We start from the raw sequence: 144,179 nt of genomic DNA, 5'->3' as shown, positions 1-144,179 counted from the left end.
AGTGTAACTTGTGGATTCTTCTCCAAGACCTTGTCGCCTGCTAAGCAGAATTACTCCATTGGAGATCGTGAACTCCTCGCTATCAAGCTAGCTTTGGAGGAATGGCTACATTTATTAGAGAGTTCTTCTCATCCGGTCAGCATCCACTCCGACCATAAGAATCTTCTACATACCTTCAGTCTGCTCAGCGTTTGAACCCCCACCAGGCAAGGTGGTCACTGTTCTTTTCTAGGTTCAACTTCTTCATCCACTTCCGTTTGGCAGACAAAAACATCAGGGCAGATGCTCTCGCCACGTCCTCTGACGTCATTTGGTTTGGACTCCACGCCTAGGCATATTGTTCCTCCTGACCGTTTGATTCCTGCCGCTTCTGCTGAAATTCAGCAAGTTCCCCCGGGAAAATCCTTTGTGCACGCCAAATTGAGACGCAAATTACTGAAACTGGGTCATTCTTCCTTGACAGCAGGTCATCCTGGGATACGCAAGACTTTACTTCTAATCTCCCGACACTACTGGTGGCCCCATCTTGAACATGATGTTTTTGATTTTGTTCGTTCTTGTGAAACTTCTGCCCGTGACAAAACTCCTCGACAGAGACCTGCAGGACTCTTACAGCCTTTACCCATTCCAGAGACTCCCTGGCCCCATATTGCCATGGATTTCATCACAGATTTGCCACCATCTCATAATAACACCTCCTCCGTCCTTCTCTCCTGGTGACATGGTGTGGCTTTCATCCAAGTACATCCTGTTACAGTGTGCGCTCTGGTCCCCGCTCCTGGACCAAAGTGCTCACTGCCCCTGTCCCGGTCCGCAGCGTCCCTGCACATCCTGGTCAGACACGCTGACCGGGAGTGCAAAGTTCTCCCCGATGGGGATGCGGTTAGCGAGGCGGGAGGTTCCCGCTCACGTGCCGCATCCCAACACTGTCCCCTACCTTCTACGGCTCCACGTCGCTCCTCTGTGTCCCGGCGCACGCGGCTCCGCTCTCTAGCTGGCTTCATGAATTTTAAAGGGCCAGTGCACCATTAATTGGTGCCTGGCCCAAAGTGTTCTATAAATGTTTCCAGCCCCTTCCTGTCCTTGCCGGATCTTTGTGCCTCGTCCCAAGAGAAAGCGTTCCTTGTTATTAAAGTGTTCCCTGCCTGTTGCCGACCCTTGCCCGTGACCACCGCCTCTGAACCCGTGCTGCCTGCCTAGACCTGTTGCTAGTGACTACCGCTTCTGATCCTGTGCCACCTGCCCTGACCTTTGCTACGTCTGACTTTGCTTCTGCCTGTTCCTCCTATTCCGCGCCTATCTCAGCAACCATAGGGGTTGAGTCGCTATCTGGTGGAACAACCTGGGGGCTACCTGCCGCAGCAAGACCATCCTGCTTCGCGGCGGGCTCTGGTGAAGACCAGCAGCTCCTTAGATTCCATTCCCTGGGTATGGCCCACGCCATCACTCCTCTGGTCCAGTGGATCCACTTCCAGTCACCTGTCCGGACAGTTACAGTAAGATCCGGCTATGGATCCCGCTGAGGTACCTCTTCCTAGCCTTGCGGATCTCACTGCCGTAGTGGCTCAACAGACAGAGCAGATTGCCCAGCAAGGTCCTGCCTGTCCAGCAACAGCCGTCTCCTCCACCTATACAGGCTGCTCCGCCTCAGCCAGCAGCCATCTCCTCTTCCAGAATCCGCTTGTCCTTGCCTGACAAGTATGGCGGAGATCCGAAGCAGAGCCGTGGGTTCCTGTCGCAGTGCTCACTCCACCTTGAATTAATGGCCGACCAGTTTCCGTCTGAACATGCCAAGGTGGCCTTCATTCTCGGTCTGTTAACCGGGAAGGCCCTGGCCTGGGCTACACCTTTGTGGGACCGCTCTGATCCAGCCACTACCTCCGTCCAGAATTTTTGCCAAGAGTTCCGCAGTGTATTCGAGGAACCTGTCCGGGTGTCCTCTGCTGAGACTGTTTGCTGAACCTGACCCAAGGAGGTTCTACTGTGGGTGAATGATGATGCGCTATGTGCCACGTTTAAGAAGGGTCTATGCTGTGAAATGAAGGACGTTCTGGTGGCACGTGAGATGCCATCTACCCTTAGTGAGTGTTACGCTGAGCGCTCCGGGTCCCTGCTCCTCCACGGAGCGCTCGCGGCGTTCTTCTCTGTGCAGCACCCCGGTCAGACCCGCTGACTGGGAGCGCTGCACTGGTGTCACCGGCGGGGATGCGATCCGCATAGTGGGACGCGCCCGCCCGCGGGTCGCATCCCAATCTCCTCATCTGCCCCGTCCTCTTCCTGTTCTGTCCCGGCGCGTGCGGCCCCGTTCTCTAGGGCGCGCGCGCGCCGGCTCTCAGAAATTGATTAATTGGTGCCTGGCCCAATCAGTAATTGCACCTGCGCTATGTGTATATAAACACACTTCCCCTTCCTGTCCTTGCCGGATCTTGTTGCCTTGTGCCCTGTGAAAGCGTTTAGTGTGTTCCCAAGCCTGTGTACCCAGACCTCCTGCTGTTGCCCCTGACTACGACTCTTGCTACCTGCCCTGACCTTCTGCTACGTCCGACCTTGCTCTTGCCTTGTCACTGTGTACCGCGCCTGTCTCAGCTGTCAGCTGGGGTTGAGTCGCTATCGGGTGGAACGACCTGGGGGTTAGCTGCCGTTGCAAGTCCATCCCGCTTTGCTGCGGGCTCTGGTGAAAACCAGTAACCCCTTAGACTCCGTTCCCCTGGTACGGCCCACGCCATCACCCCACTGACACAGAGGATCCACCACCAGTGTCCTCGCTGCATACCAGTCCGGATCCTAACAGTAGATCCGGCCATGGATCCCGCTGAGGTCCCGCTGCCTAGTGTCGCTGACCTAACCACGGTGGTCGCCCAGCAATCACAACAGATCGCGCAACAAGGACAGCAGCTGACTCAACTGACCGTCATGCTGCAACAGCTTCTGCCGCAACTTCAGCAATCATCTCCTCCGCCAGCTCCTGCATCTCTTCCGCAGCGAGTGGCTGCTCCCAGTTCCGCCTGTCTCTACCGGACAAGTTTGATGGGGACTCTAAACAGTGCCGTGGATTCCTGTCCCAGTGTTCCCTACACTTGGAGATGATGTCGGACCAATTCCCCACTGAACGGTCTAAGGTGGCTTTCGTGGTCAGTCTCCTGTCTGGAAAGGCCTTGTCATGGGCCACACTGCTCTGGGACCGAAACGATCCCGCCACTGCTACAATCCAGTCCTTCTCAGAAGTACATAGTGTCTTTGAGGAGCCAGCCCGGGCCTCCTCAACCGAGACTGCTTTGCTGAACCTCGTCCAAGGGAGTTCTTCAGTAGGCGAATACGCCATCCAGTTTCGTACCCTCGCCTCAGAGCTTTCCTGGAACAATGAGGCCCTCTGCGCAACCTTCAAGAAAGGCTTATCCAGTAACATCAAAGATGTCCTGGCCGCACGAGAAATTCCTGCAAATTTGTCTGAACTTATCCATTTGGCCACCCGCATCGACATGCGTTTCTCTGAAAGACGCCAGGAACTTCGACAGGAAAAGGATCTTGTTCGAACAAGGCGATTTCTCTCCCTGGCTCCTCTCTTCCAAAGTCCTTTGCAATCTGTTCCTGTGCCTTCCGCCGAGGAGGCTATGCAAGTGGATCGGTCCCGCCTGACCTTACAAGAGAGGACTGGCCGCCGTAACGAGAATCTGTGCCTGTACTGTGCTAGTACCAAACATTTCCTAAAAGACTGTCTCATCCGCCCTCCGCTTCAGGAGAGACGCACTCTATTAACTCACAAAGGTGAGACGACTCGGTGTGAATTCTGCTTCTCCACGTCTGACTGTGCCTGTGCGGATTTCTCCTTCTGCCAATTCCTCCTTCTCAGCTGTGGCCTTCTTGGACTCTGGTTCTGCAGGAAATTTTATTTTGGCCTCTTTTGTTAATAGGTTCAGCACCCCAATAACTTGTCTCGTCAAACCGCTCTATATTTCTTCTGTCAACGGAGAGAAGTTGGACTGCACTGAGCGTTACCGCACAGAACCCCTGCCTATGAGCATTGGACTGCATCATGAAAAAATAGAATTTTTTGTTCTGCCCAACTGCACCTCTGAAGTTCTTCTCGGCCTGCCGTGGCTCCAACATCATGCTCCTACCCTCGACTGGACCACTGGGGAGATCAAAAGTTGGGGTCCTTCTTGTCTCAAACGATGCTTCACATCTGCTCCCACTTGTCAAACCCCTGTGGCTCCACCTATACCGGGCCTTCCCAAGGCCTACCAGGACTTTTCAGATGTTTTTTGCAAAAAGCAAGCAGAGATCTTACCACCTCATAGGCCTTATGATTGTCCCATTGACCTCCTTCCTGGTACCACTCAGCCCCGGGGCAGGATCTAACCTCTGTCTGCCCCAGAGACTCAAGCCATGTCTGAGTACAAGAGAACCTAAAGAGAGGTTTTATTCGGAAGTCCTCATGCCCTGCTGGAGCGGGGTTCTTCTTTGTTTCTAAAAAGGATGGATCCTTACGACCATTCATTGACTACCGCGGTTTAAATAAAATTACCATCAAAAACCGCTATCCCCTGCCTTTGATCTCTGAACTCTTTGACCGTCTTCGCGAAGCTTATATATTTTCTAAATTGGACTTAAGGGGCGCGTATAATTTTATTCGCATCAGGAAGGGCGATGAGTGGAAAACCGCATTCAATACTAGAGATGGACATTTTGAATATCTTGTTATGCCCTTTGGGCTCTGCAATGCCCCTGCAGTCTTCCAGGACCTCGTTAATGAGATATTTCGGGACTTATTGTATACCTGTGTTGTGGTTTACTTGGACGACATCTTGATTTTTTCCTCTAACTTAGAGGAACACCGTCGTCATGTCCGTCTAGTGCTTCAAAGACTTCGTGAAAACCACCTGTATGCTAAAATTGAAAAATGTCTCTTTGAATGCAACAGTCTTCCTTTCCTAGGTTACCTAGTCTCTGGCCAAGGGCTTCAAATGGATCTAGATAAACTGTCAGCGGTTTTGGATTGGTCACGCCCTTCCGGACTCCGCACTATCCAACGCTTCCTGGGATTTGCCAACTATTACTGACAGTTTATTCCCCACTTCTCCACCATTGTGGCCCCTATTGTGGCCCTGACCAAGAAGAATGCTAATCCTAAGTCATGGCCTCCTCAAGCAGATGAGGCCTTCAATCGTCTCAAAATTGCCTTCGCTTCCAGACCTGATCCAGACCTGATCCATTGAAGCCATTCTTCCTGGAAGTTGACGCTTCCTCAGTCGGAGCCGGAGCTATACTTCTTCAAAAAAACGCTACCGGACGTAACATTACTTGTGGTTTTTTCTCTAAAACTTTCATTCCGGCAGAAAAGAATTACTCCATTGGAGATCGTGAACTTTTGGCCATCAAGTTAGCACTCGAGGAGTGGAGGCATCTATTGGAGGGTTCCAAACACCCCATTGTCATTTACACTGACCACAAGAATCTCTCGTACCTCCAGTCTGCTCAGCGTCTGAATCCTCACCAGGTTAGATGGTCTTTGTTTTTTGCCCGCTTTAACTTCGAGATACACTTCCGTCCCGCAGACAAAAATGTCAGAGCTAACGCCCTTTCTTGTTCCTCTGATGCCACCGAATCTGAAACTCCTCTGCAGCATATCATACCACCTGAGTGCCTGGTCTCCTCTGCTCCAGCCTCACTGGGACTAACCCCCCCTGGAAAGACTTTTGTTCCCCCACGCCTTTGCCTCAAGATCCTCAAATGGGGGCATTCCTCTCACCTAGCTGGCCATGCTGGCATTAAAAAGTCCATCCAGCTCATTTCTTGTCTGTATTGGTGGCCTACACTAAAGGGTGACGTTACTGATTTCGTTCGGGCCTGTACAATTTGTGCCCGGGATAAAACCCCTCGCCAGAAGCCTGTTGGACTCCTCCTTCCTTTGCCCGTCCCTGAGCAACCATGGTCCCAAATTGCCATGGATTTCATTACTGATCTGCCCGTATCCCATGGCAACACAGTCATCTGGGTGGTCGTTGATCGTTTTTCCAAAATGGCTGACTTCATTCCGCTTCCAGGTCTTCCTTCTGCGCCACAGTTGGCGAAGCAATTTTTTCTGCATATTTTTCGCCTTCACGGGCTTCCCACGCATATCGTCTCGGATAGAGGCGTTCAATTTGTTTTGGAGAGCACTCTGTAACCAATTAAAAATCAATTTAAAATTCTCGTCCTCCTATCACCCCCAATCCAATGGACAGGTAGAGAGAGTACACCAGATTCTTGGTGACTACTTGCGACATTTTGTCTCCTCCCGCCAAGACGATTTGGTCGACCTTCTGCCCTGGGCTGAATTCTCGTACAATTTCAAAAATTCGGAATCCTCTGCCAAATCCCCATTCTTTGTAGTGTACGGCCGTCACCCTCTGCCCCCCCTCCCCATTCCCACTTCTTCTGGACTTCCTGCTGTAGATGAAGTAACCCGGAATTTCTCTGTTATCTGGAAGGAGACTCAAAAGTCGCTCCTACTGGCCTCGTCTCATATGAAGAGACATGCAGATAAGAAGAGAAGAATTCCTCCTGTCTTCGCTCCTGGGGACAGAGTGTGGCTCTCTGCCAAATATATCCGGTTTCGTGTTCCTAGCTACAAGCTGGGTCCACGTTACCTTGGACCATTTAAAGTCAAAAGTCAAATCAATTCTGTCTCCTACAAACTTCATCTTCCTCCTTCTCTTCATATTCCTAACTCCTTTCATGTTTCCCTTCTCAAACCTCTCGTTCTGAACCGCTTTTCCCCCCAAGGTCACCGCTCCTGCTCCGGTCTCTGGCTCCTCTGATGTCTTCACGGTAAAAGAAATCCTCGACTCCAAGGTGGTCAGAGGTAAAAAAAAAAAAATTCTCGTTGACTGGGAGAATTGTGGCCCCGAAGAAAGGTCTTGGGAGCCCGAGGACAATATCCTCGACAAGGAACTCATCCATAGGTTCCTGGGCTCCAAAAAGAGGGGGAGACCAAACGGGGGGGTTCTGTTACGCCGAGCGCTCCGGGTCCCTGCTCCTGCCTGGAGCGCTTGCGGCGTTCTTCTCTGTGCAGCGCCCCGGTCAGACCCGCTGACCGGGAGCGCTGCACTGGTGTCACTGGCGGGGATGCGATCCGCGTAGCGGGACACGCCCGCCCGCGGGTCGCATCCCAATCTCCTCACCTGCCCCGGCCTCTTGCTGTTGGGTCCCGGCACGCGCGACCCCGCTCTCTAGGGTGCGCGCGCGTCGGCTCTCTGAAATTTAAAGGGCCAGTGCACCATTAATTGGTGCTTGGCCCAATCAGTACCTACACCTGCGCTATGTGTATATAAACACACTTCCCCTTCCTGTCCTTGCCGGATCTTGTTGCCTTGTGCCCTGTGAAAGCGTTTAGTGTGTTCCCAAGCCTGTGTACCCAGACCTCCTGCTGTTGCCCCTGACTACGACTCTTGCTGCCTGTCCTGACCTTCTGCTACGTCCGACCTTGCTCTTGCCTTGTCCCTGTGTACCGCGACTGTCTCAGCTGTCAGCTGGGGTTGAGTCGCTATCGGGTGGAACGACCTGGGGGTTAGCTGCTGTTGCAAGTCCATCCCGCTTTGCGGCGGGCACTGGTGAAAACCAGTAACCCCTTAGACTCCGTTCCCCTGGTACGGCCCACGCCATCACCCCACTGACACAGAAGATCCACCACCAGTGTCCTCTCTGCATACCAGTCCGGATCCTGACAGTGAGCTTATACTGCTGGCCACTAGGATTGACAAGAGTTTCCTGGAGAGAAAAGAGGAACTGCAGCAAGAAAAGGAGAAAGCTCGTCCAAGGCGCTATCCTCAGCTGGCTCCGGTTATTCAGTGTCCACCGCAACCCCTCTCTGGGCCTCCCACTGTGGAGACCATGCAGGTAAATCGGTCTCGCTTGACCACTCAAGAACGGAGTCGTCGTAGAAATGAGAATCTGTGTCTGTACTGCGCCAGTACCGAGCACTTCCTTAGAGACTGTCCTCTCCGTCCTCCGCACCTAGTGAACGTGGGAGAGGCGTTGCTAGGTGTGGATTCCTCCTCTCTACGTCTTACATTATCAGTACAGCTCACCGTGCCTCCCAAGACTACCTTCACTGCTGCCGCCTGCTTGGATTCAGGATCTGCCGGCAATTTCATCCACGCCTCTCTGGTTGACAAGTATCAGATTCCTGTTCACCGTCTGCCCAAGCCTCTCTTCATCTCTACAGTTAATGGTGAGAGACTTACCACTACAGTCCAGTACCGCACTTCTCCTTTACAGATGGACATTGGTATCCTGCATACCGAGAGAGTGGAGTTCCTGGTCCTTCCTTTTTGCTTCTCTGAACTCCTCCTGGGTCTGCCCTGGCTACAACGCCATTGTCCCGTCCTGGATTGGTCCTCCGATAAGATCCAGAGTTGGGGTTCCTCTTGCTCTGGCCGCTTTCTCCGGTCTGCTCCTGTTAAGCATGACCCCGTAGCTCCTCCACCACCTGGTCTTCCTGAGTCCTACTACAGCTACGCGGACGTCTTTTGCAAGAAACAAGCTGAGGTTCTTCCACCCCATAGACCCTATGATTGCCCAATCGACTTGTTGCCGGGTACTACACCCCCTCGGGGTAGAATCTACCCACTCTCTCAACCAGAGACTCTTGCCATGTCGGACTACATTCATGAAAACTTGCAGAGAGGATTCATTAGGAAGTCCTCCACTTCCGCTGGAGTCGGTTTTTTCTTTGTGGCTAAAAAGGACAGTTCCCTCTGTCCGTGCATCAATTACAGAGGCCTAAACAAGATCACCATTAAGAATCGGTATCCTCTTCCACTAATTTCTGAGCTCTTCGATCGACTTCGAGGTGCCAAGATTTTCACCAAATTGGATCTGAGAGGAGCCTACAACTTGATCCGTATTACAGAGGGTGACGAGTGGAAGACCGCCTTCAACACGCGGGATGGCCATTTCGAATATCTGGCGATGCCCTTCGGTCTCTGCAATGCACCTGCCGTATTTCAAGAATTCGTCAATGACATTTTTAGAGATTTGCACCGGGTACACCGGGTACATGTACTCCAAGTTCTGTCTCGCCTCAGAAAAAAAAACCTCTACGCTAAGATCGAGAAGTGCCTCTTCGAGCAGTTCAGTCTGCCCTTCCTAGGGTTCATCATCTCCGCCCAGGGCTTAGGGATGGACCTGGCCAAGCTCTCCGCGGTCCTGGACTGGCCACGCCCCTCTGGACTTCATGCTATTCAAAGATTTCTGGGTTTCTCCAATTATTACAGGCAATTCATTCCGCACTACTCTACCCTGGTGTCTCCTATTGTGGCCTTGACCAAGAAAGGGGCTAATCCAAACTCCTGGCCTCGGGCTGAAGAGGCCTTCCAGTCTCTGAAGGTCGCCTTCGCCTCCGCACCTGTGCTTTCCAGACCTGACCCCGCTAAGCCCTTTTCTTTGGAAGTGGATGCCTTCCATAGGAGTCGGAGCTGTTCTCACCCAGAAATCATCTAAGGGCAAGACCTTAACTTGCGGTTATTTCTCTAAGACCTTCACCCCAGCCGAGAGAAACTATTCCATTGGAGACAGGGAGTTGTTGGCCATCAAATTGGCACTCGAAGAGTGGAGGCATCTTCTCAAGGGCTCCATTCTTCCTTTTTGCATTTACACAGACCATAAAAATCTTGCCTATCTCCAGTCCGCACAGAGGCTCAACCCACGACAAGCCCGTTGGTCCCTGTTCTTTGCTGGCTTTGAGAGAAAGCGTTCCTGAGAGTTGCCTTGCCGTGTATCATACCCTTTGCTCTGTGACCTGACCTTGCTCCTTTGCCGCCTGCCTACTGACCACTTGCTACGTTCCTGACTATGCTACTGTGCCGCCAGCCCTGATCTTCTGCTATCCTGACCATGAGTTGCCTTATCCCACCTGTGCCTCGAATCTCCTCAGCAACCTGTGTGGTCGAGCCATGCCAGGGGTAGCGACCTGGGTGCCACCTGCCACAGCAAGTCCATCCCGCTTTGTGGCGGCTCTGGTGAAAATCAGTGGCACCTTAGACTCCGCTCCCTGGTACGGTCCGAGTCATCTACCACACAGGTCCAGCGGATCCACTATCATCAGTGTTCCAGTCTACTGAGACATGGGTGTTACAATTTCACCTGCCATTTCATTTTCCTCGATAAATACAGTGGAGAAGAATTTGTTTAATATATTTGCTTTTTCCTGTTCCCCATTTATAATTTCTTCCTCATCATTTTTTTAAAGGGCCAACACTTTCATTTTCAACCTTCTTGCTATTTATATAGTTAAAAAATGGGGTTAGTTTTACTCTCTTTGACAATGAAACTTTCTGTCTCTATTTTTGCAGCTTTTATCTGTTTTTTACATATTTTACATTTTTCTCTATAGCTCTTTAATGCTTCTTCACTGCCATCCTGTTTTAGTAGTTTAAATGCTTTATTTTGGTCATTTATTGACCCCTTAACATTTTTATTCATCCATATTGGTTTTCTTTTATTTCTGACACTTATTTCCATAAGGTACATACATCTTACGGTGGGAATTTAAGATATTTTTAAGTCTCCCATTTAGTGTCAGCATTCTTGTTTTTGAGGACATTATCCCAATTTATATTGTTAAGGGCTTCTCTGAGTTGATCAAACTTTGCCTTCCTAAAGTTCAATGTTTTTGTGGCCCCTCATTATGATCACTATTTCCTAGGTTTCCTTCTACTTGCACATTAGTTACTCTGTCTGATCTGTTGGTTAATATTAAGTCTAGTAGGGCGCCCCCTCTGGTCAGGCCCTGCACCATTTGGGACAGATAATTGTCTTTAGCTGTTTCCTTTATGAGATTCACAGGTCTCAGTCTCCCAGTTTATATTAGTATAGTTAAAGTCCTCCATTATCACCTCATTCTGATTTGCTGCCTTGTTTATTTGCCTCAATAATTGATCTTCTGGCTCTTCCTTATGTTTGTTGGCTTATAGTAAACCCCTATCAGAATTATTTTTTATTTTTATCTCCATATATTTCTACCCATAATGACTCCACATTATCGTTTCCCTTCCATATATCCTCCCGCAGTGCGGCCTTCAGACTCGATTTTACATATAGACAAACTTTTCCCCTTTCCGTTTTGTCCGATCCTTCCTGAATAGACTATAACCCTGTAAGTTGACCGCCCAGTCATAGCTATCGTCCAACCAAGTCTCTGTTATACCCATGTCATAATTTTCCTTAGACATCAACCACTCCAGTTCCTCTGTTTTATTGGACAGACTTTTGGCATTAGTCAACATGCAATTCAAAGGTTTATGTTTTTTCTTCCTTTGAAACCTATCCCTATTAACTATTCTAAGCCCTCCCTCTGCTCCACCCCCAGGTATATTAATAAGTCCCTCCTCTCTACCTACACTATCTCCCCCTCTAAGTTGTAGGTTCCCTCCCCCCAGTCCCTAGTTTAAACACTCCTCCACCTTTCTAGCCATCTTCTCCCCAAGCACAGCTGCACCCTCCCCATTGAGGTGCAGCCCTTCCCTACGGTAGAGCTGGTAACCGACAAAGTCGGCCCAGTTCTCCATGAACCCAAACCCCTCCTTCCTATACCAACTTCTGAGCCACTTGTTTACCTCCCTAATCTCCCGCTGCCTCTCTGTTGTGGCTCGTGGTACAGGTAATATTTCAGAAAATATTACCTTGGAGGTCCTTACCTTAACCCCTTAAGGACCAAGGACGTACAGGTATATCCTTGGTCCTGCTCCCGTGATATAACGCGGGGTTACATGGTAACCCCGCATCATATCACGGCGGGCCTGGCGTCATAGTGAAGCCGGGACCGGCCGCTAATAGCGCGCAGCGCCGATCGTGGCGCCGCCCGCTATTAACACTTTAGCCGCGCGCTCAGAGCCTAACCGCACGGTTTAAAAGTGAAAGTGAAACCATGTCGGTTAACTCAGTGGGCTGTTCGGGATAGCCGCGGCGAAATCACGGCATCCCGAACAGCTTACAGGACAGTGGGAGGGCCCCTTCCTGCCCCCTTACTGTCCAAACGCCGAATGACTGCTCAGTGCCTGAGATCCAGGCATGAGCAGTCATGCGGCAAAATCATCGATCACTGGTTTCCTATGAGAAACCAGTGATCAATGATAAAGATCAGTGTGTACAATGTTATAGGTCCCTATGGGACCTATAACACTGCAAAAAAAAAAGTGGAAAAAAAAGTGAATGAATATCATTTAACCCCTCCCCTATTAAAAGTTTGAATCACCCCCCTTTTCCCATAAAAAAAAAAAAACAGTGTAAATAAAAATAAAAATAAACCTATGTGGTATCACCGCGTCCGGAAATGTCCGAATTATAAAAATATATCATTAATTAAACCGCTTGGTCAATGGCATTCGCGCAAAAAAAATCCAAAGTCCAAAATAGTGCATTTTTGGTCACTTTCAATAAGTCCTATCAATGAAAAAATGGTACCGTTAAAAACTTCAGATCACAGCGCAAAAAATGAGCCCTCATACCGCCCAATAGATGGAAAAATAAAAAAAGTTATAGGGGTCAGAAGATGACAATTTTAAACGTATAAATTTTCCAGCATGTAGTTATGATTTTTTCCAGAAGTACGACAAAATCAAACCTATATAAGTAGGGTATCATTTTAATCATATGGACCTACAGAATAAAGATAAGGTGTCATTTTTACCGAAAAATGTACTACGTACAAATGGAAGCCCCCAAAAGTTACAAAACTGCGTTTTTTTTTCAATTTTTTCGCACAATGATTTTTTTTCCCGTTTCATCATAGATTTTTGGGCAAAATGACTGACGTCATTACAAAGTAGAATTGGTGGCACAAAAAATAAGCAATCATATGGATTTTTAAGTGCATAATTGAAAGAGTTATGATTTTTTAAAGGCAAGGAGCAAAAAACGAAAATGCAAAAACGGAAAAAACCCCGGTCCTTAAGGGGTTAAGCTTACGCCCTAAGTCCCTGGAATCATTTTTAAGGAGACTCCACCTACCTCATACTTTGTCATTGGTGCCAATATGTACCATGACTGCTGGGTCCTCTCCAGCCCAACCCAGCAACCTGTCAACCCTATGCATGATGTGCCAAACTCGAGCGCCAGGAAGACAACACACTGTTCGGCGATCCCAGTCTTTCTGACAGATCGCCCTGTCTGTCCCCCTAATAATTGGGTCCCCCACTACCAGTACCTGTCTGGCCTGCCCTGCACTCCTCCCTTCATCCTTACTGGAGCAGACACCTCCCCTGGCGGTCAGAGGCAGAGTCCTGCTGCAGTACTCCTAGTCAGTGAGAAGGAGACTGCTCTCCAAGTTATCAATGCGTCTCAGTGTTGCCAGTTGCTCCTTTAGATCCAAGATCTGGGCTTCCAAATGAACAACTCGCACACATCTCACACAACAATATGCACCCTCAAACTGCTGTTCAAGGATTGCATACATTGTGCAAGATGCACATTGGACTGCCTTTTCCAACATGGAGGCCATACTAGATTTGCAGATTGCAAAAATTAACAGTAAAAAAAAAACAATCAAATATTTCAATTAAACTCCCTGAATTTAATATCCCTTAATTTTAAGTCCCTCGCATACCCACTTGTATACTTCACACTCTTGTATACAGACACACAATCACTAGCTCAAGCAATCACTTAGTGTACTTGCTTTTATAGTTATCAGATACCACCTCTCTCTTCACTGCCTGGAAGTGAATGCAAAGAATAGCTGGCTGGAAACAGCTGCAATTTTTCAGCTGCTAATTATTTAACTACTCCACCCACTCTCCACCTGTATTCCTCCCAGACAGAGAAAGAGAGAAAAAAAAAAAAAACAGAAATGTATTCAATGCTCACAATACTTCTTACAGTATTCCCTTCATTTTCAGTCCCTCTCACTTTTACACTTACACTCACTTGTATACTTCACATTCTTGTATACAGACACACAATCACTAGCTCAAACAATCGCTTAGTGTACTTGCTTTTATAGTTATCAGATTCCACCTCTCTCTTCACTGCCTGGTAGTGAATGCAAAGGGATAGCTGGCTGCAAAGAGCTGCAATTTAGCAGCTGCTAATTATTTAATGACTCCACCCACTCTCCACCTGTATTCCTCCCAGACAGAGAAAGACAGTTTAACTGAATGAGATATTATATGCAAAGTTTTTTTTAGCCATAAGTCCACTTTTACATATGGTGGCAAGAGCCTGCGGCTGTTGTGCACATTTAACCCCTTAAGGACAAAGCCCATTTTCACCTTATGGTCCAGAGTAGAGATGAGCGAATTTACAGTAAATTCGATTCGTCACAAACTTCTCGGCTCGGCAGTTGATGGCTTATCCTGCATAAATGAGTTCAGCTTTCAGGTGCTCCTGTGGGCTGTAAAAGGTGGATACAGTCCTAGGAGACTCTTTCCTAGGACTGTATCCACCTTTTCCAGCACACCGGAACACCTGAAAGCTGAACTAATTTATGCCGGATAAGTTATCAACTGCCGAGCCGAGAAGTTCGTGACAAATCGAATTTACTGTAAATTCGCTCATCTCTAGTCCAGAGCATTTTTTGCACATCTGACTACTGTCAATTTAAGCATTAATAACTCTGGAATGCTTTTACTTATTAATAGTGTTGAGCGGCATAGGCCATATTCAAATTCGCAATATTTAGCGAATATATGGACGAATATTCGTCATATGTTCGCTAAATTCGCATATTCGTAATATTTGCGTTTTATTTTCGCATATGCGAAAATTAGCATATACAAAAATTAGCATAAGTTGAAATTCGCTTATGCGGAAATTAGCATATGCAGATTTTCGCATATGCGAAAATAAAACGCCAGTCTCACACAGTAGTATTAGATCCTTCTTTACACCACACAAGCTGGAAGCAGAGAGGGGTGATCACTGTGATGTGTACTGTGAAAAAAAATATATATTCGTAATAGTGCTATATTCGCGAATATGCAATATTGGTGAATAAAATTTGCATTGCGAATATTCGCGAGCAACACTACTCTTTACATCCACATATGAGGTATTTCCTTGCTCGAGAGAAATTGGGTTACATATTTTTGGGGGCTTTTTCTCCTTTTACTCCTTTTAAAAATTCAAAAACTGGGTCTACAAGAACATGTTTGTGTAAAAAATTTTGATTTAGAATTTTCGCCTTCACTTTGTGTGAAACACCAAAAGGGTTAACAAACTTTCTGAGTGTCATTTTGTATACTTTGAGGGGAGCAGTGTTTTTATAAGGGGGTCATTTATGGGATATTTCTAAAATGAAGGCCCTTCAAATCCACTTCAAATCTGAACTGGTCCCTGGAAAAATTCCGATTTTTAAAATTTTGTGAAAAATTGGAAAATTGCTGCTGAACTTTGAAGCCCTCTGATGTCCTAATTTTTTTTACCGAGAAATGATGCAAGTATCGAGTATCGAAAATGTACCACTATGTTAAAGTAGAATATGTCACAAAAAAACAATCTTGGAATCTAATTAATAAGTAGTGTTGCTCGCGAATATTCGCAATGCGAATTTTATTCGCGAATATCGCATCTTCGCGAATTCGCGAATATTCATGAATATAGCACTATATATTCATAATTACGAATATTCTTATTTATTTTTTTTCACAGTAAACATCACAGTGATCACCCCTCTCTGCTTCCAGCTTGTGTGGTGTAAAGAAGGCTCTAATACTACTGTGTGAGACTGGCGTGCGAATTTTCGCATATGTGAGAATTAGCATATGCAAATTTTCGCTTATGCTATTTTGGTTTATGCTAATTTTCGCATATGCTAGTTTTCGGTATACGCGAATTTCGCATATGCGAAAATAAAACGCGAATATTACGAATATGCGAATTTAGTGAATATATGACGAATATTCATCCATATATTCGCGAAATATCGTGAATTCGAATATGGCCTATGGCGCTCAACACTAATGTTCATTTCTATGCATGCAGGGGGAAATGAATGAAAACCAGTGCAGAGGAAAAGTTGCCCAGTTGCCCATAGCAACCAATCAGATTTCTTCTTTCATTTTTGATTGGTTGTTGCTATGGGCAACTTTCCGCTGGACAGGTTTTGATAAATCTCCCCCATAGTACTTAAAGGGAATGATATCATCTTGAGTTATGAAAACATCAGGGTGTGTACAATATTAACACTGGGCTGTTACGACTTTAATTATTATATGCAGGACAATGGTGAGGGACTGCATGTTCTCTAGGATAAATATTTACACACTAATCTTATGGGTGAAAACACACAATTATGTTTCCTTGCAGTTGCATTGTGGTTTGTAACTGCATCACGCCAGTTTTCAGTAGTAAGGAATGGAACAATTTCACTGACGTATTTTGCAGTGAAACTGCAGCTTAACCTGGTCGTGTCATTTCAGGAAGGATTTTTTAACTCCTTTTAACACAGTACTCCTTTAGGCTAGGTTTCCATTTTTTTTTTTTTTTTTTACAAAAACGCCAATAAAAACGCCCATTCTGCCGCATGGTGTTTTTTTTTGTGAAAAAACGCTGCGGCCAGATGTTAGCTGCAAGTCACTAGTAAACTGCAAAATGCCAAATCCACTTGGCGTTTTTCAGTTTGGCGTTTTTTTAATCCTTTTGGCGTTTTTGGGCTCCTTGGCAGTTTTTAAAAAACGACCTCTTGTCGAGACTTTGGCGTTTTTTCGGGAAAATCTTGGCGTTTTTCTCCCATAGAAGTCTATGGGAGTGAAAAAACGCCAAGAAAAATGCCATGTGGGTTTTAAATTTGGCGTTTTTTCAGGCGTTTTTTATTCTCTTTTGGACTTTAGTGATCCAAAAAAGTGTTGGAGATAATAATAAAAAAGATACAGTAGTGATGAAAAAAATTGTATTTAACGAAATATATCTTTTTTATAACAAAATTTTTATTAATTTTTAAAAAGGGATCAATTTATGTGCGCGGGTGGGGCACTAAAAATGTTGCCGACAATAATAAAAATGTAGTGTGTGTGTGTGTTTCACTTTTTTTTAAACATTTTTTAGGTAGTACTACTACTCCCAGCATGGAACACACTGTTCCATGATGGTAGTAGTAGTTACCTGTATTAATTGAAAGATCGCTGGGGTCCCTTGCGATCCTCTTGTATAATGTATAGATGAGGCGGCTGCTCTTCTATGGTCCCCTGCACTCACGTATATATACACATATTCATATTTCCCACAGAGCTGTGATTGGTCAGATGGTTCCAGCCTATCACAACTCTGTGGGAAATAGCAATATGTGTATATATACCGCCACGCAGGGACCATAGAGGAGCGGACGGCCGCATCTATACATTATACTGGAGGATCGCAAGGGGTGTCAGGAGAAGTGACACTCGCTGCGATCTGTCTATTAATGCAGGTACTACAGCTCCCAGCATGGAGCAGAGTGTTCTCCATGTTGAGAGTATTAGTACCTGCAGTAAGGGACAGATCCCAGGGATGTCATTTCTCCTGACACCCGCTGCGATCAAAGTGACTGTCGGGATCAGCTGTTCTCAAGGCTACAGAGCCTGGAGATCAGCTGATCCTGAGCAGTAGATATACATCGTATATCTACTGCCCAGCAAGAACTTACAGTGAGCCTGCAGTGTGTATACAGTATACACATTGCTGGCTCACTTAACCCCTTGCTGAGCTGTGTGCTATGCACCAGCCCAGCAAGGAAAGAGTTAACTTACACTGCTAGACAGTGTAGGTTAACCCTTTGGGCGGCATACACTATATACAGCTATCTATAGATAGCTGTATATAGAAGATGGAGAAGTCCCCTTACCTCCGTCCTGTCCCCGCGGGTCCGCGTAGCTCCGCCCCCTAGTGATGACGTCATTAGGGGCGGAGCTACAGACGCGATCCAGGCTGGCAAGGGTATAAGGCTCTGTTAACATTGTCCGTATTGGATAATGGGAACAGACCCTTCTGGCAGTGTCTACCCCGACAGGGAGACTCCAGCTGTTGCTAAACTACAACTCCCAGCATGCCCAGACAGCCAAAGGCTGTCTGGGCATGCTGGGAGTTGTAGTTTTGCACCAATTGGAGGCTCACTGTTTAGGTAGACATTGCATTATGGGCGCTCTCACCTGCAGAGAGCACAAAAAATGTCCTAACCTATTTTTTTTGTGTTTTTTTTTCTTCTCGTTTCAGATCCGTGTATGCAGAGGATTACGACGGATTCGATGGATTACAACGGATGAACAGGATTTTTTTATATTTTAATAAAATGGTTAACGAGGGCTGTGGGGGAGTGTTTTTTAAAATAATTTTTTTTTTCCAATGTGTTGTGTTTTCTTTTTTTATTGAATATTCAGGCTTAGTTATGGAGGCTGTCTAATAGACAGAATCCATGACTAAGCCGGGGCTTAGCGTTAGCCCCAAAAACAGCTAGCGCTAACCCCCAATTATTACCCCGGTACCCACCGCCACAGGGGTGCCGGGAAGAGCCGGTACCAACAGGCCAGGAGTGTCAAAAATGGCGCTCCTGGGCCTAGGCGGTAACAGGCTGGCGTTATTTAGGCTGGGGAGGGCCAGTAACAATGGTCCTCGCCCACCCTGGTAACGTCAGGCTGTTGCTGCTTGGTTGGTAGCTGGCTGATACTGAAAATAGGGGTAACCTATAACGCATAGGGTTCCCTGTATATTCAGTATCAGCACGATACCAACAAAACCGCAATAGCCTGGCGTTACCAGGGTGGACGAGGACCATTGTTACTGACCCTCCCCAGCCTAAATAATGCCAGCCTGTTACCGCCTAGGCCCAGGAGCGCCATTTTTGAAAAAAAAAATTATTTTAAAAAACACTCCCCCACAGCCCTCGTTAACCATTTTATTAAAATATAAAAAAATCCTGTTCATCCATCGTAATCCATCGAATCCGTCGTAATCCTCTAGATACACGGATCTGAAACGAGAAGAAAAAAACACAAAAAAAATAGGTTAGGACATTTTTTGTGCTCTCTGCAGGTGAGAGCGCCCATAATGCAATGTCTACCTAAACAGCGAGCCTCCAATTGGTGCAAAACTACCACTCCCAGCATGCCCAGACAGCCTTTGGCTGTCTGGGCATGCTGGGAGTTGTAGTTTAGCAACAGCTGGAGTCTCCCTGTCGGGGGAGACACTGGCAGAAGGGTCTGTTCCCATTATCCAAAACGGACAATGTGAACAGAGCTTCAGACTAGCCTGAATATGTCTGTCGCTCCGCCCCTAATGACGTCATCACTAGGGACGGAGCTACACGGACCGACAGTGACAGAAACGAGGGAGGTAAGTGGACCTTCTGTTCTGTATACACTATATACAGCTATCTATAGATAGCTGTATATACTGTATACCGCCCAAAGGGGCTATTGGAGCAGGGAGTCCTGTCAGTCTGCTGACAGGATTCCCGGCTCCTGTATAGTATACACGGGTACACTATGCCCCCCTGTATACTATACAGCCGGGGAGGTGAGTAGTGATGCTATACAGCACTCCTCATCTCCTTACACTCTGTGTACCGGGCGCTCAGCATCTGACCCACAGAGTGGTACCCAGAAGGCAGTGAGAAAACTGCAACAGGGGACAAATTTGGCTGTTTCCACACACCAGGGAAAACGCCAGAAAAAACGCCAGAAAAACTGCCAAAACTCAGGAAAAACCTGTGGCAGTTTTTCTGGCGTTTTTGCTGTGGAAACCTAGCCTTAAACACTTTTTTTTGTCCATTGAAGGACTATTCACAGACTGTTTTAGTTTTCACCCTCAATGGACAAAAAAGTGTTTAACTTGTCTAACATTAAAGGAGTAGTCCAGTGGTGATTCAGTGGTTTACAACTTATCCCCTATCTTAAGGATAGGGGATAAGTTGCCGATCGCGGGGGGTCCGACCCCTGGGGCCCCCCGCGATCTCCTGTACGGAGCCCCGACAGCCCGCGGGAAGGGGGCGTGTCGACCTCCGCACGAAGAGGCGGCCGACACGCCCCCTCAATACAACTCTATGGCAGAGCCGAAGCGCTGCCTTCGGCAATCTCCGGCTCTGCCATAGAGATGTATTGAGGGGGCGTGTCGGCCGCCGCCTCGTGCGGGGGTCGACACCCGCTATCTCGGAGGAGAGCCGGGGCCCCGTACAGAGAGATCGCATGGGGCCCCAGAGGTCGGACCCCCCGCGATCTCAAACTTATCCCCTATCCTTAGGATAGGGGATAAGTTTTTCACCACTGGACTACCCCTTTAAGTATTTAACTTGTCTAACTTGTCTAACATGTAATGCAGGTCACGCTGACTTGACAGATGACAGGGACTGACTTGACTGAAGACTGACAAAGCTATGACTGTAGCTTATTTGCATTTGATGGTGGCTACAGGACCTGACTTTGAGGCCTCCAACACTTTGGACACACACACTAGGCACAACTGACCTCAGCAAAGACTTGTCTCTTAGGAGAGCGAGCTAGCTCCACCCAGGGCTTATATGGGGGGAAACTAGCAGGGAGACCATAGGTCACACTTGGAGTCACCTGGTCACTGATACCTCCTGTGTAACAATCACATGACATGTCACATGGTACAACTCTTAAAGCAACAAGATATTTTATAATTCATTACAATGCAGAACATATGTACAGGGGGAAAATAAGTACAAGAAAGCCCAGGGGACACTAAAGGGAGGCTGCCGTAAAAAGCAGCAAGGGTGCGGAGTAACACTTCCCATACTGGGCCACCACAAACTCCCCCTCCCTACAGTCATCCTCGACACCTAGTCCTGGAGGGCAGATGACCGAAGTGGCCACTGAGGTCCAATGACAGTTCCTGGGGAATTTTAGCACAGAATGTCCTTCTCAGGTCTGATTATGGAACAAAATAGATATGAGTCCGTGTAGCACTCTTAAATATCCATACAGGCTCTTTACTTAGAATAACAGGGTAAACATGTGGGATTGTTTTCGCTTGTAACTGCATTGCTAACACTCTTTAACCCTTTAAGGACGCAGGGTTTTTCAGTTTTTGCATTTTCGTTTTTTCCTCCTTACCTTTTAAAAATAATAACCCTTTCAATTTTCCACCTAAAAATCCATATTATGGCTTATTTTTTGCATCACCAATTCTACTTTGCAGTTACATTAGTCATTTTACCCAAAAATCCATGGCGAAAAGGAAAATAAAAATCATTGTGCGACAAAATCGAAGAAAAAACGCAATTTTGTAGCTTTTGGGGCTTCCGTTTCTACGCAGTGCATATTTAGGTAAAAATGACACCTTATCATTATTCTGTAGGTCCATACGGTTAAAAAGGTACCCTACTTATATAGGTTTCATTTTGTCGTACTTCTGGAAAAAAATCATAACTACATGCAGGAAAATGTATACGTATAAACATTTATTTTAAATATATTTTTATAGTTCGGACATTTACGCACGCGGCGATACCACATATGTTTATTTTTATTTTTATTTACACTGTTTTATTTATTTTTTTATGGGAAAAGGGGGGTGATTCAAACGTTTATTAGGGAAGGGGTTAAATGATCTTTATTAACACTTTTTTTCAAATTTTTTTGCAGTGTTATAGCTCCCATAGGGAGCTATAGCACTGCACACACTGATCTTTTACACAGATCACTGGCGTGTATTAACATGCCTGTGATCAGTGTTATCGGCGCTTGACTGCTCCTGCCTGGATCTCAGGCACGGAGCAGCCATTCGCTGATCGGACATCGAGGAGGCAGGTAAGGGCCCTCCCGGTGCCCTGTAAGCTGTTCGGGATTCCGCGATTTCACCGCGGTGGTCCCGAACAGCCCGACTGAGCAGCCGGGATACTTTCACTTTCGCTTCAGACGCGGCGGTCAGCTTTGATCGCTGCGTCTGAAGGGTTAATACAGGGCATCACCGCGATCGGTGATGTCCTATATTAGCTGCGGGTCCCGGACGTTGATAGCCGCCGGGACCGACCCGATATAATGCGGGGTCACTGCGTGAACGTGGGGCATATCGCGGGAGCCGGCAGAGGACGTAAATATACGTCCTTCGTCACTAAGGGGTTAAACACTTTAATTCACTGGTTGCGGATTGGGTTGCCCGAGGCTATCTTACCAATGCCTTGGCTGCTGGGGCACTTCGGTATTACAACATTTCTCCCCAAAACTCAATATACATTGTTATGCAATACAACAGTGTTACCTTTCCAACTTGTCCTCCCTTATACGTGTTTATCTTATCTTACAGGGGAACCCTCTGGCCAGTATAGCACCCTGCACACATAGACAGGAGCAAATGTTAGACATGTACATACTTGATATACATGGATTGAGACCTTAAAGGGGTACTCCGTTCCTAGGCATCTTATTCCCTATCCAAAGGATAGGGAATAAAATGTCAGATCGCTGGGGTCCCGCTGCTGGAGACCACCGGGATCTCCGCTGCGGCACCCCGCTATCATTACTGCACAGAGCACGCTCGCTCTGTGCGTAATGACCGGCGATACAGGGGCTGGAGCATTGTGCCACCACGCCGCCTCCCATAGACTTGTATTGAGGGGACGGGCCGTGACATCACGAGGGGTCGGAGCGGTGACATAACGATGCTCCGGCCCCTGTATTGCCCGTCATTACACACGCAGCGAGTTAGCTCTGTGCAGTAATGATAGCAGGGTGCCGCAGCGGAGATCCCGGGGGTCCCAGGTAGCGGGACCCCGGCGATCTGACATCTTATTCGCTATCCTTTAGATGCTATCTATGCTATCTAACTTAGATATTTACATAAGTGTAGACTATTTTGATTTTATATAGACTAACTATGTGTGGTACATAACTTTACACACCATATTGTGAGCTAATCTTTGTACCTTGCGGGAATTTGTCATGGCGGTGAGGTAGTGGCTACACTTTTCCTGACTGGGTCAGGATAGCTCCCATATAGATTGCCATGAATAAAAGACACTGTACACGTTTACACTTCCGTACAAAACATATTAAACACATCTTATTACAGCATTCCACAACCATTATAGTACACCAACATAAGTATTTACTCATGCAAAGGTAATGAGCAAAAATACATTGCTCTGACAGTATATATATTTTTTTATTTTTTTTATTTTAGTACCACTCCACAGTTCTGGTACACTTTGAAGTTCTTAGCAAAGGATCACGGCTAAAAGCCAGGCACGTACACTTACGCAAATGGTTACAAATAAACTTCTTGACAAGTTCGTCAGGCATTTTTTCTTGAACGTTACACAACCTGTGTGGAACAAAAGTACTTCACAAAGAAAGTTAGTTATTTAAAGCCGAATAGATTCTTCATCCTGGGAACTTGCCATCCCAGCCTCGCAGGTCGGACTGCTTCCGAGGCTGGGACATGTAGCGGAGTCCACGGGACTGTGCTCCCTCCATGGGACTCACACGGGTGTTCCAGTTCACCCGTGACAAGGTGGACTCTGAAATGGTGGGGCTGATCATAACCACCATTTGAACCACAGCAGCTTGCACCACTGGGGGAACAATGGTTGGTGCCTGTTGGGCCAGCCAAACCTCCTCTGCGGGAGTAAGCCGAAGCACTTCAGTTGGTGCCCATTGGTTAGGCTAAACCTCCTCGACCACAGGAGTAGGCCTGGGCACATCCACAGAAAACTGTGGTAGATACTTAGAGCCATAGCAGGCGCCTCGGGCATGTAGACTTCTTCCTCTGGACGTGACATTTTAAGTTGAGAAGGTAGTAATCCGAAGGGATCTGAATCCCAATCACCTGAGGGAAATTATGCAAAAGGAATCTGCGTGGGGTTCTTTGGATGGGTCACCACTGCCACCCATTCTCCTCTCATACTCTGTACAGGAGTATACTCCCCAATCTCCCCGCTCTCCGGAGAATGCATGGCTGGGGGAAGATCTCTCTGCACTGCCCGACAAATGACTAGGATGGTCCCGCCATGACGACAGTCCATTAGGGTGTCATACCCCCGCACTTTGTCAAATATTATGACCATGGCTCTTTGATGTTCCAGGGGTGGCTCCCCCTCTCGGGGATGTTCTAGCTTCCTTATGTACAGTAAAATAAACAAAAATGTACTAGAACACAGCAAGTACAGTGGGGAGGTGCCTAAAACGTAACTTTTAATAATATATGTAAAAAAACACCATGTTGTGCTCAAATCAGAGATACCAAAGAGGAAGGGGTCCTGTACGAAGTAGAGGAGGTGTAACTAGGGGACAACATAATAGTACGGAATGGCATGGCGAAAGTTCTTCTGCATCTTATTCTGCTGTACCTTTTTTAGGGGACACTCAAGAAATGAACAGAGACCCCTATGCACTGAGAATCAAGGAGGGCAGGCACCAGTGACATCAGGGGCCCTCCAGGTTGTTAATCTTTCTGATGTCCATTTGACAGGTGAGGGTCCTTGGTCGGGGTCTATCTTTTGTACTAACAGTAGAATTTGATCCCTTTCTTTGGACCAAGTACCTTCAACTTTTCATTCGTAAACTTAAATGGCATAAATACCATGTCTTGAAATCTAGGAGAGAATGTCAGAAATTGGGAATAGGCCTTAATGATTTACCTGCTGTGAGCGTCTTGGCATCTCTAATAAATGAACATGAAAGACCAAGGAATGAGGGTCCTTTTTCCAACTGTAAAAACAAAAATAAAACATTCCCTCCAATAGGTGATGCGTCATGTATGGATGTATTTCTGGAATTAGTACTCCGTGAGATAAAAACCTTGTCTCTTCCTCCCCTAAGATTAGGAAAAATCTCTCTAATGAAGAAATAGTGGCTAAGAAACAGCTGTGTCTACATGAGGAATTGGTTATAAAATCAGCAAAAAAAGGGGGTAATATCGTTGTGATGAATCGTTCTAATTATATACAAATGTGTAGGAAACTATTGGACGATAAGACTACTTATGATATTTTGTCACAGGACCCCCCAAAGTGTATATAAAGAGGAACTTATATGGATCATAACACAGGCTAAGCGTAATAAACTCCTGAGTGAACAAGAATGTGATTTCCTAATACCATCTAACCCAGTTGTCCCAACCTTCTATGCCCTGCCCAAAATAAATAAAGGAGTTAGCACCTTTAAAGGGGTGCCCCATAGTGGCGGGCATAGGAGGATTGGGACAAAATGTGGGCATTTATATTGACCAATGCCTGAGAGATTTTGTATTAGCCTTGCCGTCTTCTATGAGAGATACTACAGACATTATAAAATTAGAGGGCCTGACAATAGAGCAGGAGACCTTATTGACGAGTATAGATTAGGAATCACTATATTCTTCAATACCACATGAGGTTGGATTACAAACAATATTTTTTGTCTTTTAGAGGCCTACATTTGCAGGAACATAACAACTTTATTCTTCAGTTATTACGATACATCCTTACACATAATAATTTGTTTATTTAATGGTAAATTCTTCCACCAGCTTAGGTGGGAGGCTACCTTTGTTTTTTCTGGTCCGAGGGAAGTATTTAGTGAATTTGCCCAAATTTGGGCGAGATTTATAGATGACATTCTGATCCTGTGGCAAGGTTCTTCCATGCAGTTCAAGGACTTTATTAAGTCCTTGAATGAGAATACTTTTGGATTGTTTTTTACTTTTGAGATTCAAGAAAATTGTTTACTATTTCTGGATATCAACATACATAAAAAGGATGATGGCTCCTTACGCACTACAATTCATAGAAAAACTACTGCAACGAACAGCCTCCTGAGGTGGGAGAGTTGCCATCCGGGACCCCTTAAAAGGGGAATCCCACGTGGGCAATATCTCCACCTCAGGAGGAACTGTTCTGAGAAGCAGGATTTCTTAGCAGATGCCAGAAAAATGTGAACCTGTTTTCAAGAAAGGGGTTATCCCTTACATGTGTTATCTACTGCCTATAAATATGCTTTATCTAGGCCTAGGGAGTCATTATTAACACCGAAACCACGCACATTAGAGAGTAATACGACACGCATTATAGCCACGTATGATCATGGCACGATCAGGAACATCCTTAGAAAATACTGGGATATATTTCGCACGGATCCAGATATTCGTGAGAAGGTACCAGAAATCCCTTTGATCACCTATAGAAGGGGACGAAACCTTGCAGACATCTTGACACAGAGTCACTTACGTCCAACAAATTCTGGGAGAGGGACCTGGTTGGACAGAAATCGACGAAATGATGGAAACTATTACTGTGGTCATTGTAAAGCGTGTTCTAATATATTACAATCCAGAAGTTTCAAAAATGACTACACAGGAGAAGTTTTTCATCTACGAGAGTATATCAATTGTACAACACGGTCTGGGATTTATATAGCCATATGTCCATGCTCGTTGAAGTATGTGGGTAAAACTAGGAGAGCTCTCAAAAATTGCATATTAGAACATTTGGGAGATATTAGACACAATTGGGATAAACCGTTGGCATGGCATCATTTTCGGCGCATTGTAGCACATTTTTCATACCGCATATGTACATCTAGGTACTGTACTCTTTTTTTACCTGCTAATCTGTCAAGGGACCACATACTGTGAAAGGACCGCCAAAAGTACTCATCGGCTGGTGTTGTGCTCAGATAGTTTTTAAGTGTACTGTAGAGCATTATTCTGCCCCTATAAGTGCATACCGCATACCTACATCTAAGTAGTGCACTATTTTGTACCTGTTAATCTGTCAAGGTCCTACATACTGTGAAAGGACAGCCAAAAGTTATCACTGGCTGGTGTTTTAAAAAAAATGGCAGAGTTTTTAGGAGCATTGTAGTGCATCTTTCTGCCCTCATAAGTGCATACCGCATATGTACACCTAAGTAATGTACTATTTTGTACCTGTTAATCTGTCAAGGGCCTACATATTGTGAAAGGACAAACAAAAGTAATCACCGACTGGAGTTTTACAAAAATACAGAGTTTTTCGGCGCAGTGTAGCACATTTTTCTGCCCTCATAAGTGCATACCGCATATATACATCTAGGTGCTGTACTATTTTTTACCTGCAAATCTGTCAAGGGCCTACATACTGTGAAAGGACCACCAAAAGTACTCATCTGCTGGTGTTGTACTCAGATGGTTGTTTAAGTGTACTGTAGAGCATTTTTCTGCCCTCATCAGTGCATACCACATACCTACATCTAAGTAGTGTACTATTTTGTACCTGTTAATCTGTCAAGGGCCTACATACTGTGAAAGGAAAGCCAAAAGTAATCACCGGCTGGTGTTTCAAAAAAAATTACAGAGCTTTTAGGCTCATTGTACCGCATTTCTCTGCCCTCATAAGTGCATACCACATACGTACATCTAAGTAGTGTATTATTTTGTACCTGTCAATCTGTCAAGGGCCTACATGCTATGAAAGGACAGCCAAAAGTAATCACCGGCTGGTGTTTTAGAAAAATTACAGCGTTTATAGGCATATATACATCTAAGGCCCCTTTCATACTACAAAATTACTCAGTTTTAAAGATCCATACGAAGTTCTATCTGAAAATCAGCTGCATGCACTATTTCTCCGATTACTATCTTCCTTCACAAAATAACGGCCGTTATTAATAATGGGCTATAGTACGGCCATTAGAAAAACCCCATAGACTATAATGGGATTTTCTAACGGCCGTATAGGATTTTGTAACTGCCATTTTCAGCTGATTTTCAGACGGAACGTCATACGGATCTTTAAAACTGAGTCATTTTGTAGTGTGAATGAATCCTAAGTAGTGTACTATTTTGTTCCTGTTAATCTGTCAGCCAAAAGTGCACACCTGCTGCGGTTCTAGACAAATACTGTTTTAAGCGTAGTGAAGCGTATTGTACTCCCCTCATATACACACAAAGTATGTCAGGCAGAGAAGTGCCAGGACGTGCACAGAGGAGTGTCAGAGGCATAAATCCATGAGGCAAAGGTTGCAGCAGACATCTGACACCCCCAGTCAACAGTTGGTGGGTTCCTCAGACACAACCCTTAGTTGGCATGCCCCAGGAGCAGTCCCTGTCCTCCCATTGCCTCTGTCCTATGCTGTTCCCTCTCCTACAGAAGTATCTTATGCTGTGGGTTCAGCTCCACTATTCAGTGAGGACGATCTAATAGAGGAGTCAGCAGCTACTGCCCAGCCAGGAAGAGGAGGAGACATCCGCCGCTTCCTCCGCTAGGCGGGCAAGTGATGAGGAGAGTGACATGGGAGGCGGTGTTGCCAAGGTTCAGGGTCCTGAAGCAGACACTGTTGAGGAACCTGAGGAGGACACTTGATGATGATGAAGCTAATCACAATTGGGAGCTGGGTGCAGAAGGGGCTTCATCATCATCAGGAGAAGAGAGTTGCAGGTTGCCCATGAGGCAGCAGCTGAGCCAGCAAGGCGGTAGCATGGTTGGCAGTCAGCAAGGTGGCAGAAGTGGAAATTCTGGAGCCAAACATGCCCGGGGGAGACCACCTGCTTCGCGGCAGCCTACCTTCCTGGAAGGTAGTGGAACAGGGGTACCTGGAGACTGAGGCAGTAGCAGTCAATTAGTGCGGACTGTTGGTGGGAAAATCAGCTACTCGTTGGTGTGGCAGTTTTTCATCAAGCATCCAGAGGAGGCTAACATAGCCACATGCAAGATGTGTCGGCGGAAGGTGAAGTGTGGTGAGGGTCCCAATGATGGCACCACGGCGTCAACATATGCTTCACTACCATAAAGCGGCCTGGGAGAACCGTGGCTCCAATGTAGTGGTCCAGCCTGCTGCATCATCCAGTGGCACGCCAATCCCTGTTTTCTGCCAGCCAAGGTTCCACCACCTCAGCCAAAGGGTGCTGTATGTCATACCCTCCTTCGGGCGTTCCAGATGTTCCTGCTCTCCTACTTTTAGTCTGTCATTCCGCCAAAAATACATCCGTGAAGCTATGTCCAAGAGACAACAGTATGCGCCCACTCATTCAACGGCGCAGAAAATGAATGTACTCCTGTCTAATTTGCTGGGGCTGCAGTCCCTCCCTTTTCAAGTGGTGGACTCTGCACCTTTCAGAAAACTGATGGCTTGCGCCGAGCCGAGGTGGAGAGTGTCAAGTCTTCATTTCTTTGCGAAGAAGGCAGTACCAGCCCTGCACAATTTTGTCCAAGAGAAGATGGGCCAGTCCTTGAGCCTGTCGGTGTGTACCAAAGTGCACAGCAGCGCTGACGTCTGGAGCTGTAACTACAGTCAGGGACAATACATGTCCTTTACGGCTCACTGGGTGAATGCATTTCCTGCACAGCCACAAGCCCAACTTGGACAGGTCACACTGCTTCCTCCTCCACGCTCTCAGCCCGTTGGTCCTGTGACAGTGTGCGACTCTGCCTCCTTATCCTCCACCGTGTCCTCAGCCTCCACTGCCCGGACAAGTCTCAATGGCCTTTCAGCATACCATGTGTGCAGGGCATTGCGGTGTCATGCTGTTCTTCACATGGTTTGCCTTAGCAAAAAGAGTCACACAGGTGAGGAACTGCTAAATGTCATTCGTAGAGAAATCGGAGAATGTCTTACTCCATGAAAAGTGAAAATGGGAACCATGGTGAAGAACATTGTTATGCCGAGCACTCCGGGTCCCTGCTCCTCCCCGGAGCGCTCGTGGCGTTCCTCTCTCTGCAGCGCCCCCGTCAGACCCGCTGACCGGGAGCGCTGCACTGACATTACCGGCGGGGATGCGATTCGCATAGCGGGACGCGCCCACTCGCGAATCGCATCCCAAGTCACTTACCTGTCCCGGCCCCCGGCTGTCATGTCCTGGCGCGCGCGGCTCCGCTCCTTAGGGCGTGCGCGCGCCAGCTCTCTAAGATTTAAAGGGCCAGTGCACCAATGATTGGTGCCTGGCCCAATTAGCCTATTAGCTTCCACCTGCTCCCTGGCTATATTACCTCACTTCCCCTGCACTTCCTTGCCGGATCTTGTTGCCTTGTGCCAGTGAAATCGTTTAGTGTTGTCCAAAGCCTGTGTTCCAGATCTTCTGCTATCCACATTGACTACGAACCTTGCCGCATGCCCCGACCTTCTGCTACGTCTGACCTTGCCTCTGCCTAGTCCTTCTGTCCCACGCCTTCTGAGCAGTCAGCGAGGTTGAGCCGTTGCCGGTGGATACGACCTGGTTGCTACCGCCACAGCAAGACCATCCCGCTTTGCGGCGGGCTCTGGTGAATACCAGTAGCATCTTAGAACCGGTCCACCGACATGGTCCACGCCAATCCCTCGCTGACACAGAGGATCCACATCCAGCTAGCCGAATCGTAACAAACATCTTGGCTGCGCTGCGACAAGGAAGGGTGAGCCCTGTGCCCTGCATGGCACACGTGTTAAATCTGGTTGTCAAGCAGTTCCTGAAGTGTTCCCCCATTTGCAAGACATCCTAAAAATGGGAAGGAAACTTTTCTTGCACTTCAGCCACTCGTACACTGCAAAGCACACCCTCCTTCTGCTGCAGCATCAGAATGGTGTCCCCCAACATAGTCTGATTTGTGACGTTGCAACACATTGGAATTTCACCCTCCATATGTTGGACCAACTGTACAGAGAAAAGCCATCACCGATTTCTTGATGATCCAAGGGAATACGGGTACTCCCCTGTGTAACTTCAATGTGAACCAGTGGCAGCTCATAAGTGACACCTGCCATTTGTTACAGGTGCATAAGGTACGTCAACAAATTAATGGACCCTTTAATGCCCCCTATGCGCAAAGACTTGACTTGGGGTGGGTTATAGTAGGAGAAGTTTGTCTGTGAGCAGTTCATTGGCCTGACAGTGTAAACACTTCTAAGACATCTGTGTTAACAAACGGACGCACGTCCCTTCTCAGTCCATGCCAAAACAGCTTTGTTGTTAAAGAAACCCCAAAACCATACTGTGGCTCTCCTTCCAGTTATGATAGGAATATTAGTAGTGGTCTGAAGACCGACAACTTAGGGAACTCAGTGTTCCAGAAGACAAAAGATGATGACAAACAAGCAATGTCCATAGATGATCAAACCTTTCTCCACATCATGGATAAAGAGACTTTCCAAGATAAGAACAACAATTGGGTAGCCCCTTTACCTTTTCGCACACCAAGGTGTTATTAACCTAGTAACAGAGAGCAAGCCATGAAGCGCTTAAATACACTACGCAAAACTTTGCAAAGAAAGCCTGAAGTGAAAAAAGACTTTACAGAATTTATCAAAAGGCTGCTGGACAATAATCATGCTGAATAAGCACAATCACTGGACAAAAGTAAAGAACACTGGTATCTGCCAATGTTTGGCGTTTACCATCCACACAAGCCAGATCAAATAAGAGTTGTGTTCGATTCCAGTGCTCAACATGAAGGCATTTCACTAAATGATGTACTGCTGAGTGGCCCAGACCTAAATAACACACTTCTGGGTGTCCTCTTACGCTTCAGGAAGGAGCCTATTGCCTTCACAGCTGTTGTGCAGCAAATGTTTTATTGTTTTCTAGTGAGAGAGGACCATCGAGACTACCTGCGTTTCCTGTGGTACAAGGATAACGACATAGATAAAGAGGTAACAGAGAACAGAATGAGAGTACATGTTTTTGGTAATAGCCCTTCCCCCGCTGTTGCCATATATTATATGCGGAAAGCTGCCCAGAAAGGTGCAGAACGTTATGGTCAAGATGCCAAGCACTTTGTGATGAGACATTTCTATGTAGATGACGGAATTGCTTCAGCGAACACACCTGAAGGAGCAGTCAACATTCTCAACAAAGCAAAACAAATGCTGGCAGAGTCTAATCTGCGACTACATAAGATTGCCTCTGACAGCAAACAAGTCATGGAAGCTTTAACCGCAGAAGACAGAGCTAAAGACCTCAAAGACCTTTGCCTGGGAACAGACACCCTTCCATTGCAGAAAAGTCTAGGCCTAAGCTGGGATCTAGATAAAGACTGTTTTGTGTTTCAGGTTTCTTCAGCAGAAAAGCCATTCACAAGAAGAGGGATCCTATCCACTGTTAACAGTCTCTACGACCCTCTCGGGTTTGTGGCACCAGTCACCATTAAGGGTAAGGCCTTAGTTCGTGAACTGTCAAGTGGAGAAAGTGAGTGGGATGCCTTACTTCCACAAGAAAGACTCCATGAGTGGGTCCAATGGACAGAGTCTTTACAAGCCTTGCAATGTTTACAAATATCCAGGTGTTATGTTCCTGTTTCATTGTCACAGGCCTGCAAAAAAGAACTGTACATATTTTCAGATGCCTCTGTTATAGCAATAGGTGCCGATGCTTACTTGAAGGTAAGCGATGTAGGAAATGTCTGACATGTTGGATTTGTTATGGAAAAATCCAAGCTAAGTCCTAGGCCAACACACAATCCCATGTCTAGAGTTCTAGTGTACTAGTAGTTGAACTGTATGAGCTAGTGAGAGACGAGATAGATCTAGACCTAGATGCTGTGAAATTCTTTACAGACAGTAAAACAGTCCTAGGCTATATCTGCAACACTACAAAGAGATTCTTTTTATATGTTTCTAATCGGGTGAACAGGATCAGACAAACAACATGTCCAGAGCAATGGTTCTATGTGCCCTCAGAACAAAATCCTGCAGATTATGCTACCAGGCCTACACAAATAGGTTGCCTTCAGAACTCTATATGGTTCTCAGGTCCACCTTTTCTGTATCAGACGGCTGTAGATAATCCTGACACCAATGTTTACCCTTTAGTGGAGCCCGAAGCTGATCCTGAAATTAGGTCAGAAGTAGTAAGCTTCAGTACTAAAGCCCTTGACGCTAGACTGCAGCCACATCGTTTTGTAAGATTTTCGGACTGGAAGAGACTGAACAGGGTTATAGCGAAGTTAATCCATGTTGCCAAAAGCTTCCAAAAGAAACTTAATGATGATCAACCTGGAAGTTGGAGAGTTTTCCATGAAAGGGTTAGTTTAGAAGAACTTTCACTAGCCAAGAGAGTTATAATTTCTTCTGTACAGCGCACATGTTTCAGGCAAGAATATGACTGTATTGAACAGCAAAAGACGCTTCCTAAACATAGCCGTCTTACAAAACTAAGTCCTTTTATAGATCAATGTGGACTATTGAGAGTAGGTGGCTGTTTATCTTATGTCACGCTGTCAGATGAGGAGAAACAGCCTGTCATCATTCCTCACGATCACCACATTGCTACCTTGATCATAAGATATTATCACAGTCAAACAGTACACCAAGGGCGACAAATTACTGAAGGTGCAATCAGAGCTGCAGGATTCTGGATTCTTGGTGGAAAACGTCTAGTGTCTGCAATCATTCACAAATGTGTCGTATGCCGTAAGCTCAGAGGGAGATTTGAAAGCCAAAAGATGGCAGAATTACCAAAAGATAGAGTCAATCCTGAACCTCCATTCACTAGTGTGGGTGTTGATGTGTTTGGTCCCTGGGAAGTTGTAACACGGCGAACTAGAGGAGGCAGCGCTGACAGCAAATGCTGGGCTGTTCTTTTCACGTGTCTTTCTATAAGAGCAGTGCATATAGAATTGATTGAGTCCATGTCAGCATCCAGTTTCATTAATGCTCTGAGAAGATTATTTTCTGTTCGTGGTCTGGCTAAGTTGATTCGCTCAGATAGATGTACGAACTTTGTAGGAGCATGTAAGGAGCTGCATATATGCTCAAATGATGCAGAACTTCTAGACTATCTTCAAGACAAAGGATGTACATGGCTCTTTAACACTCCACACTCATCTCACATGGGAGGTGCTTGGGAGAGATTAATTGGTGTGGCTAGACGCATTTTAGATGCAATGTTGCTCCAATCCAATCCAAACCTACTCGTCTGACTCATGAGACTTTGAGTACTTTCATGGCAGAAGTTATGGCCATCATTAACTCAAGACCTTTGGTACCAATATCTACAGATCCAGATAACCCAACAGTTCTTGACCCAAAAGGTAGACTCTTTATCAGTCCCCTGTGGAGACTTTAGTACAACAGAACTTCATGCAAAGTAATGGAAACAAGTCCAATGTCTGGATGATACGTTTTGGAAGAGATGGAGGAGAGATTACCTATTTACCTTACAAAGTCGCAAGAAATGGGCAGAGACTGGTCCCAATGTCAAGGTGGGAAATGTTGTGTTATTGAAAGATATTCAAGAAAGCAGAAATAACTGGCCTATGGGAATTGTCACAAATACGTTGCCAAGTAAAGATGGTAATGTCAGAAAGGTGGAAGTAAAGGTCACGAAACAAGGGACTGTTAAAGTGTACGCCAGACCAGTTTCTGATGTCATTGTTCTCCTTTGAGTATTTCTATTCTGTTATTGGCTCAATACATAACTAAGAGCTTGTCACTGAGAGTTTTCAAATGTGACATTTGCCACGAGCTGAATTCCATTCTGTGGATTACAAATGGGGTAGGAGATAGTTTGGCCTAGTGCGGCTCCTCCTATCTGAAGATGGGTTTATTGACAGAACTATTTCTTCATGTGGATTACCAGCTTGAAGAGACACTGATATTGTGGACTTATGTTACAGTTTATGTTACCAGTTCTGGTCAGGAATATATTTTCTTATTAATATGTTTTTCCCTTTACAGCAGGTATGTATAGGTAGTTATATAATGTATTATATCAGGCAGGGAGTGTGCTGCCCTTTTAGGTTAACTGCATTATAATGATAGGTTGTGTAGTGTACCACTGCAATCTAGTGGCAGAAGTTAATATCAGCTTTACTTACACAGATAGCTTAAACAGACAGGAAGTAACATTTGTTCCAGGAAGATCTTCCACCATCTTGAGGTCACTCTTCCACTGTGCTGGCAGCATGTATCTATCTCTCCCATGAGGTTTGGGACATTATCACCTGTAAGTGCCTTTGTTGCTTAGTTATTTGTCATTTATGCTAGGCTAATGATTCCATGTGTACTGATATGTTGTTATTGTATTGTATTTGTCACGATGCCGGCTGGCAGGTAGTGGATCCTCTGTGCCGGAGAGGGATTGGCGTGGACCGTGCTAGTGGATCGGTTCTAAGTCACTACTGGTTTTCACCAGAGCCCGCCGCAAAGCGGGATGGTCTTGCTGCGGCGGTAGTGACCAGGTCGTATCCACTAGCAACGGCTCACCTCTCTGGCTGCTGAAGATAGGCGCGGTACAAGGGAGTAGACAGAAGCAAGGTCGGACGTAGCAGAAGGTCGGGGCAGGCAGCAAGGATCGTAGTCAGGGGCAACGGCAGGAGGTCTGGAACACAGGCTAGGAACACACAAGGAAACGCTTTCACTGGCACGATGGCAACAAGATCCGGCAAGGAAGTGCAAGGGAAGTGAGGTGATATAGGGAAGTGCACAGGTGATCAGACTAATTGGAACCACTGCGCCAATCAGCGGCGCAGTGGCCCTTTAAATCGCAAAGACCCGGCGCGCGCGCGCCCTAAGGAGCGGGGCCGCGCGCGCCGGGACAGGACCGACGGAGAGCGAGTCAGGTACGGGAGCCGGGGTGCGCATCGCGAGCGGGCGCTACCCGCATCACGAATCGCATCCCGGCTGGAGGCAGTATCGCAGCGCCCCGGGTCAGTGGATCTGACCGGAGCGCTGCAGTGAGGAGAGTGTAGCGAGCGCTCCGGGGAGGAGCGGGGACCCGGAGCGCTCGGCGTAACAGTACCCCCCCCCTTGGGTCTCCCCCTCTTCTTAGAGCCTGAGAACCTGAGGAGCAGACTTTTGTCTAGGATATTGTCCTCAGGTTCCCAGGATCTCTCTTCTGGACCACAACCCTCCCAATCCACTAAAAAAAAGGTTTTCCCTCTGACCTTTTTAGATGCCAGAATCTCTTTGACGGAGAAGATGTCCGAGGAGCCGGAAACAGGAGTGGGAGGAACAGATTTGGGAGAGAAACGGTTGATGATGAGTGGTTTAAGAAGAGAAACGTGAAAGGCATTAGGAATACGAAGAGAAGGAGGAAGAAGAAGTTTGTAAGAGACAGGATTAATCTGGCACAAAATTTTGAAAGGACCAAGATAGCGTGGTCCCAACTTGTAGCTAGGGACACGGAAGCGGACATATTTAGCGGAGAGCCATACCTTGTCTCCAGGGGAAAAAATGGGAGGAGCTCTTCTTTTCTTATCCGCGAACTTCTTCATGCGTGATGAAGCCTGTAAGAGAGAATTTTGGGTCTCTCTCCATATGATGGAAAGGTCACGAGAAATTTCATCCACAGCGGGCAGACCAGAGGGCAAGGGGGTAGGGAGGGGGGGAAGAGGGTGACGGCCGTACACCACGAAAAATGGGGATTTGGAGGAAGATTCAGAGACTCTGAAGTTATACGAGAATTCGGCTCATGGAAGGAGATCTGCCCAGTCATCCTGGCGGGAGGAAACAAAATGTCGTAAATAATCACCCAAGACCTGGTTAATTCTTTCTACTTGTCCATTGGATTGGGGATGATATGCAGAAGAAAAATTTAATTTAATCTTGAGTTGTTTACAGAGAGCCCTCCAGAATTTAGACACGAATTGGACGCCTCTATCCGAGACGATCTGCGTAGGCAACCCGTGAAGACGAAAAATGTGTACAAAAAATTGTTTAGCCAACTGAGGCGCTGAAGGAAGACCAGGAAGAGGGATGAAATGTGCCATTTTGGAGAATCGATCAACGACCACCCAAATAACAGTGTTGCCACGGGAAGGGGGTAAATCAGTAATAAAATCCATACCAATCAGAGACCAAGGCTGTTCGGGGACAGGCAGGGGATGAAGAAAACCAGCGGGCTTCTGGCGAGGAGTCTTATCCCGGGCACAGATAGTGCAGGCTCGCACAAAGTCCACAACATCCGTCTCCAGAGTCGGCCACCAATAGAAGCGGGAGATGAGTTGCACAGATTTCTTGATGCCCACATGACCTGCGAGATGGGAGGAGTGACCCCATTTGAGGATTCCGAGGCGTTGGCGTGGAGAAACAAAGGTCTTTCCTGGAGGAGTTTGCCTGATGGAGGCTGGAGAAGTGGAAATCAGGCAGTCAGGAGGAATGATGTGTTGCGGAGAGAGTTCAACTTCCGAAGCATCCGAGGAACGAGAGAGAGCATCGGCCCTAATGTTCTTATCGGCAGGCCGAAAGTGAATTTCAAAATTAAATCGGGCAAAGAACAGAGACCACCGGGCCTGGCGAGGATTCAGCCGTTGGGCAGACTGGAGGTAGGAGAGGTTCTTGTGATCGGTGTAAATAATAACTGGAAATCTTGATCCCTCCAGCAGATGCCTCCATTCCTCAAGTGCTAATTTGATGGCTAGAAGCTCTCGATCCCCGATGGAGTAATTCCTCTCCGCCGGAGAGAAGGTCCTAGAAAAAAAACCACAAGTGACAGCATGCCCGGAAGAATTTTTTTGTAGAAGAACAGCTCCAGCTCCCACTGAGGAGGCATCAACCTCCAATAGGAAGGGTTTGGAAGGGTCAGGTCTGGAGAGCACGGGAGCCGAAGAAAAGGCAGACTTGAGTCGTTTAAAGGCGTCTTCCGCTTGAGGAGGCCAAGACTTGGGATCGGCATTTTTTTTGGTTAAAGCCACGATAGGGGCCACAACGGTAGAAAAATGTGGAATAAATTGCCTGTAATAATTGGCGAACCCCAAAAAGCGTTGGATAGCACGGAGTCCGGAGGGGCGTGGCCAATCTAAGACGGCAGAGAGTTTGTCTGGATCCATTTGTAGTCCCAGGCCAGAGACCAAGTATCCTAGAAAAGGAAGAGATTGGCATTCAAACAGACATTTCTCAATTTTGGCATAGAGTTGATTGTCACAAAGTCTCTGAAGAACCATACGGACATGCTGGCGGTGTTCTTCTAGATTGGCAGAAAAAATCAGGATATCGTCCAGATATACAACAACACAGGAGTATAAAAGATCACGAAAAATTTCATTAACAAAGTCTTGGAAGACGGCAGGGGCGTTGCACAGGCCAAAGGGCATGACCAGATACTCAAAGTGTCCATCTCTGGTGTTAAATGCCGTTTTCCATTCATCCCCCTCTCTGATGCGGATGAGATTATAAGCACCTCTTAAGTCCAGTTTAGTAAAGATGTGGGCACCTTGGAGGCGATCAAAGAGTTCAGAGATGAGGGGTAGGGGGTAGCGGTTCTTAACCGTGATTTTATTAAGACCGCGGTAGTCAATGCAAGGACGTAGGGAGCCATCTTTTTTGGACACAAAGAAAAATCCGGCTCCGGCAGGAGAGGAGGATTTACGGATAAAGCCCTTTTTCAAATTTTCCTGGACGTATTCAGACATGGCAAGAGTCTCTGGGGCGGACAGAGGATAAATTCTGCCCCGGGGTGGAGTAGTGCCCGGGAGGAGGTCGATAGGACAATCATAAGGCCTGTGAGGAGGTAGAGTCTCAGCTTGTTTTTTGCAAAAAACATCCGCAAAGTCCATATAGGCCTTAGGGAGACCGGTTACTGGAGGAACCACAGAGTCACGGCAAGGGTTACTGGGAACCGGTTTTAGACAGTCCTTGGAACAAGAGGGCCCCCAACTCTTGATCTCCCCAGTGGACCAATCCAGGGTTGGGGAATGAAGTTGAAGCCAGGGAAGTCCAAGGAGAATTTCAGAAGTGCAATTGGGGAGGACCAAAAGTTCAATCCTCTCGTGATGAGATCCGATGCTCATTAGAAGGGGCTCCGTGCGGAAACGTATGGTACAGTCCAATCTTTCATTGTTTACACAATTGATGTAAAGGGGTCTGGCGAGACTGGTCACTGGGATGTTGAACCTGTTGACGAGAGAGGCCAAAATAAAATTTCCTGCAGATCCAGAGTCCAAGAAGGCCATAGTAGAGAAGGAGAAGGCAGAGGCAGACATCCGCACAGGCACAGTAAGACGTGGAGAAGCAGAGTAGACATCAAGGACTGTCTCACCTTTGTGCGGAGTCAGCGTACGTCTTTCCAGGCGGGGAGGACGGATAGGACAATCCCTCAGGAAGTGTTCGGTACTAGCACAGTACAGGCAGAGGTTCTCCATGCGGCGTCGTGTCCTCTCTTGAGGTGTCAGGCGAGACCGGTCGACCTGCATAGCCTCCACGGCGGGAGGCACAGGAACGGATTGCAGGGGACCAGAGGAGAGAGGAGCCGAGGAGAAGAAACGCCTCGTGCGAACAGAGTCCATATCTTGGCGGAGCTCCTGACGCCTTTCGGAAAAACGCATGTCAATGCGAGTGGCTAGGTGAATGAGTTCATGTAGATTAGCAGGGATTTCTCGTGCGGCCAGAACATCTTTAATGTTGCTGGATAGGCCTTTTTTAAAGGTCGCGCAGAGGGCCTCATTATTCCAGGATAATTCTGAAGCAAGAGTACGGAATTGTACGGCATACTCGCCAACGGAAGAATTACCCTGGACCAGGTTCAACAGGGCAGTCTCAGCAGAAGAGGCTCGGGCAGGTTCCTCAAAGACACTTCGGATTTCCGAGAAGAAGGAGTGTACAGAGGCAGTGACGGGGTCATTGCGGTCCCAGAGCGGTGTGGCCCAAGACAGGGCTTTTCCAGACAGAAGGCTGACTACGAAAGCCACCTTAGACCTTTCAGTGGGAAACTGGTCCGACATCATCTCTAGATGCAGGGAACATTGGGAAAGAAAGCCACGGCAAAACTTAGAGTCCCCATCAAATTTATCCGGCAAGGATAGGCGTAGACCAGGAGCGGCCACTCGCTGCGGAGGAGGTGCAGGAGCTGGCGGAGGAGATGATTGCTGAAGCTGTGGTAGTAACTGCTGTAGCATAACGGTCAGTTGAAACAGCTGTTGGCCTTGTTGCGCTATCTGTTGTGACTGCTGGGCGACCACCGTGGTGAGGTCAGCGACAACTGGCAGAGGAACTTCAGCGGGATCCATGGCCGGATCTACTGTCACGATGCCGGCTGGCAGGTAGTGGATCCTCTGTGCCGGAGAGGGATTGGCGTGGACCGTGCTAGTGGATCGGTTCTAAGTCACTACTGGTTTTCACCAGAGCCCGCCGCAAAGCGGGATGGTCTTGCTGCGGCGGTAGTGACCAGGTCGTATCCACTAGCAACGGCTCACCTCTCTGGCTGCTGAAGATAGGCGCGGTACAAGGGAGTAGACAGAAGCAAGGTCGGACGTAGCAGAAGGTCGGGGCAGGCAGCAAGGATCGTAGTCAGGGGCAACGGCAGGAGGTCTGGAACACAGGCTAGGAACACACAAGGAAACGCTTTCACTGGCACGATGGCAACAAGATCCGGCAAGGAAGTGCAAGGGAAGTGAGGTGATATAGGGAAGTGCACAGGTGATCAGACTAATTGGAACCACTGCGCCAATCAGCGGCGCAGTGGCCCTTTAAATCGCAAAGACCCGGCGCGCGCGCGCCCTAAGGAGCGGGGCCGCGCGCGCCGGGACAGGACCGACGGAGAGCGAGTCAGGTACGGGAGCCGGGGTGCGCATCGCGAGCGGGCGCTACCCGCATCGCGAATCGCATCCCGGCTGGAGGCAGTATCGCAGCGCCCCGGGTCAGTGGATCTGACCGGAGCGCTGCAGTGAGGAGAGTGTAGCGAGCGCTCCGGGGAGGAGCGGGGACCCGGAGCGCTCGGCGTAACAGTATTGCAGTTTCAAAGACTGAAATAAAGTTGGATTCCTCTGGTGGACAATACAAGCATGGGCTTCTGTTTACTGGAGTCTCTAACAAGTGTTTAGCTGTCCGTTTAGAATCACACATAGTCAGTGTTTTGAGAGCGGAACAATAGCAATGGATTTGAGAACCCCTGTAGTAAAGTCTACAAGGGGACATCGGTATATTCTAGCAGTGTTAGGTTACGCCACACATTATGCAGATGTTATATCCAGGGGCGTAGCTGGAAACCACAATATAACCTGCTAAAAATATTGCCCTGCACCCCCTTGCCCCCCGACAACTTCCTCTTCTGACCCAGATGATCCCCTTCCCCCAGCCTCGGCCTCACAAAGATATCAGTGACTACAGCACTGAAGAGACAAAGTCTGGAGGCCCAGAACAACGCTCCTTAGCATGTCCCCCATCCCTCCACACAATGCCCATCAGCATGTCTCCCCCTCCTTAGCATGTCCCCCATTCCTCCACACAGTGCCCATCAGCATGTCCTCCCTCCTTAGCATGTCCCCCCTCCCTCCACACAGTGACCCTCCTCCTCAGCATGTCCCAATTTCTCTACATAGTGCCAAAGGCTGTCCAGGCATGATGGGAGTTTTAGTGTTGCAACATCTAAAAGCACCCTGGTTGAGAAACACTGCTCCACACAGTCCCCTCTCCCTCCTCAGCATGTCCCCTTTCAGCATTTTAAAATGCTACATAATGAACATAATACAATGAATGCCCCAGTCAGAATCCCCAGCACTTCATTTCTCCTAGCAGTGCCGATAGCCCAGAGCTACATCGATGGGTCTGTGTGACCCAGCAATGCAGCTACAGGCAATTAGGAAGAGACAGCATATAGGGGGAGATTTATCAAAACCTGTCCAGAGGAAAAGTTGCTGAGTTGCCCATAGCAACCAATAAAAGCTCTTCTTTCATTTAACGGAGGCCTTTTGAAATCGGATTGGTTGCTATGGGCAACTCAGCAACTTTTGCTCTGGAAATGTTTTGATAAATCTCCCCCATAGTGTAGTGGCAGGGGTGGGTCTGCAGTTGTGACCCTTGCAACCTCTATAGCTATGCCACTTGCTACACCTTTAAGGAATGCCTCCTTAAAGCTAATTGCTAAGGGGCTTTTTCACATGGGCATAACCAAAAAGACCCTTACAGATGAGGAGACTGCTTTTAAATCTAAAATCATTGAAGAAATGTGTAATCTCTGTGTATCACCCACAATAGATAGCTTTGATGATATTCATAGTTACATAGTTAGTATGGTTGAAAAAAGACATACGTCCATCAAGTCCAACCAGGGAATTGAAGGGAAGGGTGTAAGGGGATAAGGGAAAGGGATGTAGTTTCATAATTCTGCATAAGCATTAATGTTATTTTGTTCCAGGAATGTATCTAACCCTGTTTTAAAGCTGTTAATTGTTCCTGCTGTGACCAGTTCCTGAGGTTGACCGTTCCATAAATTCACAGTCCTCACGGTAAAGAAGGCGTGTCGCCCCTTTAGACTAAACCTTTTCTTCTCCAGACGGAGGGAGTGCCATCTCGGCCTTTGGGGGGATTTAACCTGGAACAGTTTTTCTCCATATTTTTTGTATGGGCCATTTATATACTTATACACGTTTATCATATCCCCCCTTAAACGTCTCTTCTTTTATGAACAGGCGACCAAAACTGAACAGCATATTCCAGGTGAGGCCGTACCAATGCTTTATAAAGGGGGAGTATTATGTCCCTGTCCCTTGAGTCCATGCCTCTTTTGATGTTTAAAGAAAGGGTGGTTAGCAATGATGGAAAGGATTGGAATAGTCTTTTGCCTTATTTAATGTTTGCAGCACAGATATCCCTACACTATACATGATACCACATGCTATACTAACATTTCTGCACACATATAAAACACACAAAGCATTAATGGAGATATCCAGTGCTGAAAAATGTATCCCCTATCCTAAGGATAGGGGATAGGTTTCAGATCACGGGGGGTCCAACCGCTGGGGCCCCCCGCGATCTCCTGCATGGGGCCCCAGCAGCCCGCGGGAAGGGGGTGTGTTGACCACCGCAAGACTGACACGCCCTCTCAATGAAACTATATGGCAGAGCCGGAGCATTGCCTTTGATAATCTCCGGCTGTGCCATAGTGATGCATTGAGGGGGCTTGTCAGCCACCGCTTTGTGTGGTGGTCGACACCTGCTATCTGGCCAGCAAGCCGGGGGCCCCGTACAGGAGATCGCGGGGGGGCCCCAGTGGTCGGACCCCCGTGATCTAAAACTTATCCCCTATCCTTAGGATAGGGGATAAGTTTTTCAGCACTGGACTACCCCTTTAAAGACAGTAGAATAGGGGACGGGGTTGGGTAAGAAGGGGGTAGGGATTGTGAGACAAAACATACAATGGGAGAGGGGAAAGAAGGGGGAATGTGAATCCTCTTTTTCCTAGATGTTTGGAGTATCCATGATGGGATAGTCTCTAAACAGGCTAAGGACAAGCCTGCAACAGTCCTGAATGGAAATCCTCTCCAAATTTCTAATCAGGCATTTCCTGGCAAACCACAAAAGGTCATTATAGCAGTTCATAAGGTGCAAGGCCTTCTGAATAGTGCCAGATATACTATCCCCAGGAAACAGTCCATAAAGAATGATGTATAGGCTACTCATGGAAACAAAGTTTCTGAGTTCATATTCCAGGGCATCCAACAAGGCTCAGGCGAATGGGCACTGCCCAAAAAGTTGCAAAGTTGTTTCCGTAGTGAATGGCCACCTCAAGTAGTATCTGGTATTGCAAAAGGTAGCAATACTCATAATACAATATGTCAGTTCAAATGAGAACCTTCAACCCGTGGGATCGAGTGTTGATGTAAATACCAACAGTAGAGAGTAAATTCCTGGGCCCTATATAGTAATCAAGAGAGTGGGAAAAGTAAATTGTAAAGTGTATCAGCCAGGTAGGAGAAAGACAGAATGGTTGTACCATGTGAAATTAATTAAATCATGGAAGGACAGGAAGTCTCAGCAAGCTTCCCTAGTAAAGTTTTATTCCAGAAATATGTAAACCAGAAACCCTATCCACGACCTAACTGAAACAAAAGGGTTTCTCCTAAGAAATTAGGCTTGTAACGGGATAGGGCAGGTGGTGGATCCTCTGGACCTGTGTGGATGATGATGTGAGCCATGCCAGGGAGCGGAGTCTAAGGTGCGGCTGGTTTTAACCGGAGCCTGCCGCAAAGAGTGATGGTCTTGCTGTGGCCCGGCGGCACCCAGATCGCTACCCCTACAGGTAGCTGGGAGGTGGTGTGGCACAGAAGGAGACTGGCAGGACGTGGCAAGATGGCAGTAGGTCAGGGCAGGAACACAGGTGAAGGGTAGGAAGGTAGCAAGGAACAGGTACACAGTAAGAGAGACACAGAACTTTCACTATGGCAATGGACAACCAAAGATCCAGCCGGGAACCAAGGGAGGAGCTGATATTTAAGGACCAGGGTGCAGGTGTAGACACTTGACTAAATGAGCAATGCACCTTACAGTTCAGATTCTGTCCATTAACAGAAGAGATGTAGAAGGGCTTGGCAAGACAAGATACTGGAAGACAGTGTTTATGGACCTGGGAGGCACCAATGAAGTTACCTGAGGAACCGGAGTACTAAAGAGCTGAAGCGAGGAAAGGAAATATTCACATCAAGGGATGCCACTTCAACTTGTCCAAGATGAGAGCGTTCTCCCGGACGCGGAGGAAGTACAGAACAGTCTTTGAGAAAGTGCTCTGGACAGGCACAATAAAGGCACAAATTCTCATTGCATTGACGGGATCTTTCCTGCTGCGATAAGCAAAATTGGTCCACTTCCATAGCCTCTTCGGCAGGAGGCAAAGTAGACAGTAGAGGTGGATGTTGGAACACAGGTGCCAGACGAGGTAATTGCTGTGTTCGGGCAAGTTCTTTTTTCCAAAGGAAGTTCTTCCTGCCTCTCGGCAAAATGTACATCTATTCGAGTGGCTATATGGATAAGTTCGTTCAGGTGAGCTGGAGAGTCTCGGGTAGCGAGAGCTTCCTTGATTTTAGAGGAAAGTCTTGTTTTAAAGGTAGCACATAAGGCCTTGTCGTTCCAAGAAAGTTCAGAAACAAGAGTGCGGAACTGAAGGAGGAGTTTCCTTGGCAGAGGTTCAGTAGAGCCGTCTCGGCAGAGGAGGCTCGTGAGGGTTCTTCAAATCCATTGCAGAATTCTGCAAGGAAGGCTGACAGGTTAAGGCTAAGTTTCCAGTTGTTTTTTTCTGGCAGTTTTTGGAAAACTGCCACTGCAGTTTTTGAGCCAAAGCCAGAAGTGTATTCAAAAGGAATAGGACATATAAAGGAAGGACTTACACTTCTCCTCCCTTATGGATCCACTTCTGACTTTGACTCAAAAACTGCAGTGACAGTTTTCCAAAGACAGAAAAAAAACTAGTGGAAATCTATCTTAAAGGAGACTGGATCGCTACGATCCCATAGAGGAGTAGCCCAGGTCAAAGCTTTTCCAGACAGTAGACTGAACACAAACGCCACTTTAGCACACTCAGTCGGGAACAGATCCGCCATTAGTTCAAGATGGATAGAACACAACCTCTTTACAGCTTAAGATGTCTGTCATACTTTGAAGGTAAGGACAAATGAAGCTTGGTCCCAGAGGAAGCTGCAGAAACAGGAGGAGGCTCAGGAACAGGTTGCTGCTGCTGTTGCTGTTGTTGCTGCTGAGCGGCAAGAAGCTGTTGCACCAGAGTTGATTCAGTTGTTGCGCCTGATGGACTAACTGCTGCGACTGCTGAGCCACCACGGTGAAAAGATACGAGACATCTGGCAAAGGCACCCCAGCGGGATCCATGGCCGGATCTTACTGTAACGGGATAGGGCAGGTGGTGGATCCTCTGGGCCTGTGTGGATGATGACGTGAGCCGTGCCAGGGAGTGCAGTCTAAGGTGCCGCTGGTTTTAACCGGAGCCTGTCGCAAAGCGGGCAGGTCTTGCTGCGGCAGGCAGCACCCAGGTCGCTACCCCTGGCACAACTAGTCCACACAGGTAACTGGGAGGTGGCATGGCACAGAAGGAGACTGGCAGGACATGGCAAGATGGCAGTAGGTCAGGGCAGGAACACAGGTGCCGGGTAGGAAGGTAGCAAGGAAGTACACAGTAAGAGAGATAAAGAACTTTTACTGTGGCAATAGACAACCAAAGATCCAGCAGGGAACCAAGGGAGAAGCTGATATTTAAGGACCAGGGTGCAGGTGTAGACATTTGACTAAATGAGCACTGGCCCTTTAAGAGTGAGAGGCTCCGGTGCGAGTGCGCCCTAGAGGCGGGGCAAATGTGCCAGGGCTGCGAGGACAGGGAGGTGATTGACAGGCTGGGATTCGCATGTGGTCCCCACTGCCAATCCCAGCCCTGCCGTCAGCGGGGACATGACAGAGCAAAGAGCGCTCACGGCTGGTGTGTCTGGCCTGATGCATTCAATGTGTATTTAATTCTGTGTCCCTGGTTCTAACTGCAATTTTGCCTCTATTTGACTGGTTCAACAGACCTAATCTCCCACAGTAGAAAGAGGTTTTACTGCACATAAGCTATCAATAGCGTTCATTTGAAATGAAGTAGGTGTCAGCACCAATCATAGTTGTTAGCTTTGGAATATTTAACAGGTAATTACTCTTTGTTTACACATACTTTGATTGGATGAGCAAATATAGTAACTGTCAGTAGCACACGTTGATATGCTGCAGAACTTTCTGCCATGGAAATTAAACATCTTAAGAATATTATAATTGTTGCATTTGGATTTATGCTGCTATTTAAAGCATTTGGGGGACTGCAAACTTTACAGGTAATGATTATTATGGCATGTTAAGTATTTTATGATATTTAAAATGTTGGTTTAGTTGATTTACTTAGGAACATACTTTGCATTGCCTTTTTATACCCAAAAACATTCACAAACGTTCATATGTATTGCTTGAGTGTGGTTGTCCTGCACAACACAGAACTTCTGATTCATACACATTATATTGTCATAATAGTTACCAGATTCGCCCAGTTCTTTTTGCACTAACATGTGTTTTTAAACCATTTTCTGTATATTTATGTGATCTTGTACTTAATGATGTAGAATGTCAGAAATCATTTACATGCTATTACAGCATTTGTTTCACCCCTTCCTATATTGCCCATGTAAAGTGACAGGTTAATAGAAAAGTGCTTCTGTGGATTTAAGTAAGTCAACACACTGGCTGTCTCACTCTGTACTGTGACAGGGAACTTAAATTATCCTTTATGTGTCTATGTACATTGGTCATACAGATCTCTGGTAACAGTGATCCAATGGCTTTTTACTATGAAAGAGGACCTGTGGTCACCCTCCCCACCCCCATGCCCAAAGTTAGTGAGTTTCTTGCATCATTAGAAAGCAATGGGATGCAATAGTTTGGTAAATGGTTTTGCATATTAACCAGATTATATATTGTCTCACCGAAGCATAAGAATATTATAAATTAAGCAGCTAGTTTTGTGCTGAAAATCGGTGTGCCTAATATTTAACTTTTATTCATAAGTATTTAAAATTACCCAAAATATGTGCCTGTGTAACAATCACCAGAAATAAAATAGTCATGAGGTCATCACTAATAGTAACCACACAGGTAGAGCTCTGCTGGGCCCTGCCAGCTCCACCGTGCTTTAAACAGACCGCCATCATTAGAAAGCTTAAAGGACCCTGACCACATACACTTTTTCAGTATGTCAGTTTGGCCACCAATTCCTGAGATGTAAGGGTTTACATTTCCTCTGACCAATTCAGTAAGCTGTCCGATGGTGGGCACTGTAATATGATAGGGGCTGTGTCCACTATAAGGGTGGGTGAATATGTAATGTCTGTACTCATTGGCATACCTACAATATGGTGAACATTTTTTCCCCCTCTTTCATCCTGGCATCTGAAGGGGAGGTTGACTACCCACCTGTCTAACTTCCTGGCTTACTACATTGCTACCTTACCACAGGCTACATGCCTACCTTCATATCTACCCACATAGCTACCTGGCTACCTACCTACATAGCTACCTACCTATCTCCTTACCTTCATAGCAACATACTTACATACCTACCTAGCTAGCTAGCTACCTACCAACTTGGCTAGCTTCCTGGCTATCTACTTGGCTTCTTGCTTACCTAAATAGCTACATGCCTGCCTACATAGTCACTTACCTAGCTACCTGACTACCTACATAGTTACCTATTTTCTTGGATACCTACATATCTACCTACCTACATAGCTATGAACATATCTACATAGTTATCTACCTGGCTACCTACCTACTTGCCTAGTAAGCTACATATCTAGCTACCTACAGCTACCTACCTGTCTGGCTACTTACCTACCTACTTAGCTATCAAGTGAAATACATAGTTATTTGACTACCTACCTACCTACTTACTTAGCTAGCTTCCTATCTGGCTAGCTTCCTGGCTATGTACCTACCTCGCTACCTATCTACTGATGTACTCCGCTGCTGGGTGGGTGGATCCATCTACCTACCTAAGGATTTACCTACCCAGTGTGGAAGATATATATATGTATATATATATATATATATATATATATATATATATATACTTAATGGAGAATCTACCAACCTACTCACTTTTACTGCGCAGGACACCACGGGGGTATTATTATCGTTTGAGGGCCTATATAGATGGGGAGATTCTATGTAGTCTTAAAGGGGTACTCCGTCCCTAGACATCTTATCCCCTATCCAAGGATAGGGGATAAGATGTCTGATCGCAGGGGTCCCGCTGCTGGGGACCCCCGTGATCTCTCCTGCAGCCCCTCGAGTCATCAGCTGTATGGAGCTAAGTGTGCTATGTGGCTGATGACTCATGATACAGGGGCCAGAGTATTGTGAAATCACTGCTCTGCCCCTTGTGACATCACACCCTGCCCCTTAATGCAAGTCTATGGGAGGGGCGTGGCCACCGTCATGCCCCCTCCCATAGACTTGCATTAAGGGGGCAAGACATTACATCACAAGGGGCAGGGCCATGACGTCACAATCCGCCTGCCCCTGTATTGTGAGTCATCAGCCACGGAGCAAACCTAGCTCCATACAGCTGATGACTCGGGGGGCTGCAAGAGATATCGCGGGGATCCCCAGCAGCGGGACCCTCGCGATCAGACATCTTATCCCCTATCCTTGGATAGGGCGAAGTACCCCTTTAAAACAACAGCATAAGGTAGATGAAGATAAGCACTTCTGCGGTTGGTGGTGTACGTGGATAAATTAATGCATAATGGAGAAAGGAGCCCCAGCACTCACCAGAACTTCAAGCAAAATAGTAGTTATATTCCATATTCTCAGTAATACAGGACACGTTTCTGCCCAGAGGAAGACTTAAGGCCGAAACGCGTCCTGTTTTACTGAAGATATGGAATAAAACTACTATTTTGCTTGAAGTTTTGGTGAGAGTTGAGACTACTTTCTCCATTAAAACAACAGCAGTCATCATTACAGTCTGATGGGGAAGAAAAGGACGACTGTTTAGCTGTGTGTGTATATTACTGTTTGACGTAAAAAATTACGTCAACTAGGTTACTAGGTACACCTCTGCCTGTGCTGTGAAAAGAGTTGCAACCTTCCCTCCACTTTCATCATTAAAATGCTGCTATTCCTGACATGCAATCATGTCCCTAGACAGTGTTGTCCACTCGCTGCCTCCTTACAACATTGTTCGGTCCTCTCCAATGTCAGAGCTGCTGTCCCTTCTCACCTCAGTACCGCCATCTGTCACGCACAGGAGAAGGATGTGTTTTCTGTCTGTTCAGTACACAGGCCCACTTGCTCAGGATGCTGCATATTGCCAGTAATGAGAAGGGAAAGGTTGGGAAAAAAGAAGAGAAAAGAAGTTGTGAACTGTAGTTGGGACCTGGATTTACCTATTTATTTAGTGGCAAATCCAGTTCCGTCCTGCAGTTTGCAACTGCATACACTACCAGCAGTCACTAGCATAGCACCCACAATTGCTGAAAGGTATGGAACAGGGTCACCTCCGCTACTTGAAGCAGGGTCACTTGCCTCTGCTACATGGTACAGGTTTGGACCCTGGTACATGGTGCAGCAGTGGTCTCTGCTACATGGCACATTGTCGGCACTGCTATATGTAAAACGCTGCAGCCCTAGTGTATACTGGCCGGTTTAGTGTGAGAACAGCAGAGCCTACTGTGTACGCCACAGCGTGCTACTTGGCCATATGAGTAAAGTCCAGGAATACTTCAGAGCAAGCAAGCATGTCAGGGTGAGTGCCGAGGCTCCAGTCTGATACGGTGTCTATTGGTTGGTAATGGATGTAAACATCCCCCCCCAAAAAAAAAAAAACTTCAAGTGGAATCTCCAGCAACGGATTTGCAGCATAAAATATGCTGTGGGTCCGCTAAGATGAACGTACCCTAAGGCTAAGTTTCCACACAGGTGTTTTTCCGGCGTTTTTTTCTTAAAGCTGCCACTTCAGTTTTCGAGCCAAAGCTAGAAGTGGATAGTGGAAGTAGAGGAAGTATATGTCCTTCCTTTATATGTCCTACTCCTTTTGAATACACCTCTGGCTTTGGCTCAAAAATTGCAGTGGCAGTATTCCAAAAAACACCAGAAAAAAACCTGTGTGGAAACCTAGCCTAAGGGTTTTATCAGAAACAAAAGAAACAAACAAACAAATCTCTAGCACACTAAAATAATATATAAAGAGGTCTGGGGCTGGAGTTAATCTATATTATAGCAGGAAATCCATAGGTATTCATGATTAAACGGTTACACAGGGATAAGTTGTGTTCCCAGATCCGCTGGTGACCCAACCCATATTGTGCCTCCTGCTGTTGCCGGAACCCCCGCCCCCTGGTCTGCTCGCCCCGCCCCCTGGCCTGCTCGCAGCGGCAATCCACCGCACTGATCAGCCACACTGGGGGCCTGCGGGTCGCCGAATGGTCTCAGGCATGTGCATGCACAGTGTACATAGACATCACGGCGGCTCCGGGATGTCTGAGTGCACTCGGCGACTCGCAGGCCCTCAGTGTGGCTGCTCAGAGCAGTGGGGCGGGGAAAGGGGTGAAGGGTGGGTTTGGCAACAGCAGGAGGCACAATATGGGTCAAGTCACTGGCAGATCTGCAGCGTCAAATACACTACGAATCAGTTATGTGTGACTCTACCCTTAAGGTCATTAGACCTGCAGCTGAGACAGGACCTGTGGCAGTATTATGGACTTAAAAATTTATTATGCTCAGCTGAAACTGACCTTACAGGTATTGTTTAACACCACTGGCGTTTGTGTGTGTGGTTGTGTTATTATTTTTATAAATAACCTTGCCAGTTCAAAGGTAACACTTTATTAAAGCATATTAATTATTTGACCATGATAGGTTATAGTTGATTACAAGTTTGTTATATTATGTAAATATTTTACTTGGGTGTAGTAAATTGTTCTTTAGGCTTGTCCATAATCTTTCACAATGTTTTCACAATCCTTATTGCTGGCATTAAGACTGTACTTTCTGGTTGGTGTACTTTCTGCATTCATTGAACTCTTTTAGAGATTAAGATTTAGAGTTAAAGTGTATAACAAAAAACTGAAATGTAATATGAAGATTAAAGCCCAATCCTAACATAAAGTAATCTTTCTTGTCATTACAGAGCAGTCTGAACCCTGAGAAAGGCCTGGGTGTGGCATCACTTAGTGTAATTTATGGATGTCTAATAATATCTTCACTTTTTTTTACCACCCCTGATTATAAGAAAAATTGGATGCAAATGGACAATTGTTGCAGCAATGTGTTGTTATATCACATATTTTGTGGGGAATTTTAAACCTAACTGGTAACAAAATAATTATTTACATTATTTAATATGAGAATGTGTATTTGTGTATCTGTGTACACCATGGCCCTGATTTACTATTGTAAACCCAACCTGTTTTGTCAGGCAAGGGCACAGAATTTGGCGCACTGTGCCACAAATTGGACCTGTGCCAGAATTTGCGCCCAAAAATGTATTTTACTTAGAAAACACTGCTGAGGGAAATGAGGCATGGCCACCAAAAGGGGGCATATCCCACCCACCCTTTTCAAAAATCTCAACATATTTATTAAAGTGGCGTCGCTAGGGGGGGGGGCAGAGGGGGCCATGGCCCCCCCTAGATCAGGCCGTGCCCCCCCTTGTGCCCCCCCAATTTAAAATAAATAGGGATGTCCCAATACTAGCATTGGGGCCAGGGGCGGACTGACCGGCTGGGTAAAGAGCTGCAGCTGCTGGGGATATCCCTGCGCTGCTCCTGGTCTGCGTATCATTAGCAGAGACAGGCAGATGAAGGGATGAAGAGTACTGATTGTTGGCTCCGCCCCCAGCACTAGAGAGGACGGGGGCCGAGAGCTGACAGGCCTCCGGAACACAGAGCAGCTTCATGTGAGGTGAGTGATGTCCCGTGTCCTCCCTCTCTCCCCCCTGATCAGCAGTATATCCTGGGTCTGGGTCATGTGTATAGTAGCAGTCCAGAGGGGACACTTTCCCTCCTACAGTGTCCACAGGTCACATTATCAGAACAATTTTTGGGAAAAATCGCGGCAAAATTGCGTGGTTTTACCGCGATTTTTTGTAAATTGTTCTGGTAATGTGACCTGTTGGAGACCTGTGGACACTGGAGGAGGGAAAGTGACCTCTCTGGAAGGACAACATGTGAACACACTGCTAGTTTATCATTAACCCCTTAAGGGTGCATTCACATTTACAGGATCAGCTGCATATTTTTGCTGCATATTTTGTGCAGCTGATTTTGCTACCCATTAGCTTCAATAGGTAGCAAAATCAGCTGCAGAAAATATACAGCAGATCCTGTACGTGTGAACGTACCCTAAGAGCTCATTCAGGGGTGGATCCACAGTGTATTTTACGCTGCGGATCCGCCAACAATGGACCCTACAGTGCTGCCTTCATCTGTGCCTGCTCATAACGGCAATCCGCCACTACGAGCAGACATGCTTTTGATGTGTATACTCGCGCACATCATGGCAGCTCCTCCTGCTCTCTTATGTGTGCGAGTATACACATCAAACCGTGTCTGCTCGTAGCGGAGGATTGCTGTTATGAGCAGGCACAGATGGAGGCAGCACTGTAGGGTCCATTGTTGGCGGATCCGCAGCGTAAAATATGCTGGGGATCCATCCGGGTAAATGAGACCTAAGGACACAAGGCGTATGTGTACGCACAGTGCCTGCTCCCACTGTGTTGTATAAATCATTAGCTAGAACCCTCGGCTAATGCCAGACATCACCAATCAGGCTGATGTCCGACATTAACACTTTAGATGCCACTATCAAAGTTGATGGTAGTGTCCAAAAGTTTTAACGCCTTAAGGACCGAGCGTTTTTCCGTTTTTGTGCTTTTTTTTTTCCTCCTTACCTTTTAAAAATCAGTCATTTTACCCAAAAATCTACGGCAAAAACGGAAAAAAAAAATTATTGTGCAACAAGAATGTATGAAGATTTTAAATTACATTCTTATATATATATATATATATATATATATATATATATGTATTTATGATATATATAAAAAAAACATATATATATATATATATATATATATATATATATATATATATATACACATACACACACGCACACACACACGTTTTAAAATTGCCCCCTCACTTTTGTCACTGGCCCCCCCATGTGCCCCCCTAAATATGAATGCTGGAGACGCCAGATGTTGCTGAACTAAAACTCCCAGCATGCTTGGGAGTTGTAGTTTTGCAACAGCTGGAAGAGCACAGATTGGAGACCATTATACAATGGTCTCCAAACTAGGGCCCTCCAGATGTTGCAAAACTACAACTCCCAGCATGCCCAGACAACCAAAGGCTGTCTAGGCATGCTGGGAGTTGTAGTTTTCAGACTCCTAGAGGCAGCTGTGAAGATCTTCACTGCTGCCTCTGGGGACCATGTACTTACCTGCCGGTCCCGCCGTTGCTCGTCCAAGTGGCCGGTCCCGCCGCTGCTCCAGGTAAGGCCGCCGGTCCCCGCGTGTTCCACCCTATGCCGCAGGTCCCCGCGAGCCCCCGCAGCCATCTTCCCCCGTTCTGCCCGACTTCCAGGGGCGGGCAGTGCGGGGGATCTTAACTTTCACCCCAGGTCACTGTGATCGCTGACCAGGACCATCAATGGATGGTCCTGGGGGGTGAAGCAGAAGTTGTCCCCTGCTGGAAACAGCGGGACTTCTGCTGGTTAATCCGTGCGATGCTGCGCATCGCTGGGTTAACTGAATGTCATTTATAAACGTCGGGATGCGCGATTGCACTGCACAACCCGGCGTTTATATATGACATTCTGCGGGAATGGGTTAACACTAGTTGTCACCTTTAGGCTATTTTTCCTGATCCCACATTGCTGCCCTCAGTCAGTGATTTATGGGCAGGATAATTTTGTGAGCTACTGTATTAGCCTATAAATCTGTTGGAGCTATTGAGTGGAAGCAGTTAATTGTGAACATATCTGGTCCATAGGATCTATTCACTCCTTGTGTTTATTATATAGGAATCCTTCTAAGATACTGGCAGGGGACTAGACACAGTCCTTGGAAATTTACAAATAACCAATAATATTCATCCTTCCTCTAATATCCCCTGATCTACCAATTGGTCCGTATTATTACGTCAGAACCACTTATACATCTGAAATAATTCAATGGGGATCAAATAGGTATGGAATGTATACATGCCTCCCGCATAGTAATCCTGGATGGTAATCCATCAGCTGGGACAAAGAAGATGCTGCAGCCAGATAGAACCATGTTCTGGATGATATGGGGACCCTTAGTGGTCTTTTTACATGCCATAATTTTTTTTATAAAAATATTTTTTTATGAAGTATATTGGAAAGGTTAATGTTTTACCAAGATGTACCACATATTAAACGTTTTTGATTTTGACAATGCCCATTTAGGTTTTTTTCAGGAAGGATTTCCTAAATGTAATGATGACCCAGACTTATATGTAAGTACTTACTTATATTACTTTTATTTGTCAATCAGTTGATGGCCAAAATCCCATGTCATTGTACTCTAGGTGGACCCCTTTAAATGCAATTGGGGCCTTATGCAGTGTATGGGAATTATGAAGAAACTAGGCAATATTGGAGTATGAACATTTTGTATAATACCCCAGTATACCTTATGGCCATGACCCAGACCAGTTAATCGTATTATATCTACAGTTTTGCATCGTAATGATAAGGAACATTGCCCACCCTGGATTGACTCCATATTTGACTGCCTACTAAAAATAAGGCTATAGCCTTGCAACCTTTGACAAAACCAGTACACTGGTGAAACATTGGGAAGGCTGTCAGGGTATTATGTGTGTTAAAAGGGTATTCCAGGCCAAAACTTTTTTTTATATATCAACTGGCTGCAGAAAGTTAAACAGATTTGTAAATTACTTCTATTGAAAAATCTTAATCCTTCCAATAGTTATTAGCTTCTGAAGTTGAGTTGCTGTTTTCTGTCTTACTGCTTTCTCATGACTCACGTCCCGGGAGCTGTGCAGTTCCTATGGGGATATTTTCCCATCATGCACAGCTCCCGGGACGTGACATCATCATTGAGCAGAAGCTAATAACTATTGGAAGGATTAAGATTTTTTAATAGAAGTAATTTACAAATCTGTTTAACTTTCCGGAGCCAGTTGATATATATAAAAAAGGTTTTGCCTGGAATACCCCTTTAAGAGTGTTGTGTTAAAACCACTAAGAGCTGGAGGCTTATGATAGTTCCAATATATATTAGGAATAGAAGGGCAAGTACTGAGTATGTGCATTTTATTAGTGGTGGTCATTACTTATTAGGAATGAAGAGAATTGTAGTGATCTTGTTATATAGGGCAGGGAATAGTGGTCCCTGAGCTCACTCAAAAACCCTTTCCCTGTCTACTTGCATAATCGCCCTAGGCGGCGATTCTACAACTAGTCAATCATCCTTATACAGAACTGAAGTGCAGGGGCGTCACAAGTCAAAACAATAAACAGAACAATAAAAAGTAAGGGAAAATCAGGCCAGGTAACAAAGAGTAACAGACAAAAACTAAAGATAAAAACAGACAGGGAATGCACAAACATGAAAACAGAGTCAACAGGCCAGGTCTAAACCAGGGATACAGTGGGGATCAAAAGTTTGGGCAACCCAGGTAAAAAAGGTTATTAATATACATAAAGAAGCCAAGGAAAGATGAAAAAATCTCCAAAAGGCATCAAATTACAGATTAGACATTCTTATAATATGAAAAAACCTCTAAATAAATATAAAGGTGTGGGGGAAGTGCTATTTAAGACATAACTTTTAATATATGCTTACTAAAACACACCAATATGTGCAAAGTGATTATACCCACATAAAAATAAAATCATGCGACACAGGATCTGTTAGGATCACCACCCATCTGGTGGATTTATCATGAATCTAATGTGTAGATACACATAATTAGTCATGAATCTCTAATAAGAAATATAATTCTCAACGCGTTTCTACTCCAATCAAGAGTGTCCTCAGGAGAATATCAGAATAATAGAGATAATAAGAGTATCACATTTAAATGGGCACTGTCATGAAATCTAAAAATTGATATGTTGTAGTACTTAAGTACTACAACATATCTCTAATATACTTTAATTAAAAAAAGTGATTTTAAACAAGTTTAAAATCACTTTTAAATTCGGCCACTAGGGGTCGCCCTTCTAGTGGCCGAATGCATTCTGCAGTGACGTCACTACTGGATTTCGACTCATTTCAGCCTGGCAAATGAGTCGAAATCCAGTCACTGCGGTGCTCGCTCGCGCCTGTCAATCAGACAGGCGAGAGCGAGCACGCTGATAGCTGGGGCTGCGCGCATTGGCCAGCTCCACTGGCCTCGCGCGCGGCCCCGCCCCCACCCTCTCCCCTTACCCTGTCCGGAGGCCGTTACCCTGTCCGGAGGCAGCTCATTGATCCTCTGGTAAGTCTTCCTCACTGGAGGAATGGGGTGGGGGAAGCGGGGTTCGGGGGAGTGCCGCCGCTCAGCACTAGAGGTATGGGGGTGGGGAGCGGGGTTCGGGAGAGCGCCGCCGCCGCCGCTGCTGCTGCTGCTCCCGAAGTAGCACTGCTTATTGTTTTCACCACAGGGTGCCTCCAGCTTTTTCACCACTACAACTCCCAGAATGCCCTGACAGCCAGTAGATGTTAGGGCAAGCTGGGAGTTGTAGTGGTGAAACAGCTGGAGGCACCCTGTATAGTGAGCTAAGGGCGGAAGTGCCGGCTCCAGCAGGCATCAGTGACGTGGTGCCTGCTGGGGAAGTCTGCCTGGTAGTGAGCACACTACCAGGCAGACAAAAAGGGATTTTAATATAGTTTAAAAAAAATGTAAAGGGAGGGAGGGGGTTAGGGAGAGATGGGCAATAGGCAGGGACAGAAAGAAAGAAAAAATGGATGGTGGGAGCTACACTTTAAATAAACATGGTATTACTGAGTGACCCACGATACAGGGTATCACTCAGAGGGTGTGAACTTTCCCAGCTGAAACAGGAGAATGCCGGCACGACCTAAAAAGAAAACCAACAGTACAGTCAGCCCAGTATATGGACTTGCACTAAATGTAGTTTTTGTAGGGCTGCAAGACTCACAGTCCTTGCCGTGGTTCCGGACACCTATAAATAAAATAATATATTCCTATCAATAAACAAGGTTCCGCTGTACCTGTAATGTAAATCTAGCATATCCCCGCTAGTGCGCTGTACTCACTGTCAGCTGGTCTAGGTGCCGATCACAGGATCCCGGGAGGTGCGCAACCTGCAGTGGCGGGGAGCCGGAGTGATTCTAACCGGCTGCGATGCGCTCACCTTCCGGGTCCCTCGGCGGCTGGCGTAATATCCTGGCGCCTCTGTGTGACGTCGGCAGTGCCCGCCCCGCTCTGACGCCCACAGGAGGCGGGCAAAATGCTGAATACACTACTATAATTCAGGGCCGGATTCAGGTATGTATGGGAGTGACTTATTGCTAGTTATAGAGTATACTAACTCCTGTATGACTGGTTATATATTACTGAATGAACCAATGGGAGTAATAACAATAATTGGCATTGCAACACTAAAATTGCAAAGAATGCCTAAACAGGGGTATATAAAAACCGATCGCGAGCATGCCGCAGTGTAAACGTGCCATTTAGAAATGAAATAGGCACAAGGTCCCGCAAGATAAGGGTACACATGCCGAATGATCATGACCGGATATACCCCAGAATAAAGACCACATTATGCATTAATAAGGTGCCTAAATTGGTCATACCATGATCTAAATAAATTATACTTATCCCAAAGGTTAAACTAGGATAGCCCCAAATAAGAACAGCCCATATCAAAAACTCCTCTATTGTACTTCTTATTATATGTATTTACATGTACATGAAATCAGCAGACGGATGTAGGGGGCAAAGCCCCCAGAGAAAAAATATATATATAAAATTGTTGGTCCCCATTCAGACACAAGGGTGGTCCCCCTGGGATTCTAACAAAAAATAGGGGGAAATAAAGGGAATGATAGGGGCCTAGGGATCCTAGACTTACCCTGCACTAACTCAGGCTCTATGCCCTAGGCGGTGTTATCGCCCTAATAAGGGCGGCCCCGCTCTCGTTCCTCCTACTTGGCCTAGCTCTTACTAAGTAAATAAGGTGACACTAACTTGAAGACCCACTAGGGTCTCAACTAACTACCTATTAGTCACCAATAAGGAGGACCACATCCCTTTCTGGAAGGGGACATCACAAAAAGGGAGCAAAACTTAATTGGTCATTGAGACCTCTAGGGTTCAATGTGCCCATCTCAAAAATCCATCTACTCTCCCTTTGAAGGAGGAGTCTATCAAAGTTACTCCCTCTCGGGGACGGACGAATGAGCTCCAATGCAAGGAACTTGAGTTGTGTACAACAACCACTATGGACCAAATTCATGTGGCGGGCCAGGGATGTGTCCCTCTTATGTTTGACATCGCCAAGATGTTCCAATATCCGTTTTTTAAAAGGACGAAATGTTTTCCCAATGTATCTCATATGACATGGACAAATAACTAGGTAGATGACACCACTGGTATTACAATTAATGAAATCACGAATCTTGTGCATCTTTCCTGTTCTTTCATTGAGAATCTCCCTAACTCTCAAAATGTTAGGACAAGCCTTACATCGTCCACAAGCATAAGTACCCTTCACATTCGCCCTGTCCAACCAGGTATTTCCTTCAGCGCTAGTAGGTGATTAGTAGCTGTGTGTAACCAGAGCACCTATATTTCGTCCCCTCCGATAGGTGATCTGTGGTCCAAGTGGTATAGAATCACTCAAATCAGGGTCCATATGTAGGATCCTCCAATGTTTTTCGAGAATGCTCCGTATTAACGGGGCTGCATGATCAAATGTAGCAACAACTCTTAAGGGCTGTGCCCCCTCATCCGTCTGCTTCGGTGTCAATAAACTTTCCCTAGGAGTATGCAAAGCATGTTGATAGGCTGATCTTAAAATGTGATCAGGGTACCCCCTGTTTCTAAATCTCTTTCTTAGGTCTTGTGCTTCTCGTAGGAAGTCCTGTCTGTCAGAACAGTTCCTCCTGAGGCGGAGATACTGCCCCCGCGGGATACCCCTTTTTAGGGGTCCCGGGTGGCAGCTCTCCCACCTCAGGAGGCTGTTCGTAGACGTACCCTTCCTATGAATAGTGGTACGTAAGTTACCTCCAGTTGTCTTCTGAATAGAAATATCCAAGAAAGAAATATGTGCCTCATGGTACTCATGTGTAAATGATAATCCTAAATTATTCCGGTTGAGCAATCTCAGGAACTCCTCGAATTCCTTGGCAGAGCCCTGCCACAAGATGAAGATATCATCGATGAATCGTGCCCAGATAAGGGCACGTTCACTGAACCATTCCCTCTCCTCGACAAAAACCTGGGTGGCCTCCCACCAGCCCAGAGTGAGATTCGCATAGCTGGGGGCACTAGGTCTCCCCATAGCGGTCCCTCTGAGCTGGTGGAAGTATTTTCTGTCGAAGAGGAAATAGTTGTGTGTTGATAGAAAGCTCAAAAGTTCCAAAACAAACTCGTTATGAGGTCTCAGCTGTATACCGATGTCATGTGGAATAGAAGAATACAGTGCTTCCACGTCTATACTTGACAATAGTACACCAGTCTCAACCTGCACCCCCTCAATTTTGTTGAGGAGATCCATGGTATCACGTGTGTATGAAGAGAGAGTTAATACAAACTCTCTCAGTATCTGGTCCACATATACACCAAGATTCTGTCCCAGACCCCCTATGCCCGCCAACATATAATATGTCAACAAAAGTTAGATTTTATTTCCATCACTTTCAAAATAACATAAAACAAAAAAAATGGCATCTGCAAAAGTTTGGGCACCCTGCAGAATTTATGGCATGCACTGCCCCATTTGCAAAGCTGAGACCTGCCAGTGTCATGGATTGTTCTCAATCATCATCTGGGTAGACCAGGTGACGTAAATCTCAAAGGTTTTAAATTCCCAGACTCATCTGACCTTGCCCCAACAATCAGCACCATGGGTTCTTCACAGCAGTTGTCTAGAAATCTGAAACTGAAAATAGTTGATGCTCACAAAGCTGGAGAAGGCTATAAGAAGATAGCAAAAAGTTTTCAGATGTCAATATCCTCTTTTCGGAATGTAATTAAGAAATGGCAGTCATCAAGAACAGTGGAAGTTAAAGCAAGATCTGGAAGACCAAGAAAATATCAGACAGAACAGCTCGCAGGATTGTGAGAAAAACCATTCAAAACCCACATTTGACTGCACAATCCCTCCAGAAAGATCTGACAGACACTGGAATTGTAGTACACTATTCCACTATAAAGAGATACTTGTACAAATATGGTCTTCATGGAAGAGTCATCAGAAGAAAACCTCTTCTACGTCCTCACCACAAAAATCAGCGTTTGAACATTGCAAATGAACATATAGACAAGCCTGATGCATTTTGGAAACAAGTTCTGTTGACCGATGAGGTTAAAATTGAACTTTTTGACCAGAATGAGCAAAGGTACGTTTGGAGAAGAAGGGGAACAGAATTTAATGAAAAGAACCTCTGTCCAACTGTGAAGCATGGGGGTGGATCAATCATGCTCTGGGGTTGTATTGCAGCCAGTGGCACAGGGAACATCTCATGAGTAGAAGGAAAAATGGATTCAATAAAATTTCAGCAAATTTTGGATGCTATCTGTGAAAAAGCTGAAGTTAAAGAGAGGATGGCTTCTACAAATGGATAATGATCCTAAACACATCGAAATCCAGGGGGATTACATCAAGAGGTGTAAACTGAAGGTTTTGCCATGGCCTTCACAATCTCCTGACCTCAACATAATTGAAAATCTATGGATAGACCTTAAAAGAGCAGTGCGTGACAGACAGCCCAGAAATCTCAAAGAACTGGAAGACTTTTGTAAGGAAGAATGGGCAAAGATATCTCAAACAAGAATTGAAAGACTCTTGGCTGGCTACAAAAAGCGTTTACAAGCTGTGATACTTGCCAAAGGGGGTAGTACAAGCTATTAACTCTGCAGGGTGCCCAAACTTTTGCAGACGCCATTTTTTGTTTTCTGTTATTTTGAAAGTGTAAATGATGAAAATAAAATCTAACTTTTGTTGACATATTATAAGAATGTCTAATCTGTAATTTGATGCCTTTTGGAGATTTTTCCATCTTTCCTTGGCTTCTTTATGCACATTAATACACATTTTTACCTGGGGTGCCCAAACTTTTAATCCCCACTGTAGCATTGCAGTACCAAATCAGATGACAGGGTAATAAACTAGAGACAAAAGCCAAGGGTCAAGTTAACACATAACAAAGCAGAATACAAAAGCTGGTGTAGAATGAGACAAACACAAGCTCTGAACAGCAGGCTGATGTATACAAGTCCTTTGATGTACATATGCCCATGTATGACTACTGTGTAAAGCTTTTACAGAGAATGGTGCGGTAGTGTTGTACATGAGAAAGTGTCAGGGATACTACCTACCGTGATGTTGTTCACTTCCTAGCACCCCCAGGCAGCAGGCTTTTGATTAGGTATTGAGGACATTTGCACAATACTGGTATCAGTATTGGGACATCCCTGCTAAAAATATACTCACTTCACCCTTTGATACATTTATTGAGGTTTTTTTTTCTAATGTTTTGTCACATGAAGGCCATCTAAAGTGGTGCGTGAAAAATCTTTTAAAATCCACTAGGTACTCCTTATTTTCTGAGGTCAGTGTTTGAATCAAGTAGTATACTAGGGTCACATAATGATTATTTCTATAAAACTGCAAGATCAGGGAAAGGGATACTATATGGTCAAAAGAATTGGGAAACAACTCTTGATTGATTTTTGGTGTTTTATATAGACCCTGTGATGACTGGTTCTGCCAGAACCCGTAGGGTTAATGCTTTCTAGCCCTGTTGTTTATTTTGGTTGCTGGGACTATGCCTCTGTGCTCCTGGGTGTGGTTAAGCATGCTGAGCCAATTAGAATCCTCCTGCTAACAGCACAGGGATATATAAGGAAATATTTCTCAGTCATGCCTTGCCTGTGAAAGTTCTTGTGACTGTAACTAGCTATCTTTGTACTTATAATATCTAATCTGGTTCTGTGACTTTTTGGCTTACAATAACAAAGACCCAAAAGGTAGTCAAAAACCAAGCCAAAAAGTCACAGAACCAGATTAGACAATAAAAGTACATAGATAGCTAGTTACAGTCACTGGCAACTTTCACAGGCAAGGCATGACTGAGAAAGACTTCCTTATATATCCCTGTGCTGCTAGCAGGAGGATTCTAATTGGCTCAGCAAGCTGAATTACACCCAGGAGCACAGAGTATAACACCTTTGAGAAATGTAACTTTTCTTGAATACAATTCCTAAAAAATATAGACAATAGTCTCAAAAACTGGACAAAAATGAGGGCCTCAGCGATTCGGCCGGGCAACCAAAACATTTATTTAATAAGAAAGTACATATGGGAGCACCTGTCTGGTCTAGTTCTTAATACATCTATAAAGGAAGGGATAATTGTATTCTACTACCAGTGACCCCACAGTAATTTAACTGTCATTTGGGTGCTACATATCCCTATATAGATTCCTGCCATTTATAACTGGAGAGTGCAAACCTTGCTACTCAAAAATAAAGTGCATACATAGAGAGTGCAAACATCACTACTCAATAATAAAGTGCATGACGTAGTAATCAAATTCCTAGTGATTACCCATTGTATTGCTGCTCTGTACCCCAACGCCGTTTCGTATGCTTTTTCAATGGGCTGTTGCTCCTTGTCATTTGGTGTCATTTGGGATTCTTTCTGTTTGTATTGCCAGGAGCACAGAGGCGTATTCCCAGCAACCAAAATAAACAACAGGGCTAGAAAGAATTAACCCTGTAGGTTCTGGCAGAACCAGTCATCACAGACCCATTGCCACAGGTGTATAAAATCCAACACCTACTAATGCATTCTGTCTTTATAAACATTTGTAAAATAATTGGTCTTTTTAAGAGCTTACTGAACTCCATCATGATACTGTAATAGGATTAAACGGCAGCAACAAGTCAATTTGTAACATTTCTTCCCTTCTAGATCCTTTATGATCAATTGTGACTTGTATTTTTGAAAGTGGAAGCATTTAGGAACCTTCAAAACTGTGCCTGTAGCCTCATGGCATTAGATTCCGTCAAACAGCTGTATGCAAGCCTTGCATGTTTGTTTTGTGCAAAGCTTCATGGCATGGGTTTTCATGGCCAAGCAGCTGTTTGCAAGCCTTGTTTGTATGTATAGTGCAAAGCTTGCTACCACTGGCCTGTGGGAATAATGGAAACATGTTTTGCAGAGTAATGAATCACACTTCTCTATTAGGCTGTCTTAAAGACTGGTCTAGGTTTGGCCAATGCCAGGAGAATGTTATCTGCCTGAAGGCATTGTGCCAACAAAAAGGGATAAGGGATAATACCACTTGGTTGTTTTTTAGGAATAGTTTCAGTGAAGGAAATCCTAATGCTTCAGTATGCCAAGACATTCTGGACAATTTTATGCTAACAACTTTGTGGGAACAGTTTGGGTTCACCTGTTTTCTGTTCCAGCATAACTGTCGCCCAGTACACAAAGCAAGGCCCTTAAAGGCATAGTTAGGTAAGTGTGGTGTGGAAAAAATTGACTGGTCCCTACAGAACCCTGAACACCTTTTGGGTACAGTAAAATGAGTTTGAAAGACAAGGCCTCTGGTCCAACAACATAAGTATGTGACTTCACAAATGCTCTACTAGATCAGTATTTCCCAAACACGATCCTCAAGTATCCACAGCAGGTCATGTTTTCAGGGTTTCCTTAGTCTTTCACAGTTGACATCATTGTGGTGATGCCTGATGCATTTACCAGCAATATATTACCTGTAAAAGAAAATCCTAAAAACATGACCTTTTGGTAGTCATGTATCAAAAGAGGAAGAGAAGAATTTACCATTGTTACAAGAGGTAATAGGAGAAAATGCCCCCCAACATTTGTAACCCCATGTGTGGATGTAAAGTGCTCTGCGGGCACACTAAAATGCTCAGAAGAGAAGGAGCCACATTTGGCTTTTGGAAAGCAAATTTTGCTGAAATGGTTTTTGGGGGGCATGTCACATTTAGGAAGCCCCAATGGTGCCAGAACAGCAAAAAAATAAAAAAAATAACAGATGGCACACTATTTGGGAAACAACACCCCTCAAGGAACGTAACATGGGGTACAGTGAGCCTTTACATCCCACAAGTGTTTGACAAATTTTTGCTCACTAAAATGTTGGTGTTACCCTAAAAAAAAATTCACAAGGGGTAATGGAGAAAAAGCCCCCAAAATTTGTAATACCATTTCTTCTGAGTATGGAAATACCCCATATGTGGATGTAAAGTGCTCTGCACTACAGGGCTCAGAAGAGAAGGAGCGCCATTGGGCTTTTGGAAAGAGAATTTGGTTGGAATGGAAGTCGGGCCATGTGCATTTACAAAACCCTTGTGCTACCAAAACAGTGACCCCCCCTCCCGCCCATGTGATCCAAATGTGACCCTATATCGGAAACTACACCCCTCACGGAATGTAGTAAGTGGAAGGTAGGGTGAAAATGGGGGGCGCTCCCAGAGAAAAGTGGAATGCAGAATCTTGTGCCAGATTTTGCTTGTAGCTCACAAATTGTGGTTGTGAGTTGTTGAACGGGAGCTGCTGCACTCCGACCGAGTCTGGGCTCTTATGCAAGAGCCAGTGGAGAACCAGAATGGGTAGCTGGAAGCTACAGAGAGAAAAAACGGTCTTTAATGAGGCACTGCTCTTGTGTGCGAAAGAACGGAAAGACTCAGGCCAGCACAGGTTAATCTTATTTGTTTGGCAAAAAAAGTGGACAACGCGTTTCGGCACACATAAAGTGCCTTCCTCAGGTCCAAAGAGTAAAATGCAGACTTCTCTATTAGTATGCAGAGTTACTGGTGGAGATCCTGTGTGCAGCGGCGCTGGCTGCACACAGGATCTCCACCAGTAACTCTGCATACTAATAGAGAAGTCTGCATTTTACTCTTTGGACCTGAGGAAGGCACTTTATGTGTGCTGAAACGCGTTGTCCACTTTTTTTTGCAAAATAAATAAGATTAACTTGTGCTGGCCTGAGTCTTTCCGTTCTTTCGCACACAAGAGCAGCGCCTCCTTAAAGACCATTTTTTTTCTCTCTGTAGCTTCCAGCTACCCATTCTGGAATGTAATAAGGGGTGCAGTGAGCATTTAAACCTCACTGGCGTTTGACAGACCTTTGGAACAGTAGACTGTGCAAATAACATTTTTTATTTTCATGAACCGTTGTTCAAAAAATCTGTCAGACTCCTGTGGGGTGTACATGGTCACTTAACCCCTTGTTACATTCTGTGAGGGGTGTAGTTTCCAAAATGGGGCCTTATGTGGGTGGGGGATCCACTGTTCTGGCACCATGGGGACTTTGTAAACGCACATGGCTTTTAATTCCAACCAAATTCTCTCTCCAAAATCCCAATGGCGCTCCTTCTCTTCTGAGCCCTGTAGTGTGCCCCCAGAGCAATTTACATCCACATATGGGGTATTTCCACACTCAGAAGAGATGGTGTTACAAATTGTGTTTTTTTTTTTTTTCTTCCTATTAAACCTTGTGAAAAAAAAATCTGGGATAACACCAGCATGAACCAATTTTTCATTTTTATGTCCAATTTAAACATTCGTCAAACACCTGTGGGGTGTTAAGGCTCACTATACCCCTTATTAGCAGAGCATTTTACGTCCACAAAATGGGTATTTTCGTATTCAGGAAAAATTGTGTTATAAATTTTTGGGGTTTTTGACTTTTTTTCCTTTTACCTCTTGCAAAATTGAAAAGTATGGGGCAACACCAGCATGTTAGTGTAAAAAAAAAAAAAAATAATCATACTAACATGCTAGTGTAGACCCCAACTTTACCTTTTCATAAGAGGTAAAAGGAGAAAAAGCCACCAAAATTTGCTAGGCAATATCTCCCGAGTACGGAAATACCCCATCAGTGGCCCTAAACTGTTGTCTTGAAATACGTCAGGGCTCTGAAGTGAGAGAGTGCCATGCGCATTTAAGGCCTAAATTGGTAATTTGCATAGGGACAGACCCGGATGCAAGCATTACACTTGCAAATACCATACGGCAGTGTTTCCCAAACAGGGTACCTCCAGCTGTTGCAAAACTCCCGGCATGCCTGGGCAGTCAATGGCTTTCCAGCAATGCCGGGAGTTGTTGTTTTGCAACAGCTGGAGGCTCAGTTTTGGAAACAGTGCCATATGAGACATTTTAGATTTTTATTGGGGGGGGGGGGGGGGTAACTGTGTAGGGGTGTGTGTATATGTAGTGTTTTCCCTCTGGGAAAATTTGCTGCATCTCAAACTTGCAGCAAGAAACACACTGTAAAACCCCAACCGTGTGAGTGTACCCTGTACATTAACCTGGGGGGGGGGGGGGGGGGGGACAAACCTCCAGCTGTTGCAAAACTACAACTCCCAGCATGCCCTTTGGCTGCCCATGCATGCTGGGCTTTGTAGTTATGCAACAGCTGGAGGCACACTGGTTGCAAAACACTGAGAGTTTGTTACCTAACTCAGTGTTTCGCAACCATTGTGCCTTCAGCTGTTGCAAAACTACAAGTCTCAGCATGCACTTACAGCCAAAGGACTTGTAGTTATGCAACAGCTGGAGGAACACTACTGCAACTCCTAGCATGCCCTTTGGTAGTTTGTGCATGCTGGGACTTTGTAGTTATGCAATTGCTGGAGGTACACTTTTTCATAGTCTGTGCGTGCTGGGATTTGTAGTTATGCAACAGCTGGAGGCACACTGGTTGCAAAAAACTGAGAGTTTGTTATTTACTTAGTGTTTCACAGCCAGTGTGCCTCCAGGTGTTGCAAAACTACAACTCCAAGCATGTACAGTCTATCAGTCCATGCTGGGAGTTGTAGTTTGCAACAGCTGGAGGCACACTGGTTGCGAAACACTGAGTTAGGTAACAAACTCTCAATGTTTCGCAACCAGTGTACCTTCAGCTGTTGCAAAACTACAACTCTCAGCATGCACTGACAGCCGAAGGGGATGCTGGGACTTGTAATTATGCAACAGCTGGATGCACACTACTACAACTCCCAGCATGCCCTTTGGCAGTCCATGCATGCTGGGAGTTGTAGTTATGCAACAGCTGGAGGCACACTGGTTACAAAACACTGAGTTTGTTACTTAATTCAGTGTTTCGCAAACAATATGCCTCCAGCTGTTACAAAAGTACAACTCCCAGCATGTACGGTCTGTCAGTGCACACTGGGAGTTGTAGTTTGCAACAGATGGAGGCACACTGGTTGCGATACACTGAGTTAGGTAACAAACTCTCAATGTTTCGCAACCAGTGTGCCTTCAGCTGTTGCAAAACTACAACTCTCAGCATGCACTGACAGCCGAAGGGGATGCTGGGACTTGTAATTATGCAATGGCTGGATGCACACTACTACAACTCCCAGCATGCCCTTTGGCAGTCCGTGCATGCTGGGGGTTGTAGTTATGCAACAGCTGGAGGCACACTTTTTCATTAAAAAATGTGCCTCCAACTGTTGCATTACTACAACCCCCCGCATGCACAAACTACCAAATGGCATGCTGGAAGTTGTAGTTGTGCCTTCTGCTGTTGCATAACAACAACTCCCAGCATGCCCTTTTGTGCATGCTGAGAGTTGTTGCTAAGCAACAACAGGAGGCAGCCTTACCTCCTGCTGCTGCGCTCCCTCTGATCCTTCATGGCCACCGCCACCGCTGGTCCTGGGGCCCTGATCCCGCCACAGATACCAGGGATCGGGGGGCCCCAGGTGCCGGTGTCCACTCCTGGCACTGCTCTCGCCCTCCAGAATAGAGATGCAGTGGGTGCCGTTAGTGACACCCCCAGCAGGAGTCCTGATAATGAGGTAGCACCAGTGCCACCTCACTCCTGCTGGTAAAGGGTGATGGGTACTGTCTCGGACGGCACATATCACCTTTTTTTTCCATCACCGGGGACCCGATTGACCCAGAATTACCGGTCTGAATTGATCAGCGATTTGCGGCGGTCTCAAGACCCCCCAGGGGTTTGCATGGGGTGCCTGCTGAATGATTTCAGCAGGCATCCTGTTCTGTTCACCGCCCGGTTACCGGCGGTGAACGGAAACGTCCAGGGCATGCAGGTATGCCCTGGATCTTTAAGTCCCAGGACACCAGGGCCTACCTGTACGCCCTGTGTCCAGGATGGGTTAAAGTCATTTCACAATTGAGATGGTCCCTAAAACAAAAACATTAAAAAAATTTGAGTATTGCTGCTATAAGCAAAACAACTTAAAGGGGTGATTTTAGTACATACCTAACAGGCAGTAATGGACATACTTAGGAAGGATCTGCACTTGTCTTGGGGCTAAATGGCTATGTTGAGAGATTACCATAATACTGTGGCTAGCTTTTTGTGAACTGGTATTTCCTGTTTCACTTTTCTTTTTTTGACTACAAATCCCACAATTCCATTTTCCTCCCTTCCACACATCAGCCACCCCACCCATTGAAACATAAATGAGCTACATCCATTAAAAGACCTGTGGTTTTCAATCAGGGTGCCTACAGCTGTTGCATTAGCTGCAGATTGATCTCTCTCCCACCAAGTGATCGCTCCACCCATTGAAGCAGACAGGCTCCCTGTCATCAGCTGACTAGTGAGTCAGGTCTGGGACGCATTGCAACCTGGGAAAAATCTGAGACAACAGTCATTTTGTATTCTGTTAAAAATAAATATTGGGGTGAAAATCACAGAATTGTGAGAAAATCATCACACACAGGTACAGACACTATATTATGAACTACACTAACTTTACAGCCCCTGTAGTCAAATAAAAAAAAAATCCTGGAATACCCCTTTAACAAACATGCTGCCAACATAAAACAGAAATATGGCAGATGTTAATAGTATATATTTTATGTTTAATGTCTTACAAGCAGAAAAAAGTCTAATTTGGAAAAAGTCAATTTTTTTGCTAAATGTTGGTGTTTTCTATAGAATCCATTGCACCAACTGTACCAACGTTTGAAAAGTTTGCTCTTTTCTAGCAGTGATGAATATGTTACATTACTTTGTCATCTTTATATGATTTCAGGTATAGTTTAATAATAACTTCTGCAATCTTGGGATTTGGAGGTGGACTATTATGGCCAGCAAAGTGCACATATATCACTACCAAAGGAATTAAGTATGCAAATCAGCTGGGTGAAGAAAAGATGGATGTTGTGAACCAGTACTTTGGAATATTTTTTCTTATATATCAGACATCTGCTATCTGGGGAAATCTAATTTCATCATTAGTGCTTGAAGTAAATCCTACCAAAGGTATATGTATATAAAAATTACTTATTTCAGGTTTATAGTTTTTGCTTTATGCAATCAGCATTAACCAAGTTATCAGCGTTACAATCCAATTATGATGCTATTAAATATTTTTTTTGTCAAAATTGACAAGGGGCAGACTAATGCAGGACAAATAAAAAAAAAAAAAAACATACTAAACGCACACACATCAGTGCACATGAGTACAAACAAATGTTTGCACTGCTTCGTGGTTAGTGTATATTTCTAAGTATTTCTATTTATCCTGCCATTGTCTGCCTGTGAATTTTAGGACCTATGCAGCACAATATCTTAGGGCAGCCCCATGTACACTGTTTATTTCCAATACCGCGGGTGTGCCAAGAATAGTTTTAGCCCAGAAAAGTGGTTTGGCTAAAATAATTGTAAAATTATTTTGTAATATTTTTTAATTTTTTATTATACAGTAATACAGACATGCACAGTTCAGTCATGTTTCATTTGCACTTTTTTTTTTATTGCAGTGCTATCTGAAAATGCCAGTTACTTTCATTGCGGGGCACATAACTGTCCATTTCAAAACACTGAATCTAGCAACACTACAGAGTCCATAGCAAGAGTAACTGATAATGTACGTTATACTCTTATGGGGGTATATACTGGTAAGTGATCATTGACCTGTTATATATGGAAATAATGAAATTTGGAGATGCAGTTGTACTACATATTGCATTTATAAAACAGAATTTGGGTAACTCATTCGATGCCCTGTGCACACTTTTCTATCTTCAGATATACTCTACAGTAGATATAAAAAAAATAAAATAGAATAAAAGAAGTTTTAGACAGGGACACCATTAGCTCCATGCTCCTCTGGCTTATTATCAAAGATTTCTTTATCTTCCATCTATGCTGTTAGAAGCTCCCTATTTTAATAAATCCGGGGGAATGCTCCTTTTAAATAAATGTCATACCCAGTAGATGGGCTTTTACATGTACAATTGAAAAAAAACGCCCAACATTTAATAAAGAGCTTAAAGGGGTATTCCGTGCAAAAACATTTTATCCCCTATCCAAAGGACAGGGGATAAGATGTCTGATTGCGGGGGGCCCTCGCGATCTTCCTGCAGCACCCGCATTCTATACAGGACCTGCGTCTCCAGTTTCGGAAACCTCCGGGTTTCCGGGACTGGGTACGTGACGCCACACCTCCTCCATTCATGTCTATGGGAGGTTTCTGAAACTGGAGATGCAGCTCCGCGGGTGCTGCAGGGAGATCGCGGGGGGGTCCCAGCAACGCCCCCCCCGCCGCGCGAACAGACATCTAGGGGATAAAATGTGTTCGACCGGAATACCCCTTTAAAGGGGTACTCCAGAAGAAGAAACAGTTTTCACTGGTACCAAAGAGTTATACAGATTGTTAAAAAAAAAAAAATCTTGAGCCTTCCAGTTCTTATCAGCTGCTGTATACTATAGAGAAATCTGAGCCTGCAGACAAAGTACACCAGCTTACTGATGCAGATGTCACCTCAGCTTAGACTACTCAATACTACTTTATAATATACATACTGCTGCTGCTTCTGTGGGTGTGTAGAGCAAGATAGGGCAGCAAGATTACTTTTTCTGTGTGTCTTTGAAAATTGAATAGAAGACAATAGTTATTATATAGAAGTACATTAGTTAGTCGACACCCACTACTTCAGGGACATTGAAAATTACTGATGAAGCCTGAAGAGCAGAAATCTGACAGAAAAAAAGTTATATAATGGCTTCAAATAGTGCAACTCCTTGTGTACAACCAAGCTTTTTCTGAAAAGTTATCAGAAATGGCAGGTACACTTTACCAAATAATTAAGGACACCATGTTTTGTTATCAAACTGACAAAAAGTCAAAACTAGTTTTCACAAGCATTATATTGTGCATAGTAATGTGTTTTGTTCTGTGTTGTTCTGATACTGCAACCTTTACCTCTCACTAGAGTTGATCGAGCTTTCAGAAAGTTCATCAGTAAAAGATTTACCGCGCAGTGTAACTTAACTCTTTTAGCACAGTAAACCAGCGAATCCACTGGTTTGCTGTAACATCTTGCTGGGCTGAGAGCTATGTGCAGGCCCGGCAAGGAAGAAGTGATACTTACCATCTCATAGCTGGTCTGGGCCTCTTCTTGTGTAGTCCAGCCTCTAGCAATGTCATCAGGGGGTAGAGCTACACAGAAAGAGGCCTGGACCCACAAAAAAATACTCACTTTATATATTATACAGCCAAAAGATGGCTGTATAATGTATACATCCCCCCCAAGGGCTTAGCTGTACTCATGGCTGTCATCTGCTACTATAGTTCAACCTCGATTTTACATTAGCTGAACCTAGAAAAGTTTGAAAGTTCAACGAGGTGTGAACCCCTGAAGTTCCAATAGAATACGGGTTTGGTGGGCTTGCTCCTTCAACTCAACCTTTCACATTCAGTTTCTTCCATTTTAAACATCCAGAGGATATACTATCGCATACAAAACAAGGTAGGATTTTTTTTATTAATATTTTTTTTCTACTCCCTATTTTTTTTTTTTTTTTTGTACTCCTGAAAAATGCATTAATTGGAAAAGATATATTGTCTCTTTAAAAACAAAAAGCTAATCAGAAAAGCACTTACTTTCAGGTTGTGGGGTGATTGCTGTACTAATCATTGCACTCTTTCTGGATCCAATCGATTTAAGAGAAGAATTTGAAAGCAATAGTAATGTTAAACTGTCTATTTGCAAAAAATTAACTGACACAACAGTTCAGTTAAAGGACATTCGACAGTGTCTCCTCATACCATTAACAATGACTTTTGGGATGCAGCAAGGATTCCTTTCAAGTGACTATACCAAGGTGATAAAATATGTAATAAGAAATGTGTAATGAATAGAGATGAATGAATTTATTCATTTAGAATTAATTTTGCATAGAGTTAGTCCAATTCCAATCTTTTGTTACTTGTTTTGGGCCAATCAAGTACAGGAGCAGGGATAACAGACAAAAGCCCTTACTAATGTACACTGAGCAGAGAGGCATGTATGCAGTGGAGATGGAGGCAGGGTGTCCCTCCGAGTCACTTGCACAAATGGCACGATGCATGCTCACTTGCTTGCGTAGTGACATCCGAATTGTCACCATTCGGCAGAGGGATGACTTCTGGCTCTCCACCTTATTGGACCCTCGCTACCACCACAAAATATGGGCCTTTTTTACACCCACTGAGAGGAAGGACAAACTGACCTACTACACCTACTACAGAGTAAGTGCCATCGTCCATCCTCTCGCAGGTCTGAATCGGGGGGGGGGGGGCCTCTGCACTCACCTTCAACTGCAATGGCTGCTGGGGAGGGGTGGGGTGGCAGGAGCAGTACCAGCTCCATCAGCAACAGCCTTAGTCTACAGTCGCTGATGGGTACCTTTCTTCATCCAAATAGTGAAGCAACTCATCAGCAACTCATCAGCATGTGACATGTGACTCCTTGTTAAATTTTGTCCTTTGTAACCACACGCCGGGGCCCGGGACATTAAAACTTGGGAGTGTAATCTTAAATTTCAATTTAAAAATAATTTAATTTCAATTTGAAAAAATCGATGCAATCTTGTCAAGACTGAGGTCCTATGGTCGTTGACGTCATATCGTAGCTGTGGTATTACCACATGAATCCAATGAAACAGGTTGGAGCGATCACAATGAATCATTACTGGGTAAATTAAACATTTGCAGTTCCACAAAAGAGTAAGACAGTGGGATGGTAGGGGGGGGGGGGGGCGGCGGCTGTGAGAGGCAAGGGCTGGAACGGGCGAACCGCCAGCTCGATGCTCACCAGAATGGGTATTCAAAAAATGTAATTAAATTCAAATTAAACTAAATAAAAATTACGTAATAAAATCTATTTACTCTCTTCAATTTTGACGCCATATGGTCTCCCTGCTACCACATTCAGACGCTCTGCCGCAGTGATTCTAATGGCGATGCCTGTAATCTGCATGTCATACTGTATAACAGTATTATTTCACTAACACAGCACACTCCCTATGCCTGTTAGAACAAAGCAAACTGTTCTGCACCCCTATTGAGACTCTCTGTAGGCCAGAAATAGCCGTTTTAATACAGATTTGCTGCAAATAAACTCAGACTGAACCAATTTTTTCGGAAAATTTGGCGAATCGGCCAAATCAAATTTTTCAAATGTTCGCTCATCTCTACTGACAATGTAAGATAATGGGACTGTCTCGGTTGGCACAGAGAGCAAGGAGAGAAGCGCTCAGATGCACGCTTCTCTCTCGTTCTAGTTATCTGAAAATTTAGACTCCAACTGATTAAAACTTTTGACATGTTTCAAGGTACACGTTAAAGCTCAGTTTTAAAATATACATTTCTTATTTTATTTTATGTTTTCTTTGTGATTACCTAATTTCCATCTAATTACCACATTTTTTCTCTTTGTAGTCTTATGTAACTTGCCGTTTGGGGATAAAGTATGTGGGCTATGTAATGATTTGCTGTGGTGCAACAAACTCCATTTCTTCCATGCTCACTGGAAAACTCTCCCCATACAGTGGACGGATACTTCTTTTTATTTTAGGTATGAAATCTATTTAGTGAGTAGTATTTCTAATTACTAATAAGTAGTTATTGACGGATTTAAATTAAAAAAAATCAAATACATTCATTGTTCTGTTATACAACAATATACTTTCTTGATGGTTTCAGCATAGATCCATAGTTGAATATAATTCAAAATTTTCCTATCCTAGGTGAAGGAAATTATGGATTTTATGAAAAGACAGGAGGCAAGCATTATATGCATTTTCTTTCTTTACTGAAAAGCATAGCAGCAAAATTAACACTTTTTAAATATCAGAAAAAGCAAAATAACTTAGTAAGTACATATAAGCGCAACCAAGAATACTGTACATTAAACAGTAGCCAATCATATAGTAGCCCAGGTGATATAAGGCATTGCTTGACTGGATTCTCCCTCTTTCTTTGATGCCGGAACAATAAAATAAAATAAATGTCTATAGTTCAATAAACCATTTAGGGTAACTTCCTGCAACAATTATGAAGCTCTGTAAATTATAGAAGGGTTCAGTCTATCAGAATTCTGTAGAAGAACGAAAATATTGAAGATCCATCCATTTGGAAAAGTAGAAGAATGAACGATGAACAATAGATGCAGGTCTTGATAGCAGAAGATGCATAGAACAGAGCCATTTCCGATATGGAATAATAGGCTGAAAAAAGAGAATACATAAAATAGTAGTCTTATAAGGGATGGGACAATGGGTGGGATAATGCTTGCCTCCTGTCTTTCATAAAATACATATTTTCCATCACCTAAGATAGAAAAATCGTGAATTTTATGACAAGACAGGAGGCCTCGCATTATATGCATGTTCAAAGCTACAATGATATAAGATATACAATATATTAAATATACAATAATAATAATATGTTAGAGAAGGGAAAAAAATAAAAGGATTTGAATGAGTTTAGTGGAAACTGCACTTCTTGTAGAATGTGCTCCAAATTTTGATATATCATTATTATCCATAGACATAACTGATCTAATACATCTGGTCAAAGTCGCCGAAGAAACAGGTAAATGGAGTTTACAGTAGGAAATGAGAAGTTGAGAATGAAATGGATGACGTATAGACTCTGTTTTAGATTCATAAGATCATAAACAACTAACCACACAGAGTTTGTCATGATGTGGAAAAGAAGGATAGAATACCTGATGAATATTAGTTTTAGTTCATCTGTGGATATTAACAGAAACTCCTTGAGACGAGAATTGCCTATGAGAAATATCAAGGGCCTTAACATCCGAGATCCTTTTGATGGATACGAGACAAAGGAGAGTAGTAAGTTGGAAAGATAAGAGTTTCAAAGATAATGAATTGTTATCTTCCCAGTTTACAAATAGATCAAGAAGTAAATTAACGTCCCAAGTAATTTGATATTTAGCAGTGGGTGGACGTCTGAAACGTCTCCCTTTAAGGAGTTTACAAACTAAAGGATGTTTACCTATGGGGAAATAATTAATTGGAGAATGATAAAAAGATATGGCCGAACGATAGAGATTCAAAGTACTATAGGCCTTACCTGATTCAAAGGATGAAGACAAATAATTTAGGATATGGGAAATAGATGCAGATAAGGGATCGAAATCCCATTGTGTGCACCAATCAACCCAAGGTTTCCAGGCTGATCTGTAAGCAGTCCTTGTACCTGGAGCCCAGGCGTCTGAAAGAATATCTCTAGTTGGCTGAGAAAATTCTGACTCTGAAATTGACCCGAAATTAGCCATGCCACCAGTGGAAGTTGATGCGATAATATTAAAGGATGATGGTTCCCTACTGGATCCAAAAGAAGATTCAGGAAAAGGGGAAGGCTTCTCGAGAAGTCAATCAACATTCCCAGAATCTGCGGAAACCATGGTTAGGATGGCCACCATGGAGAGATTAGAACCAATGTCGCTTTCTGAATGAAAACTTGAACAGGAAGTCTGGGAATAATGGTAAACGGGGGAAAGGCATAAAGTATCTTCATTGGCCATAGTTGAAGGAGGGTGTCCATCCCTGATGATTCCGGATCCGGACGCCAGCTGAAGAACAATGAAAGTTGGCAATTGAGTCTGGAAGCAAATAGGTCTAGATGAAGAGGACCCCAAAGGTGATTTATTTGTTGAAAAATGAGATGATCTAGCTTCCAATCACTGGAATCTTTTAGATAACTTGCATTCCAATCGGCTATCATGTTGGAGAGGCCCGGAAGATATTCGGCTTTGAGGACTATGTTTCTGTCCAGACAAAAGTGCCGAAGGTTTTTGGCAATGTTGGCCAACATGGAAGACTTCATTCCTCCCAGTCGGTTTATATACTGAACAGCTGAGATGTTGTCCATGCGTAATAGTGTGCAGCAATGATATTTGTCCTTTGCGAAACTCTTCAGGGCAAAGAATCCAGCTGTAAGTTCCAGACAATTGATATGTAACTGAGATTCCAGAGAAGACCACTTGCCTCTGGTGGAAAGAGGGTCACAACGAGCTCCCCGACCAAGGAGACTTGCATCCGATTCTAAGATCAAGTCTGGAGTAGAACTGAAAATCGTCTTTCCGTTCCATTCTAGAATGTGTTGGAGCCACATCAGAAGTTCTTCTTTTGCTTCTGAGGAAAGACAAATCTCGTCTGAATATCCAAGACCTTCCCTTAGATGTTGGATCTACAAAAATTGAAGGGCCCGATAATGTAGTGGGGCCTGAATGGATGCTGATAGAAGCCCTACAATTCGTGCTATGGAACAAAGGGAAATTAGATTTTTCTTGGGTGGAGAGCTAATTGTTTTGCAATTTTCAATTAAAAGGGCTGTTTGATCAGAAAGCCCAAAAAGTTTACCTCTTGTGAAGGTACGAAGATCGATTTGACATAATTGATCAGAAACCCTAGGTGATAAAGTGCTAAATTCCATTCCACATGAACATAGGCTTGATTGATTGAATTGGCCATAATGTCGATGTCGTCTAAATAGATTATGAGACAAACACCACGGGAATGTAACAAAGCTATCATCAGTTTCATAAATTTGGTGAAACACCAGGGGGCTGAAGAAAGTCCAAAAGGAAGGCAGGTGAATTGCCATTTTTTGTTGTTCCAAATGAATTGGAGAAAAGTCTGGCAAGAAGGATGAATTGGGACTGTAAGATAGGCGTCTTTTAGGTTGATTTTTATCAACCAATCGTTTGGAAGTAGAATATCCCTTAGTAGATGGATGCCTTCCATCTTGAAATGTAGATAATGTACAAAGTTGTTTAAAATTTTCAGATTTATTACCGGACGGTAGCCGGCATTCTTCTTTTTTTTTTATTTTTTTTATTAAAAAGAGGTTGTTGATAAAACCTGGGGAATTTAGAGGGACTTTAATGATAGCATGTTTGGAATAAAGATCTTTTATTTCTCGATCTATTAGAAATTGATCCTCCTTGGAGAAATGAATGGGGTGAGGTAATATCTAAGTCCTGGAAGATGGGAAGAAATTGTGAGGGATCTGCTTACCTTGAGGTCTGGAACGTGTGTACCCTTGTTGTCCTCTTGTCCTCCATGGACGTCCCCGGTAGGGGAAGAAGGGTTGGGGGGCGTTGAAGCATGATCTGTCTGAATAAGAGGGACCTCGGTATTGTGCTCTGTAATGTATGTTTCGGCCGGGAAAACAGCCCCTGCTTCTCCAAGCCCGGCCAAAACTTTTTGTTGGGAAAAACTTATTTGAGTGAGGACTGGGCTTTGTCTAAAGAAGAAAACAAGCCCACATATTTAGAGATCTACTTTATAAATTGTTCTTCGAAGAGAAAACCTTTGGTGGGAGAAGATGATTGGGTAGAAGCTAGATGTGTTAGTTGTGGGTCAAGCTTCATTAGAATAGAGCATCTCCTTTCAGTACAAAAGGCCTCATTTCCGTTACCAAAGAGGGAAATTGCTCTCTGTGCCCAGCCTCTAAGGGTATTTATATCTATCGGAGTGCCGGTGTAAAAGGCAGCCTCAGATAAATCCATGATCTTGGTTAAAGGACCCAATAAGTCCAAAAATGTGTCTTGGCATATTTTGAAACTACGGTCAATGCATTTTTTAGGATTTTTTTCCTGCCTTTTGGATGTATTTAACTAAAATTGGGTCAAGTTCGGGTGTTCATGCTGCATTTAGAGGTAAAGTAGGTCTGGGGCATTCAGCCCATAATTTGTTTCTAGACTTATTATTAGTGTTGAGCAGCATAGGCCATATTCGAATTCGTGAATATATGGACGAATATTCATCATATATTCGCGAATATTCGCATATTCGTATTATCCGTGTTTTATTTTCGCATGCGTGAAAAATTCGCGTATGCGAAAATTTGCATAAAAAATTAGCACGAACAAAAATTTGTATATGCGAAAATTAGCATATGCAAATTTTTGCATATGCGAAAATTCGCACGCCAGTCTCACACAGTACTATTAGAGCCTTCTTTACACCACACAAGCTGGAAGCAGAGAGGGATGATCACTGTGATGTGTACTGTGTATAAAAAAAAAAAAAAAAAACGAATATTCGTAATTACGAATATATAGTGCTATATTCGCGAATATTCGCCAATTCGCTAATATGCGATATTCGCGAATAAAATTCACTTTGCGAATATTCGCGAGCAACACTACTTATTATCAAGGCCTTTTCTTATCCAATAAGAAATACATCTTTCAGCCTCTGGGTTTGGTGTCCACTCCTCAGATCTAGGATGTTTGATCTGGGAAGGATCAAAAAATGGAATTCCCTGATCGTCAAGGACAGTGGATTCAGAAAAAGAATTATCATCAAAATAAGTGTCATCACCCTCAGAATTCTCTGGAAAATATCAGGAGTCATTATCATACGACATGTCGGAGTAATCATCATCATTGTTATTATCATCATCATCATCATCACCATCATAATAGTCAGCAGTATCTAGTGGGATAGAGGCATGTTTAACCCGTGTATCATAAAACTCCTCCTGGGTAGAGGGTCCTGGATGCAACTGGTTAGCATCATTATCATGGCTGCTTGTGGTAGGCAAGCCGACATTAAAGGGGTATTCCAGGCCAAAACTTTTTTTATATATCAACTGGCTCCGGAAAGTTAAACAGATTTGTAAATTACTTCTATTAAAAAATCTTAATCCTTCCAATAGTTATTAGCTTCTGAAGTTGAGTTGTTGTTTTCTGTCTAACTGCTCTCTGATGACTCACGTCCCGGGAGCTTTGCAGTTCCTATGGGGATATTCTCCCATCATGCACAGCTCCCGGGACTTGACATTATCATTGAGCAGTTAGACAGAAAACTTCAGAAGCTAATGACTATTGGAAGGATTAAGATTTTTTAATAGAAGTAATTTACAAATCTGTTTAACTTTCCGGAGCCAGTTGAGATATAGCCGTGCACCCTCTTTAGCCGTGCACCCCACCCCTCTCAGACTGGAGGTGGTTTAGTCAATGGCTGATCCAACATGTCACACAGTCAGAGGCTATATGCACAGCAGAGGTGAGTTATCATGTTAGGGTCCCATCCGATATGAGGCCACCTCCGCGTGGTGGATGGGGGGACACATTTTGATCAAAAAGTGCGCTGAGAGCCTCCATTTTTTGACCTAGAGTGCTGTTGCAACTTTCTTGTTTGTACATTTTGTATTTGCCACAGCAGCGGGCACATGTGTATTAGGTTGTTGTGCTGGCTATTTTTCTTTTTGCTTTTACTTTGTAAATTGGGGGGTGTGGCACCCTCTTTAGCCGTGCACCCCACCCCTCTCAGACTGGAGGTGGTTTAGTCAATGGCTGATCCAACATGTCACACAGGCAGAGGCTATATGCACAGCAGAGGTGAGTTATTGTTACGCCTAGCGCTCCGGGTCCCCGCTCCTCCCCGGAGCGCTCACGGCGTCTTTCTCCCTGCAGCTCCCCGGTCAGTCCCGCTGACCGGGAGCGCTGCTCTGTCATGGCCGTTGGGGATGCGATTCGCACAGCGGGACGCGCCCGCTCGCGAATCGCATCCCAGGTCACTTACCCGTTCCCGTCCCCTGCTGTCATGTGCTGGCGCGCGCGGCTCCGCTCTCTAGGGCGCGCGCGCGCCAGCTCCCTGAGACTTAAAGGGCCAGTGCACCAATGATTGGTGCCTGGCCCAATTAGCTTAATTGGCTCCCACCTGGTCCCTGACTATATCTAACCTCCTCCCATGCACTTCCTTGCCGGATCTTGTTGCCCTTGTGCCTAGTGAAAGCGTTTTGTGTGTTTATACCCTGTGTACCAGAACTTCTGCTATCTCCCCTGACTACGAACCTTGCCGCCTGCCCCCGACCTTCTGCTACGTCCGACTTTGCTTCTGCCTACTCCCTTGTACCTCGCCTATCTTCAGCAGCCAGAGAGGTGAGCCGTTGCTAGTGGATACGACCTGGTCACTACCGCCGCAGCAAGACCATCCCGCTTTGCGGCGGGCTCTGGTGAAAACCAGTAGTGTCTTAGAACCGGTCCACTAGCACGGTCCTCGCTATCCCTCTCTGGCACAGAGGATCCACCTCCTGCCAGCCGGCATCGTGACAGTAGATCCGGCCATGGATCCCGCTGAAGTTCCTCTGCCAGTTGTCGCTGACCTCCCTACGCTGGTCGCCCAGCAAGCTCGTCAGATCGCCCAGCAGTCGCAACAGATAGCGCAACAAGATCACCAGCTGTCGTACTTGACCACCATGACACAGCAACTCCAGTCACAACTACAGCAAGTACAGTCGCAGCTACAGCAGCAACAACCATCTCCTCCGCCAGCTCCAGCACCCCTTCCGCAGCGAGTGGCCGCTCCTAGCCTCCGCCTGTCCTTGCCGGACAAATTTAATGGGGACTCTAAGTTTTGCCGTGGCTTTCTTTCGCAATGTTCCTTGCACTTGGAGATGATGTCGGATCAGTTTCCTACTGAAAGGTCTAAGGTGGCTTTCGTAGTCAGCCTTCTGTCTGGAAAGGCCCTGTCATGGGCCACACCGCTCTGGGACCGCGATGACCCCGTCACTGCCTCTGTACACTCCTTCTTCTCGGAAATTCGAAGTGTCTTTGAGGAACCTGCCCGAGCCTCTTCTGCTGAGACTGCCCTGCTGAACCTGGTCCAGGGTAATTCCTCCGTTGGCGAGTACGCCATACAATTCCGTACTCTTGCTTCTGAACTATCCTGGAATAATGAGGCTCTCTGCGCGACCTTTAAAAAAGGCCTATCCAGCAACATTAAAGATGTTCTGGCCGCACGAGAGACTCCTGCTAACCTGCATGAACTCATTCATCTAGCCACTCGCATTGACATGCGTTTTTCTGAGAGGCATCAAGAGCTCCGCCAGGAAAAAGACTTAGATCTCTGGACACCTCTCCCACAGTCTCCACTGCAATCTGCGCCTAGGCCTCCCGCCGAGGAGGCCATGCAAGTGGATCGGTCTCGCCTGACCCTGGAAGAGAGGAATCGCCGTAAGGAAGAGAATCTTTGTCTGTACTGTGCCAGTACTGAACATTTTTTGGTGGATTGCCCAATCCGTCCTCCACGTCTGGGAAACGCACGCTCGCACCCAGCTCTCGTGGGTGTGGCGTCTCTTGATGCCAAGTCGGCTTCTCCACGTCTCACGGTACCTGTTCGGATTTCCACTTCAGCCAGCTCTCCCCTCTCAGCCGTGGCCTGCCTGGACTCTGGAGCTTCTGGGAATTTTATTCGGGAGTCCTTTGTGAATAAATTCCGCATTCCGGTGACCCGTCTTGTCAAGCCACTCCACATTTCCGCGGTCAACGGAGCCAGGTTGGATTGCACCGTGCGTTACCGCACGGAGCCCCTCCTAATGTGCATCGGACATCATCACGAGGAGATTGTATTTTTTGTCCTTCCTAATTGCACTTCTGAAGTTCTCCTTGGACTACCCTGGCTTCAACACCATTCCCCAACCCTGGATTGGTCCACTGGGGAGATCAAGAGTTGGGGCCCCTCTTGTTCCAAGGACTGCCTTCAACCGGTTCCCAGTACTCCCTGCCGTGACCCTGTGGTTCCTCCTGTATCCGGTCCCCCTAAGGTCATTAAGGACTCTGCCTGCCACAGGAAATGCCCCTCCCCCCCTCCCAGTTCCATCAGGCAAGCTTCTGTGTCCCCTCATGGCCCTCGTCCTGGTGTCACACTGCCCCGTGCCAGGTCTCGCCCTCTGCCCTCTCTCCCCATTCCTACTCCTGCGGTTCTGCCTGCCGTTGAGGAATCCCTCCATCCTTTCCCGGTGTCCTCATCCCAGGGGAGGCAGTTACCCGATAAAGAGAAGGGGAGACCTAAGGGGGGGGGTACTGTTACGCCTAGCGCTCCGGGTCCCCGCTCCTCCCCGGAGCGCTCACGGCGTCTTTCTCCCTGCAGCTCCCCGGTCAGTCCCGCTGACCGGGAGCGCTGCTCTGTCATGGCCGTTGGGGATGCGATTCGCACAGCGGGACGCGCCCGCTCGCGAATCGCATCCCAGGTCACTTACCCGTTCCCGTCCCCTGCTGTCATGTGCTGGCGCGCGCGGCTCCGCTCTCTAGGGCGCGCGCGCGCCAGCTCCCTGAGACTTAAAGGGCCAGTGCACCAATGATTGGTGCCTGGCCCAATTAGCTTAATTGGCTCCCACCTGGTCCCTGACTATATCTAACCTCCTCCCATGCACTTCCTTGCCGGATCTTGTTGCCCTTGTGCCTAGTGAAAGCGTTTTGTGTGTTTATACCCTGTGTACCAGAACTTCTGCTATCTCCCCTGACTACGAACCTTGCCGCCTGCCCCCGACCTTCTGCTACGTCCGACTTTGCTTCTGCCTACTCCCTTGTACCTCGCCTATCTTCAGCAGCCAGAGAGGTGAGCCGTTGCTAGTGGATACGACCTGGTCACTACCGCCGCAGCAAGACCATCCCGCTTTGCGGCGGGCTCTGGTGAAAACCAGTAGTGTCTTAGAACCGGTCCACTAGCACGGTGCTCGCTATCCCTCTCTGGCACAGAGGATCCACCTCCTGCCAGCCGGCATCGTGACAGTTATCATGTTAGGGTCCCATCCGATATGAGGCCACCTCCGCGTGGTGGATGGGGGGACACATTTTGATCAAAAAGTGCGCTGAGAGCCTCCATTTTTTGACCTAGAGTGCTGTTGCAACTTTCTTGTTTGTACATTTTGTATTTGCCACAGCAGCGGGCACATGTGTATTAGGTTGTTGTGCTGGCTATTTTTCCTTTTGTTTTTACTTTGTAAATTGGGGGGTGTGGCACCCTCTTTAGCCGTGCACCCCACCCCTCTCAGACTGGAGGTGGTTTAGTCAATGGCTGATCCAACATGTCACACAGTCAGAGGCTATATGCACAGCAGAGGTGAGTTATCATGTTAGGGTCCCATCCGATATGAGGCCACCTCCGCGTGGTGGATGGGGGGACACATTTTGATCAAAAAGTGCGCTGAGAGCCTCCATTTTTTGACCTAGAGTGCTGTTGCAACTTTCTTGTTTGTACATTATATATATATATATATATATATATATATATATACATAAGGTTTTGCCTGGAATACCCCTTTCATTTCCAGACCTCTTTCTTTTGCCACAACTTTTCTGTGTTTATTGGAAATGAGGTAGTCATTAGATGAATGCTTCTTTGTTGACTGAGACTTTTGAGCCTGCATATTTTGATGCGCTTTTTGTGCCAAAGTCTGTGATATCACCATAGCGACAGACTTAGCTATTGCCATAGCATTATTTACTGCTGTATGAACGGACCTAGATACTGAATGGTTAACTAATAACCGAATTTGGTCATTAGACATATATTCAGAATTATTTGTGTCTAAAGGTTGTTCAGAAGACATAATGATAACTTTTGATAGACTATATATATGTAAATATAGTTATTTGTGTATAGTTAATATATGCAGCAGTTATAGTATATATTTAGGTTTAGGATATATATTAATGTAATTAATAAAAAAATATTATATATATATATATATATATATATATATATTAAATAGTAGCAGTTAATAGTAGTAAATGACAATATAAGGACAGTAGAATAATAATATGAAGAATGTATTAGCTGACAGGATAAGAATGGGATGCTTGTGACAGGACTTCTCAGGCTGGTGAGAGGAGTGCGTCTGACAGGGAGAGGACGGGAACAGCACAAGTGATCACTACTTGAGACAAAATCTCACGAGACTACGCAGTGCTGTATGATGCAGAGGGAGGATGGAGTCGGGATTATAGTGTGAAGCGCAGGTACAGTGTGAAACGGCGAGATGCGATATTAATAAATTGAGTAGAGAAAACAGTACAGTAGGAGTTACAGTAAATGTAAAAGGTATTTACTATAGAAATGAATTTATAGATAATAAACCAAAATGGGAACGCACTAGTCAAAGTATTGACTAGTATATAAGGAAAGAATGAAATAATATAAGAATATATGAATGATTTCAAATATTTATAATATTTTATTATCACCACATGATGATAACCTTGTATACCATCCATACATGACTAAATGGGAAACATACCTAGGAAGAACACTTTCAAGACATCAATGGCGTTCCATATGGATGCATGCATCTAAATTCTCACTTTGTATAACGCATAGAGAAAGTCAGTATAAACTCCTAATGCATTGGTATCGCACCCCAGACAAGCTCCACCGCTTATTTCCTGAGTTATCTCCCATCTGTTGGAGATGTAATAAAGAGGTGGGTACTATTACCCATATATTTTGGGACTGTGCATCACTACGCCATTTCTGTTTGGAAATCCAGTCATTAATCAGAATGCTTATGGGAGGGGCAGTTCCTTTTCTCCCAGAAACTTATCTGTTAAATCTTCCCCCTGAAAACCTATCCAATAACAAAATCAAATTACTGATGTTAATATTAACGGCTTCCAAATGCTTGATAGCCAAATGGTGGAGAAGAACTGATACCCCTTCCATTCAAATACTGACGGACAGGATACGAGAGGTGAGAAGGATGGAATACCTTTCTGCACTTATAGCTAATAAACTACATGTGTTTAATGACATATGGTCACCTTGGGACTCTCTAGAAGCTATTTCACCACCTTAGCCGTTCTCTTCCTCAGGCAAAGTCAGACTGTGATCCTCATTCTGTATTTTCCTCTCTTCTTCCTTTCATATTTTCTTTCTTGACTGTCATGTCTTTCCTTCTTCTACTATATATTTTTTAGATTACTGTAGTTTATTTTTACATCTCTAGTGTGAATTCTACGTGTTATACAATGTGATATTACTTCGGATCCAATAGACCATTGGTTCATCTCACAAACTTGGATTGTTATATTCTATACTGTTATGTCTCTACACATGACAATTCATGTTCTATACATTGTAATAATGATAAATGTTATACTTTGGTTACTTTGCCTACTTCTACACTGGAGATGACTTTATACTTTCTTGCTTTATCTTTTACATGATACTTGATATGTATAAAATGCCTTGGATAATATTTCTATATAAATAAACAGTTATTTAAAAAAAAAAAAAAAAGAATATATGAATATATGGAATTATATAGAAAGCAAATTAATTAGCACAGTATATCTGTTTGCAAGATTTAGCAGCAAAGAAAGAGGGAGAATCCAGACAAGCAATGCCTTATATCACCTGGGCTACTATATGATTGGCTACTGAATAATGTACAGCATTCTTGGTAGCACTTATATGTACCCACTAAGTTTTTTGCTTTTTCCTGTGTGTCTTATCATGCTGCTGACTTGTTTTTGGAAACTGGCTACTTCCTCTTTCTGTGGTCTCCCTTAGACTACAATACCCAGGATCCTTTGATTCAAGGTGGGAGGTGACTTATTTCCTCCTACACAACGGTTGCCTCACCCATTGCAACACAGCCACTCTCTACATGATTATAGGACATGCCCAACATCACCTGGCACACAAGCTGTAGATCTGTGGGATGATGAAGGCATACACATGAGCGTTGGTAATGTTATCCAGCCCACTTTTAGCACTTGACTTTGATGTATTGTCATGGGCCATACAGCAAACTGGGAAAGAGCCATTCATTTTGGAAAAAAATGTACATCCTCGGAAAAGAAAGACAAATAAATTGAATACCAGCCATCAAACACAGGTAAACGAAGTATATTAGTACCCAGACTAACTTTGCTGCCCCTATCTCACATTCAAAAATCCCAGAATGCCCTATTTAATCCTCATATTGGCCTCACAATGTTTTCTTAATATTTTGATTTCAACTAACTTTAAATGGGCACTGTCAGATACAAAAACTTTTGATATGTTGTAAAGCATGCAAAACCAATAGGTTTTGCAATCGTTTTTATTAGAAAAATTTCAGTATTTCATACTGAAAAAGCCAGTCAAAGAACTCCCCTCCCCCCCCCTGCTTGGACACATACTAGTCCTGCTGTGTCCATGCATCAACACCTACATCGTCATGGACCCACTTCCTTGATTGACAGCTGTGAGCGCAGGGCTCACAGCTGGAGGAAAAATCCTCCCAGGGTCAGCTTGTGTCAGTGAGGACAAGCTGGGAGTTGTAGTTTTGCTAATGCTAGGGGAGATGTGAGCAGACAGCATACTGAGGGAGGGGGTGGAGACCTGCACAGTGAGGCCACGCCCCCTCCCTTTGAGAGGAATTCAGACTAGTGAGCTAAATTAAAAGTGTAATAAATAAATAAATAAAGGTGATAGACACATAAAAATTAGATGTACATGGTCAGGATTAGGTACTGAGTGATATATGATTTAAAAAAATGTTTGTTTGTTGGATTTGACGGGTACGCTTTAAACTAAAGTAAATTTATTGTGAAATGAAAAGTTATACTTATTGCTGAATTGTTTTCTCTTTGATTTTAAGATTCCTGCTTGTATCAGTTTAAAAAAAGCTTCATTGTTTTCTTCCAGAGAGCGGAAATCTGTACTTGTCATGTGATGGGCGCACGGTACACTTCTGATAACAGCTAGTTAGTGTTTAGCTATGACCTGTAATGACCTGAGCAACTGTGTCCGTTACATGACATAAGATGGCAATATGCATATGAAAGATTTTGTTTAAATGGCAGCTATCTCTACTAATTCCTCCATGCACATACATTATTAGTTATATAGCTGATAAGGTTGAAAAAAAGAGTCCATCAAGTTCGACCTGCAATGCATTCAAAAATTCTTCAGACTCTTTTGCTTCTTTTGTATTTTCTTATGTTGAGGCCTTGTGCTTAAACAAGTTCCCATCATCACTCTGCACTCAGTACTACATAATTACAAACTCAAAATAGAATTGTAGAAGTTTTTGCAAATTTATTAAAAAGGGAAAACTACATTTTGCATGGATGTGGGTATTCAGACCCTTTGCTCTGACATTTGGCATTTAAATTTAGCTCTGAGGGGCCCCCCTTTTTCTTGAGCATCTTTAAGATGTTTCTATACCTTGAATGGAGTCTAGTGGTAGCACCCACAAACACCGTGTGGGGGAGAAAAAGGACACTATGACACGATTGTCACCAGGTAATTAGGCACAGGGTGCGTTGGTCTGTCCTGCTTTTTCTTCCTAAATATACTTGAATGGAGTCCACCCATTATAAATTAAGCACATATGATTTAGAAAGATACACCCCTGTCTATATAAGGTCTCACAGCTGTGGTGTCCCAGTACCGCATTTCATTCGGTACTTATTTATCTATGGGTCCCCGTAGCCAGAGTCCCTAGGACTTAGTAATATCTGTTAGTCAGTCCGCCCCTAGTCGCCTCTATTATAGTGTATAGATTCCTAATTTATCCATAGAATAATGTATATAGTATTATTTCTGCATATAAATGGTTAATCACTTGTTTCCATGGTATCGCAGGGCCTTCGGGTCATGGGATGCGTTCCAAGCCTCACTCTGGATGCGTTCCAGGCCACACTTTGGTATCTCTAGCCTCATTTTGGGTTTTCGCAATGTATATAGTTCCTGTGATGTAAGCAATCCCATGATAAAGTGAGTGGCAGACGTTCGGACCAATCAAAATCGCCATGCCCCCTGCCCATATAGGGGAGTGGTGGCAATCTTATCTCTCTCTTGTTCCTGGGATAGCAAGCAAGCAAGACCTGTATAGCAGTAATCGCAGTGAGTTAGGCCTGAGCCTTGCGGCAACGGCTGAATGATCTAAATTATAGAGTGTGTCAACCCCATCACTCTGCAGTATCACCGGACCCAATATTTCCCCTAAATCCGGACGGATCTGCACATCACTCCCTAAATTCAGAGACTATAAGTTTAATGCAAGGTCCGCAACTTCTGCCAGTCGCTAAGCAACTTAAGAACTGTTAAATGAGACTGTTACTATGCATTGGATATTGCAAGCACTGCAGTAAAGTTATTCAAGTTCAAGTTAAATCTGCTTGTGGACCTTCAGTCATTTCATTGCACCTATCGCTTCTGGGAAGGGCGGCGATAGGCCGGAACATAGATTCAGCATACCAGCCCTCACCCTGACGTCACGAGTGACTGGGTTAATGTTAACCCCTCATATACCAACATCATACCATCCCTACCATACACCCCCCAAGGGCTACCACACAGCTAACAAGGCATATCATGCAAAAACCAAGCCATGGAGGTGGAAAGAACTGCTTGTAGAGCTGCACTACTGCTCTACTGTACTTTAAGTTCCCAAGAATGCAGTGGCCTCCAGAATTTTAAATAGAAGAAGTTTAGAACAACCAGGACTCTTTCTACAGGTGGCTACCCCACCAAACTAGGTTATCAGTTGAGTAGGGCCTTAATAAGAGAGTTGACCAAAAACCCAGTGGTCACTCTGGCTAAGCTCCAAAGATCCTGTGTGCAGATAGGAGAAACTCCCTGATGGTTACCCATCACATAGGCAAGAAGAAGAAGATTAATCACAGAAGCAATAAAGGTGCCATGGTTACTCTAGAGGAGCTGCGAAGATCAACAGCTGAGGTGGGACAATCTGTCATTGTATTTCACAAATCTGGCCTTTATGGAAGAGTGGCAACAAAAATGCCATTGTTGAAAATGAGCCACAAGAAATACTATTTGGAGTTCACTACAAGCCACGTCGGAGACACAGCAAACATTTGGAAGAAGGGAGTGCTGATTAGATGAGACCAAAATTTAACTTTTTAGCCTCAGTGCAAAGCGCTATGTGTTGCGAAAACCCAACACTGCCCTTTACCCTGAACACAACATCCTCACAATGGCCTGATGCCTAGCAATACCCCAAGTGGACATAGGAAGACAGAAATGGAGAACTAAATATGATCTTAAGACCATTCTTTGTGTCAGGTGGCAAAGAATTAAAGGGGTACTCCATTTCCAAAGGATAGGGGATAAGATGTCTGATCTAGAGGGCATGGCCCCCGACCTCATGCCATGCCCCCTCCATTCATGTCTATGGTAGAGGGCGTGAAAGCTGGACCCCACTATAAGACATCTTATCCCTTATCCTTTAGATAGGGGATAAGATGTCTAGCAACGGAGTACCCCTTTAAGATCAGTACACCTCCTGGAACTTAATTATATTCCACCAGAAATCTAAAAGACAAAAGATTGAATTAATTGCATTTCCAGTAAAATTAAAGATACTAAACATTACATGTTGTCATTCATAGACATTTCGGCTCTTGAATTACTACTTTTTTGCCAAACAATTTAAGAAATATAGCAGTAAGATCGGGATCATTTTGTTGCTGTTGTGCTGTTATTGTTGTTCCTACTTATCTTGTTTTTCATCCCAAACAGCTGCAGCAATTAATTGTTCCAGTATAATTGCTCTGTTGCTCTGGAATCCAAATCTCAACCAACTTGCACTATTTTTCATACTGCCTGCCTTGTGGAGTATGTCAGATGCTATACGTCAGACTCTTCTGAATAGTAAGACATTTCAAATAATTGCTGGTTTAGGAAAACTGATATTTAATGTCTGGAATCAATTGCCATAGTTTTCCCTCAATTTTATTGGTGTTTTCTATGTCTGTTTTTAATGCAAAAACTAAATTCACAGCCTATTTAGGCCCTAAGTACACAGCCTATTTAGGCCCTAAGCCAATTTTATTTTTGCATTTTTGTTTTTTCTTCCCCATCTTCTAAGAGCCATAACTCTTTTAGTTTTCCATCCACAGAACTATATGAGGACTTAATTTTTTGCGTGAATATTTTGTAGGGATATTGAAAAGAAAACCACAACTTTGCAACTTTTAGAGGGTTTTAGTTTTTGTACAGAGCACGTTACGGTAAAACTGTTATTTACTGTGTATTCTGTGGGTCAATATGATTACAATGATATTAATTTTTACATTAGACCGTCAGCAAGACACTCTTCCAGGACTTGGATACACAGGACCTCACTGAGACAATCAGTGAATGTTGGGGGTGAGGGAGACTTCAATTTCCTATGGATCAGCTGTCTGACCATGGCTAGTAGCAGGCCTATTAGGCCCTTTTTTCAGTTGTCAAGACGACCCTGGGATCATGGACAAGAGCAGTACTGACAGGGAGGCGGGGAGTTGGGTCCCCGTTATAGTAACAATTAATGTGTGGACAGAGGACCAGTAGTCAGCCATAAAGGGAAAAGTCAGCCATATATGTGAAATGTCCCCACTGGTTGCACCTCCAGCAGAGACAGAGGGGTAGAATTTATGGAGTAGGGTCGGGACCCTATACCATCGAGAAAGCAGCTAGCAGCTTAAAATTTGAGACACTGAGATCGACAACCTATGGCACAGCATAAAGGCAGAATCCCAATCTGAAGTACTGAGGATGCAATCAAGTTCACATACCCATCTAATATGGTAGGGACGTAGAGCCCAGGAGGGCATATAAAAACGATACAACATGTGTAGATAAGATCGAATCCCTGTGGAGGTTCCCTACCTCATGCCAAGCAGCGTAAAAATGAGTTGTGAGTATTGATAAAGGAGGAGGGGGAAGAGCTGGAGTTTTCCTAGGAAATCATGAACTGTTTTCAGTGAGGACGACTGGAGGATCCGGACAACGGCGAAAGGAGTGGAGTGGGTTTTATTCAGGAAGCCCCCTGGGGGGGGGGGGGGGCAGGAATTAAATCAGGGTTATCTATCAAGCAGAGGCAGCCCTAGACTTTTTGAGGCCTTAGGCGAAACTCAATCATAAGGCCCCCAGCCTGCGAACTTAAGAGAATGGCGGTGCATACAGTGTATATATTGCCGCTCACCAGGGCGCACACAGGATTTTCCCACAGGTTGAGGTTTAAAAACAGAAGGGGGAGATGTATCAAAACATGTCCAGAGGAAAAGTTGCTGAGTTGCCCATAGCAACCAATCAGCTTGCTTCTTTCATTTTTCAGAGGCCTTTTTTTATTTTTTAGAAATGAAAGAAGCGATCTGATTAGTTGCTATGGGCAACTCAGCAACTTTTCCTTTGGACAGGTTTGGATAAATCTCCCCCAAAATAATACCTCCACACCAGGACAACATATTACTCCTGCCAAAACCTTCATACTGTAATTATATAAAAACACCATAGAAGGACCAATATCACCACTATATAAGGAATAAATAATACCAATTACCCAATACCATAACCACTACCATTATTACCATTACCACCAGTGATGGAACAAATAATTATACCACACCATAACTACACATTACCCCCACATAGTAACGGGATAATATCATCATACTAATACTGAATAAACCATTGTACACAGACTTTAGTGACCTCAGCTCTACACAGGCTCTGCAGAGCAGACAAATGATTACATACAGTTACATCAGGTGATGTTCTCTCTGATCGGAGACATTCCCTTTTCTTTTTTTTTCCATCCAGGCCAGATCGCCATGACGATTACTTTAAGCCACAACTCATCACCACAGAACCTGCCAGACAAACATTTTAGGATTTGCACTTTTCCATCACTTATAGTACTAAATACAGTAATGATAACCCCCAGGGTGTCCTACACAGTAGATTGGGTAGATAAGTGGGTTGGGGGAACAGCCCCCTCTAGGTAGCAGCAGTGGCAGCCCCTTCTAGGTAATAGTGGGGCAGCCCTCTCTAGGTGGCAGTATCGGCAGCCCCCCGCTAGGTAGCAGCAACAGTGGCCTCCTCTAGGTAGCAGCAGAGGCAGCTCCCTCTAGGTAGCAGCAGCGGCAGACCCCTCCAGGTAGCAGCAGCTGCAGCCCCCTCTAGATAGCAGCAGTGGCAGCCCCATCCAGGTAGCAGCAGCGGCAGCCCCCTTTAGGTAGCAGCAGTCCCCTTTAGGTAGCAGCAGTCCCCTTTAGGTAGCACCAATTCCCTTTGGGTAGCACCAATCCACTTTAGGTAGCACCAGCCCCTTTAGGTAGAACCAGTCCCCTTTATTTAGCACCAGCCCCCTCGACAATGTTAAAAAAACAAAAAAAAGACAAAGATGCTCACCTGGCTCCCGTAGTCAGTGGTGTGTCCTCTTTTCTTTCTTCCCCTCCGTTCTGTGCTCCGGCACATGATGAGGTCACTCATGCGCCGGAGCGCAGTGGAAGGATGCTGTGCCTCTTATGGTTGCTCACGTAATGTGGGCGGCCACAACAGTTGTTGACAGAGGGCTGCCCTGCTATCACCTAGAAGAGGCCAATGGCTCTTTGCTCTGTCAACACAGCTGAGCAGCCCGATGGAGTGACTGAGAGGGAGCGATCTGTAAAACAGAAAAATTGTGTCCCTGTGCGGAAGGTAACATTCCGCTACAGGGACACAGTTTTCTTCAGTACACTGGCATGCTGGGCAGAGTGATGAATCCACACTTAATAACTCACCTAATAGGAGAGCCGCCTCTGCTATCAAGGGAATAAGGGGTCCAAGGTGTGAGAAGAGGCTAGATTTGGACAGGTAACATAAAATCGTCTGTGGAATCACTTGGGAGATGAGAGGGAGTGGGGACATGGTTTGTTTCATCCAATAAGGACGAATGCAGGGGAGCGATGTTAGTGGCAGGGAAGAGATCAATGATTCCAAGCGGACCCACAGTTTGGACGAAGCAAAGTGGAACCAGTAAAGGATTTGGACTGCGGAGGCAGCAAGTTAATAGGAGTAGGGGTCTGGGAAAGCCAATCCACTCTCCATCTTGGGAGAGAGTGTCCTTAGTGACCCTATGATGGGAGTTGGACCATATGTAGTGGGTAAAGAAACTCGTCAAGGCCCTAAAAAAGGATCTAGGGAGTACCACCGGGAGGGTCTGATATAGGAAGAGTAAAAAGGGCAGCTAGTTCTTCTTCAGTATATCAATACGTCCTATCCAGGAAAAGTCCCTCCAATCCTACTAAAGAATATCAAGTCCCTCCAATCCTACTAAAGAATATCCCTAGGGAGTGAAAATAAGTTCAGAAATTCAGGAGATGTCCCTAGGGATCTGAACTCCCAAGTATTTGAAAGAGGAGACTTGCCATTTACACGGGAAGGAACAATATAGTCGCTGAACTAAGCAGGGATCAAGGGAAACACTCATGGCCCCACTATTTGTATAATTAATTTTATAATTGATGAATTTGCCGAAGTTCTCGAGCACTGACATCAATGTCGGGAGGGACTTGTTCAGGGAGGAAGTATAAAGAAGCAGGTCATCAGACAAGGCTGAACACTTGACATGCAAATTAATCTGCACACCCTGAATAGCTGAATTTTGATTGAAAGAGCTTTATTTTCCGTTCAGTCATGACAAGTCATACAATAAATTACAGTCACACAAAGCATGACAGTACAATACACAGCAAAGGTTCCCTAAGCTATACATCGCACACCATGCTACTCTAACACTCCGCTCAATCCTGTAGTAGAAAGGCACAAGAGATCGAACAACAAAACAATACAATCTGTGATCGGGGTAGGGGTGTGGGTGACTATGTGGGGGTGGGGAGGGGGCGGATCACAGGGCCAAACTGCTGGGTTGTATCTTCAGGGAGACATGGGAGAAGGAGAGGGGTCTTCACTCCTCTTCTTCCTCATCAATGGCCGGGCTGTCCAAGATGGAATAGTCTCTAAGCAGGTTCTTGATGAACCTGCGGCAGTCCCGGGCGGACATGTTTTCCCTGTTGATCACGAGGCGGTTCCTGGCAAGCCCCACTGCGTCCTTAAAACAGTTCATAAGGTGCCAGGCCTCCTGGATGGCCTCCACGTCGTGGGTCCCAGGGAACAGACCGTAAAGCACCGAATGATACGATAGGCAGCTCCTGGGTACAGAGTCTCTGAGTTCATGTTCAAAGGCATCCAACAGACCCTGTGCAAAGGGGCACTGCCAAAACAAGTGAAAAGATGTTTCCTCCACGTAGGGGCACCGGGGGCAGTACCGGGTTGTGCTCAGGTTGCGGGCATGCATGAATGACCTGAGAGAGAGTCCTCCCTTGATGGCCATCCACAACAAGTCCTTGTGTCCATTGGTAAGCCGCTTTGAGGCCACATTATTCCAAACTGTCTCTACAGTGGCTGCGGGGAGTCCCGGAACCAGCTTGGTCAAGTCCTTAGCTCGGATGAGCTTGTGGATTGTCTTCGGCTTCCATAGGTCGGGTTTCAGTCGTTCCAGCTGATGCTCCCTCACAAACCGGACAACATCCCCATAGAACCAGGGAGTGTTCCATTGGAAGGGATGGAGCTGTCCCACCTGTCCCAGCCCAGCTGTCTCCAGAGGGGCATGAGAAATAAGCGAGACATGGACCAGCCCGCAGAGCCAGTCTTTTTAACAAGAGTCCGCTGCACAGTGACGCATGCAAAGGAGGCCCTCAGCAGAGTGGGGATATCGGGTATTCCCTTCCCACCCTTGCGGGGCTCCTTGTACATCACAGTCCTCTTGACTCTGTCCATTTTGCCCCAGATGAAGCAAAACACTGTCCGGGTGATGGCCTTGCAAACGGTGGTATGGGGAGGCCAGGCCTGTGCGGTGTATTGGAGCACAGGCAAAACTTCACTCCGCAAGACAAGCGCCTTGCCTTCCATCGAGAGCTTTCTGGAGCTCCATAGTCCGATCTTCGAGTTTATTCTTCCTAGTCGGTCTTGCCAAGACTTAAGGGCCGCTCCTTCCTTCTCGAACCAGACTCCAAGAATTTGAATGAAGTCCGGCTTAACCGAAAAGGGGAAGGGGGCGGAAGAAGCCAGGTGCCATTCCCCGAAGAGCATGGCCTCTGACTTCCCGCAGTTGACTTTTGCCCCCGAAGCTCTGCCGAAGTCCTCGCAGGTCTGGACGAGCGCAGTCACCCTGAATAGCTGAATGAAGGGGGATAGCCTGCAGAAAGTGCTTCATTACTATGACATACCATGACAAGGGGAAAGAGAGCAGCCCTGATGTGTTCTATTCTTTATTGCTAGGGGGGATGACAGTAATCCATTTAAACCAATTCTCGCTGTAGGGCTACTGTAAAGAGCAAAACACGTCCTAAAGTGAATGGGCATAATCTGTAGTTTTTATCAGTACCACAGTTGCATTTATGTGACTTTTTGATCCCTTTTTATTTCATTTTTCTGGGATGTGATGTGACCAAAAAGCAACAATTTTGGACTTTTTTTAAATGTTACGCCTTTCACTGTACGAGATCAATAATATTATGTTATAATAGTTCACGGCGACACCAAATATGTTTTTTTTTCCACTGTTTCTCTGTGGAAATGGTGTAAATGGTGGATAAAAAATGTTTGGGGGGGAAAGGCTTATTCACATTTTGAAATTTTTTTTTTCCTTTACTACTTAAAATTTTTATGTCCCTATAGGGGACTAAGATTGCTATTACTGATCACTGCTATACATATGTATAGCTGTTATCAGCAATATTGGCAATCTAATTCTCTGGTCTGCCTTTTAGCATTGGGATGACCATAGTGATTATTCCGGGGGTAGTCCAATGAGCCCCCCCTCCCAGCCCTGATAATGCCACAAATGCAGTGATCAGTATTGATCATGGCATCTAAGGAATTAATGGCAGGCATCAGTGCGATCGCTGATGTCCGGCATTACTGCTGGGTCCCTGGCTGCTGATAGATATAAAGGATTTACAGGATGTAAATATATGTCCTGGTGCGTTAAGTACCAGTGAACCAAAATTTACATTTTGGTCCATTGTCCTTAAGGGGTTAAAAAAGTTTTTTTTACTGAAAATTGTCAAGGCTTTGCAATGCATTTTTTTGAACAAGCAATTTTTACAGATCAAACACATACAAGAAAACACATAAAAACCACACAGCCATGCATCAGACAACTGTAGTACAATGCATGTGGTTTGTCTGATTGCTAAGTGCACTTTGCACTTCTGCAATTTACCAATCAGACGCAAGTTTTTAAATCTCTAAAGGACACAGGACGTACTTGTATGCCCGAGCTGCCTGGTACTTGGAGCAGAGACCTGCTGTTAATGGCGGACATAAGCGATCATGCTCATACGGATCATGGTATCTGAAGTATAAACAGGGCTTTGAGAGACTCATCGGACCACCCACGGCATGATCGTGGGAGTCGATAAATCAAGATGGCTGTCAGAGCTCCACTTATCTGCTTCTGGGATTCTCCTGTGATCGCTACAAACAATTTGCTAATATCACTGATCAGTGTTATCCCTACACATAGCACTTAACATTAATTGTAGTAATATAAATGTTAATAAGCCTCTTTTCCAATAAAAAATAAGATCCCTCTCTCTGTCCATTTTACAAATAAAAAAAGTGAAATAAATTCATAAATAAATAAACATATTTACCATGTACGGAAATGTCTGCAGTTTTAAGATATTATGGTTTTAAAATATAAAAGTGACAAAATTGTGTTATTTTTTTTTATTAGCCACCACAAATATTCTTTGGTTTCATATATTTGATGGCTAAATGAAAGGTGTCTTCAGCACAATTGGCTACAAAAAAAACAGGCTTTTATATGAGTCTGTAGTAGTGTTGAGCGGCATAGGCCATATTCGAATTTGCGATATTTCGCAAATATATGGACGAATATTCGTCATATATTCGCTAAATTCTTTACACCACACAAGCTGGAAGCAAAGAGGGGTGATCACTGTGATGTGTACTGTGAAAAAAAAAAGAATATTCGTCATTACGAATATATAGTGCTATATTCGCGAATTTGCGATATTCGGAAATAAAATTCGAATTGCGAATATTCGCGAGCAACACTAGTCTGTAGATGGAAAAATAAAAGAATTATGGCTTTTAAAAGAAGAGGATTAAAAAACAAAACACAAAAATAGAAATTGGGGGTGTATTTAACCCCTTCAGGACGGAGCCCATTTTGGCCTTAAGGACCGGAGCGTTTTTTGCACATCTGACCACTGTCACTTTAAACATTAGTAACACTGGGATGCTTTTAGTTATCATTCTGATTCCGAGATTGTTTTTTCGTGACATATTCTACTTTAACATAGTGGTAAATTTCTGTCGATATTTGCATCCTTTCTTGGTGAAAAATCCGTAAATTTGATGAAAAATTTGAAAATTTAGCATTTTTCTAACTTTGAAGCTCTCTGCTTGTAAGGAAAATGGATATTACGAATACATTTTTTTTTGGTTCACATATACAATATGTCTACTTTATGTTTGCATCATAAAATTGACGTGTTTTTACTTTTGGAAGACACCAGAGGGCTTCAACGGTCAGCAGCAATTTTCCGATTTTTCACAAAATTTTCAAACTCAGTATTTTTCAGGGACCAGTTCAGGTTTGAAGTGGATTTGAAGGGTCTTCATATTAGAAATACCCCATAAATGACCCCATTATAAAAACTACACCCCCAAAGTATTCAAAATGACATTCAGTCAGCGTTTTAACCCTTTAGGTGTTTCACACGAATAGCAGCAAAGTGAAGGAGAAAATTCACAATCTTCATTTTTTACACTCACATGTTCTTGTAGACCCAATTTTTGAATTTTTACAAGGGGTAAAAGAACAAAATTTTTACTTGTATTTGTAGCCCAATTTCTCTCGAGTAAGCACATACCTCATATGTCTATGTAAAGTGTTCGGCGGGCGCAGTAGAGGGCTCAGAAGGGAAGGAGCGACAAGGGGATTTTGGAGAGTACGTTTTTCTGAAATCGTTTTTGGGGGGCATGTTACCTTTAGGAAGCCCTTATGGTGCCAGAACAGCAAAAAAAAACCACATGGCATACCATTTTGGAAACTAGACCCCTCGGGGAATGTAACATGGGATAAAGTGAACCTTAATACCCCACAGGTGTTTCACGACTTTTGCAAATGTAAAAAAAAAAAAAAAATTTTACCTAAAATGCTTGTTTTCCCCAAAATTTTTTATTTTTAAAAAGGGTAATAGCAGAAAATACCCCTAAAAATTTGAAGCCCAATTTCTCCCGATTCAGAAAACACCCCATATGGGGGTGAAAAGTGCTCTGCTGGCGCACTACAGGTCTCAGAAGAGAAGGAGTCACATTTGGCTTTTTGAACGCAAATTTTTCTCTGGGGGTATGCCGCATTTAGGAAGCCCCTATGGTGCCAGGACAGCAAAAAAAAACCCACATGGCATACCATTTTGGAAACTAGACCCCTCGGGGAACGTAACAAGGGGTTAAGTGAACCTTTATACCCCACAGGTGTTTCACGACTTTTGCATATGTAAAAAAAAAAATTTATTTTTTACCTAAAATGCTTGTTTTCCCAAAAATTTTACATTTTTAAAAAGGGTAAAAGCAGAAAATACCCCCCAAAATTTGTAACCCAATTTCTCCTGAGTACGGCGATACCCCATATGTGACCCTAAACTGTTGCCTTGAAATACGACAGGGCTCCAAAGTGAGAGCGCCATGCGCATTTGAGGCCTAAATTAGGGATTGCATAGGGGTGGACATAGGGGTATTCTACGCCAGTGATTCCCAAACAGGGTGCCTCCAGCTGTTGCAAAACTCCCAGCATGCCTGGACAGTCAACGGCTGTCCGACAATACTGGGAGTTGTTTTGCAACAGCTGGAGGCTCCGTTCTGGAAACAGTGGCGTACCAGACGTTTTTCATTTTTATTGGGGAGGGGAGGGGGGCTGTGTAGGGGTATGTGTATATGTAGTGTTTTTTACTTTTTATTTTATTTTTTGTGTTAGTGTAGTGTAGTGTTTTTAGGGTACAGTCGCACGGGCGGGGGGTTCACAGTAGTTTCTCGCTGGCAATTTGAGCTGCAGCAGAAAGTTTGCGGCAGCTCAAATTTGCAGCCAGATACTTACTGTAATCCTCCGCCCATGTGAGTGTACCCTGTACGTTCACATTGGGGGGGGACATCCAGCTGTTGCATAACTACAACTCCCAGCATGCCCGTTGGCTGTCGGTGACTGCTGAGAGTTGCAGTTTTGCAACAACTGTAGGCACACTGGTTATGTATCACTGAGTTTGTGACCTAACTCAGTGTTTCACAACCAGTGTGCCTCCAGCTGTTGCAAAACTACAACTCCCAGCATGTACGGTGCATGGTGTACGGTGACTGCTGAGAGTTGTAGTTTGCAACAGCTGGAGGCACACCGGTCGTGAAACACTGAGTTAGGTAAGAAAAAACTCTGAGTTTCACAACCAGTGTGCCTTCAGCTGTTGCAAAACTACAACTCTCAGCAGTCACCGACAGCCAACGGGCATGCTGGGAGTTGTAGTTATGCAACCAGCAGATGCACCACTACAACTCCCAGCATGCACTTTAGCTGTTTGTGCAAGCTGGGAGTTGTAGTTAGACAACAGCTGAAGGTACACTTTTCCATAGAAAGAATGTGCCTCCAGCTGTTGCAAAACCATAAGTCCCAGCATGCCCATAAGGGCATGCTGGGAGTTGTGGTGATCTGCCTCCTGCTGTTGCATAACTACAGCTCCCAGCATGCCCTTTTTGCATGCTGGGAGCTGTTGCTAAGCAACAGCAGGAGGCTGTCACTCACCTCCAACGATCCTCGCCGCACAGGTCAGTCCCTCGTCGTCCCTCGCCGCCGCAGCTGCTCCTGGGGCCCCGATCCCAACAGGGGCGCCGGGGATCGGGGTCCCCAGCACCCGGGGTGCACGTCCCGCACCCGCTCACGTCCTCCGGAAGAGGGGCGGAGCGGGTGCGGGAGTGACACCCGCAGCAGGCGCCCTGATTGGTCGGCCGGTAATCCGGCCGACGAATCAGGGCGATCGTGAGGTGGCACCAGTGCCACCTCACCCCTGCAGGCTCTGGCTGTTCGGGGCCGTCAGAGACGGCCCCGAACAGCCAGTAATTCCGGGTCATCGGGTCACTGGAGACCCGATTGACCCGGAATCGCCGCAGATCGCTGGACTGAATTGTCCAGCGATCTGCGGCGATCGCCGACATGGGGGGGCATAATGACCCCCCTGGGCGATATGCCGGGATGCCTGCTGAACGATTTCAGCAGGCATCCGGCTCCGGTCCCCAACCGGCTAGCGGTGGGGGGCGGAATTCCCACGGGCGTATGGATACGCCCTCGGTCCTTAAGGACTCGGGATTCAGGGCGTATCCATACGCCCTATGTCCTGAAGAGGTTAAGGCCAAAATGCACTGTGCCCTTAATGGGTTAAATGTTAATCTGTTTGGTCAGCTGTTGTTGTGTGACATTTTTTGTCTGCATTTTGCATTGCTGTGTGTCACTTACAAATAGGTTTTTGTGGGATTTACAAAAAAGTTGTAAAGATAACATTGTGAAACCAAACGCACCAAACGCAGCAACAAATTGTGCATTTAGAAATTCCAGCATATATGTGTGCAGTGTTTTATTACAGTAAATTAATTATAGCAAATCATAGCATCTAAAACTATATTCACACATTGACTTTTATTTGCGATACTGTTGTGATACCCTTGTGATACTAACCTTTTTTTTTTTATTTTTTTTTTACCAAAGATGACTAAAGCTGCAGTAAAATCTACAGGGTGGGCCATTTACATGGATACACCTTAATAAAATGGGAATGGTTGGTGATTTTAACTTCCTGTTTGTGGCACATTAGTATATGTGAGGGGGGAAACTTTTCAAGATGGGTGGTGACCATGGTGGCCATTTTGAAGTTGGCCATTTTGAATCCACCTTTTGTTTTTTCAATAGGAAGAGGGTCATGTGACATATCAAACTTATTGGGAATTTCACAAGAAAAACAATGTGCTTGGTTTTAACGTAACTTTATTTTTTCATGAGTTATTTACAAGTTTCTGACCACTTATAAAATGTGTTCAATGTGCTGCCCATTGTGTTGGATTGTCAATGCAACCCTCTTCTCCCACTCTTCACAACACCGCAGGAGAAATGCCAGCACAGGCTTCCAGTATCCGTAGTTTCAGGTGCTTCACAGCATAGACAATTGCCTTCAGATGACCCCAAATATAAAAGTCTAAGGGGGTCAGATCGGGAGACCTTGGGGGACATTCAACTGGCCCACGATGACCAATTCACTTTCCAGGAAACTGTTCATCTAGGAATGCTCGGACCTGACACCCATAATGTGGTGGTGCACCATCTTGCTGGAAAAACTCAGGGAACGTGCCAGCTTCAGTGCATAAAGAGGGAAACACATCATCATGTAGCAATTTCGCATATCCAGTGGCCTTGATGTTTCCATTGATGAAGAATGGCCCCACTATCTTTGTACCCCATATACCACACCATACCATCAATTTTTGTGTTCCAACAGTCTTAGAGGGATCATCCAATGTGGGTTAGTGTCAGACCAAATGTGGTTTTGTTTGTTAACTTCACTATTCACGTAAAATTTTCGCTCATCACTGAACAAAATCTTCTGTGTAAACTGAGGGTCCTGTTCCAATATTTGTTTTGCCCATTCTGCAAATTCATTGCGCCTATCTGGGTCATCCTCATTGAGATGCCGCAGTAGCTGGAGCTTGTAAGGGGGCCATTTGTGAGTAGCTAATATCTGCCGAAGGGATGTTCGACTAATGCCACTCTCCAGTGACATACGGCGAGTGCTACGCTGTGGGCTCTTGCTGAATGAAGCTAGGACAGCCACTGATGTTTCTTCATTAGTGACAGATTTCATGCATCCACATTTTGGCAAATCCAACGCTGAACATGTTTCACGAAAATTAGCAAGCAGTTTGCTAACTGCAGCATGGGAGATGGGTGGTCTTGTAGGGTGTTTTGCATTGAAATCTGCTGCAATGACCCGGTTACTGCGTTCACCAGACATCAAAACAATTTCTATCCGCTCCTCACGTGTTAACCTCGACGACATGTCAATGGCTGTAAACAAAAAGAAAGACTTGTAAATAACTCATGAAAGAATAAAGTTACGTTAAAACCAAGCACACCAGTGTTTTTCTTGTGAAATTCCCAATAAGTTTGATGTGTTACATGACCCTCTTCCTATTGAAAAAACTAAAGTTGGATTAAAAATGTCCGACTTCAAAATGGCCACCATGGTAACCGCCCATGTCGAAAAGTCACCCCCCCCCTCACATATACTAATGTGCCACAAACAGGAAGTTAATATCACCAACCATCCCCATTTTATTAAGGTGTATCCATATAAATGGCCCACCCTGTACACATTTCTATCACAATTTGCATAATCACTGTAAGGATGCATAATTTTTACAGCAATTTCAGAAAATTCACAATAAAAACAGTACCACAAATAAAATGCAACATGTGAACACAGCCTGTCATAAAAAATATACCTTTGTAATAAGAAAATGTTTTCTAAAAGAAAATAAGATATAAAATAGCTTACAGTCATAAAAGAAAAAGGAAAATCATAGGATAACAAACATACCGATTTGAAAAGGCACTTTATTATTAAACTTGCAGACAAATTAATACTATTGGTAGGAGGAAATTTCTGTTTTCAAACAGTTTCAGTTTCGAATTTTGCCAAATGTTGTGCAAAATTACCTTTTTTAATTTAGTAAATATGGTCAGGTAATTATCCGAACATAAAACAAGGCCCTTTGTTGAGTAAAAGCTTTGTTGATAAAAATTAATGAAGCTAGCAAAAATTGCAACAGAGAAAACAATTGCCATAGAAAGTGAAAAGAAAAATATTCGTCACCTACATAAATAATAAATCAAAAACCGAAAATTTTGGCCCCCTCAGAAATAGTGTGGGTGTAATGGTGGAGGAAGATGAGAAAAAGGCAAATCTACCAAATGCTGTCTTCTCTACTGTATTTACACAGGAAAATCCAATGTCAGAGGACAAGGGAAGGGATATTGTAAAATTTCCAGCAAATCTCACCTATTTAACCCAACAAGAAGTGCGGTGCCACCTTAGTAACACTAAGTCACACAAATCACCGGGCCTAGATGGCATCCATTCCAGGGTTTTGCAGGAATTAAATACTTTGCTAGACATATTTTTATTCCCTATATTAAAAGATTCTATAATGAAAGGTAGAGATGAGCGAAACTTAGAAAAATTTGATTCGGGCGATTCACCAAATTTTCTAAAAAATGTGGTTTGTTCTGAATTTATTAGCAGCATATTGCTATTAAAATCGGCTATTTCTGGCCTACAGAAAGCCTCAATAGCGGTGTAGAACACTTTGCCTTGCTGTAACACGCATAGGGTGTGTGCTGGGTTAGTGAAATAATTATGCTGTTCAGAATATCATGCTGATCAGAGGCGTTACTATTAGAATCAATGCCGGAGAGCAGCACAATGACAGAGCCTGGAGGTGGCATAAGTATGAGGAGACCATAAAGTGGCTGAATGACACAGCGTGGAGATGGTGGCAGCTTGAGGAAAACATAAAGTGGCTGAATGACACAACCTCGAGGTGGCGGAAGCATGAGAAGACCATATAGCAGCTGAATGACATAGCGTGTAGGTGGCGGCAGCATGAAGAGACCATATAGTGGCTGAATGACACAGTGTGGAGGTGGGGGCAGCATGAGAAGAACATAGAGTGGCTGAATGACAGAGCCTGTAGGTGGCGGAAGCATTACAAGACCATATAGTGGCTGAATGACACAGCGTGGAGGTGGCAGCAGCATGAGGAAAACAAAAAGTGGCTGAATGACACAGCCTAGAGTTGGCAACAGCATAAGGAGACCACAAAGTGGCTGAATGACACAGCCTGGAATTGGCGGCAGCATGTAGTGCCTGAATGACACAGCCTGGAGTTTGCGGTAGCATGAGGAGACCATATAGTGGCTGAATGACACAGCGTGGAGGTGGCAACAGCATGAGGAGAACACATAGTGGCTGAATGACACAGCGTGGAGGTGACGGCAGCATGGGGAGAACATATAGTGGCTAAATGACACATCGTGGAGGTGGCGGCAGCATGAGGAGACCATATAGTGGCTGAATGACACAGCCTGGTGTTGGCGGCAGCATATAGTGGCTGAATGACACAGGCTGGAGTTTGTGGAAGCATGAGGAGAACATATAGAGCCTGAATGACACAGCGTTGAGGTGGCGGCAGCATGAGTTGAACATATAGTGGCTGAATGACACAGCCTGGAGGTGACAGAAGTATGAGGAGACCATATAGTGGCTGAATGACAAAGCGTGGAGGTGGCGGCAGCATGAGGAGACCATATAGTTGCTATATAACACAGCGTGGAGGTGGTGGCAGCATGAGGAGAACATATAGTGGCTGAATGACACAGCACGGAGGTGGCAGAAGCATGAGGAGACCATATAGTGGCTGAATGACACAGCATGAAGGTGGCGGCAGCATGAGGAGAACATATAGTGGCTGAATGACACAGCTTGGAGTTGGCGGCAGCGTGAAGAGACCACACAGTGGCTGAATAACACAGCCAGGGGTTGGCAGCAGCATATAGTGGCTGACTGACACAGTCTAGAGTTTGCGGCAGCATGAGGAGAACATATAGTGGCTGAATGACATAGCCTGGAGTTGGCGGCAGCATGAAGAGACCACATAGTGGCTGAATGACACAGCGTGGAGGTGGCGGCAGCATGCGGAGAGCATACAGTGGCTGAATGACACAGCCTGGAGGTAGCGGAAGCATGAGGAGATCATATAATGGTAATATGACACAGCATGGAAGTAGCTGCAGCATGAGGAGACCATATAGTGGCTGAATGGCACAGCGTGGAGGTAGCTGCAGCATAAGGAGAACATGTAGTGGCTGAATGACACTGCGTGGAGGTGGCGGCAGCATGAGGAGACCATATAGTGGCTGAATGACACAGTGTGGAGTTAGCGGCAGCGTGAAGAGACCATACAGTGCCTGAATGACAGCCTGGAATTGACGGCAGCTTGAGGAGACCACATAGTGGCTAAATGACATAGTCTGGGGTTAGCGGCAGCATTTAATGGCTGTATGACACAGCCTGGAGTGTGCGGCAGTATGAGGAAAAACATATAGTGGCTAAATGACACAGCGTAGAGGTGGTGGCATCATGAGGAGAACATATAGTGGCTGAATGACAAAGCCTGGAGTTGGCGGCAACATGAGGAGACCATATAGTGGCTGAATGACATAGCCTGGCGTTAGCGGCAGCATAAAGAGACCATATAGTGACTGAATGACAGCCTGGAGGAGGCAGAAGCATGAGGAGACCATAGAGTGGCTGAATGACATAGCCTGAAGTTGGCAGCAGCATGAGGAGAACATATTGTGGCTGAATGACACAGCCTGGAGTTGACAGCAGCATGAGGAGACCATGTTGGGGCTGAATGACACAGTCTCGAGTTGGCCGCAGCATGAGGAGACCACATAGTGGCTAAATGACACAGCCTGGAGTTGGCAGGAGCATAAGGAGAACATATAGTGGCTGAATGATATAACGTGGAGGTCGTGGCAGCATGAGGAGACCATATAATGGCTGAATGACACAGTCTCGAGTTGGCGGCAGTATGAGGAGACCACATAGTGGCTAAATGACACAGCCTGGAGTTGGCAGCAGCATATGACATATTAAGATTCATTTTCCTGATTCCTTTATAAAGATCAATTTCAAACTGAAGAGGATTGAATTACTCTGAAATACAAAAATTGAGTCCCTTAGAGAGGAGACTGAAGCAGTCCTCACTTAGTACTTCTTCGGTCAAGTTGCTAACAGAAAAGTTATTTATTGTGTACGTTTGTTCCATGTGACTTGCTTCTGTCTGGCATTGTAGCATGTCCTTCCTCCTTTTGTTTCTCCCTCTGCGTGTCCTCCGCCTAAAGGGGTCTGAGAGGGATTAACCTCTTCAGGACATAGGGCGTATGGATACGCCCTGCATTCCGAGTCCTTAAGGACCGAGGGCGTATCCATACGCCCGTGGGAATTCCGGCCCCCACCGCTAGCCGGTTGGGGACCGGAGCTGGATGCCTGCTGAAATCGTTCAGCAGGCATCTCGGCATATCGCCCAGGGGGGTCATTATGCCCCCCCATGTCGGCGATCACCGCAGATCGCTGGACAATTCAGTCCAGCGATCTGCGGCGATTCCGGGTCAATCGGGTCTCCAGTGACCCGATGACCCGGAATTACTGGCTGTTCGGGGCCGTCTCTGACGGCCCCGAACAGCCAGAGCCTGCAGGGGTGAGGTGGCACTGGTGCCACCTCACGATCGCCCTGATTCGTCGGCCGGATTACCGGCCGACCAATCAGGGCGCCTGCTGCGGGTGTCACTCCCGCACCCGCTCCGCCCCTCTTCTGGAGGACGTGAGCGGGTGCGGGACGTGCACCCCGGGTGCTGGGGACCCCGATCCCCGGCGCCCCTGTTGGGATCGGGGCCCCAGGAGCAGCTGCGGCGGCGGAGACGACGAGGGACTGACCTGCAGCGTCTGGATCGTTGGAGGTGAGTGACAGCCTCCTGCTGTTGCTTAGCAACAGCTCCCAGCATGCAAAAAGGGCATGCTGGGAGCTGTAGTTATGCAACAGCAGGAGGCAGACCACCACAACTCCCAGCATTCCCTTATGGGCATGCTGGGACTTATGGTTTTACAACAGCTGGAGGCACATTCTTTCTATGGAAAAGTGTACCTTCAGCTGTTGTATAACTACAACTCCCAGCTTGCACAAACAGCTAAAGTGCATGCTGGGAGTTGTAGTGGTGCATCTGCTGGTTGCATAACTACAACTCCCAGCATGCCCGTCGGCTGTCGGTGACTGCTGAGAGTTGTAGTTTTGCAACAGCTGAAGACACACTGGTTGTGAAACTCAGTTTTTTTTTACCTAACTCAGTGTTTCACGACCGGTGTGCCTCCAGCTGTTGCAAACTACAACTCTCAGCAGTCACCGTACACCATGCACCGTACATGCTGGGAGTTGTAGTTTTGCAACAGCTGGAGGCACACTGGTTGTGAAACACTGAGTTAGATCACAAACTCAGTGATACATAACCAGTGTGCCTACAGTTGTTGCAAAACTGCAACTCTCAGCAGTCACCGACAGCCAACGGGCATGCTGGGAGTTGTAGTTATGCAACAGCTGGATGTCCCCCCCCCCCAATGTGAACGTACAGGGTACACTCACATTGGCGGAGGATTACAGTAAGTATCTGGCTGCAAATTTGAGCTGCGGCAAACTTTCTGCTGCAGCTCAAATTGCCAGCGAGAAACTACTGTGAACCCCCGCCCGTGCGACTGTACCCTAAAAACACTACAATACACTAACACAAAAAATAAAATAAAAAGTAAAAAACACTACATATACACATACCCCTACACAGCACCCCTCCCCTCCCCAATAAAAATGAAAAACGTCTGGTACGCCACTGTTTCCAGAACGGAGCCTCCAGCTGTTGCAAAACAACTCCCAGTATTGTCGGACAGCCGTTGACTGTCCAGGCATGCTGGGAGTTTTGCAACAGCTGGAGGCACCCTGTTTGGGAATCACTGGCGTAGAATACCCCTATGTCCACCCCTATGCAAGTCCCTAATTTAGGCCTCAAATGCGCATTGCGCTCTCACTTTGGAGCCCTGTCGTATTTCAAGGCAACAGTTTAGGGTCACATATGGGGTATCGCCGTACTCGGGAGAAATTGTGTTACAAATTTTGGGGGGTATTTTCTGCTTTTACCCTTTTTAAAAATGTATAATCTTTGGGAAAACAAGCATTTTAGATAAAAATTTTTTTTTTTTTTACATATGCAAAAGTCGTGAAACACCTGTGGGGTATAAAGGTTCACTTAACCCCTTGTTACGTTCCCCAAGGGGTCTAGTTTACAAAATGGAATGCCATGTGTTTTTTTTTTTTGCTGTTCTGGCACCATAAGGGCTTCCTAAAAGTAACATGCCCCCCAAAAACCATTTCAGAAAAACGTACTCTCCAAAATCCCCTTGTCGCTCCTTCCCTTCTGAGCCCTCTACTGCGCCCGCCGAACACTTTACATAGACATATGAGGTATGTCCTTACTCGAGAGAAATTGGGCTACAAAAACAAGTAAAAATTTTGTCCTTTTACCCCTTGTAAAAATTCAAAAATTGGGTCTACAAGAACATGTGAGTGTAAAAAATGAAGATTGTGAATTTTATCCTTCACTTTGCTGCTATTCGTGTGAAACACCTAAAGGGTTAAAACGCTGACTGAATGTCATTTTGAATACTTTGGGGGGTGTAGTTTTTATAATGGGGTCATTTATGGGGTATTTCTAATATGAAGACCCTTCAAATCCACTTCAAACCTGAACTGGTCCCTGAAAAATACTGAGTTTGAAAATTTTGTGAAAAATCGGAAAATTGCTGCTGACCGTTGAAGCCCTCTGGGGTCTTCCAAAAGTAAAAACACGTCAATTTTATGATGCAAACATAAAGTAGACATATTGTATATGTGAACCAAAAAAAAAATGTATTCGTAATATCCATTTTCCTTACAAGCAGAAAGCTTCAAAGTTAGAAAAATGCAAAATTATAAAATTTTTCATCAAATTTACGGATTTTTCACCAAGAAAGGATGCAAGTATCGACAAAAATTTACCACTATGTTAAAGTAGAATATGTCACGAAAAAACAATCTCGGAATCAGAATGATAACTAAAAGCATTCCAGAGTTATTAATGTTTAAAGTGACAGTGGTCAGATGTGCAAAAAACGCTCCGGTCCTTAAGGCCAAAATGGGTGTCACGATGCCGGCTGGCAGGTAGTGGATCCTCTGTGCCAGAGAGGGATGGCGAGGACCGCGCTAGTGGACCGGTTCTAAGCCACTACAGGTTTTCACCAGAGCCCGCCGCAAAGCGGGATGGTCTTGCTGCGGCGGTAGTGACCAGGTCGTATCCACTAGCAACGGCTCACCTCTCTGACTGCTGAAGATAGGCGAGGTACAAGGGAGTAGGCAGAAGCAAGGTCGGACATAGCAGAAGGTCGGGGGCAGGCGGCAAGGATCGTAGTCAGGGGCAACGGCAGGAGGTCAGGAACATGGGCTAGGAACAAACAAGGGAACGCTTTCACTAGGCACAAGTGCAACAAGATCCGGCCAGGGAGTGCAGGGGAAGTGAGGTGATATAGGGAAGTGCACAGGTGGAAACTAATTAAGCTAATTGGAAGATTGGGCCAGGCACCATCATAGGTGCACTGGCCCTTTAAATCGCAGAAACCCGGCGCGCGCGCGCCCTAGGGAGCGGGGCCGCGCGCGCCGGGACAGGACCGACGGAGAGCGAGTCAGGTACGGGGACCGGGGTGCGCATCGCGAGCGGGCGCCACCCGCATCGCGAATCGCATCCCGGCTGGAGGCGGGACCGCAGCGCACCCGGTCAGTGGATCTGACCGGGGCGCTGCAGCAAAGAGGATGAGGCGAGCGCTCCGGGGAGGAACGGGGACCCGGAGCGCTCGGCGTAACAGTACCCCCCCCCCTTGGGTCTCCCCCTCTTCTTGGGGCCAAAGAACCTGAGGAAAAAAAAGTCAATTTTTCCGTGATGAGGTCCGATGCACATTAGGAGGGGTTCTGTGCGGAAACGCATGAGACAGTCCAATCTTTCATTGTTAATACAATAGATGTAGAGGGGTCTGGCGAGACTGGTCACAGGGACGTAGAACCTGTTGATAAGAGAGGCCAAAAAATTTTTTCCTGCAGATCCGGAATCCAAGAAGACCATAGTAGAGAAGGAGAAGGTAGAGGCAGATATCCGCACAGGCACAGTAAGGCGTGGAGAAGCAGAGTTGACATCAAGAACTGTGTCACCTTTGTGCGGAGTCAGCGTACGTCTTTCCAGGCGGGGAGGACGGATAGGACAATCCTTCAGGAAGTGTTCGGTACCGGCATAGTACAGGCAAAGATTCTCCATGCGGCGTCGTGTCCTCTCTTGAGGTGTCAAGCGAGACCGGTCAACTTGCATAGCCTCCGCGGCGGGAAGCACAGGAACGGATTGCAGAGGACCAGAGGAGAGAGGAGCCGGGGAGAAAAAACGCCTCGTGCGAACAAAGTCCATATCCAGGCGGAGCTCCAGACGCCATCCGGAAGAACGCATGTCAATGCGAGTGGCAAGATGAATGAGTTCATGCAGGTTAGCAGGAGTTTCTCGTGCGGCCAGAACATCTTTAATGTTGCTGGATAGGCCTTTTTTAAAGGTCGCGCAGAGAATCTCACTATTCCAGGACAACTCGGAAGCAAGAGCACGGAACTGAATGGCGTACTCGCCAACGGAAGAAACACCCTGGACCAGGTTCAGCAGGGCAGTCTTGGCAGAAGAGGCTCGGGCAGGCTCCTCGAAGACACCACGGACCTCAGCGAAGTAGGACTGGACTGTGGCTGTGGCAGGATCATTGCGGACCCCATCAAATTTGTCCGGCAGGGACAAGCAGGGGTTAGGAGCGGCCGGTTGCTGCGGAGGAGTTGCAGGAGCCGGCGGAGGAGATGGTTGTTGCAGCTGTAGCTGTGACTGAATTTGCTGTATCTGTGACTGAAGATGCAGTGTCACGGAGGTCAAGTATGCCAGCTGTTGATTTCGTTGGGCGATCTTTAGGGCTTGCTGGGCGACCAGTGTAGGGAGGTCGGTGACAACTGGCAGAGGAACTTCAGCGGGATCCCTGGCCGGATCTACTGTCACGATGCCGGCTGGCAGGTAGTGGATCCTCTGTGCCAGAGAGGGATGGCGAGGACCGCGCTAGTGGACCGGTTCTAAGCCACTACAGGTTTTCACCAGAGCCCGCCGCAAAGCGGGATGGTCTTGCTGCGGCGGTAGTGACCAGGTCGTATCCACTAGCAACGGCTCACCTCTCTGACTGCTGAAGATAGGCGAGGTACAAGGGAGTAGGCAGAAGCAAGGTCGGACGTAGCAGAAGGTCGGGGGCAGGCGGCAAGGATCGTAGTCAGGGGCAACGGCAGGAGGTCAGGAACACGGGCTAGGAACAAACAAGGGAACGCTTTCACTAGGCACAAGTGCAACAAGATCCGGCCAGGGAGTGCAGGGGAAGTGAGGTGATATAGGGAAGTGCACAGGTGGAAACTAATTAAGCTAATTGGAAGATTGGGCCAGGCACCATCATAGGTGCACTGGCCCTTTAAATGGCAGAAACCCGGCGCGCGCGCGCCCTAGGGAGCGGGGCCGCGCGCGCCGGGACAGGACCGACGGAGAGCGAGTCAGGTACGGGGACCGGGGTGCGCATCGCGAGCGGGCGCAACCCGCATCGCGAATCGCATCCCGGCTGGAGGCGGGACCGCAGCGCACCCGGTCAGTGGATCTGACCGGGGCGCTGCAGCAAAGAGGATGAGGCGAGCGCTCCGGGGAGGAACGGGGACCCGGAGCGCTCGGCGTAACAATGGGCTCCGTCCTGAAGGGGTTAATTCAACCAACATTGTCATTTGTGGGGGTACATTTTTCAGCTGATTTGGATTCGGTGTCTGTTGTCCAGTACTCCTTACTTTTATTTTTCCTAGGTCTTTTTTTGTCTTCTTCTTTGCGCTCTTTTCTTTTCTTTGTTCCAAGTGAATACCTCATGTGAAGTTTGATAATTTCCTAAATGAAGAGACTGCACTAGCTTTACCTGCAGTCTGATGTCAACTACAGAAAACACATTGGAGGTGGTTTATTAAAGGGTACCTCTCATCAAATAAACTTTTGATATATTTTAGATTAATGAATGTTGAATAACTTTCTAATAGCATGTTAATGAAAAATATGCTTCTTTCTATTGTATTTTTCCCGATCAGTCCTGTCAGCAAGCATTTCTGACTCAGAGCTGCCAGCCTGCTTTGTTCACAGCCAAACAGGCTGTGAACAAAGCAGGTGTCACGATTCGGCTGGCAGGAGGTGGATCCTCTGTGCCAGAGCGGGATTGGCGTGGACCGTGCTAGTGGACCGGTTCTAAGTTACTACTGGTTTTCACCAGAGCCTGCCGCAAAGCGGGATGGTCTTGCAGCGGCGGTAGTAACCAGGTCGTATCCACTAGCAACGGCTCAACCTCTCTGACTGCTGAAGATAGGCGCGGTACAAGGGAGTAGACAAGAGCAAGGTCGGACGTGGCAGAAGGTCGGGGCAGGCAGCAAGGATCGTAGTCAGGGGCAACGGCAGGAGGTCTGGAACACAGGCTAGGAACACACAAGGGAACGCTTTCACTGGCACGATGGCAACAAGATCCGGCGAGGGAGTGCAGGGGAAGTGAGGTATACATAGGGAGTGCACAGGTGAACACACTAATTAGACCAACTGCGCCAATCAGCGGCGCAGTGGCCCTTTAAATCGCAGAGACCCGGCGCGCGCGCGCCCTAGGGAGCGGGGCCGCGCGCGCCGGGACAGGACCGACGGAGAGCGAGTCAGGTACGGGAGCCGGGGTGCGCATCGCGAGCGGGCGCCACCCGCATCGCGAATCGCATCCCGGCTGGGGGCGGTATCGCAGCGCACCCGGTCAGTAGATCTGACCGGGGCGCTGCAGTAGCGAGGATGTTGCGAGCGCTCCGGGGAGGAGCGGGGACCCGGAGCGCTCGGCGTAACAGTACCCCCCCCCTTGGGTCTCCCCCTCTTCTTGGAGCCTGAGAACCTGAGGACCAGACTTTTGTCTAGGATGTTGTCCTCAGGTTCCCAGGATCTCTCTTCAGGTCCACAGCCCTCCCAATCAACTAAAAAGAATTTTTTTCCTCTGACCGTCTTGGAGGCCAGTATCTCCTTCACTGAGAAGATGTCAGAAGAACCGGAAACAGGAGTGGGAGAAACAAGTTTGGGAGAGAAATGGTTGATGATGAGTGGTTTAAGGAGAGAGACATGAAAGGCATTGGGAATACGAAGAGAAGGAGGAAGAAGAAGTTTGTAAGAGACAGGATTAATTTGGCACAAGACTTTGAAAGGACCAAGATAGCGTGGTCCCAGTTTGTAACTGGGGACACGAAAGCGGACATATTTAGCGGAGAGCCATACCTTGTCTCCGGGAGCAAAAATGGGGGGAGCTCTTCTTTTCTTATCGGCAAACTTTTTCATGCGAGATGAAGCCTGTAAAAGAGAATTTTGGGTCTCTTTCCATATGGTGGAAAGATCACGAGTCACTTCATCTACAGCGGGCAAACCAGAGGACAAGGGAATAGGGAGGGGCGGAAGAGGGTGACGGCCGTACACCACGAAAAATGGGGATTTAGCAGAAGATTCAGAGACTCTAAAGTTGTACGAGAATTCGGCCCAAGGTAGAAGATCTGCCCAGTCATCCTGGCGGGAGGAAACAAAATGCCGTAAATAGTCACCCAGGACCTGGTTAATTCTTTCTACTTGCCCATTGGATTGAGGATGATAAGCAGAAGAGAAGTTTTATTTAATCTTGAGTTGTTTACAGAGAGCCCTCCAGAATTTTGACACGAATTGGACACCTCTATCCGAGACAATCTGCGTGGGCAAACCGTGAAGACGAAAAATGTGTACAAAAAATTTTTTGCCAACTGAGGTGCTGAAGGAAGACCAGGAAGAGGAATAAAATGTGCCATCTTGGAAAATCGATCAACGACCACCCAAACAACAGTGTTGCCACGGGATGGGGGTAGGTCTGTAATAAAGTCCATACCAATCAGAGACCAAGGCTGTTCGGGGACAGGCAGAGGGTGAAGGAGACCAGCAGGCTTCTGGCGAGGAGTCTTATCCCGGGCACAGACAGTACAGGCCCGCACAAAATCAACAACATCTGTTTCCAGAGTCGGCCACCAATAGAAACGAGAAATGAGTTGCAAGGACTTTTTGATGCCCGCATGGCCTGCGAGGTGGGAGGAGTGACCCCATTTGAGAATCCCGAGACGCTGGCGTGGAGAAACAAAGGTCTTCCCTGGAGGAGTTTGCCTGATGGAGGCTGGAGAAGAGGAGATCAGACAGTCAGGAGGAATGATGTGTTGCGGAGAGACCTCTACTTCCGAGGCATCCGAGGAACGAGAGAGAGCATCGGCCCTAATGTTCTTGTCGGCAGGGCGAAAATGAATTTCAAAGTTAAAACGGGCAAAGAACAACGACCACCTGGCCTGGCGAGGATTCAGCCGTTGGGCAGACTGGAGATAGGAGAGATTCTTGTGATCGGTGAAAATGATAACTGGAAATTTTGATCCCTCCAGCAGATGCCTCCATTCCTCAAGTGCCAATTTAATGGCCAGTAGTTCTCGATCCCCGATGGAGTAGTTCCTCTCCGCCGGAGAGAAGGTCCTAGAAAAAAAACCACAAGTAACAGCATGCCCGGAAGAATTTTTTTGTAGAAGGACCGCTCCAGCTCCCACTGAGGAGGCATCAACCTCCAATAGGAAGGGTTTAGATGGGTCAGGTCTGGAGAGCACGGGAGCAGAAGAAAAGGCAGACTTGAGCCGTTTAAATGCGTCTTCCGCTTGAGGAGACCAGGACTTAGGATTGGCATTCTTCTTGGTTAAAGCCACGATAGGAGCCACAATAGTGGAAAAATGTGGAATAAATTGTCTGTAATAATTGGCGAACCCCAAAAAACGTTGGATAGCACGGAGTCCGGAGGGGCGTGGCCAATCTAAGACGGCAGAGAGTTTATCTGGGTCCATTTGTAGTCCCTGGCCAGAGACCAAGTATCCTAGGAAAGGAAGAGATTGACATTCAAACAGACATTTCTCCATTTTGGCATAAAGTTGATTGTCTCGAAGTCTCTGAAGAACCATGCGGACATGCTGGCGATGTTCTTCTAGGTTGGCAGAAAAAATCAGAATATCGTCCAGATACACAACAACACAGGAATATAAGAGATCACGAAAAATTTCATTAACAAAGTCTTGGAAGACGGCAGGGGCGTTGCACAGGCCAAAGGGCATGACCAGATACTCAAAGTGTCCATCTCTGGTGTTAAATGCAGTTTTCCATTCGTCCCCCTCCCTGATGCGGATGAGATTATATGCACCTCTTAAGTCCAGTTTGGTAAAGATGTGGGCACCTTGAAGGCGATCAAAGAGTTCAGAGATAAGAGGTAGGGGGTAGCGGTTCTTTACCGTGATTTTATTAAGTCCGCGGTAATCAATGCAAGGACGTAGGGAGCCATCTTTTTTGGACACAAAGAAAAATCCAGCTCCAGCAGGAGAGGAGGATTTGCGGATAAACCCCTTTTTTAAATTTTCCTGGATGTATTCAGACATAGCAAGAGTCTCTGGGGCGGACAGAGGGTAAATTCTGCCCCGGGGTGGAGTAGTGCCCGGGAGGAGGTCAATAGGACAGTCAAAAGGCCTGTGAGGGGGTAAAGTCTCAGCTTGCTTTTTGCAAAATACGTCAGCATAGTCCATATAAGCCTTAGGGAGACCGGTTACAGGAGGAACCACAGGGTCACAGCAGGGAGTACTGGGAACCGGGTTAAGACAGTCCTTGAAACAAGAAGTACCCCAGCTCTTGATCTCTCCTGTGGACCAATCAAGGGTTGGGGAATGGCGTTGAAGCCACGGTAGTCCAAGGAGAATTTCGGAAGTGCAATTGGAGAGGACCAAAAACTCAATTTTTTCGTGATGAGGTCTGATGCACATTAGGAGGGGTTCCGTGCGGTAACGCACGGCACAGTCCAATCTTTCATTGTTAACACAATTGATGTAGAGGGGTCTGGCGAGACTGGTCACAGGGATGTTGAACCTGTTGATGAGAGAGGCCAAAATAAAATTTCCTGCAGATCCGGAATCCAAGAAGGCCTTAGCAGAGAAGGAGAAGGTAGAGGCAGATATCCGCACAGGCACAGTAAGGCGTGGAGAAGCAGAGTTGACATCAAGAACTGTGTCACCTTTGTGCGGAGTCAGCGTACGTCTTTCCAGGCGGGGAGGACGGATAGGACAATCCTTCAGGAAGTGTTCGGTACCGGCACAGTACAGGCAAAGATTCTCCATGCGGCGTCGTGTCCTCTCTTGAGGTGTCAAGCGAGACCGGTCAACTTGCATAGCCTCCATGGCGGGAGGCACAGGAACGGATTGCAGAGGACCAGAGGAGAGAGGAGCCGGGGAGAAAAAACGCCTCGTGCGAACAAAGTCCATATCCTGGCGGAGCTCCTGACGCCTTTCGGAAGAACGGAAAAACGCATGTCAATGCGAGTGGCAAGATGAATGAGTTCATGTAGGTTAGCAGGAATTTCTCGTGCGGCCAGAACATCTTTAATGTTGCTGGATAGGCCTTTTTTAAAGGTCGCGCAGAGGGCCTCATTATTCCAGGATAATTCGGAAGCAAGAGTACGGAATTGGATGGCGTACTCGCCAACGGAAGAATTACCCTGGACCAGGTTCAGCAGGGCAGTCTCAGCAGAAGAGGCTCGGGCAGGTTCCTCAAAGACACTTCGAATTTCCGAGAAGAAGGAGTGCACAGAGGCAGTGACGGGGTCATTGCGGTCCCAGAGCGGTGTGGCCCATGACAGAGCTTTCCCAGACAGAAGGCTGACTACGAAAGCCACCTTAGACCTTTCAGTAGGAAACTGGTCCGACATCATCTCCAAGTGCAGGGAACATTGTGAAAGAAAGCCACGGCAAAACTTAGAGTCCCCATCAAATTTATCCGGCAAGGAAAGTCGTAGGCCGGAAGCGGCCACTCGCTGCGGAGGAGGTGCAGGAGCTGGCGGAGGAGATGATTGCTGAAGCTGTGGTAGTAGCTGCTGTAGCATCACGGTCAGTTGAGACAGCTGGTGGCCTTGTTGCGCTATCTGTTGCGACTGCTGGGCGACCACCGTGGTGAGGTCGGCGACAACTGGCAGTGGAACTTCAGCGGGATCCATGGCCGGATCTACTGTCACGATTCGGCTGGCAGGAGGTGGATCCTCTGTGCCAGAGAGGGATTGGCGTGGACCGTGCTAGTGGACCGGTTCTAAGTGGGATGGTCTTGCAGTGGCGGTAGTAACCAGGTCGTATCCACTAGCAACGGCTCAACCTCTCTGACTGCTGAAGATAGGCGCGGTACAAGGGAGTAGACAAGAGCAAGGTCGGACGTAGCAGAAGGTCGGGGCAGGCAGCAAGGATCGTAGTCAGGGGCAACGGCAGGAGGTCTGGAACACAGGCTAGGAACACACAAGGGAACGCTTTCACTGGCACGATGGCAACAAGATCCGGCGAGGGAGTGCAGGGGAAGTGAGGTATACATAGGGAGTGCACAGGTGAACACACTAATTAGACCAACTGTGCCAATCAGCGGCGCAGTGGCCCTTTAAATCGCAGAGACCCGGCGCGCGCGCGCCCTAGGGAGCGGGGCCGCGCGCGCCGGGACAGGACCGACGGAGAGCGAGTCAGGTACGGGAGCCAGGGTGCGCATCGCGAGCGGGCGCCACCCGCATCGCGAATCGCATCCCGGCTGGGGGCGGTATCGCAGCGCACCCGGTCAGTAGATCTGACCGGGGCGCTGCAGTAGCGAGGATGTTGCGAGCGCTCCGGGGAGGAGCGGGGACCCGGAGCGCTCGGCGTAACAGCAGGCTGGCAGCTCTGAGTGTTCTCCTTTGTGAACAAAGCAGACTGGCAGCTCGTAGTGTTTAGGACTCCAGCATGAGTCTGAAATGCTTGCTGCCAGGACTGGTAGGGAGACCCCTAGTGGTCATTTCTTCAAAGTGGAAAATTAAATAGAAAGAAGCATATTTTTTAATAACATGCAATTGTAAAGTTATTCTGCATACATTAATTTATAATATATCAAAAGTTTTTTTGATGAGAGGTACACTTTAATACTGTTATAAATTAAGACATTGTAAAAGTGAATATGACAGGAGAAAACAGCAGCAAATTTATCATGAAATACAGACTATGTGATATATTTGGCACAACTTGCTAGATAAGTTATGTACCTTTCCCTTCTTTAGGCCTTCTCTTGGCTGTCTCATCTTACACCAATATTTAGCCCCAAAATTATGTTTCTTGCCATTATGTCTCTTTTCAAGACTGTCTAATAAGGGACAAAGGGGCAAAATCTATCTTCCTATCTATAAAAAAATAAAGGACAAAAAAAAGGCAGGCTACTCTTTTAGCCTCTAGGAAATTTAGAGCCTATGGAGAAATTTGACATAATCTCTTCGGAAATGTCTTAATTTCTCAAATATATGCTGCAAGAACTATGTTAAAATAACCTAAAATATTTACAAATTTAGCTGTGGATATACTGTAATACACACCAAATAGTTCTTTAAGCAGGATAGTTGATGCATTGTTATTATATGACATAACTGACATATTTCTTTTTTTCTCTCTTTTACAGCATTGTATGGTGTCTTATTTGATAGCAATAAAGAAGCCGCATTTGCCAATTACCATGTCTGGCAATCTTTGGGTTTTCTAATTGCATTTGCATACAGTAATTATTTATGCATCTATGTGAAACTTTACATCGTACTTTGCATTATGTTGGTTGGAACAATTCTGTATCTAGTAGTTGAATACATTGAATATAGAAAGTTATCTACAATTGCTGAAAACAAAAATACAGAAACTCAATTACAAAGTATGCCTGCTGAAACTCCACAAGGAGTGGACAACGAAAACTATTGTACAGACTAATTATATACACCACAGAATAAGCATTTAGAGCAGAATTAGTTCAACTGGGTGTTCTGACAAATTATGTGGCATATTTATACCTGTTTAAAAAGGATGTTTTTTATTAAAATATAGAAAAAGAATCTATAAGTGTGCACGATTTCTCATAGAGTCATTCCATTATAGAAATTACTGTATGACACATTTTCTTTGATGCTGCCAGGGCTTCCTGTTGACGAGATTAATTTTAATGAACTACGATTCCTATAATTCTTTTAACCCCTTAGTGACACAGGTTTTTTTCATTTTTGTTTTTCCACATCACCTTCTAAAAATCATAAAGTTTAAAAATTTTTACCTACAGACCTATATGAGGGCTTGTTTTTTGTACGACCAATTGTACTTTGTAATGACATCAATCATTTCACTACAAAATCTATGGCAAAAGCAAAAAAAAAATTATAATTTGTGGGGCAAAAAAAAAAAGAAAAACACAATTTTTTTTTTTACTTTTTGGAGCTTCCGATACTACACAGTGCTTTTTTCAGTAAAATGACAACTTATCTCTTACCTTATGTAGGTCCATATGATTTAAATGATATCCAATTTATATAGGTTTGATTTTGTTTTACTTCTTTTAAAAAATTATAACTTTTTGCACAAAAATTTGCATGTTTAAAAATGTCCTCTTCTGATACCTATAACTTTTTTATTTTTCTGTATACGGGGCTATTTGAGGGCTCATATTTCCGCTGTGATCTGTTGTTTTCATCAGTACCATTTTTGTTTTGATGGGACTTTTTGATCGCTTTTTATATATTTTTTTAGGGTATACAAAGTGACCAAAAATAAGCAAGTATGGACTAGTATTTTTTTTACACATACACCATTGACCTTGCAGTTTAATTAACATTATATTTTTATCATTCGGACATTGACACATGTGGCGATACCACCACATGTTTATTTTTGTCTACATATAAATATTTAATGGGAAAAGGGGTGTGATTTAAACTTTTATTAGGGAAGGGGTAAAATCACATTTATTAACTATTTAAAAAAAATGTACACAATTTTTTTGTCCTCATAGGGGACTATTACATGCAATAATTAGATCACATATACTGTTCAGTGCTATGCCATAGCACAGCATTGATTAGTGCCATTGATTAGGCTGACTGGAGCCTTGAAACACCGATCAGATGGAGAGGAGGCAGGTAAGGGCCCTCTTGTCATCATCTCAGCTGATCGGGACATTGCAATTTCCTTCGATGATCCCGATCAGCTCTGCTGAGCTGCTGGCATTTTCAACTTTGATTGTGGAGTCATAGGGTTAATGCCGGGTATCAGCCTGATCGCCAGTGTCCGGTATTAGCCGTGGATCCTGGCTGCTGATAGCAGCCGGGACCGAAAAGATATGAAGCGAGCTCAGCTCCTTAGCTCGCTGCATAAACCTGCCACACAGCTGCACCGTATATATATACAGCGCTATTGTTAAGGGGTTAATCTCTTACAGCCATTGCTTCTAATTACATTTGCATGCCTACTGCAAAAGTGTAAGGTATGGCTGTTTTTACTTATCGTCCACACACACAACCCAGATCTCCTATTGACACTACATGATATGCTGCCAGGATAGTGTGGTAGAGTGGGAGCAACCAATGTATGATGTCCTATACAACAGTGAGGGTGGAGAAGAGAAATAAATATTTAAGAGTACCAGTAGTATCAGAAGTGGTGGATGAGCATTTGATGGTCATGTGACTGCATCTGAGACTCGAGTACAGAGACATTTCATACATAGACAGTACATTAATAATTGACTAATCTTACAGTATGTTAACCATTTGCAAAGCCTTTTTGAATTACAGTAGTAAACCCTATTCATTTATATATTTGTGATTATCTATGTAGTTTTAGGCAATGTTCACACACTGAATTATATTTTAAACAATATTTTATTAAATTTTCAATTAATAAACAAACATAAAATATCAGAATATCATGGTAGACCAATACAGGGTGGTTAGGTGATAGAAATGCTGCGAGGACATGGAGCAAGGAAGTCTGGGACGGCGGGTAGGTGGGATCACCCTTAATCACATGCAGCCAATCAGCAGCCAGCCAGCTCTGTGATGTAACAGCCCTATATATTAGTCAGCCATTGCCAAGACGGGCATTTCTGAGAGTAGAGACTGTGTGTGCGCACTAATCACCGTTACTGACAGTACAGATCTTTACAGCGGCTAATCCATTTACCTCTAGCCTGCATTCCTTCTGGCTAGAGAGAGAGCAGACACTGTGTGGTCACTAATCAGCGTTACTGACAATAAAGATCAGCACAGGAGAAATCCATTGACCTCAAGCCCGTATCACTGCAGCCAGGCAGGGAGAGATTAGAAGTCATTCATAGTCTTCCAATTGATATAATCACAAGGAAGCACTGTCCATTCAAAGACTGCAAGCAACCATAGAGCAGGCAGGGACATACTACATAATAACAGTATTATTTCACTATCCCAGCACACTCCCTATGAGTGTTATGGCAAGGCAAAGTGTTCTACAACCCTATTGATAGAAATATAAGAAAAAAGAGAGTGCGCTCCTAGTGTAGGGGATCCAGCCAAATAATTGCCACAAAAGGAAAGGTAGAGGCTTACCAGATGGTTTTGTGTTAAGGGCACAACACCTTTGAAGGCACGTAGACTCGCTGAGGTACTTGAGGTCAGCTGCTGCAGAGGTTCCTTCTGAGAGACCCGGGATCGCTTAGATAATTATGCAAGAGAATTTCACATGAAAAAATGGAACCTTGATTCTGGCGCTTCCCCTCGGTGTAAATGATAGATGGAGTCCAAGTCCTTGAGAACGGGGTTTCTTTAATGCAACATTCAGTTTTGAGTCAGTACTGGACTCGAGTCCGGACGCTTCATCAGGCATAAAACATGAATAAAACAACAGTTGAAAAACCCGGGGAGGACAATACTAGAGATGAGCGAATCGAAGCTGACGATCCCGAATTTGTTACGAATTTCATGACATATTCGATTCGCAACTAATGCGAATATCGCCACGATTCAATCGCGCAAATCGCTTCTTTAAACTTCCTTTTACAGCGTTCCAGGCTATTGGAGACCTAAAATGGCGGATCCACGTGTGAGTACATGGGGCAGGGGATTATGGGAGAGGGGAAACAGCGGCGGGAAAGAAGGTAGGTGGGATGACCCTGAATCACATGTGAGATGCAGCCTATCAGCATTCATTGACCCCTGTGATGTCACAGCCCTATATAATCGGCAGCCATCTTGCCTCTCTTCATTTCGTCTATGCACTCAGAGATAGAGAGAACCGGACTGCGTGTGTCTTACTAGCTTATACCACAGCGTTACACTGCAACTGCTAGTCACATCAGCATTGGGGAAAGACAGGAGTGCAGAGTGCTGTGCTGTTGTCACTGAGAAGGTCATTGATAGCTAAACCGCCCATTCACGTTATTGAGCATTGGAGCAGAGAAGGGTAGATAGCTGTTAGATGCCTCATACAGATCAACAAGCTGCCTGAACTTACCACCTCATTTTTCAGCGCAATTCAGTTTCAGTTTTTTTTTTGCTCCACAAATCTTCTGCTGCTCAGAATTGTGTAACAGAGTGCAATTTAGGGTTTAACCCCTTAAGGACTCAGGGTTTTTCCGTTTTTGCACTTTCGTTTTTTCTTCCTTTCCTTTTAAAAATCATAACCCTTTCAATTTTCTACCTAAAAATCAATATTATGGCTTATTTTTTGCGTAGCCAATTCTAATTTGCAGTGAAATTAGTCATTTTACCCAAAAATGCACGGCGAAACGGAAAAAAAATCATTGTGCGACAAAATCGAAGAAAAAATGCCATTTTGCAACTTTTGGGGGCTTCCGTTTCTACGCAGTGCATATTTCGGTAAAAATTACACCTTATCATTATTCTGTAGGTCCATACGGTTAAAATGATACCCTATTTATATAGATTTGATTTTGTCGCACTTCTGGAAAAAATCATAACTACATGCAGGAAAATTTATACTTTTAAAAATGTCATCTTCTGACCCCTATAACTTTTTTTATTTTTCCACATACAGGGCAGTATGAGGACTCATTTTTTGCGCCGTGATCTGAAGTTTTTATCGGTATGATTTTTGTTTTGATCAGACTTTTTGATCACTTTTTATTCATTTTTTTAATGGTATAAAAAGTGACCAAAAAGTGACCTTTTTTTGACTTTGGAATTTTTTTGCGCGTACGCCATTGACCGTACGGTTTAATTAATGATATATTTTTATAATTCGGACATTTACGCACGCGGCGATATCACATATGTTTATTTTTTTTTTTTTACACTGTTTTATTATTTTTATGGGAAAAGGGGGGTGATTCAAATTTTTATTAAGGAAGGGGTTAAATGACCTTTATTAACACTTTTTTTTAACATTTTTTTTGCAGTGTTATAGGTCCCATAGGGACCTATAACACTGCACACACTGATCTCTCATCCTGATCACAGGCGTGTATTAACACGCCTGTGATCAGTGTTATCGGCACTTGACTGCTCCTGCCTGGATCTGAGGCACGGAGCAGTCATTACTCGATCGGACACCGAGGAGGCAGGTAAGGGCCCTCCCGGTCTCCTGTCAGCTGTTCGGTCCCGAACAGCCAGACTGAGCAGCCGGGTCACTTTCACTTTCACTTTAGAAGCTGACCGCCGCTTCTAAAGGGTTAATACCGCACATCGCCGCGATCAGCGATGTGTGGTATTAGCGGCGGGTCCCGGCCGTTGATGAGCACCGGGACCAACGTGATATGATGCGGGATCGCGGCGCGATCCCGCTTCATATCACGGGAGCCGGCGCAGGACGTAAATATACGTCCTGCGTCGTTAAGGGGTTAATCCCTGTATGTTTTTATTGTGGAGCTGCACTGTTGGGTCCTGCTGCTGTTCACAAATACATAATTTTTCAGCGAACTGTAGTGCATTTGTCTGCCCTCATACATGCATAACACATGCCTACATCAAAGCAGTCTACTATTCTGTATCTGTAACAAGTCTAGATACAGGGAAAGTCCTGACTCCTGTCAAAAGTTATCACCTGCTGGTGTTTTTAAAAAATACTTATTTTTTCTGCGTATTGTTGCGCATATTACTTCCCTCATCAGTGCATACGCATAGGTACATCCAAGTATTGTACCATTTTTTACCTGTTAATCTGTCAAGTGGCTACATACTGTGAAAGTCCAAACAATAGTATTCACTGGCTGGTGTTTTACAAAAATATAGAGTTTTTTCTGCGTATAGTTGCACATACTACTTCCCTCATCAGTGCATACCGCATAGGTACATCCAAGTATTGTACCATTTTTTACCTGTTAATCTGTCAAGGGGCTACATACTGTCAAAGTGCAAACAATAGTATTCACCGGCTGGTGTTTTTAAAAAATAGAGTTTTTTCTGCGTATAGTTGCGCATATTACTGCCCTTATCAGTGCATACCGGATAGGTACATCCAAGTATTGTACCATTTTTATCTGTTAATCTGTCAAGGGGCTACATACTGTCAAAGTCCAAACAATAGTATTCACCGGCTGGTGTTTTACAAAAATACAGAGTTTTTTCTGCATATAGTTGTGCATATTACTGCCCTCATCAGTGCATACCGCATAGGTACATCCAAGTATTGTACCATTTTTTACCTGTTAATATGTCAAGGGGCTACATACTGTGAAACTCCAAACAATAGTATTCACCGGCTGGTGTTTTACAAAAATACAGAGTTTTTTCTGCGCATAGTTGCGCACATTACTGCCCTCACCAGTGCATACCGCATAGGTACATCCAAGTATCGTACCATTTTTTACCTGTTAATTTGTCAAGGGGCTACATACTGTCAAAGTCCAAACAATAGTATTCACTGGCTGGTGTTTACAAAAATACAGAGTTTTTTCTGCGTATAGTTGCGCATATTACTGCCCTCATCAGTGCATACCGCATAGGTACATCCAAGTAGTGTACCATTTTGTACCTGTTAATCTGTCAAGGGGCTACATACTGTCAAAGTCCAAACAATAGTATTCACCGGCTGGTGTTTTTAAAAAACAAAACTGTTTTTTCTTCATATAGTTGCGCATATTACTGCACTCATCAGTGCATACCGCATACGTACATCCAAGTATTGTACCATTTTGTACCTGTTAATCTGTCAAGGGGCTACATACTGTCAAAGTCCAAACAATAGTATTCACTGGCTGTTGTTTTAAAAAAAAACTGAGTTTTTTCTGCGTATTGTTGCGCATATTACTGCCCTCATCAGTGCATTACGCATACATACATCCAAGTAGTGTACCGTCTTGTACCTGTTAATCTGTCAAGGGCCTAAATACTGTGAAAGGACAGCCATAAGTAATCACCTGCTGCTGTTCTAGACAAATACTGTTTAAAGAGTAGTGTATCGTATTGTAATACCCTAATATACGCACTAAGTATGTCAGGCAGAGAAGTGCCAGGATGTGCACAGAGGAGTGGCAGAGGCCAAAATACTTCAGGCATAGTTGGTAGCAGACAAGGGACGAGTGGTAGCAGGAGTCGCAGCAAGAGGCCTGAGCTCCCGTTATCAGCCAGTGGTCGTGTCTCGACCAGCAACCCATCTGCCGTCATCGATTGGTTAACAGGCTCATCCACATCATCACAAGTGACATCTGACACCCCCAGTCAACAGTCGGTGGGTTCCCCAGACACAACCCTCAGTTGGCATGGTCCGGGAGCAATCCCTGTCCTCCCATTGCCTTTGTCCTATGCTGTACCCTCTCCAAAAGAAGTATCTTATGCTGTGGGTACAGCTCCACTATTTACTGAGGACAATCTAATAGAGGACAGTCAGCAGCCACTGCCCAGCCAAGAAGGGGAGGAGACATGCGCCGCTTGCTCCTCTAGGCGGCCAAGTAGTGATGTGGAGAGTGACGTTGGAGGCGGTGTTGCAAGGGTTCAGGGTCCTGAAGCAGACACTGTTGGGGAACCTGAGGAGGACATCAGTGACGTGCACACACCTGTTGATGATGGTGAAGCCGATCACAATTGGGAGCTGGGTGCAGAAGGGGCTTCACCATCATCAGGAGAAGAGAGTTGCAGGTTGCCCTTGAGGCAGCAAGGCGGTAGCACGGTTGGAAGTCAGCGTGGTGGCAGGAGTGGGAATTCAGGAGCCAAACGTGCCCGGGGGAGACCACCTGCTTCGCGGCAGCCTACCTTTCCGGGAGGTAGTGGAACAGGGGTTCCTGGAGATGGCGCCAGTAGCAGTCAATTAGTGCGGACTGTAGGTGGGAAAATCAGCTAATCGGCGGTGTGGAAGTTTTTCATCAGGCATCTGGAGGAGGTTCACGTAGCCACATGCAAGATCTGTCGGGAGAAGGTGAAGCGTGGCCAGGGTCCCAATGTCGGCACCACGGCCCTGCGTCAACACATGCTTCGCCACCATAAAGCGGCCTGGGAGAACTGTGGCTCCAATGTAGTGGTCCAGCCTGCTGCATCACCCAGTGGTCATCCGCTCCCTCCCTCATCCAGCCAAGGCTCCACCACCTCAGCTGAAGGGAGCTGTGTTTCAAACCCTCCTTCTGTCGCTCCTGCTTCTCCCGCTTTTAGTCAGCCATTCCACCAACAATCCATCGACGAAGCCATGTCCAAGAGACAACAGTATGCGCCCAATCATCATACGGCACAGAAGTTGAATGTGCTCCTGTCCAAGTTGCTCGTGTTGCAGTCTCTCGCTTTTCAAGTGGTGGACTCTGCACCTTTCAGAGAATTTATGGCTTGTGCTGAGCCGAGGTGGAGAGTCCCAAGCCGTCATTTCTTTGCGAAGAAGGCAGTACCAGCCCTGCATAAGTTTGTACAAGAGAAGGTGGGCCAGTCCTTGAGCCTGTCGGTGTGTTCAAAAGGGCACAGCAGCGCCAACGTGTGGAGCTGTAACTACGGGCAGGGACAATACTTGTCTTTTACGGCCCACTGGGTAAATGTGGTTCCTGCACAGCCACAACGGCAACTTGGACAGGTCACACCGCTTCCTCCTCCACGGTCTCGGTCTCAGGCAGTCGGTCCTGTTACAGTGTGCGATGCCGCCTCCTCATCCTCCACCGTGTCCTCGGCCTCCACTGCACGTCCAAATCTCGGTGGCCCTTCATCGTACCATGTGTGTAGGGCACGGCGGTGTCAAGCTGTTCTTCGCATGGTTTGCCTTGGCGAACGGAGTCACACACTGATAAAGTTCATTCGTAAAGAAATCCGAGTATGGCTTACTCCACGAAATCTGGAAATGGGAACCATGGTGACCGACAACGGGAAGAACATCGTATCCGCGCTGCGACAAGGAAGTGTGAAACATGCACCCTGCATGGCATATGTGTTGATTCTGGTTGTCAAGCACTTCCTCAAGTCTTCACCCCATTTGCAAAACATCCTGAAAATGGGAAGGAAACTGTGCATGCACTTCAGCCACTCGTACACCACCAAGCACACCTTCCTTGAGCTGCAGCTTCAGAACGGTATCCCACATAATAGTCTTATTTGTGACGTTGCCACACGTTGGAATTCCACCCTCCATATTTGGACAGACTATACGAACAAAGAAAAGCCATCACCGATTTCTTGATGATCCAAACAGATAGGAGTAGTGTTGCTCGCGAATATTCGCAATGCGAATTTTATTCGTGAATATCGCATATTCGCAAATTCGCGAACATACGCGAATATAGCACTATATATTCATAATTATGAATATTTGTTTATTTATTTATTTTTTCACAGTACACATCACAGTGATCATCCCTCTCTGATTCCAGCTTGTGTGGTGTAAAGAAGGCTCTAATACTACAGTGTGAGACTGGCGTGCGAATTTTCGCATATGCGAAAATTTGCATATGCTATTTTTTGCATATGCAAATTTCCATGTATGCAAATTTTTGTATATGCTAATTTTCGCGTACGCAAATTTAGCGAATTTAGCGAATATATGACGAATATTCGAATTTGAATATGGCCTATGCCACTCAACACTATATAGGAGTACTCCCCTGTGTAACTTCCATGTGAACCAGTGGCAGCTCATACGTGACACCTGCCGTTTGCTGAGGCCCTTTGAGGAAGCCGCATTATTTGTAAGTCGCCTGGATTACACCATGAACAACTTAATTCCACTCCTACATTTCCTACAACAAATGATTGAAACCATGGCTGGTCACGGTAATGGAGACGTTGCGCCTACATCTCAAGGCTACATGAGCCCTGTGGGGGCTGAAATGGAGGAGGAGGAGGATGAGGGGCAGAGCGGAGCACAGTTTAGGTTGGATGAGATGGCCGGTTTTTCTAGTCATCGGACAGGAGAGGAGGAGCAGGAGCAGCCAGAGGAGCTGGAGGGTTATTACGAGGGAGGCGAGACAGAGGACTCAGACACACCGTGGCAGTATGCAGGGAAGATGGAGGCAGGTAGTCCCAGTGAGTCACTGTCACAAATGGCATGATGCATGCTGAGTTGCTTGTGTAGTGACCCCCGAATTGTCAAAATTCGTCAGTGGGATGACTTCATGATGTCCACCTTATTAGACCCTCGCTACCGTCCCAGAATGGGGGCCTTTTTTACACCCACTGAGAGGAAGGACAAACTCACCTTCTACAGAGAGATTCTCCGTAGTCAGTTGGCCGATGCCTATCGGCCACATGGTCCATCCACTCACAGGTCTGACTCGGGGGGCCCTCTGCGCTCACCTTATACTGCGATGGCTGCTGGGGAGGGGTGGGAGGAGCAGTACCAGCTCAATCAGCAGCCGCCTGAGTCTACAGTCGTTGATGAGTAGCTTTCTTCACCCGCATAGTGAAGTAACTCATCAGCAGCAGGTAGACATGAAGCAGGACCTGATCCAGCAGGTGGTGGCATACCTTGACATGACCATGCCAACAACCATTGAAGATCCGCTAGACTTCTGGGCAGCCAAACTTGATTTATGGCCACAACTAGCAGAGTTTGCCCTGGAAAAGCTGTCCTGCCCAGGCCAGTAGTGTGCCATCAGAGCGGGTGTTTAGTGCGGCCGGGGCCATAGTCACCCCAAGGCGAACTCTTCTGTCCACTAAAAATGTGACATATGTCAAGATGAATCAGGGATGGATCATCAAGGATTTCCAGCCACCAATGCCAGATGCCTCAGAGTAGATTGACCATGCTGCTACACCAACACTTCCCAATTATGGTTGGTTATGAAACCCTCTTGGGTTATCAATTAAGGTTATGAAACCCTCTTTGGTACTGCCATTGCCTGCTCCTGGCTCATCCTGTGTCTTTCAAGAACTACTTGCCTCACTGATGCTTCTGGCCTTGGGCCTTTAATTTTTGGAAGTTTAGCAGTAGCTAAATACATGCTTAATGCAAATTTCAACATTGATCTTTAAATGTAAGGGGTTATGAAACCCTCTTGGGTACTGTGAATGCCTGCTACTGGCTCATCCTGTGTCTTTCAGGAACTACTTTCCTCACGGGTGCTTCTGGCCTTGGGCCTTTCATTTTTGGATGTTTAGCAGTAGCTAAATATATGCTTCATGCAAATGCCAACATTGATCTTTAAATGTAAGGGGTTATGAAACCCTCTTGGGTACTGCGAATGCCTGCTCCTGACTCATCCTGTGTCTTTCAGGAACTACTTGCCTCACGGGTGCTTCTGGCCTTGGGCCTTTAATTTTTGGATGTTTATCAGTAGCTAAATACATGCTTAATGCAAATTTCAACATTGATCTTTAAATGTAAGGGGTTATGAAACTGTGGTAGCCCTTGGCGGGTGTATGGCAGTTGGGGTGTTGTTTCGGTAAATGAGGGGTTAGTGTTAACCTTATAGTTAGTGACGCCAGGCTGAGGGCTAGTATGCTGAGGTCTGAGGCTGAGGTCTGGGAATTTCAAATTTTCTCATAGGTAGCACCCGCTATCCAAAATCTTCTTAAAAAATTTCTAAAATTGTTGTGTTTTTTCTTAGGGATTGTGAAGCCTTGGTGTGTACTCATGCATCAGCCAACTCCAGGCTGTGTCATTCAGGCAATATATGGTTTACTGATGCCGCTGCTAGGCTTGGGTCTTGGAAATTCAAATTTTATCATAGGTAGCACCCGCTATCCAAAATCTTCGGTTTAAATTTCTTAATTCATCTTTTAATCTTAGGGATTGTGAAGGCCTTGTCAGGATCCGGACTGGTATGCGGGAGGACATGGGTGGTGGATCCTCTGTGAGGTGATGGTGTGGGCTGTACCAGGGGAACGGAATCTAAGGGGTTAGTGGTTTTCACCAGAGCCCGCCACAAAGCGGGATGGACTTGCAGCGCCAGGTAACCCCCAGGTCGTTCCACCCTATAGCGACTCAACCTCACTGACAGCTGGGACGCCGGAGGGGAAGCGGGGCCCGGAGCGCTCGGCGTTACAGTACCCCTCTTTTGGTCTCCCCCTCTTTTTGGAGCCCAGGAACTTATGGATGAGCTCCTTGTCAAGGATATTGTCCTCGGGCTCCCAAGACCTCTCTTCGGGCCACAATTCTCCCAGGCAACAAGAATTTTTTCTTTTTTTTACCTCTGACGACCTTGGAGGCGAGGATTTCTTTTACCGAGAAGACGTCAGAGGACCCAGTGACAGGAGCAGGAACTGGGGGAAAAGCGGTTAAGAACGAGAGGTTTGAGAAGGGATACATGAAAGGAGTTAGGAATACGAAGAGAAGGAGGAAGATGAAGCTTGTAGGAGACAGGGTGGATTTGACTTTTGACTCTAAATGGCCCGAGGTAGCGAGGACCCAGCTTATAGCTAGGGACACGAAACCGAATATATTTGGCAGAGAGCCACACTTTGTCACCAGGGGCAAAGACAGGAGGAGTTCTTCTCTTCTTATCCGCATGTTTCTTCATGCGAGAAGAGGCCAGTGAGAGCGACTTTTGAGTCTCCTTCCAGATAGAGGAGAAGTCCCAGGTTAATTCATCTACGGCAGGAACTCCAGATGAAGTGGGGGAGGGGGGGAAGCGGTTGACGGCCGTACACCACAAAGAACGGAGACTTGGCGGATGACTCAGAGTTTTTGAAATTGTACGAGAATTCAGCCCAGGGTAACAGGTCGACCCAATCATCTTGGTGGGAGGAGACAAAATGTCGCAGGTAGTCACCAAGGATCTGGTTCACTCTCTTCACTTGTCCATTGGACTGAGGGTGGTAGGAGGACGAGAAATTTAATTTGATCTTTAATTAATTACAGAGAGCTCTCCAAAATTTAGACACAAATTGAACGCCTCTATCCGAGACGATATGCGTGGGAAGCCCGTGAAGACGGAAAATCTGCAGAAAAAATTGCTTTGCCAACTGTGGCGCAAAAGGAAGGCCTGGAAGCGGAATAAAGTGAGCCATTTTGGAAAAACGATCAAGGACCACCCAGGGTCAGGACATAATGGTGGGTGGAGATGAGTCATGTGGGGGGAGTTTAAGAGCAGTGGATAAGGAGATCCATCGATTACAAACCAGCCGTAAAAATAGTTGTAGCCCGAAAAATTGTAATCCCAATAATTCAAAAAATTCCATTAGCCTCAATAACTACAATAAGCCCCATTAACTCAAAAAATACCATTAGCACCAATAACTTAAATAATAACGTTAGACCCAATAACGCAAAAAATCCCATTAGCCCTAATAACTTAAATAGTACAATTAGCCCTTATTACTCAAATAATAACATTAACCCCAATAACTAGACTAGACTATATGTGTAAAACTTAATGGAAATGTAAAGTATATGTTCACAAATGCCAGAAGCCTAGCAAATAAAATGGGGGAGCTTGAGGCCTTGATACTGGAGGAACATATTGATATAGTTGGGGTCACTGAGACATGGCTGGACTCCTCGCATGACTGGGCTGTTAATCTGCAGGGGGTAACATTGTTTTACAAGGATAGAATGAACAGAAAAGGTGGTGGAGTCTGTCTGTATGTAAGAAGTGGTATGAAAGTGAGTGTGAACGATGCCATAGTGTGTGATGATTCTGAGGATGTGGAATCATTGTGGGTAGAATTACAAAAGGAGGGAAATACTGAAAAAATAGTATTTGGTGTAATCTACAGACCCCCTAACATCACTGAGGAGATAGAAGGTAAGCTGCATAAACAAATAGAGAGGGCCGCCCGGGCAGGTACAGTGGTAATAATGGGAGATTTTAACTATCCAGATATAGATTGGAGTCGGGTGCTGGCTAAAACTACAAAGGGGAGAAAATTCCTAAATTTATTACAGGATAATTTTATGGGCCAGTTTGTGGAGGACCCAACAGGAAGTGATGTCTTGTAGGATCTGATAATTTCCAACAACGCAGAGCTGGTTGGTAATGTAACTGTGCGGGATAACCTTGGTAATAGCGACCACAATATAGTTACTTTTGACTTAAAATGTAGAAAACAAAGACAGACGGGGAAGGCAAAAACATATAACTTTAAAAAGGCAAATTTCCCTGGGCTGAGAGCTGCACTACAGGACATAGACTGGGGGGAGGTGTTCTCAAATACTGATACAGAAGGTAAATGGGACATCTTTAAATCAACTCTAAATAACTATAGAGCTAAATATATACCAAAGGGGAACAAATATAAACGATTAAAACTAAATCCTACATGGCTGACAAATGATGTTAAAAGAGCAATAAACAACAAAAAAATAGCCTTCAAAAAATATAAATCTGATGGGTCAGCTATAACATTTAAACAGTACAAGGAGCTTAATAAAATCTGTAAAAATGTAATAAAAACAGCAAAAATTCTACATGAGAGACAGGTGGCCAAAGAAAGCAAAACTAATCCTAAATACTTTTTTTTAGATGTATAAATACAAAAAAAACAAGGACAGAGCATGTAGGACCCCTTAATAATGATAATGGGGAGGTTGTCACGGGCGATCAAGAGAAGGCGGAGCTACTGAATGGGTTCTTTAGTTCTGTATACACTATGGAAAAAGGAGGAGCTGACACTGGACAGGTCAGTGCTGGTAACACATCGTGTAATGTACTGAACTGGCTTATTGTAGAGATGGTACAAGGTAAGTTAAGTAAAGTAAATGTAAGCAAATCTCCAGGACCTGATGGACTACACCCAAGAGTTCTTAGAGAGGTAAGTTCAGTAATATCTTTACCCTTGTTCATGATATTTAGAGATTCTCTGGTGTCTGGTATTGTGCCAAGGGACTGGCGCAAGGCGAATGTGGTACCAATCTTCAAGAAGGGTTCTAGGTCTTCGCCAGGCAATTATAGACCGATAAGTTTAACGTGCATTGTGGGTAAATTGTTTGAAGGACTTATAAATGATTACATACAGGAATACATAGGGGATAATACATAGGGGATAGCCACAGCGAAATCTCGGCATCCCAAACAACTTACAGGACAGCGGTAGGGTCCCTACCTGCCTCCTTGCTGTCCGATCGCCGAATGACTGCTCAGTGCCTGAGATCCAGGCATGAGCAGTCATGCGGCAGAATCGTTGATCACTGGTTTCCTATGAGAAACCAGTGATCAATGATGAAGATCAGTGTGTGCAGTGTTATAGGTCCCTATGGGACCTATAACACTGCAAAAAAAAAGTGAATAAAGATCATTTAACTCCTCACCTATTAAAAGTTTGAATCACCCCCCTTTTCCCATAAAAAAAAACACAGTGTAAATAAAAATAAACATATATGGTATCACCGCGTGCGGAAATGTCCAAATTATAAAAATATATCATTAATTAAACTGCTCGGTCAATGGCGTGCGCGCAAAAAAATTCCGAAGTCCAAAATAGTGCATTTTTGGTCACTTTTTATATCATTCGATATTGTTTTGATCAATAAGTCCTATCCATGCAAAAATGGTACTGTTAAAAACTTCAGATCACGGCGCAAAAAATGAATCCTCATACCGCCCCATACACGGAAAAATAAAAAAGTTATAGGCGTCAGAAGATGACAATTTTAAACATATTAATTTTCCTGCATGTAGTTATGATTTTTTCCAGAAGTCCGACAAAATCAAACCTATATAAGTAGGGTATCATTTTAATCGTATGGACCTACAGAATAAAGATAAGGTGTCATTTTTACCGAAAAATGTACTACGTAGAAACGGAAGCCCCCAAAATTTACAAAACTGCGTTTTTTTTTTCAATTTTGTCGCACAATGATTTTTTTTCCGTTTGACCGTAGATTTTTTGGCAAAATGACTGACGTCATTACAAATTAGAATTGGTGGCGCAAAAAATAAGCCATCCTAGTGATTTTTAGGTGCAAAATTGAAAGAGTTATGATTTTTTTAAAGGCAAGGAGCAAAAAACGAAAATGCAAAAACGGAAAAAACCCCGGTCCTTAAGGGGTTAAGTGATAGCCAGCATGGGTTTACTAAGGATAGAAGATGTCAAACCAATCTAATTTGCTTTATGAAGAGGTGAGTAGAAGCCTTGACAGAGGAATGGCTGTGGATATAGTGTTTCTGGATATTGCTAAAGCGTTTGCTACTGTGCCTCATAGACGTCTGACAGGTAAGTTAAGGTCTTTGGGTTTGGAAACTTTAGTCTGTAACTGGATTGAACACTGGCTCATGGATCGTACCCAGAGAGTGGTGGTCAATAATTCGTACTCTGATTGGTCCCCGGTTATTAGTGGTGTACCCCAAGGTTCTGTACTGGGCCCGCTGTTGTTTAATTTATTTATCAATGATATAGAGGATGGTATTAACAGCTCTGTTTCTATCTTTGCAGATGACACCAACCTTTGTAGCACGGTACAGTCTATAGAGGATGTGCATAAGTTACAAGATGACTTGGATAGACTATGTGTCTGGGCATCCACATGGCAAATGAGGTTCAAAGTGGATAAATGTAAAGTTATGCATCTGGGTACTAATAACATGCATGTGTCGTATGTCTAAGGGGGGATTAAACTGAGTCACTGGTAGAGAAGGATCTGGGTGTACTTGTAGATCACAGACTTCAGTATAGCATGCAATGTCAGGCTGCTGCTTCCAAAGCCAGCATGATATTGTCATGTATCAAAAGAGGTATGGACTCAAGGGACAGGGACATAATACTCCCCCTTAATAAAGCATTGGTACGGCCTCATCTGGAATATGCTGTTCAGTTTTGGTCGCCTGTCCATAAAAGGGACATTGCGGAGCTGGAAAGGGTGCAGAGACGTGCCACTAAACTAATATGGGGCATGGAACATTTTAGCTATGAGGAGCGATTAAAGGAGTTACAATTGTTTAGTCTTGAGAAGAGACGTTTAAGGGGGGATATGATAAACGTATATAAGTACGGTATATAAATGGCCCATACAAAAAATATGGAGAAAAACTGTTCCAGGTTAAACCCCCCCAAAGGACGAGGGGGCACTCCCTCCGTCTGGAGAAGAAAAAGTTTAGTCTAAAGGGGCGACACGCCTTCTTTACCATAAGAACTGTGAATTTATGGAACAGTCTATCTCAGGAACTGGTCACAGCAGGAACAATTAATAGCTTTAAAACAGGGTTAGATACTTTCCTGGAAAAAATAACATTAATGCTTATGCAGAATTATAAAACTACATCCCTTCCCTTTATCCCCTTACACCCTTCCCTTCAATTCCCTGGTTGGACTTGATGGACGTATGTCTTTTTTCAACCATAATAACTATGTAACTATGTAAGATGACAGTGTTGCCATGGGATACAGGAAGATCTCTGATGAAGTCCATGGCTATGTGGGACCAAGGCTGTTCAGGCACCGGCAGTGGATGGAGAAGACCGGAGGGCTTCTGAAGAGAGGGGTCTTGTCACATGCACATACAGTACAGGCTCGTATGAAATCGGTCACATCCTTTTCCAAGGAGGACCACCAATAGTGTCTGGCAATCAACTGTAAAGTCTTTTTGATTCCAGCGTGACCAGCCAGAAGGGAGGAATGGCCCCATTTGAGGATCCGGAGGCGAAGACGGGGAGGAACATAAGTCTTTCCTGGAGGGGTAGGCACCAGAGAAGCAGGAGCAGAAGAGATCAGACACTCAGGGAGAATGATGTGCTGAGGAAGGGTCTCGGCTTCAGAGGCATCGGTGGTACGAGATAGAGCATCAGCTCTTACATTCTTGTCTGCAGGACGAAAATGGATCTGAAAGTTAAAACGGGCAAAAAACAACGACCACCTAGCCTGGCGAGGATTTAGCCGCTGGGCAGATTGGAGATAAGACAGATTTTTGTGATCAGTATAAATGGAGATGGGTTGAAGGGATCCTTGCAGAAGATTACTCCACTCCTCAAGGGCCAACTTAATTGTCAATTGTTCACGGTCTCCAATGGAATAGTTTTTCTCTGGAGGAGAAAAAGTTTTGGAAAAAAATTTGCAAGTGACATTTTTTCCTTTAGCGGATTTTTGAAGGAGAACAGCTCCGGCTCCAACAGAGGAGGCGTCAACCCCGAGGAAGAAGGGCTTCTGAGGATCTGGTCTGGACAAGACAGGAGCAGAGGAGAAGGCAGCTTTGAGGTGGTTAAAGGCTTTCTCCGCCTGTGGCGGCCAGGATTTTGGATTAGCATGTGCTACAATAGGAGCAACGATGGTGGAGAAGTGGGGAATGAATTGACGATAATAATTTGCAAATACGAGAAATCTTTGGATTGCTCGCAGACCAGTGGGACGAGGCCAATCCATTACCGCAGAAAGTTTATCAGGGTCCATTTGTAGACCTTGTCCGGACACAATGTATCCCAGGAAGGGAAGACTGCTGCGTTCGAATAGATACTTCTCAATTTTAGCGTAAAGTTGATTTTGACGTAATCGTTGGAGCACTTGACGAGCATGGAGGCGATGTTCCTCTAGGTTGGAGGAAAAAATGAGGATGTCGTCAAGGTAGACTACCACACTGGAGTACAGCATGTCCCGAAAAATCTTATTAACAAAGTCCTGAAAGACTGCTGGGGCGTTGCATAGACCAAAGGGCATGACTAGGTATTCAAAGTGACCTATCTCTGGTATTGAAGGCGGTTTTCCATTAGTCGCCTGCTCGAATACGGATGACGTTATATGCGCCCCTTAAGTCAAGTTTGGTGAAAATCTTGGCACCTTGCAGTTGGTCGAAGAGTTTGGAGATGAGAGGCAGAGGATAGCGATTTTTACTGTAAATTTATTGAGGCCACGGTAATTAATACAAGGGCGGAGAGATCCATCTTTTTTAGCGACAAAGAAAAATCCAGCTCCAGCTGGAGAAGAGGATTTCCGGATAAAGCCTCTTTTGAGGTTTTCTTGTATGTACTTAGACATAGCTTGTGATTGCGGGATAGAAAGTGGGTAAATCCTACCACAGGGCGGTGTGGTACCAGGGAGCAGGTCGATAGGGCAGTCATAGGGCCTATGCGGAGGTAAGACCTCTGCTTGTTTTTTACAAAAGACGTCCGAAAAGTCCAGATAGGCCTTAGGAAGACCTGGCAATGGAGTAGCCATGGAGACTTGGCAGGAAGAAACTGGATGGAGACATCGCTTGTGGCAAGAAGATCCCCAGCTCTTAATGTCCCCGGTGACCCAGTCGAGGCTAGGCGAATGACGTTGGAGCCAGTTCAGTTATGTAGCACAAAAAATTCAATATGTTCATGATGGTGAACTCCAACAGACATGAGTAGCGGTTGAGTGCGGTAACTCACAGTGTAGACCAGTCTCTCTCCATTGACGGATGAAATAAAGAGAGGTTTGACAAGACAGGTGACTGGAATGTTGAATCTGTTGACTAGGGAGGCTTCAATGAAACTTCCTGCTGAACCCAAGAAGGCCACAGCGGAGATGGAAGTAGCATTAGCGGATATAGCAATCCGCACAGGTAAAGTCAGTCGTGGAGAGGTAGAATTCACTCCTAGCAACGACTCTCCTACATTGACTAGGTGAGTGGGTGCGTTTCTCAGACACGGAGGACGAATAGGACAGTCTTTTAGGAAATGTTCGGTACTTGCACAGTATAGACACAGGTTTTCATTCCTAAGGCGAGTCCTCGCTTGTTGGGTCAGGCGAGACCGATCCACTTGCATAGCCTCCTCGGCAGGAGGCACAGGAACAGATTGCAAAGGACGTTGGAGGAGAGGAACCTGGGAGGAAAACCGCCTGGTGTGAACAAGATCCTTTTCCTGACGAAGCTCCTGGTGTCTTTCCGAGAAACGCATGTCGATGCGGGTGGCCAAATGGATGAGTTCAGACAGGTTAGCAGGAATCTCTTGTGCGGCCAGGACATCTTTGATGTGATTGGATAAGCCTTTCTTGAAGGTCCCGCAGAGGGCCTCATTATTCCAGGAAAGCTCAGAGGTGAGGGTGCGGAACAGGATGGGGTATTTGCCCACTGAAGAACTCCCTTGGACAAGATTCAGCAAAGCAGACTCGGCTGAGGAAGCCCGGGCTGGCTCCTCAAAGACACTACGTACTTCTGAGAAGAAGGACTGGATTGTAGCAGTGGCAGGATCGTTGCGGTCCCAAAGCGGTGTGGCCCATGACAAGGCCTTTCCAGACAGGAGGCTGACCACGAACGCCACCTTAGACCGTTCTGTAGGAAATTGGTCGGACATCATCTCCAGGTGTAGGGAACACTGGGACAAGAATCCACGGCACAGTTTAGAGTCCCCATCAAACTTGTCTGGAAGAGACAAGCGGAAACTGGGAGCAGCCACTCACTGGGAAGTCAGCTGTTGTCCTTGTTGCGCGATCTGCTGTGATTTCTGGGCCACCACAGAGGTTAGGTCAGCGACACTGGACAGCGGGACCTCAGCGGGATCCATGGCCAGATCTACTGTCAGGATCCGGACTGGTATGCTGGAGGACACGGGTGGTGGATCCTCTGTGTCAGTGAGGTGATGGCGTGGGCCGAACCAGGGGAACGGAATCTAAGGGGTTACTGGTTTTCACCAGAGCCCGCCGTAAAGCGGGATGGACTTGTAGCGGCAGTAACCCCCAGGTCGTTCCACCCGATAGCGACTCAACCTCACTGACAGCTGAGACAGGCGCGGTACACAAGGACAAGGCAAGAGCAAGGTCAACGTAGCAGAAGGTCTGGGCAGGCAGCAATGGTTCGTAGTCAGGGGCAACGGCAAGGGTCTGGATACACAGGCAATGGAACACACAGAAACGCTTTCACAGGGCACAAGGCAACAAGATCCGGCAGGGACAGGAAGGGGAAGTGGGTTTATATAGTGTAGGGAGAGTTAGGAACTAATTGGGCCAGGCACCAATTAATGGTGCACTGGCCCTTTAAATCTGAGAGACCCGGTGCGCGTGCGCCCTAGAGAATGGGGCCGCGCGCGCCGGGACTGAGCAGAAGGACGGGACTGGTTAATGACACGTCCCGCCACAGGGATCGCATCCCCACCGAGGGACACAGAGCAGCGCTCCCGGTTACACTCGCTGACCGGGGCACTGCAAGCAGGGAAGTGACGCCGCGAGCGCTCCGGAGGGGAAGCAGGGCCCGTAGCGCTCGGCGTTACAGGCCTAGTGCCTACTCATGCTGCTGGCAACTCCGGGCTGTGCCATTCATCCCCTATATGGCCTCCTCATGCTGCCAACACCTCCACGCTGTGTCATTCAGCCACTATATGGTCTCCTCATGCTGCCAACATGTCTACACTGTGTCATTTAGCCACTATATGGTGTCTTCATGCTGCCAACACCTCCACGCTGTTCCATTCAGCCACTATATGGTCTCCTCATGCTGCCAACATGTCTACACTGTTACGCCGAGCGCTCCGGGTCCCCGCTCCTCCCCGGAGCGCTCGCTTCTCTCTCGCTACCGCAGCGCTCCGGGCAGCTCCACTGACCCGGTGCGCTGCGATACCGTCTCCAGCCGGGATGCGATTCGCGATGCGGGTGGCGCCCGCTCGCGATGCGCATCCCGGCTCCCGTACCTGACTCGCTCTCCGTCTGTCCTGTCCCGGCGCGCGCGGCCCCGCTCCCTAGGGCACGCGCGCGCCGGGTCTCTGCGATTTAAAGGGCCACTGCGCCGCTGATTGGCGCAGTGGTTCCAATTAGTGTGTTCACCTGTGCACTCCCTATTTATACCTCACTTCCCCTTCACTCCCTCGCCGGATCTTGTTGCCATTGTGCCAGTGAAAGCGTTTCCTTGTGTGTTCCTAGCCTGTGTTCCAGACCTCCTGCCGTTGCCCCCGACTACGATCCTTGCTGCCTGCCCCGACCTTCTGCTACGTCCGACCTTGCTTCTGTCTACTCCCTTGTACCGCGCCTATCTTCAGCAGTCAGAGAGGTTGAGCCGTTGCTAGTGGATACGACCTGGTCACTACCGCCGCAGCAAGACCATCCCGCTTTGCGGCGGGCTCTGGTGAAAACCAGTAGTGACTTAGAACCGATCCACTAGCACGGTCCACGCCAATCCCTCTCTGGCACAGAGGATCCACTACCTGCCAGCCGGCATCGTGACAGTAGATCCGGCCATGGATCCCGCTGAAGTTCCTCTGCCAGTTGTCGCCGACCTCACCACGGTGGTCGCCCAGCAGTCACAACAGATAGCGCAACAAGGCCAACAGCTGTCTCAACTGACCGTGATGCTACAGCAGCTACTACCACAGCTTCAGCAATCATCTCCTCCGCCAGCTCCTGCACCTCCTCCGCAGCGAGTGGCCGCTTCTGGTCTACGACTATCCTTGCCGGATAAATTTGATGGGGACTCTAAATTCTGCCGTGGCTTTCTTTCCCAATGTTCCCTGCACTTGGAGATGATGTCGGACCAGTTTCCTACTGAAAGGTCTAAGGTGGCTTTCGTAGTCAGCCTTCTGTCTGGAAAAGCTCTGTCTTGGGCCACACCGCTCTGGGACCGCAATGACCCCGTCACTGCCTCTATACACTCCTTCTTCTCGGAAATTCGAAGTGTCTTTGAGGAACCTGCCCGAGCCTCTTCTGCTGAGACTGCCCTGTTGAACCTGGTCCAGGGTAATTCTTCCGTTGGCGAGTACGCCGTACAATTCCGTACTCTGGCTTCAGAATTATCCTGGAATAATGAGGCCCTCTGCGCGACCTTTAAAAAAGGCCTATCCAGCAACATTAAAGATGTTCTGGCCGCACGAGAAATCCCTGCTAACCTACATGAACTCATTCATCTAGCCACTCGCATTGACATGCGTTTTTCCGAAAGGCGTCAGGAGCTCCGCCAGGATATGGACTTTGTTCGCACAAGGCGTTTTTTCTCCACGGCTCCTCTCTCCTCTGGTCCCCTGCAATCCGTTCCTGTGCCTCCCGCCGTGGAGGCTATGCAGGTCGACCGGTCTCGCCTGACACCTCAAGAGAGGACACGACGCCGCATGGAGAATCTCTGCCTGTACTGTGCCAGTACCGAACACTTCCTGAAGGATTGTCCTATCCGTCCTCCCCGCCTGGAAAGACGTACGCTGACTCCGCACAAAGGTGAGACAGTCCTTGATGTCTACTCTGCTTCTCCACGTCTTACTGTGCCTGTGCGGATATCTGCCTCTGCCTTCTCCTTCTCTACTATGGCCTTCTTGGATTCCGGATCTGCAGGAAATTTTGTTTTGGCCTCTCTCGTCAACAGGTTCAACATCCCGGTGACCAGTCTCGCCAGACCCCTCTACATCAATTGTGTAAACAATGAAAGATTGGACTGTACCATACGTTTCCGCACGGAGCCCCTTCTAATGTGCATCGGACCTCATCACGAGAAGATTGAATTTTTGGTCCTCCCCAATTGCACTTCCGAAATTCTCCTTGGACTACCCTGGCTTCAACTCCATTCCCCAACCCTGGATTGGTCCACTGGGGAGATCAAGAGTTGGGGGCCCTCTTGTTTCAAGGACTGCCTAAAACCGGTTCCCAGTACCCCTTGCCGTGACTCTGTGGTTCCTCCTGTAACCGGTCTCCCTAAGGCCTATATGGACTTTGCGGATGTTTTTTGCAAAAAACAAGCTGAGACTCTACCTCCTCACAGGCCTTATGATTGTCCTATTGACCTCCTCCCGGGCACTACTCCACCCCGGGGCAGAATTTATCCTCTGTCCGCCCCAGAGACTCTTGCTATGTCTGAGTACATCCAGGAAAATTTAAAAAAGGGCTTTATCCGTAAATCCTCCTCTCCTGCCGGAGCCGGATTTTTCTTTGTGTCCAAAAAAGATGGCTCTCTACGTCCTTGCATTGACTACCGCGGTCTTAATAAAATCACGGTAAAGAACCGCTACCCCCTTCCCCTCATCTCTGAACTCTTTGATCGCCTCCAAGGTGCCCACATCTTTACCAAACTGGACTTAAGAGGTGCTTATAATCTCATCCGCATCAGAGAGGGGGATGAATGGAAAACGGCATTTAACACTAGAGATGGACACTTTGAGTATCTGGTCATGCCCTTTGGCCTGTGCAACGCCCCTGCCGTCTTCCAAGACTTTGTTAATGAAATTTTTCGTGATCTCTTATACTCCTGTGTTGTTGTATATCTGGACGATATTCTGATTTTTTCTGCCAATCTAGAAGAACACCGCCAGCATGTCCGTATGGTTCTTCAGAGACTTCGTGACAATCAACTTTATGCCAAGATAGAGAAATGTCTGTTTGAATGCCAATCTCTTCCTTTCCTAGGATACTTGGTCTCTGGCCAGGGACTACAAATGGATCCAGACAAACTCTCTGCCGTCTTAGATTGGCCACGCCCCTCCGGACTCCGTGCTATCCAACGTTTTTTGGGGTTCGCCAATTATTACAGGCAATTTATTCCACATTTTTCCACCGTTGTGGCCCCTATCGTGGCTTTAACCAAAAAAAAATGCCAATCCCAAGTCTTGGCCTCCTCAAGCGGAAGACGCCTTTAAACGGCTCAAGTCTGCCTTTTCTTCGGCTCCCGTGCTCTCCAGACCTGACCCATCTAAACCCTTCCTATTGGAGGTTGATGCCTCCTCTGTAGGAGCTGGAGCGGTCCTTCTACAAAAAAATTCTTCCGGGCATGCTGTTACTTGTGGTTTTTTTTCTAGGACCTTCTCTCCGGCGGAGAGGAACTACTCCATCGGGGATCGAGAGCTTCTAGCCATTAAATTAGCACTTGAGGAATGGAGGCATCTGCTGGAGGGATCAAGATTTCCAGTTATTATTTACACCGATCACAAGAACCTCTCCTATCTCCAGTCTGCCCAACGGCTGAATCCTCGCCAGGCCAGGTGGTCTCTGTTCTTTGCCCGATTTAATTTTGAGATTCACTTTCGGCCTGCCGATAAGAACATTAGGGCCGATGCTCTCTCTCGTTCCTCGGATGCCTCGGAAGTTGAACCCTCTCCGCAACACATCATTCCTCCTGACTGCCTGATTTCCACTTCTCCAGCCTCCATCAGGCAAACTCCTCCAGGAAAGACCTTCGTCTCTCCACGCCAACGCCTCGGAATCCTCAAATGGGGTCACTCCTCCCATCTCGCAGGTCATGCAGGCATCAAGAAATCTGTGCAACTCATCTCTCGCTTCTATTGGTGGCCGACTCTGGAGACGGATGTCGTGGACTTTGTGCGAGCCTGCACTGTCTGTGCCCGGGATAAGACTCCTCGCCAGAAGCCCGCTGGTTTTCTTCATCCTCTGCCTGTCCCCGAACAGCCTTGGTCTCTGATTGGTATGGACTTTATTACAGACCTACCCCCATCCCGTGGCAACACTGTTGTTTGGGTGGTCGTTGATCGATTCTCCAAAATGGCACATTTCATCCCTCTTCCTGGTCTTCCTTCAGCACCTCAGTTGGCTAAACAATTTTTTGTACACATTTTTCGTCTTCACGGGTTGCCCACACAGATAGTCTCAGATAGAGGCGTCCAATTCGTGTCAAAATTCTGGAGGGCTCTCTGTAAACAACTCAAGATTAAATTAAACTTTTCTTCTGCATATCATCCTCAATCCAATGGACAAGTAGAAAGAATTAACCAGGTCTTGGGTGATTATTTACGACATTTTGTTTCCTCCCGCCAGGATGATTGGGCAGATCTTCTACCATGGGCCGAATTCTCGTATAACTTTAGAGTCTCTGAATCTTCCTCCAAATCCCCATTTTTCGTGGTGTACGGCCGTCACCCTCTTCCCCCCCTCCCTACTCCCTTGCCCTCTGGTTTGCCCGCTGTAGATGAAGTGACTCGTGATCTTTCCTCCATATGGAAAGAGACCCAAAATTCTCTTTTACAGGCTTCATCTCGCATGAAAAAGTTTGCCGATAAGAAAAGAAGAGCTCCCCCCATTTTTGCTCCCGGAGACAAGGTATGGCTCTCCGCTAAATATGTCCGCTTTCGTGTCCCCAGTTACAAACTGGGTCCACGCTATCTTGGTCCTTTCAAAGTCTTGTGCCAAATTAATCCTGTCTCTTACAAACTTATTCTTCCTCCTTCT

General features: G+C 45.7%; 1 pseudogene; it reads left to right on the top strand.

Annotated features, from left to right (window-relative positions):
* Window positions 1-46,267: 46,267 nt before the first annotated feature.
* Window positions 46,268-118,825, top strand: LOC130360777 (protein unc-93 homolog A-like; annotated as a pseudogene).
* The last annotated feature ends 25,354 nt before the right edge of the window (window positions 118,826-144,179 follow it).

This window comes from Hyla sarda, chromosome 3 (genome assembly GCF_029499605.1).
Source record: "Hyla sarda isolate aHylSar1 chromosome 3, aHylSar1.hap1, whole genome shotgun sequence".
Taxonomy (NCBI): domain Eukaryota; kingdom Metazoa; phylum Chordata; class Amphibia; order Anura; family Hylidae; genus Hyla; species Hyla sarda.
Note: the sequence above shows the minus strand (reverse complement) of the source record. Positions and strands in the feature narration are given on the sequence as shown.